The sequence below is a fragment of the Oratosquilla oratoria genome, chromosome 26 (assembly GCF_046742065.1).
Source record: "Oratosquilla oratoria isolate Oo_2021 chromosome 26, ASM4674206v1, whole genome shotgun sequence".
Lineage (NCBI taxonomy): Eukaryota > Metazoa > Arthropoda > Malacostraca > Stomatopoda > Squillidae > Oratosquilla > Oratosquilla oratoria.
Window position 1 is genome coordinate 21,130,241 of NC_134802.1, and position 131,508 is coordinate 21,261,748.

Consider the following 131,508-nt stretch of genomic DNA (forward strand, 5'->3'; position numbering starts at 1 on the left):
CATGTCTCTGCCCTGTACAGTGCTGTTGGCACAATCACTCCTTCATATAACCTCCTCTTTAGCATCCATTCCCAAATCTCTATTTCTCATTACACTTTTTAATCCACCAAGACATTTACTTGCTTCTCTCAATCTATATTCTACCTCCACCTCCATTCCTCCCTTTCCTGCCACATTCACACCCAAGTATCTAAAACGATCTACTTCCTCATCTCTCTCCCTTAATACTCACTTCCAGTTTGCTGCCACTCTCTCCCCTTGTACATTTCATCACCTTACTTTTGCCCACATTTATCTTAACTTCCTTCTTTCACACACCTTCTCAAACTCTGTCACTAACTTCCTCAATCCCTCTTCTGATCCTGCCATAAGCGTAGTGTCATCAGCAAACTGGCTTATTTCCCTCTTTTCTCCATTTTCTTTAACCATCCCCAACCCCTGATCCACCACGCTTGCATTCACCTCTTGCACCACCCCAACCATGTATGGATTGAACAGCCACGGCGACATAACCCATCCCTGATGAAGTCCCACCTTTACCTCAAACCATTTGCTCTCTCCATTTCTAATCCTAACACAAGCTCTACTATTGTAAAAACTCTTAACTGCTCTTAACAGGTTTCCTCCTATCCCATATATCTGCAATACAGTGCTCTCCTGTCTGCCCTGTCATAAGCTTTTTCCAAATCCAAAAAAATATCCTTACCTTATCCTATAGCTTTCTCACATATCTGTCTTACCACAGTCGAACCTCCAGTGGCTTAGGGATGCGGGGCCTATTTGGAGAGACGTCGTAAGGGTTCATAACAAATTTAAAGTTGGAGTTATCCTTTGATGTCAAACATTTGGCCAAATATCGTAGTCCCAGCTCCTCTCTGCGTAAGGAAAGAGGTGGTACACCTGAGTCCACATATAGGCTGTCCACAGGGGAGGTACGATAGGCACCCGTGCAGATTCTCAAACCCAAATTGTGCACATCTAATTTTTCAAGGGTGGTTCTAGCAGCAGAGCCATATATCTGGCAAGCATAATCAATTTTGCTGAGGCAGAGAGTTTTATAGAGCCTTAATAAAATAGTACAATCAGCTCCCCAATCATAATGTGAGACAACTTTCAGAATGTTGGTGGACTGTCGTACTCTAACACATAAGTCGTTAACATGGGAAACGAATGTGAGGCCCTTGTCAAAAATCACACCAAGGAACTTCACCTCACTCTCATATGGGAGGATGACTCCCTTCAAAAACAGAGTTGATATCTCTTCTTGCTTCCTACACCTTGTAAATCTGATGGCCTTGGTTTTTTGAGGCGAGAACTTGAAACCTCTCCTGTCAGCCCATTTAGTGACTGCATTTATCGTAGCTTGTATTTTTCTACCAGCTTCAAGGGCTGTTGGGGCACTACAGTAAATAGCATGGTCATCAACAAATAGGGTACCCTGAACTGTCGGTGGTATTTGGTCCATGAGGCTATTAATGGCCACTGCAAATAGCGTAACACTTAACACGCTACCCTGGGGGACCCCCTCTTCCTGCAGATATGATGAAACTACAGATCCAACTCGGACTTTTAGTCGTCGGTTTGATAAGTTCTGTACAAATGCAAACATGTGGCCTCTAATGCCCCATGATGCTAGCTGTTTCAAGATGCCACCCCGCCAGGTTGTGTCATAGGCCTTCTCTAGCTAAGGCATTTTGGATTTCTCTTGAGAGTATTAGCAAAGGGTCAAGTGTGCTGCGATTCTTCCGGAATCCAAACTGCCTGTTTGACAGTAACTCTCTGAATTCTAGATACCAGACAAGTCTGTTATTAACCATTCTCTCAGAGTTTACAAAGACAGCTAGTGAGGGCAATAGGTCTATAGCTTCCTGGAAGTTCTGGGTTTTTCCCTGGCTTATGACGGGGGATTAGTATCGACAGATCCCAGGTATCAGGTGAAGAGTGTGTGGTCCATAGACCGTTTATACTGTAAGCAGGAACAGCTGTGAACACTGGGGAAGGTTGGCAATCATCTCGTATCTAATGTCATCATCGCCAGGGGAAGTGAGGGCTGAGCTTGATAAAGCATGTTTCATATCATCGAAGGTGAAAGGTAGATTAAAGGACTCTGTATTGTTTGAAGGCGGAGGGAGAACTGTTGCCAAGTCACGGTGTATTTGAAATTAAGGAGCATAATTAGCTGCACTTGAAACACTAGCGAAGTGGGCACCCAAGATGTCAGCAACCCTCTTTGGGTCACAAACTTGTACCGTTAGATTCTAAAACAGGCAAGGCAGTTGGTACAAATTTACCTTGTAATTTACAGATTTTATTCCAAATCTGACTCGTAGGGGTAGCAATGGTTAATTCCGAAACCTATTTCTTCCAGGATTCACGCTTGACTTTAAATGTTTTCTTCTGTCTCGCACGGGCTCTAGAATAAGCAAGTCGGTTTGCCTCACAGTGACCTGAGCAATCTATGAAGGCATGTCCTGGATATTTTCCTTGCAACCTCACACTGTTTATTCCACCAAGGGACTACAGGGCACCTGGGTAGGCCAGCAGTTTTGGGGATGGTTTGTTGCGCAGAATCTATGATGGTCTGTGAAAGGTGGGCATAAGCAGCAACAGGGGATAAAAAATTGGTGTGCGATTCATTGATAGCTGATGATTTAGTGAACTCTTTCCAATCAGCCTCCTTGATCTTCCATTTTGGCAGGCAGGGTGATGGGATACTTTTAACATATTGAAGTTGTTGTTGTTGTTGTCGTTCCCTAGACTGTCTGTCCGAGCAGTCCCGTCTCCCCAAGGAATGCCATAGCCGAAACTGGGTTTTCCCACAAATCCTTTATAGAGCGTATGTTGTGTTGTTTGCGTGCATGATTGTGTATAACGCAGTCTTCCATTATGTGTTGTATGGTATGGGGTGAAGTGTTACATCCTGGGCAGCTGTTCACAATGCGGTCATCCAGCCTCTTCTGGTAGCTTAGAAGTGCTGGGTGGTGACCGCACCGCAGTCTAGCCAAGTGGACTCTGTCCTTTCGTGGGAGAGAGGATTCAGAAGGGTGGATATCAGGGGGTCTGGCATGCAGCAGTGTGTTAATGGAGCGGTGAGTGATATGATTATGAATATGTTTCCGGAGGCTGGTATTTGGTGGTTGTGGAGGAAGAGAAGAGAGTATCTGTGCGTGATAGAGGTCTTTGGGTGTTGTTTTAATGTTTCTTGGTGTGTGTGGGTGTTCTGCTATGTAGTGTAGCGGGTGTAATGTGTTTGTGGTGGCTGCGGCAAGTGTTTGTGTGCCTCTCATGTCGAGGTGGTCCTTGACTTTGAGGACTTTTGTTTCATGGTGTAAATGGTCTGTAGGTGTTGTATTTGTGCAGCCTGTAATTGTTTTTAGGGCTTTGTTTTGTATGATTTGAAGGGTGTTGTGGTGTGTCTCACTGAGATTAGGAGCCCATGCAGGACTCGCATAATTCAACACTGAGCGTATGCATTGTTTGTATATTGTTATATTAGTTTCTTTGTTTTGTCCAAATGTTGTTCCAGTGATTGACTTAAGTGCGTTAAGTCTGGGTGTGCATTTGTTTTTTATGTTTGTGATGTGTTGTTTGAAAGACATGGATGTATCATATGTTACACCAAGAATTTTCGGTGTGGTTGTGTGTGGTATTAGAGTGTTGTTGATGTAGAGATGAGGTATGTATTTGTGTTCTTTTGTCCAGTTGGTGAGAAGTGTTGCTGTAGATTTGGTTGGAGCTATTTTGAGTCTGTGATGAACCATGTGTTGAGTGTGTCAAGGTATGGCTGGATTATTTCTGCAGCTTTGTCTGTGTTACGATGTGTGCATGTGATTGTTATGTCGTCTGCGTAGGAAGAGATTTGTATTTCTGAGGTGTCTGGTGTGGGTAAGTCATGCATGTATAGATTAAATAGTGTGGGGGATAGAACTGAGCCCTGTGGTACTCCGTTCTTAATGTTCCTGATGTGCGATGATTGGCCATTATATGACACGTAAGCATTCCTACCTGCCAGATAATTGGCCAGCCATCTTTTGGTGTTATTGTGCATGTCTGTGTTATATATTTTATTTGTTAGGTTGTGGCGGGGGATAGCATCAAAAGCTTTACTAATGTCCAATGTTATAAGAAGTGTTCTTTGGTGGGGCCTATCTGAATTGATGCCATCTAAAATTCTTTGTGTGAGGTTTGTCAGAAGAGTGTTTGTGGAGTGTAGTGGCCTAAAACCGTGTTGTGAGTCAGCAAGGGGAATATGTGGTGTGACAAGTTTAAGTATTAGGCGTTCAATGACTTTAGAGGGGGTGCAGAGAAGTGTGATTGGGCGGTGCGATGTTGGGATTGTTGGGTCTTTGTTCGGTTTTGGAATGGTGATTATTTTACCATGCTTCCAGATGTCGGGTATAGTGTTGTGTGAATAGCTGTAGTTTGCAATGTTTGTGAGTGCATGTATACCTTGTGGTCCAATGTGTTTTAGGTGGATGTTGCTTATGTTATCAGGGCCACAGGCAGATGAGTGCTTGAGACTATGTATTATGAGTTTTGTCTGACTGTCTATGAAGGGTATATAGTCTGAGTCTGTGGGAAAGTCTTTCTTACGTCGAATGGTGCGTCGGTCGTCAGGGTGAGAGGTGAGATGGCTTGTCTGTGCAAAATGACGTATGAGTGCGTTTGCCTGTTGTCTGTTTGAGGGTAGATTATCTGTTGTGATTATTGCTGCGTGAGAGCGTGTAGTGTTACTGTTGGATAGTGTAATGCTGTTGAGTGTTTTGTACAATTTGCTGGTGTTTGTTTTGTGATCAAGTGTATTGATAAAGTTTTGCCAATTTTGTGTTTTTTGTTCATGTATTTTATTGGCAATCACAGTGTTTAGTGTTTGTATTTGGTCTGCTATGTTTTGAGGGATAGGTGTGGGGGTACCGTGTTTAAGTGTGTCACGTTGTCTGATGAGGCTTTGGATTTCTGGTGTGAAGTTGGGGTTGTGTGATTTTCTGTTGCCTCTAGGGATGTATCTCTTGTCTGCATTTTGTATGATTGTATTAAAAGTGTGCACAGCATTGTTTATGTTTGTGATTGGTGTACTGTTAAGTGTTTCAAAATGTTGTTCTGTCTCTTCAGTAAAAGCTTCCCAGTTAGCTCTCTTGTAATTGGTGTAAGTGTGTCTGTGGCCAACTGGGGTGCATCTTGTTTTGGTGGTGATGATGATTGGAAGGTGGTCAGAGCCAAGGGTTCCGACCACTCTCCATGATGTTGTTGGGGTTAGGCAGGGGGAGCAAAAGGTGATATCAGGAGAGGAGGGAGTGTAGAGGGCTTGGTGTGGGATATGTGTGTTGTTCATGATAGTCAATGAGTCAAACTGAGTCTGTATATCAAGCCCTCTGTCTGTGTCAGGGTTGTCGACATACCAGGCAGACGACTTGGCGTTGAAGTCTCCACCCATGATCAGGTTGGGGATTGAGGCTAGTTGGCTAAAATGAGGCTTGAAGGTGTCTGGAACTGTGGGGGATGATTGGGGGGGAATGTACATGTTAACTATTGTCAGTGTTGATTTGTTGCCTGTGCGGATTCGAATGGATTGGATTTCTGTTGTGTTATCTGTGGTAGGGAGGAGAATTTTGGTTGTGGCACTTGTGTCCACAAAACAGATGGAGTGGTGGATCAGGGTGATGAGTCCACCGCCATAGCCGTCAGTCCGGTCTTGTCTGATGGTGGTGTAATTATGAAATAATGGTGTTTTGTGTGAGTGTCTTAGTTTTGTTTCTTGTAAAATCGCAATGTGTATGTTGTGTTGTTTAAGAAAGTGTTCAAGTTCATGTTTTTTCGTGTTAATACCGTCAATGTTGTGTTGTAATATGTTGATGTTGTGTGTTTTGTATGTGTTGTATGTTGCCGTTTGGGGTTGAGGTTGGGGTGGTAGTGGGGAAGGTGTAGGATCTGGGTCAGAGGGGGGGAAAGGAGAGATCGGGGACAAAGGAAGGGGAGTACTAATCGGGGGTAAGGGCAGAGGGAAATTGGGAGTGGGTGAGGGTGCTGGTTGTGGTTGGGGAGGTGGTAGTGGGGTTACTGGAGGGCAGGTAGAACATGTCCAAGTGTTTGTGTATTGGTTTGTGTCAGCAAGTGTTGTACAAGTGAGGTGGGCCCAGTTTTTGCACATATTGCACTGAACTGAGCCCTTTGTCTGTCTGCTTGAAGTAATGGGTTTAGAGCATGTTGGGCATGTGTATTTTGTGGTGGGCCCAGGATTGCTCTCTACATCTCCAGCTAAAAGTAGAAGAAGAGGGGTGATCGCCGGAAAATCACCCCTCAGTGCAGAAAAAACGTAATATTGCATGTTGGGAAAAAGGATTGTGGTACTCCCCAAGGTAGGCGTAGCTCCTCTTGGGGATCGGTGCCACCTGCGTAGAGCCGTTTGGCCCCCAACTCTTGGGGTTGGGGGGTGGTCCCACGACGTAGACGCTGCAGCTCCAGGACCCCACATATTGAAGTAGTATTGGCCAGTGGTCACTGCCATGCAGATCTCTATCAACAGCCCAATTGTACTTCAACCGGAGGGATGCTGTGCTTATAGTTAAGTCGATGGCTGAGGTGGTGTTATGAAAATATCATATCGAGTGGGAGAGCCATCTTTCAGCAGCACTAAATCATTATTGGCATCAAGTAGCTGCTCAATGATGTAACCCCATCTATCACAGTGTACGTCACCCCATAAGGTGTGTTTGGCATTGAAGTCACCCATTAAAATAAATGGTGGAGGGAGCTGGTTCACTAAGTCTTGGTTATCTGAGACATCCAGCTGTCTATTTCGCCTAAGGCCGTCAAAAAGGTGGTCTTCAAGTTTAGGGTCTAAATAAAGGGAGCACAAAGTGATCTTTCTCTCGAGCTGAACCTGTAGAGCACAGGCTTGAAGGTCTGTATTGAGCTTGATTGTAGAAAATCTAATAGACTTGTGAATTATGAAAGTGCCACCCTGTGCCCTCTCCTCAATAATAGGGGGTGATCTTTGAAAATTATAATCGAGTCCAGGATTATAACTTGTATCTCCTAGTTTTGTTTCTTGAAGGCACAAAATCATGGTGGTGTAGTCTCTAAACAGTGTTCGGATGTGTTCAGAGCTACTGTTGAGACCTCAGCAGTTCCATTGTATGGTGGACATTTTTATTTAGGGAGATTTCCACTTCCGACTTTGAGACTTTTTCTTTGCTGCCTGATCAGTGTTTTGTCTAGAGATGGTAGGCCTGCCAGCAATTCCGGCTGGAGGCTTTCCACCTCTAGATCTCTCATCCTTTGGATTGCCCTGAGAGGAGTTAATATGGCCAGGATTGTGGCTCTCAATCTTGATCTTCTTTGATGCGTTTGGTGTCAACGTATTATTTTTTTGAGGACCAGTAGCATTCGATGAAAGCACCTTATATTTGTTTGAGGTAGGGATGCTCAGGGTAGGAGAGGGAGGGGTATGAGGATGTTCCTCCCCTTTTCTTACCACGTGTTGGGGATCTCTCCGCCGTAACACCCTTTGCTGGCCGCGCATCATCTTGCGAATGCACATTCGCTAGTGAGGGAGTGTCCTCTGAGCCCTCAATAACGGGCACAGATGATGCCTGAGTTAGCTCCTGAGAAGGATGGGTGGGGGAGCTGGGAGGTGCTACCTCAGCAACGGTCGAAGCCTGTTTCAGGCGGGTATCTGTTACCTCAGGGATTCTACTGTGTGAAGCGGTAGGCTGAGGCGCCTTAGAGACAGTAGCTCATCTCTTTGTGACCTGGGCATATGTTCTAGTTTGGCCTAGAAGCTTCTTTGCGTATCGGATACTGATATGCTCTACTTTGGATTTTTGAAGTGCTGCTTCTTCATCCTTATAGGACTGACAAGTCCTGTCACGGGCCTGGTGATCCTGGCCGTAATTCACACACTTGGGTGGTGGTGTGCATTCACCATGAATGGGGTAGGAGCATATAGCACACAGTTGCTCTCCACTGCAAGCAGTCGACATATGGCCAAATTTAAGGCATTTGAAACATTGTAATGGCTTTCGCTTAAAAGGGCGCACAGCAATCCTTTCATTTTCAATTATGATATGTGTAGGCAGGTCAGGGCTAGTAAAGGTTAGTACAATTATTTTGGTGCCCCGTAGTTTCCGGATATGGAAGACGTCATCAGGGCACATGTCATATGTGAGACCTCTACCATAGTGTGGCTTAATTTGCTTCAGCATCTCATCACTTTCAGATTTTAAGTGACTCAGCATATAAGACTGAGTTTTGGACTTTGCATGTATTAGAACTTTGTTCTTGCCAAATCTGGTGATATCACCACTACAAATTCCACCAACTTTCCTCTGCAGATATTTACAGAACTTATAGTAATTATAGTTTTCTTCCCGGGCGGTGGCCACCAACCACATTGGAGGACTCGGTAGTCTCTCCTTGCAGGAAGTATCTAAGCCGTTTTCCTTCTCAGAAGGAGCATACAAAGAAGGTACATAAACATCTAGGGCATTAGGGGCACTGGCACATAAAGCCCCAGTGACGCCTGCTCCACAAACCTTCAAATTAGGAATATCACTACTAGCTTTCAGAGGAGCATTGTGGCTAGTATATGACAGCCAGGCTTCCCAAGAATTTCCAGGTTCGGCATAACACATACGGAATTCTGTAATTTTACCATAGCAACCAAAGTACTTCGTAAGAGTCTCATAGTTACAGGACTTAGGAAGCTGGAGGATATGGACCACAGACAAGTTTTTCACATTCTTGATTTCCAAAGCTGTGGAGGGAGAACCTAACTCAGTAGTAACTTTTACCACATTCTTTTTACTAGTGGAATCATAATGCTGTTCTTCATTAGGAGTTATAGTCTCCTTTGAAGGACACAAAGATTGTTCAATGGGTTTTAGAGGAGGAGGGGCCTCCAAGACCTGGGAGGATGATTCATCCATAATTGGATGGAATCAAAGTTTTATGGTATAGCCTACTACTTAAAGAGCGCTTTCGGTAAGTTGTAGGGCCACACCATAAGCAACATGAGGTTTGAAGTGCGTGGAAAGAGATACTGCAGGTGCCTGGCGCCCCAGTCACTTAAGGAAAGTCCCTGCAGAGCCAGAAAAGGGTCCAGAAATGGCTATTTACAGGTAAAGGGCCTCGGCGTCGAGTTTTTTGGCTTTGACAACCCGTTTGTCCTCTGTAGTTTTGTCTCATATAGTATGAGGCCGGCGTAGCCACCCTTTTACCTGTACTGGAAGGGAGAATGGTATCAAGCTCAGGAGTCCTCCTTCCCATGCGCATCCACTGACCACCGAACCTTGCGAGCCCTCACCAGAGCCCCCACTAACTCGGTCAGCTACCAGCACACAGGTCAGAGAGAAACCAGGAACTTAGAACTACCTTAAGAAGGTGCAAGAGAAAGTCGAGGGTGCTTCTCAGGGAAGGCAATCTGGAGTTTTTCAGAGAACCTACCCCAAGATAATAGCCTGTTCAGAAAAGAGAAGAAAGAGTGCAGTAACTAAGAAGGGTAGGGATAAACGAGCCATCAAATGAAAGAGGGGTGGGGGTCGTTTACCAGTTACTTACACTTCAGTCTGTGAGTCTTGGTTTGATAGTTCCAGTATGGTCTGTGCAGCAAGATTGAATCTGCCAGGGAGGAAAACTCTCCCCGCTGCCATAGCCCATACCTTCATCACTATGCACAAGCCCCTCCAGGACAGCAACCTGCTCACAGGGCAGAGGGGGATATGTGTTGGGTTAAGAGCACCCTTGCCTCAATCCTGAACCAGAAAGAAGCTGGACATGCTTCCTCCATGATTTACAGAACTCTGTCGCAGAGTATAAGCCAGACGTCAAGTCAACCATCCTTGCAGGAATCCCATGTAACTACAGAAGATCACAGAGCACCCCATGATTCACCGTGTCACTCCTTGAGATCAACATAAGCTACAAGAAACTCCTATTGAGACTAGTATCAATGCTCCACAAGAATAGGAAGTACTAGGATCTAATCAGTTGTTGGCGTGCGGCATTGTGAACCCAGACTTCTCAGGCTCCTAAAGCTTTAGCAAATGTGAATGAACCTGCATCAGCAATGAATGTCCCTTACCTGGCACACTGAGCAGTTGTTGCAGTCCTACCAGTCCCTTTTCCTCTTCCAGATAGGGAAAACTAGGCCCTTTTTAGAGGTCAGAGATTTGTCTATTGGCAATCAGGAACTGCCACCCATACACCATTGATAGGAAGCTATGGCTTGTTTCTGGAACCAGGAACCAATCCATAGCTTTCTGAACCAAGGAAGTTTAGGAGAGAACTGTTGTTGTTGTTCCCTAGACTGTCTGTCTGAGAAGTCCCGTCTCCTCAAGGAATGCCACGGCCAAAACAGGGTTTTCCAACAAATCCTTTATGGAGAGTATGTTGTGTTGTTTGCGTGCGTGATTGTGATTGCAGTCTTACATGACGTGTTGAATAGTATGGGGTGAAGTGTTACATCCTGGGCATTCATCCAGTCTCTTCTGGTAGCTTAGAAGGGCTGGGTGGCACCCTCATTGCAGTCTGGCCAGGTGGACTCTGTCCTTTCATGGGAGAGAGGATTCAGAGGGATGGATATCAGGGGGTCTGGCAAGCAGGAATGTGTTGTCTTTTAGTGTGTTAATGGAGCAGTGAGTGATGTGATTATGAATATGTTTCTGGAGGCTGGTATTTGGTGGTTTTGGAGGAAGAGAGTATTTGTGTGTGATATAGATATTTGGGTGTTTTTTTTATATTTCTTGGTATGTGTGGGTGTTCTGCTATGTAGTGTAGCGGGTGTGCTGTGTTTGTGGAAGCTGCAGCAAGTGTTTGTGTGCCTCTCACATCAAGGTGATCTTTGACGTTGAGGTGGTCTGTAGGTGTTGTATTTGTGCAGCCTATAATTGTTTTTAAGACTGTTTTGTATGGTCTGAAGGGTGTCAAGGTGTCTCACTGAGATTAGGTGCCCATGCAGGACTTGCATGATTCATCACTGAGTGTATGCATTGTTTGTATATTGTAGTATTAGTTTCTTTGTTTTGTCCAAATGTTGTTCTAGTGATTGATTTAAGTGTGTTGAGTCTAGGTATGCATTTATTTTTTATGTTTGTGATGTGTTGTTTAAATGACATAGATGTATCGTATGTTACACCAAGGATTTTTGGGGTGTGTGTGGTATTAGTGTTGTTGATATTGAGATGAGGAATGTATGTGTGTTCTTTTGTCCAGTTGGTGAAAAGTGTTACTGTAGATTTGGCTGGGGCTATTTTGAGTCTGTAATAAACCATGTGTTGAGTGTATCAAGGTATGGCTGTATTATTTCTGGTGTATTATTCCTGGTGCCGCAGCATCTTCATCGTGGGATCACCCCCCCCAACCCCAACCCCAAGAGTTGGGAGCCAAACAGCAGCAAACATCCCTGACCACCAGTGCTATGCAGGTGGCACCTATCCCTAGGAGAGAACTGTTGTTGTTGTCGTTCCCTAGACTGTCTGTCCGAGCAGTCCCGTCTCCCCAAGGAAGGCCACAGCCGAAACTGGGTTTTCCCACAAATCCTTTATAGAGAACTGTTAATGTTCCTGGTTCCAGAACCATGGGGGGTAATACTTCATAGCCAGCTCTTTTGGTGCCTGTAAATGCAATGAAATCACTCAGAACAATCAATGTCTTGGGGTGGGCAGTGGTCAACTAAAGGTTCAAACTTGGCATAAAATCTCTTCAGTATTATACACCTGAACAGGAGCATATACAGCAATGAGAAGCTCAAGATGTGCTTCAGCCTCATACTCATCAACCAATAGCATGCTGTATTTGGCTAGATATGCCTACAGATACTCCTCTAAGGTGGGCCCCATCAGTTTGGCCCAAACTGAAGTAGGTGTTAACCTCTCCATACTGACTTGCTACTGCCTGGTCTTCTCACCCCTGTGAGAACCACTATAAACTTCCTGAGCTTTGCTGATAAAAAGGGTAGTCAGGCATCCTGGGAGAATGTATGCAATTTCAAACTAGGTGGAGTTGATATGGAGCCCAACTACAATGGTGAAAAGGTGTGGATCATCCACATTGATACAAATAAATGGTGACACTTGAAATATATTTTTCTTTGAGGGAAAATAATCCACATGATTTCTGATAGGTTTATGAAAGACTTCGTTACAAAAGTACACAGTCTATTTACATATTATTTACACAAGACAATTAGCCGAGCAGCTAAGTTGCAAAGCTTCTGTACCAACTTTAACACATAGAAGACTAATATAGCTTCTGTGACCACCTACCCTTCTGTCACAATACAATAAAACTGCCAGATGGTCCTAACGTAGTGGTACATGGGGCAGCTACTGCTCGTATCACGGGACTGCAGTGTTACATAATACAGGAGCCTTTAATGCTGTGACATAGTACAGCTTTAATTAATAATAATAAAAAAAGGGGGTGGGGGGTGGGGGCTTGTACCATACACCAATGTACTTTCACTGCTTGACATGCTGCATCTGGGTGTTGCAGATCCTCCTTAAATGGCTGAGTGGGTTCTGCTTCCAAGCAGGGTCGAGATGCAAAGACCAAGGACCTTGACACCATAATCAATCAATTTGTATGACTCAGGTAATGTCACATCTTCTCAAGATCTTCCTTGACACATATGTATAATCTATCAGATATCCTTGCCACTTTTCCTTCTGACAGAATGAGCCCTGTGAGTGAAACTGGAGTCTCAGATGAAAAAAATAAATAAATAAAAAATCCATTTCACATCCGACTGGAAGCTAGCTGACGATTTAGATGGATACATGCTTCTTTTTTGACCACTTAAACATACTACATACTGGCATAATCTTGGAAATGTGTTCGTAATACTTTAATACCCTTTTAACAATTCTTTACAAGCATCATCAAATGATTATTAACTTGAAATATAGCATGTCCTCACAAATGGCACCACCGTTAGCTGCAAACACAGTTCCTTTACATTTGTAAAATTTTATGGATGTAGCTGCAAAATAATTCATTATTTTATAAAATGCCTGCTTTTAAAAAGGGGGATTGGAAAAAAAAAAAAAAAAAAAATGCTACAAAAATGAAGTGTAGTGAGGGTGCCACACATCTCACATCTGACATACAGTGGATAAGAGGAGGGACGCACAATACGCAACATCACACATTCTTGCATAACAGGTGATATGATATAAGCTAAACATCAAAACTGTGAGGTACCTTTGCTCTTGCAACTATATATCTTTTATGGAAACAATCTTCCATCACACAAACTTCCTCATCTCTGTCAACACATAATAATGGTTCCTGAACTAGCATGCATCATTCCTTCCCCACATTGTCAGTCCAAACTGATGATGACTACACATACAGACAAATCCTACTACAACCACAGCATAAAATAATGCTGTTCCAATTACTAATCACAGTATGATCAGTTTACAATCATGTTGAACAAAAATGACTGGATCCTTTATAAAATGAAATAAATAAAATGTGGGTGCTTCACGTATGAATTCCCAGACCTCCCACAACACCATGAACCCAAAATAGTTCTCAGTAACTGTGCAATATTGTCCACATGGACAGAAGTGCTGGTGAATTGTCAACAACAAAGTACAAACTATTTAGCCATAAATTTCTTTTTCCCGATGAAATGAAGATTACGAAACAAGACTGACTTTCTTCATCAAATGCGCATCCATCCCTAAGAAGCTGTGCTAAATGTGATCACCACATTTCACTTCTTCCCAACAGGTTTTCATGCACAAGATGACAGCTTCCATCTCACATTTACTAAAAACATGCTGTCAAGTAATTTAATTTACATTTCATAAACCTAACCTCTCATTTTTGGTCTTCATCTTAGGTAGACAAGATTTTGTATTTACACTAAAATGTGACAAACCACATGTTGTGACATTTTAAAACCTGACCAAAATGTGCTATGACTTACAGATGTGAATTATGGGTTACGGTCTCAATGTGGGGCCACACTGTGACTGTCTGGGACATGTCTATGGCAGGGCTACTTGAGATCAGTATATGGGATGATGATTAGAGTAAAGTTGACTTGGTGAGGATTACATTTCTAAGGTTGTAAGACTTGTCCTGAATGTGGGATTATACGAGGTGATACTGTGTCAACTGACATGGGCCACTCCATCAAGAGAAAGGCCTTGTCATGCGTATACAGTGTTGTCTTGCCTAGCCTCACAATAATACTATTTTAACCCCTCAACTGGTGACTGCCTGGTCATTTACAGGAACAGTACGGTTTTCAATTACAAAATGAAGACCAAATTACGACTGGGGGTAAACATGCTTTAGAAGAGTTGGGGAAAATAATAATAATAATAACAAAATCAAATAAATAAGTAAAAAATATTGGCTATAAATGACAAATGCTGAATGGAAACAAATATATAATAAAAAAATAAATAAAATAAAATGCTGATTTTCAAGCACAAGGCAGTACCAACCATAACAGGGAATTGTTGGCAAGCCCTGACCATGTAGTATCAAGTGTCAAAGGTAAGATAAGCGGATCCCCTCCCAGCCAGTTGAATAAACTGAGAGATGCAGAGTGAACTATGGCAGTGATTGCAAAGTTATCTTGTGAGATGAGGGGGGAACTACAGACACACCTTCCCCTTGAGCAATACTTGGGTTATACCTGCGGTGAGCTGGTACATTAAGGTCTCCACATACTGGTCGTCCTTAGTTGAGAGTTCCCTTACACTGAGAAGCACCACATAGACAAACAATCTTTTCATCCTCAATGGGAAACTTGTAGTCATATGTGATTTCATCCCCACATGCAATGGGCTGCTTAGAATAAATGACGATTTTCTTTTGACCTTCCACGCTGATGATTTTTGCATAACAGTTGGGCTGTGGATGGAAAGCAAAAATCATTATAAGTCATAAAAAGCTTCTTAAATTGACCCAGTAATACCCAGTAACTAATCAATATGTATGTATACTCTATAGAGAGGATTTAAGTTTTTGTGAGCAGATGTTCTACTAGGATGATTTTGGTGCATTCTATTATTATTATTCTCAATACTTTATTTCCAGCAATTTATAAGATGTTTATATTTGTTTTCCCAATTGTTGGGAACCATTCTGTGGAGGTGTGGCCGAGTGTAGTTGTCAAGCATCATTAGTAGACTGTGATTAGTTTTCTTCTGTTCACCAAAATTTGTGCACTGATCTTGGTATATTTATTTTTTTGTTGATTTCTACTGTCATTTTGATGTGGGGGCTAAAGGGCACATATGTATCAAAAGCGAGGCCTACAATCTTTAGGTACTTTTATATACATACATATACCAAAGGTTTTTTCCCCCTTACAAGGGAAGAAGCCAAAAAACAAAGCCATAAAAACCACTCCCACCCATTCCACCCCCAACATACTCCACTCCCCTCTCCCCCTCTTCCCTCCCTCTTATCTTGGCACCTCCTGGATGATGGGTCATCCCTGCATCTTGTCCACTGCCCTGGGTCAGAGGCAGCGTCACAAGACAAAGCACATCCGCAGCCTCTCCATCCCCTCATGCAGAAAAGGAGAGAACAAGGAGAAATACCTTTGGGCTGCATCAATTTATTTCTCACATATACTCCCTCACCCCCCATCCCCACCCATTCCCTCTCATGCATCACAGCATCATCCATACACGACCGTTCTCAATTCACCCCTATCTTCTGTCCTCTCCCATCCTTCCTCAACAGACATTCCCCTCTTTCCCATTGCCCCTTTTACCACATCCATCCATCTCATCCTAGGACCACCCCTCATGTTCACTCCTTCCACACCTCTTTTACTAGTCTTTCTTCACTCATTCTTTTCATGTGTCCAAACCATCCCAATACTCTTTCATCAACCCTATCTCCCAACTCCCTTTCCACCCTCATTCTCCTCCTCACCTCATTTCTCACTCTATCCAGCCTAATAACCCCTATCATACCTCTCAGGCACCTTATCTCAAACACATTAATACATGGAACAAATCAGACAACAAAACAGTATGTGCAAACACTATACAAGATTTTAAGATAAAACTTGATGTGGAGATATACAAAGACGGGTCACCACCAGCATAGCTCCCCTCCCGTGTATTACAACTAGGTAAATACATTCAAATTCCTCCTCTCTCCCTCTCTTATGGTCCAGCACTGCCCCGTACAGTGCTGTCGGCACAATCACTCCATACAATCTCCTCTTAGCATCCACTCCCAAATGTCTATTTCTCATTACACTTTTTAATCCACCAAGACATTTACTTGCTTCTCTCAATCTACATTCTACCTCTAACTCCACTCCTCTCTTTCCTGCCACATTTGCACCCAAGTACCTAAAACTTATCCACCTACTCCAGTCTCTCTCCCTTAATACTCACTTCCAGTCTGCTGCCACTATCTCCCCTTGTACATCTTGTCAGCAAATAACAGCTTGCTTATCTTCCACTTTTCTCCATTTTCTTTAACCATCTCCAATCCCTGACCGACTACCCATGCATTTACCTCTCGTACCACCCCATCCATGCATAAATTATACAGCCTAGGTGACATAACACATCCCTGATGAAGTCCCACCTTTACCTTGAACCACTCACTCTCTCCATTTCTAATCCTAACACAAGCTCTACTACTTTCATCAAAACTCTTGACTGCTCTTAAAAGCTTTCCTCCTATTCTATATATCTGCAAGACCTCCCACAGTGCCTTCCTGTTTACCCTGTCATAAACCTTTTCCAAATCTATAAAAGCCCAAAAATATCCTTACCTTTTCCTATAGTTTTCTCACATATCTGTCTTACCACAAAAATCTGATCTACACATCCCCTACCTGTCCTAAACCCACACTGTTCCTCACCATTTACTCCCTCTGTTCCTCTCCTAATCCTCTCAATCAAGACCCTCCCATAAGCCTTCCCAATTACACTTAACAAACTGATCCCTTTGAAACTACTACTCACACTTGTCTCTTTTTCCTTCGTAAAGTGGAACTATACAGGCACTCCTCCAGTCCTACGGCAATCTACCCTCTTTTAAACAAACATTATTATAGTTTTAATTTATTATTAATATGATTTTTTTTTTTTTTTTTTTCCATCCGACCTAGATATGGATCAAAAGGTCTCCTGTCGGCATGCTCCGCCTTTGTAATCCTTTGTAATAACCTCACCAGCCTGTCCACCATCACTGTACCTCCTTTTTTCAGACATTCTGCATGACATCCATCCAACCCAGGTGCCTTACCTGCTCTCACCGTCTTTACAACTGCCTTCAATTCATCTTTCCTTACTTCTACTCCATTTTCCTCAATCATCACAGTCATTTTCTCAGCACTTCCCAATGCAACTATCTTTCTCTCCCTATCCTCCTTCACACTTTGCAACTCCCTAAAATACTCTGCCCATCTTTCTCTTACTGTCTTCTCTTCCATTATCATCTCTCATCTGCACCTTTTACTTTTTCTTCTCTACTTGATTCACCTCCTCTTCCTCTCTTAATTTCTTTCCAAAACATCTTTTTATTACTTTCAAAAATTTGTCATACTCTTACCCCATTTCACATCTGTTCTCCTCTTTGCCTCCCTTATCTTATGCTTTACTTCTCTTCTCTTTTCTTTTTACCTCTCATATGATTCCCTCATCCTATTTTGTAACCAATGTGTGAGAGCTCACTTCTTCTCTTCTACAACCTTCTTTGCTTCTTCCTCCCACCACTCACTACCCTTCCTTCTATTTCCTCCCATCCTCCTTGTTCCACACACCATCTTTGCACACCTTGTGACTTCCCCCTTGAGTCTTTTATATTGGAATAATCTGGCCAATCAATTTAACTACTGGATGTTTCAATTGGATTGGATTCATGGTTGTCTAGAGTGAGCAAAATTACTAATAATTTTAAAGGAGAAACATTCATTCTATCTATACTATATCTGTATATAAACTTATAGGCCTTTTTGGTACAGTGGTGCTCTTTAAGGATACCAAATAATACCAAATTATTTTGTGCAGCAATGATAGATGAAACTGGAATAACGAATTATCAATGATCCCATTATTTAAAGTCACCCCTTACACAAATTTGGTTGTCAATGGTTGGGGGGGAAAAAAATGCAGAGAGCACCGCTGTGTCAGAATTGCTGGATTACTACAGGAACAGAAATTAATAACAAAAGCATTAAGCTTGAGTTGTACTTACATTGCACGAATGGTTGATAAATCTAGCCAAATTTCCACACTTGGTAGCATCAATAATGGCCTCCATATCGATTCGAAACAAGTACGAAGAGCCAATGCCCATTTTTTCATAATTATTTTCTCTGAGGTCTGCAACAATGGGTCGAATCATCTGTCCAACATATTCGATCACCATCTCATCTGCTGCAATAGCTTCCATGGCAAATAAGCCCCAGTCATGAATTCTGGACTTTCCGAACCTTAGTAACTTCTTTCGGAACTGTAAAAATAAAATGTTACATAAGAGAGAATGGCCAAATCAAAGCATAAACACCACCCTAGACCCATCCAACAACCCATTCATCATTTCTTCTATCTTGGCTCCTCATGGGTGAATGGTCATCCCAACCCCTCACTACAATGCTCTGACTTACTTCACTTTTTCACAAACTTACAAATGACAATAGCTCTCCTCCATAGAAACTGCCCCACACTGATACAAGGCAAACAGTCTGCACAGGTGGATATTCCAAGACAACAAGTTTCCAATCAATACAATTCATCACCTATACCCAAGAATCACAGAACTTACCTTCAACTGATTAAACTTAAGCAGATCTGAGTCAGTCTCATTTCCAAATGCTGTAAGAAGTCTTCTTTGGAATGCTCTCACTTCTCTGCTCACAGACATCTGAGTAGGCTTGGCTTTACTTGATTCTAACACAGCTAAACTTTGTTGTTGTTCATCTGGGGTGTTGGCAATTTCTTGGTGAGATGTAAACTGTTGAGAGCAAAATGTAAGAAATTAAATGGAGATTCTCACAATTAGTCAAAGTGAAGGAAATACTGTTAACTCACAGAATGAAGTGTCTCATTAATGTTCAAATAGCACAAACAATCAATGCATTCTCTTCTGATTTAATTAACATGTGAGGGGACTGAATCCTTTTTCAATATTTTTCTATTGCAAAGTCAGAGCAAAAGGACAAGGTTTCCACGATATAAATTAAACCAAAATCCTATCAACCGGGTCATTCAGAAGACAGGGGTGAATGGAGAATGGTTATATATGGATATTGTTGTGATGCATGAGGTGGGATGGGGGTGAGGTGGTATGTGTGAGCAAAATTTGACGCAGCCCGAAGGGATTTTCTCCCCGTCTTCTCCTTTTATGCATGAGGGGACGGAGAGGGGGGGTCGCCGATTTAATGAAGCGGCCTTGCTGTGGATGTGCTGTGTCTTGCAACACTGCTTCTGATCCAGGGCAATGGACAAGGTGCAGGGATGACCCGTCATCCAGGAGGTGCTAAGATGAGAGGGAGGGTGAAGGGTTGTGGAGTGTATTCAGGGATGGAATGGGTGGGAATGATTTTATGCCTTTTCCTTTTTGGCTACCTCCCTTGTAAGGGGGAAAAAGCCTTGGTATATGTATGTATGTATGTAACTTATGAGAAGTGCTATGCTCGTGATGTCCTGTTTTTGTATCTTGCCATGTCTAATTTGTCCTTAAATTCTTGTATTGTTTTTGCACACGCACTATTGTTTTGTCAAGTGTGTTCCATACATCCACCACTCCATGGGGAAAGCTGTTCTTTTTCAGATCTCTTCTATAACTGTTCTTTTTTAGTTTCCTTTCATGTCCTCTTGTGTTCCTCTTATCTCAATTTAGTAAGTCTTCTCTGTCCAGGACTTCTATACCTTTCATAATTCTGTAGATGGTCAACAAGGCCTCTTTCTCTTCTTTGTTCCAGAGTTGGTAATTCTAATTTTGAAATCTGTCTTCATATGACAGTTTTGATAGTGCTAGGACCATCTTCGTAGTTGCTCTCTGGATTCTCTCAATTTTCCTTATATTCTTTTTAGAACTGGATGACCATAGTGTTGCTGTGTACTCCAATTTTGGCCTTATTAGTGTGACTAGTATTTTCTTTACCATTTCTTCATCCAAGCAAGTAAAAGCCGGTTTTGACAGTGCTGGACTGTCTTCATAGTTACTCTCTGGATTCTCTCAATTTTCCTTATATTCTTTATAGAACTGAGTGTTGCTGCATACTCCAATTTTGGCCTTATTAGTGTGACTAGTATTTTCTTTACCATTTCTTCGTCCAAGTAAGTAAAATCCACTTTTATTAATCTTTGCAAGTTATAGGTTTTGTCGACAATTTCGTTTATCTGTTTGTCAGGGGATAAGCCTTTGTGATGATTACTCCCAGGTCTTTTTCAGATCCCATTTTCTTAACTTTGCACCACTTTTATGTTGTCCTAATATCCTTTTTTTAGTTTTTCCAAATTCCATTATGCTACATTTCTTAGTATTGAAGTCCACTTCCCACCTCTGACTCCATTCCCAAACTCTGTTCAGATCTCTCTGCATTGAATCAGTCTGTTTCAGTACTTTAACAGCTTTGTGTCATCTGCAAAGAAGCTCATGTAACATTCCACACCCTTGTCCATGTCATTCATATAAATAGCAAACATTATTGGAGCCAATACTGATCCTTGTGGAACTCCGCTAATCAACTCTTCCCAAATAGAACTTTTCTCTGAACACTACCCTCAGTTTTCTTCCATGCAAAAACTCCTCCATCCATTTCAGTAGTTTACCTTATATTCCTCCTATGGTTTCCAGTTTTCTTAATAGTTTTTTGTGAGGGACTTTGTCAAAAGCTTTTTGTAAAAACAGATAAAATTTGTGGTACATGATCTTCCCTGTTTAAAACCAAATTGTCTTGGATTTAGTATATTGTTCTCCTCCAGATGTTTTATCCATCTACTTTTTATGACTTTTTCAGAAATTTTGGCTATCGTGCTTGTAAAAGAAACCGGTCCATAATTTGTTGGGTCTTCCCTATTTCCTCCTTTAAAAACTGGTACTATATCAACATTTTTCCATTCTGGTATTTTTCCTTCCTTGAGTGAGCAACTTATGTTATACATTTTGTCTATTAGTTTTTATTTATATTCTTTTAATATCCAGTTTGCTATTCCATCTGGGCTGTGCAATTTTCTGACATCAAGGTTCATTATTTGGTCCATTATTTTTCTGCAATACTGCTATTTCCCTCATTGGGTTACTTCTCTTACTTCATCACAAGGTTTTACATTTTCTCTAGTAAAAACTGACAAAGTGCTTATTCATTTCTGTATCCTCTATGTATTCCATATTTCCTTGGTGAAATTTCACTATTTCCCGTTTGTTTTACCACTTACATATCTATAGAATAGCTTTGGTTGATCCTTAAATTTTTCTTTTGTCTTTTTCATTGTTTCTTTTCTTCCCAGTGTATTTTTACATATTCATTCCTTTGATTGATATATATTTGCCACTTTCTATTTTATCTTTTATTTTATTTTATTTTTTTTCTCCATCTTTCCTAAGTTTCTCTCTTCTTTCGCTTTGCTGCATTTTCTGTTAAACCAGCATTTGATATCTACTTTTTCCTGTTTTTGCTTTGGGACATATTTATCCACTCCTTCTTTATAGATTTTCATCAGAATCATCCATTTCCCTTCCACTTGTGTTTCTTCATTATAGAATTTTTCCCAGTTCACTTAAAGAAAAAATTTCCTAAGTTTCTCAGTCCGTTTTACTACACATCAGTCTGCCTTTTCTGTGTTTCTCATTTCTCTCTATATTTCCTCCTTTAGTTCTATCTCAAGTAGTATATGGTCACTCTTCGCAATTGGTGTCTTGTATTAAATTTTGTCCATAATTTCAGGTTGTAATGCAAATGATAAATTTAGCCTCGATGGTTCTTTATTATTTCTAAATATAATGCTTTCTTTTACCCATTGTGTCTTTATATGTTCTATAGTCATGTTGAGTAAAACATTTCCCCATTGATCTTCACCTTTCATTGCCATCTCTTCCCGACAGATTCCTTTGCAGTTAAAATCTCCCTTAAGTACTGCTTTATTTCCATCCTTCAGCATCTTGTTTAATGAGTCTTGTATCATCTAACATTTTGGAATAATCTCTTTCCAAGACCCCATTTTTGAGGGCATATAAATCAATGCAAACTTTCTGCTTTTCATGTCACTATCTACAACTCTTATTGTGTTTATTTATTTACCTAGTTGTATTATACAGGAAGGGGAGCTATGCTCGTAGTGACCCATCTTTGTATCTGAGCATCTAGTTTGTTCTTACATTTTTGTATATATATTTACCTAGTTGTATTTTAAGGGAAGAGAGCTATGCTCATAGTGACCCACTTTTATATTTTTCAGCATCCAGTTTGATCTTAAATTCTTGTACAGTTTTTGCACTCACTGTTTCCTCATTCAGTTTGTTCCAGATATCTATCACTCTGGGTGGGAAGCTATTCTTTTTCAGATCTCTTCTGTAACTATCCTTTTTAAGTTTCTTTTCATGTCCTCTTGTTTTTCTCCTATCCCATTTTAGTGTGTGTATTTACTTAGCTGTATTTTACAGGAAGAGCTATGCTCATAGTGACCCATTTTTGTATCTTTCAGTATCCAGTTTCTTAAATTCTTGTATAGTTTTTGCACTCACTGTTTCTTCATTCAGTTTGTTCCAGGTATCTATCACTCTGTGTGGGAAGCTATTCTTTTTCAGATCTCTTCTGTAACTATCCTTTTTAAGTTTCTTTTCATGTCCTCGTTTTTCTTCTATCCCACTTTAGTAAGTCATCTCTATCAAGGACTTCAATCCCTTTCATAATTCTGTAGATGAGCAGGTCTCCTCTTTCTCTTCTTTGTCCCAGGGTTGGTAGTTCGAGTTTGTCCAATCTTTGTTTGTATGTCAATTTGGAGAGTGTTTGTGCCATCTTTGTCGTTGCTCTTTGAATTCCTTCTAATTTCTTTATGTTCTTTTTAATAATAGGTGTCCATAGTGTCACAGCGTACTCCAATTTTGGTCTTATCAATGTAACTAATATTTTATTTACCATTTCTTCATCATGTAGTCAAAAGCCACTTTCATTGATCTTAATAAATTGAAAGTTTCTCCAAATAGTTTGTTGATATGTTTGTCTGGTGCCATCATGTCATTGCTGATAGTTACTCCTAGGTCCCTTTCCAAGTTAACTTTTTTAATTTCCTTTGTACCAATTTTGTATTGTCCCGATATTCTGTTTTTCACTTTTTCCAAATTCCATTTCTTGATGTTGAAATTCACTTCACTCTTCTGACTCCATTTCCAGATTATGCCCAGGTCTTCTTGTAATGATTTGCAATCTTCCTCTGCACTTTCTCTCTTTAGTAGTTTTGCATCATCTGCAAAGAAGTTTATATAACATTCCACACCTTCATCCATGGCAAACATTGTCGGAGCCAATACAGAGCTTTGTGGGACTCCGCTTATCATTTCTTCCCAATTTGAAAAGGGTTGATGTGTTATCAAATGAAACTAAATCTAACCACTTCAGTACAAGTCAAATTCTTGTGCACTGCATTGGCTGTCATATGTACGCTGCATCACACTACTTGCATAATAAAATATAAAGGCAGTGCTGTATTACTCATTCTCTTTTACTATGAGTAATAACAAACAGAAAACATAATCAAACCAGTTCACAGAATCTGGGGGTAACTCATGTAGTACAACTACATACATATACCAAGGCTTTTTCCCCCTTACATGGGAGGTAGCCAAAAAGGAAAAGGCATAAAATCATTCCCACCCATTCCATCCCTGAATACACTCCACACCCCTCCACCCTCCCTCTTATCTTAGCACCTCCTGGATGACGGGTCATCCCTGCACCTTGTCCACTGCCCTATGTCAGAAGCAGTGTCGCAAGACACAGCACACCCACAGCAAGGCCACTTCATTAAATCGGCGACCCACCCCTCTCCATCCCCCCATACAACTACAATAAAAAAAATATAATCAAGACACCCACACCAACATCCTCAGGTATCCACTTGCGCCTCATGACGCTTATGTAGATGTCATCAAACTGAAGTGGTTAAAATGACTGGTGGTAGTTTGTGAGTGTGACCAAGTAGAAAGAATTGACTGACGAGTTAAACACCATATACGGACAGAGCCTTTATTTGTACAACGTTTCGCTTATTACAGCTTTTTCAAGTAATAAGCGAAACGTCGTCCAAATAAAGGCTTCGTCCTCAAATGGTGTTTAACTCGTCAGTCTTGTCGGCAACTGCTACTTTCATGAAAAAAGTAGAAAGAAGGTGAAGAAAGAGAATGAAGAAATATGTTGTCATTCACTGGATGGAAGTATCAACAAGAATTTCATGGATAAAATGAGAATAGATTTAAGGTGGTATCCTGTAATCTAGGGCATCAATTTTATATAAATAATACATATGATGTCTATTGGACAGGTTTTCTTTCTATAAATAGTATTACATGTATATGTTGAAAACTATATAAATATTAGGTGCAGTTGACCCTGTTTTATTGTGTCTTAAATTGGGTTTGGAAACATGAAGTAACAAAACTAGTTATGAAACTTAGTACAAAATGACAGTAAATTTCTTTCAGACAAATTATCATAAATAAATGGTACCATACTGCACTGCATGCTCTGTTTGAGTGCATGGAGAAATAAAAGGAAGTAGAGGGGTGTATGAGGCATTAGCTGTGCTGACTATTGTGTAAGGCTTAGGTGACAGGTACAAAAGATGTGTGGATGCAGTGGAAATGAAATACTTGAGGACCATGATCAATCAATATGTGCCCCAGGCCTCTCTTGCAGGTGACCCACAGCTTCCGGGTACTGGCAATGGCTACTGACAAAGCAAGGAATGGTAAGGTTTGTGGTATGTGAATGGACTGGGTTAAATACTGGGAAAACAACATGCCAACTTATGTTAAGAATGGGTGAGAAATGACATCCTTGAAGGATTCATGATTCACTGGTCCTAGGAGCAAGAGCAAGGTATACTATGGAAAGGGTAGGTGAATCAGGTGAACAAAGCCATAAAAGCATATGGTCAAGATGCTGAACATGCAAAAAATGTGTGTATGAGTGGGAGGGTTAGGGAAGTATGTTTAAAACTGTGGTGACCTGTTCTACATGAAGGATGCATTATGGATGAACAGGTACTATTGGAGTATTGCTTGGGAAGAAAGGTGCAATTTTTACTTGGTTTAAGTAAGGACCCGTCATCTAGGAGGTGCTAAGATGGGAGGGAGGGTGGAGGGGTGCGGAGTGTTTTCAGGGATGGAATGGGTGGGAATGATTTTATGCCTTTTCCTTTTTGGCTACCTCCCTAGTAAAGGGGAAAAAGCCTTGGTATATGTATGTATGTATGTAAGGAATTAAAGGGATGAGTATGATGGAAGTAAATGAGGTGAGATTGTTCTTCCATGGGGAGAGGGGAAGAAAAAAATCATATCAATTATATCTTGTACCTTTGAGTATGATAAAGTAAAAGGGGCCGAGATTGTTCTCCATTGGTAGAGAGGTGTGCGTGTGTGTGTGTGTGTGGGGGGGGGGATAGTATAATTTCACAGATTCAAACATACCTTGTGCCTTTGTTTTTGTTTGGAGTCAACCTTATAGATGCCTTCAGTGCGAGCACACCCCGTCTTGTGGAGAGGCAAGTCATCCACTTTGCGCTTCTTGCGTGGCGGCAGAGGAATGTCAGTAGGGGGATGTCCGACCCAGTGAGTGTCATTAAGCCAGTATGACTGGTTTGGATCACTCAACATTTTTTCATAACTTCTCTTTAGGAGTTCAATGTCCTCTTGGTCAATACCTGTTTAAAAAATTTAACATCAATTAACACTTACAATACTGTTCATCAATTCCTGAAGGGCCATGGCTCATGGGATCAAATGAATTTCTGTGGTCCAATACAAACATTTCTCTTTATAAATCCTTTGGTCCCCACAAGTTCAAATAAATGATTTCCAGTGATCAATAAATCAATCCATTGCCCCTGGTCTCTCTTGAACAAAACTCATGATCTCCAGTGATTATAAATCACATTCTAGGTACAGTATTGTACAACTCCAATCATCCATGGGAATTTCCACATATGAATGGGCAAATCTATATATACATACACCTATCCCTCAATTTAATTGACTCAGGGGTAAGGCTGGGGAGGGGTGGGGGGTGGGGTTCATCAGTCCAATAAATGTAATATTTCAACATATTTATTTATGTTAATAACAGACTTACCAAAGATTGTAAATATGGATTCTTGATATGTCGTGATATGGTGGATGGACTATTTTGAGTCACTGGATTTTGTTTACCTTTGTAATCTATCAAATGGGGTCCATTAAATTGATGGATTAGTGACATATACATACATACACCAAAAGGGCCCTCCCCTTTATAAGGTTGTTGGCAATTAAACTATACACCCATCCAAAATCCATTTGTTGTTCCCCTCCCTCTTAGCACTCATGTACAAAGGTATCAGTGTTCCCTGCCACACAGCTCGAGTCAAAGGCAATGCACCAAAGCAGCACATCCTGAGCAGAGACCAACAGCTGGTGCTGGTTTGCCTCTACTGCTTCAATATGGCAATCCCAATCTTATCCATTTACATACTTACATACATACATATACCAAGGGATTTTTTCCCCTTACAAGGTAAGTAGCCAAAGTCAAAAGGCATAATTCCATTTCCACCCATTTCATCCTCACCCACTCCACTCCCATTCACCACCCTTCCCTTACTTCCTCTTCTCTTGGCTCCTCCTGGATGACGGGTCATCCCTGCACCTTGCCCATTGCCCTGGGTCAGAAGCAATGTACATCCACAGCAAGGCCACTTTATTTAATCAGCGACCCCCCTCTCTGTCCCCTCATGCAGAAAAAAATGGAGAGAAATCCCTTCAGGCTGCACATAACCACTCCCAAACACCCCATCCCCCACTCACTCCCATGCATCACAGCATCATCCATACACAACCATTCTCCACTCACCCCATCTTGTCTTCTCCCTTTCTTCCTTAACAGACATCCCCCTCTTTCTCAATGCCCCTTCTACATCCATCTCATCCTTGGTCACTCCCTCATGTTCACTCCATCCTCCTCTGCCTTCCACACTTCTTTTACTAATCTTTCTTCACTTATTCTTTCCATGTATCCAAAACATCCCAATACTCAACCCTATCTCCCATTTCCTTTTCCACCCCCACTCTCCTCAACTCCTCATTTCTCACTCTATCCAACCTAGTAACCCTTACCATGCTTCTCAGACATTTCATCTCAAGCACATTTAAACTTTTCCTCTCTTTTGTTCCATGTTTCTGTCCCATACAGTGCTGTTGGCACAATTGCCATTTCATACAATTTCCTCTTAGCATCCATTCCCAAATGTCTATTTCTCATTATACTTTTTAATCCCCCAAGGCATTTACTTGCTTCTCTCAATCTACATTCTACCTCCACCTCCACTCCTCCCTTTCCCACATGTGCCTCCAAGTACCTAAAGCTATCTACTTCCTTCAGCCTCTCTCCCTTAATATTCACTTCCAATTTGCTGCCATCCTCTCCTCTCGTACATCCCATCACCTTACTTTTACCCATATTTACCTTCAACTTCCTCCTTTCACACACCTTCCCAAACCCCATCGCCAACTTCCTTAATCCTTCTTCTGATTCTGCTACAAGTGGTACAGTGTCATCAGCATACAACAGGCTTATCTCCCATTTTCTCTTTTTTTTTTTTTTTAATCATCTCCAATCCCTTGCCCATTACCCTTGCATTTACCTCCCGCACCACCCCATCCATGTACAAAAGCATTTTTTTTTTTAACCATCTCCAATCACTTGCCCATTACCCTTGCATTTACCTCCCACACCACCCCATCTATGTACACATTAAACACCCATGGTGAAATGACACATCCCTGGCAAAGTCCCACCTTTACCTCATACCACTCTCTCCATTTCTAATTCTAACACAGGTTCTACTACTCTGGTAAAAACAATTGACTGCTCTTAACAACTTTCCTATCCCATATATCTGCAATACCTCCCACAGTGCCTTCCTGGTTACCCTCTCTAAAGCCTTTTCCAAATCTATTAAGGCCTAAAAAACATCCTTACCCTTTTCTCATATATACGTCTTAGCACAAAAATCTGATCCACACAACCCTTACCTTTCCTAAATCCACAGTTCTTCACCAATTACTCCCTCTGTTCCTCTCCTAATCCTCTCAAGCAAAAATCTCCCATATGTCTTCCCAACTACACTTAACAAACTGATCCCTCTGAAACTACTACACTCACATTTGTCCCCTTTTCTCTTGTAAAGCAAAACTATACTGCCAGTCCTCCCACACTCCATCCTCATTTAGACATTCATTAAACAACCTCACCAGCCAGTCCACCATCACTGTACCTCCCTTTTTTAAACACTCCACATGAGACCCATCTAACCCAGGTGCCTTCCTACTCTCATAATTTTAATAACTACTTTTACCTCATCTTTTCTTATTTTTCCCCATTTTCCTCATTCACCAATGTCATTTTCTTAGTGCCTCCCACTCCCACCTTTCCTTCCTAATCTCCTTCGCATTCAGCAACTCCCTAAAATATTCTGCCTATCTTCCTCTTCAATTATCATCTCTCCATCTGCACCTTTTACCTTTTCTTTGCTTGATTTGCCTCCCCTTCTTCTTAATTTCCTTCCAAAACATCTTTTTATTACTTTCAAACATTTCTGTCATACTCTGTCATACTCTTCCTCCATTTTACATCTGCTCTAATTTTTGCCTCCTTTATGGGACAGAAACATGGAACATGAGAGAGGAAGAGAGGAGTTTGAATGTGTTTGAAATGAGGTGCCTGAGGAATATGATAGGGGTTACTAGGCTGGATAGATTGAGAAATGAGGAGGTAAAGAGGAGAACAGGGGTGGAAAGGGAGTTGGGAGATAGGGTTAATGAGAGTATTGGGATGGTTTGGACACATGGAAAGTATGAGTGAAGATTAGTAAAAGAGGTGTGGAAGGAGTGAACATGAGGGGGCGACCTAGGATAAGATGGATGGATGGGGTAAAAGAGGTATTGGGAAAGAGAGGAATGTCTGTTGAGGAGGGATGGGAGAGGAAAAAAGATTGGGGTGAATGGAGAATGGTTGTGTATGGATGATGCTGTGATGTATGAAAGGGAGTGGGTGGGATATAGGGGGGTGAGGGAGTATGTGTGAAAAATAATTTAATACAGCATGATGGGATTTCCCCCCCATCTCTTTTTCTGAATGGAAGGGGGGAGTGTTGCCAATTAAATGAAGTGGCCTTGTTGTGGATGTGCTGTGTCTTGCGACACTGCTTCTGACCCAGGACAGTAGGTGAGATGCAGGGATGACCCATCATCCAGGAAGAGCCAAGATAAGACAGAGGGAGGGGGGTGAATGAGAGTGGAGTATGTGGGGATGGAATGGGTGGGAGTGGATTTTATGCCTTTGTTTTTTGGCTACCTCCCTTGTAAGGGGGAAAAGCCTTTGGTATATATGTATATATATATATATATATATATATATATATATATATATATATATATATATATACAGGTAGTTCTCGTTTTGTGCGTGTTCTGTTTGTGCGAATTCGCTAAGATGCGACATTAAAAATATTATAATTAATTAAAATTGTGCGATCTGTTCGCTAAGATGCGATTTGCCCCAACCGCATTTCAAACAGTGCGCCAGATATGTAGTTCCGCTGCCTGCCGACAGGCGGCCGCTCCCGCTCCCAGTTCAATGTTTACAGCCCTCTCGTGTGTTTGCAGTCACAGCCAGTCCAGCCAGTTAACTCATTCGTCAAAATGGCCCCAAAACGTCCTTCATCTTCTCCTGGAACCAGCAGCGGCCCTCCAGCTAAGAAAATACAGCGCAAGTCACTCACTCTGGCTAAGAAAATGGAAATTTTGAGCTGGTATGACCAAGGACAAAAAACTTCGATCATATCCCATGCCTTGGGATTGGGGGAGAGCACACTGCGGCGCGTCCGAGACAATGCTGCAAAAATACGAGCAACTGTGGAAGCAGGTTCGTCTAGGACATTGCAGAGGGTAGCCTACAGCAGATCGTCGGCCATGGAGAGGATGGAAAAAATGCTGGCGAATTGGATTCAACACCAGAACAAGAACAGCATTCCTGTTAGTTTGGCCATCATTCAGGAAAAAGCTAAAAGCCTCATTAACGACATCGAAGGAAATGACGGGCCAAATACATCCTTCCAAGCAAGTTCTGGTTGGTTTGCAAAATTTAAGCTAAGACACGGGTTTCATAACATCAAAATGACCGGAGAAGCAGCATCAGCAGACACAGAATCGGCCAGGAAATTCCCAGAGATGCTTAAGAAGACCCTGGAAGAAGGACAATACTCATCCAAGCAAGTGTTCAATGTAGACGAGACCGGCCTTTACTGGAAGAAGATGCCAGCGAGGACGTACATCGCACAGGAGGAGAAGACGGCGCCTGGTTTTAAGGCGTCCAAGGACCGCCTGACGCTGCTGCTGGGGGCCAACGCTGAGGGGGACTGCAGGCTGAAGCCTGTCCTCATCTATCACTCTCAGAACCCCAGAGCCCTTAAGGTAAGATTGGTTTATTTAATATTTATTTATTTATTCTACAGTTCTTATGTTGTTATTGTTATTGATTGTGTTAAATAATAAAATATTTAATACCGTTAATTAATCAGGGTTTGTGAAGTGTACACAAGTGACATTAAAAATACTTAGGTTTGTGATGCAAGCGACTGGCTTATATGTTTTCTTTGTTAAGAAAAAGGAGTATGGCCACACCTTAATTCTCGGATAATTTGTGTGTTTCAGGGATATGACCGGGCTTTCCTGCCAGTCCATTGGTACGCCAACAAGAAGGGCTGGATGACTGGGAAAATATTCAGTGACTACTACAAGAACAAGTTGCACAGCGAGCTGAAAGCCTACTGCAACAAGGAAGGCATCCCCTTCAAGATCTTGTTGCTGGTAGACAATGCTCCCAGTCATCCAGCCAGTCTTGAAAATCTCAGCAACAACATCAAGCTGGCCTTTCTGCCTCCCAACACGACTTCTCTGCTGCAGCCCTGTGACCAGGGGCTGATTCAAACCTTCAAGTCCTACTACCTGAGGTCTACGATGGCTGCTGCAGTAAAGAAAACGAACAAGATGAACAAGACGCTGCGAGATTTCTGGAAGAATTTTACAATAAAAGATGCTGTAACCTTTATCAAGCAGTCCTGGGATGAAGTGCCAACGAAATGTCTGAATGGTGTTTGGAAAAAACTGTGTCCTCAGTTTGTTCATTCCTTCGAAGACTTCAATGTGGACGACATCGTTTCGAAGGCAAACAAGGACACAATCAGCTATGCCCAGGATTTAGGCCTTGATGAAGTGGAGGAAGAGGACATTGATCAACTGCTTCAGTCACACAGACAAGAATTGAGCAATGAAGACCTGCTGGACATCGAAGAAGAGAACAAGAGGGAAAGAGAAGAAGCAGAAGCGACGGCAGCGGCAGACAAGGCTGAGGGAGGACGGACGCTCACTGCCACTGTTATCAGTGAAGCATTAGGAAAAATAAAAGAAGGTTTTGCCATGCTGGAAGAACACGACCCCAATGTTGAACGAAGCACCACAATCACAAGAAAGTGTATGGACACACTTTTCTGCTACACTCAAATGCAGACTGAATTTCAAAAGAAAAACCGCCAGACCACCATGCTGGAGTTTTTCAATAAACCGCCTGTGCAACCAGTGACAGAAGAGGAAGAGGAAGTGGATGACCCTGAAGCTATAGGAGAGGAAGTGGAAGTGAAAGTGGATGTGCCAGAGGAGGTGGACAGCACAGACGAAGATGGCGAGTGACTGTGAGGGACTGTGAGAAGTGAGGGAGCATCGTGTTGAGTGTTAATGGGTGCTTTATTTACACTTTATTTACACATTAGTGTTACTTATAGGTTTAGAACGATACATTTTTAGAACATGTTCACTTTATTAGTCAAATAAATGTGTTTTTTGTTCAAAAAATGGAAGTTTTTTGGGCCAAAACCCGCATCCCCCCTATTATCCATTGTTTCTTATGGGGAAAATATGTTTTTTTTGTGCGATTTCAGTTTGTGCGAAGCCTGTAGGAACCCATATCTCGCACAAAACGAGAACTACCTGTATATATATATATATATGTACATTTCATACATTTTTCTCGTCCTATTATGCAACCAATCTGTGAATACTCGTTTCTTCTCTTCTACAATGTCCTTTGCTTCATCATCTCACTACTTACCACCCTTCCAATTCATTCTTGTTTTACACACCATCTTTGATATATGTACATTTCATACATTTTTCTCGTCCTATTATGCAACCAATCTGTGAATACTCGTTTCTTCTCTTCTACAATGTCCTTTGCTTCATCATCTCACTACTTACCACCCTTCCAATTCATTCTTGTTTTACACACCATCTTTGCATACCTTGTGACTCCTCTTTGAAACACCCCCATCCCTCCACTCCTAGCTCTATCCTTCACTTCCACCCATTCTTCTCTCAGCTTCTTCTTGTATTCTTCCTTTTCCTATTAATCACTCCTATCCTTTCCACACTTCTTTGTTCAACAGACATTCCTCTTGCAACCACTGTTCCTTTTACCCTCCCATCCACTTCAGTAGTTCTCCACTTCCTCCAGCCTCTCACCCATCAAACTCACCTTCAGCACACTATCATAATTTCTCATATAACTCATCATCTTACTTTTGCTCACTTTACTTTCAGTTTTTCCTCTCCTCGTCCTAATTTGTAGCCAATGTATGAAAGCCTGCTTCTTCCCTTCTACACCCTTCTTTGCTTCCTCATCCCACCATTAACTACTCTTCCTTCTATTTCCTCCTGCCCTCCTTGTTCCACATACCGTCTTTGCACATCTTATGACTCCCTCCTTGAACCAAATAATAAATAAAATACATAAATAAATGCATAGGTATAGTTAAATAATTAACAAACTGGTAAATATCAAATAATAATAAGTTGACATATAACTAATAATAAATGAGAATCAAGCAAATAATAAACAGACAAATGATAACTAAACAAATAATAAATGATAGTCATTGTGGCATCTTGCTTAGGTGCTTATCTAAATAATTCTTAACTCCTTCAATACGGGCCAAAATCTTGCGGGCAGCATTAGCTGCCAGACGTGATGTTGCGTCATAATACTCGCATTAAAAAAATAGTCACCGCTGTTTTAATTGTTTTCTCTTTCACCCATGAATTTTGATAACCATAGAAAATATGATGAAGCCAGTTTACAGAGTATGGGGGTCACGCAAGTACAACTACAATAAATATAATCAAGACGCTGACGTCGGCATCCTCGCGTACCCACTTGCTCCTCATGACGCCTACGTAGGCGTCACCGTATGGAAGTGGTTAAAGCTTCGAACTGAACTACATTGCACTGCCTCTGCAGGATGTTTATTCCATTCATTAACTACACAGTTGGCAAAGTTGTTTCTACCCACTTCCAAATTAAATCTATTTCCAGACAGTTTGAGACCATTGTTTCTTGTCTGATTCTCATTTAGTGTGAAAATTTTGTCACTTTTTATGTTGTCAATTCCCTTTAGAATCTTAAAGACCTGTATCAAGTCACCACCTGAGTCTACAATTTTTTATGGAAAACAAATTCATATGTTTTAGTCGATTTTTGTATGATTTATTTTTTATATTTGGAATCAGTTTTGTGGCATACTCTCTTTATCTCCCTTATCTTATGTTTTGCTTCTCCTCTCTTGTTCCAGAGCCTCTCAAAATCTTCATCCTAGTCTAAGAAATATCAATGTTACATACATACATATGTCAAGGGTCAAGGGCTTTTTACCTTTACAAGGAAGGTCGTCAAAGTCAAAAGGCATAATTTCACTCCCGCCCATTTCATCCTCAGCCATTCCACCCCCATTCACCACCCCTCCCTCCCTCCCTCTCATCTTGGCTCTCCTCCTGATAGACAGGTCATCTCTGCATCTCACCCATTGCCCTAGGTCATAAGCAATCCAGCAAGACACAGCACATCCATAGCAAGGCTGCTTCATTTAATCGGTGACCACCCCCCACCTCTCCATCTCCCTTATGCAGTAACCATGGAGATGGGGAGAAATCCCCTTGAGCTGTGTCAAAATAACTACCACCTATCCCCCACCCATTCCCTTCCATGTATCACAGTATCATCCATACACAACCATTCTCCATTCACCCCTATCTTCTACCTTCTCCCATCCTTCCTCAACAGACATTCCCTCCCCTTGCTCAGCACCCTTTTTACCCCATCCATCTCATCCTCTCATGTTCACTCCATCCACCTCTGCCTTCCACACTTCTTTTAACCACTTCCATATGGTGACGCCTACGTAGGCGGCATGAGGAGCAAGTGGGTACTCGATGATGCCGACGTCACCATCTTAATCATATTTATTGTAGTTGTACCTATGTAATTTCGATTCTCTCTAAACTGGCTTCATCAATTTTCTATGGTTATCAAAATACACGGGTGAAAGAGAACGAACAATTGAGCACTGACTTTATTTTTTATAATGCAATTATTATGACGCAACATCGCACGTCGGGCAGCTAATGCTGCCAGACGTGCAATGTGCCCGAGAGTGAAGAGGTTAATAATCTTTCTTCACTCATTCTTTCCATGTGTCCAAACCATACCAATGCTCATTCATCAACCTTGTCTCCCATCTCCTTTTCCAAACCCCACTCATCTCCTCACCTCCTCGTTTCTCACTCTATCCAACCTTGTAACCCCCACCATACTTCTCAGACATTTCATCTCAAACATATTTAAACTCTTCTTCTCTACCCCATACAGTGTTGTCAGCACAATCATCCCTTCATACAATCTCCTCTTAGCATCCATTCCCAAATGTCTATTTCTCATTACACTTTTTAATCCCCCAAGGTACTTGCTTGCTTTTTTCAATCTACAATCTACCTCCACCTCCACTCCTCCCTTTCCCACCACATGTGACTCCAGGTATCTAAAGCTAACCACTTCCTCCAGCCTTTCTCCCTTAACACATACATACATACATATACCAAGGCTTTTTCCCCCTTACAAGGGAGGTAGACAAAAAGAAAAAGGCATAAAAACCATTCTCACTCATTCCATCCATAAATACACTCCACTCCCCTCCACCCTCCCTCTTATCTTGGCACCTCCTGGATGACGGGTCATCCCTGCACCTTGTCCACTGCCCTGGGTCAGAGGCAGTGTCACAAAACACAGCACATCCATAGCAAGGCCGCTTCATTAAATCGGTGAACCCCCCTCTCCGTCCCCCCCACACAGAAAAGGAGAAGACGGGGAGAAATCCCTTTAGGCTGCGTCAAATTTTGCTCACCCATACTACCTCACCCCCTATCCCCCCACCCATTCCACCTCATGCATTATATCATCATCAATATACAACCATTCTCCATTCACCCGTCTTCTGTCCTCTCCCGTCCTTCCTCAACAGACATTCCCCTCTTCCCCAAAGCCCCCCTTCACCCCATTCATTCATCTTATCCTAGGACGCCCCCTCATGTTCACTCCCTCAACATCTGCCTTCCATACCTCTTTTACTAGTCTTTCTTCACTCATTCTTTCCATGTGTCCAAACCATCCTAATACTCTTTCATCAACCTTATCTCCCAACTCCCTTTCCATCCCTGTTCTCCTCCTCACCTCCTCATTTCTCACTCTATCCAGCCTAGTAACCCCCATCATACTTCTCAGACACCTCATCTCAAACACATTCAAACTCCTTCTCTCTTCCTCTCTTATGTTCCATGTTTCTGCCCCATACAGTACTGTTGACACAATCTCTCCTTCATACAGTCTCCTCTTAGCCTCCATTCCCAAATGTCTATTCCTCATTACACTTTTTAATCCACCAAGGCATTTACTCGCTTCTCTCAATCTACATTCTACCTCCACCTCCACTCCTTTCCTGCCACATTTGCATCCAAGTATCTAAAACTATCCACTTCCTCCAGTCACTCTCCCTTAATGCTCACTTCCAGTCTGCTGCCACTTTCACCCCTTGTACATCTCATCACATTACTTTTACCCACATTTATCTTCAACTTTCTTCTTTCACACACTCTCCCAAACTCTGTCACTAACTTCCTCAATCCCTCCTCTGATCCTGCTACAAGCGCAGTGTCGTCTGCAAACAACAGCTGGCTCACCTCCCACTTTTCTCCATTTTCTTTAAAAATCTCCAATTCCTGACCCACCACCCTTGCATTTACCTCTCGCACCAACCCATCCATGTATAAGCTGAACAGCCAGGGCGACATAACACATCCCTGATGAAGTCCCACTTTTACCTGAAACCACTCACTCTCTCCTTTTCTAATCCTGACACATGCTCTACTACTCTCATAAAAACTCTTGACAGCTCCTAGAAGCTTTCCTCCTATCCCATCTATCTGCAAAACCTCCCACAGTGCCTTTCTGTCTACCCTGTCATAAGCCTTTTCCAGATCCATAAAAGCCCAAAAAACATCCTTACCTTTTCCTATAGCTTTCTCACATATCTGTCTTACCACAAAAATCTGATCTACACAACCTCTACCTGTCCTAAATCCACACTGTTCCTCACCAATTACTCCCTCTGTTCCTCTCCTAATCCTCTCATAAGCCTTACCAACTACACTCAACAAGCTAATCCCTCTGAAACTAATACACTCACACTTGTCCCCTTTTCCCTTGTAAAGTGGAACTATACAGGCACTCCTCCAGTCCTCTGGCACTCTACCCTCTCTCCAGCAAACATTAAATAACCTCACCAGCCAGTCCACCATCACTGTACCTCCTTTTTTTGGACATTCTGCATGGCATCCATCCAGACCAGGTGCCTTACCTGCTCTCATCATCTTAACTGCCTTCACTTCATCCTTCCTTATTTCTCCTCCATTTTCCTCACTCATCACGGTCATTTTCTTAGCACTTCCCACTGCAACTATCTTTCCCTCCCTATCCTCTTTCACATTTAGCAACTCCCTAAAATAATCTGCCCATCTTCCCCTCACTGCCTTCTCTTCCATTATCATCTCTCCATCTGTACCTTAATACTCACTTCTAAATTCCGGTCATTCTCTCCCCTTGTACATCTCACATTCTTTTTACCCACATTTACCTAACCCATAATTATAATCTGAATTCTCCCTTAACTTTTAAGTACAGAACGTTAGCTACAAAAGTCAATGACTCCTATATACAATCAAACTTCTGTAATTTTTACTAATCCAAGCTTCACATGCATTCGCACCTGAAATGATACATAAATATGCTTATATGATTTGCACATACCTCGTATTAAAAATGAATACAAAACATTGTATTCATCTAATTGATTCCTAAGCTTAAAGGTGGTGGCAGAAGCCAAAACTGGCTTACTGCCCAATCTTCTTTTGTCAAAGGCATCTCCTTCAGCATCCTTATGCACATGTGCGATTCTGTTTTCCTTTCCAGTGGGCTTTGGAGTCTTTTTGGGGGTGGTTTTCACCCCCATTTTAGCCACTGGTGGAGTTCTTGGCCGGGTATAATCGTGATCCATTTCACCGGCTGTTTTACTTCCCTTTTCAGTGACTGTTTCTGGAAATGATAAATTAATCAAATGAATATAATAAGTAATTGTTAATTTACACAAAAATACCCATACCCACACCAACATCCACAGCAGTAGGGTCCAAATGTCAACTCCTGCTTTGTGGTGCTAGTGGCAGACAATCCACCAATTATATGTACTTGCTTGTGGTGGTTCTACAATAAGGACTGAGGAAATGCACATTTTCAAAATCTGTCAACCCCTTCACTATCCATGAGGGACCACTCAGTCTCTGAACTGGGTCATAGATATCATAAATTTCAACTGTATTTCTTACACCTTTTCATAAATGGAGTGTTAACAAACTGTGGCAGCTCCTCTTCTGGTACTTTCAGCTAAAGGCATAGAAACAGTCCAGTATCAATAAAACAAGAACAACCCAAAGTTTCTTTCCAGAGATCTATGGGAGGCCTCTATGACTATTACCAGTCTTTGTGTGTGAAGCTGCTGGTTTCCAGTTAGTGATACTCAAGGCAACAAAAACAACAAAAGAGTACAAACAGAATGCTAAATATTCCCCAATCTAATAAAGTAACAAGTGTACTATCACATCCCCAACATCTATTTCACAGTTTGATGACAAAAATTACTTGTTGTATACTCAGTATTGGTATTCAGGGTGATGAAAATCTATACATTATATGCTCAACATCAGTACATGGGGGGGGGGGTGTCTATATATTACCTAACAAACACTTAAATAACACAAAGTGTAAGCACATCTTTACCTGAAACAGCTGATGAACTCTGAGAACTTTCTTTGGGTGTCCATGGTAAACAATAACTGTGTTCCATGAGTACAGGTGACCGCTGATCATCTTCACTACAGCTACTAGAAGAGGACTTGGTACCATTGACAGCTACACCTGCCAGCTGTATAAGAGCCTCTGCAGCTGCGGTTGATTCACCACTGCCATCTTCCAAGTCACTCTTCTCGTCAGCTGTGTCAGTCTACGCAAAATATAAACAATGTACTTCCTTATATTTAACATAAATTATTCTTACTACTGAATTATGATCAAACTGAAGTTATGTTGTTTTGAGACATTAAATTGGGAATCCAACAAACTGCCAAATCCTTAAGCATTATGAGCTCTTCTCACCTACATTTTGTTATTGAAAATGAATCATGCAGTCATTCATAGCAACTAGTTGCCTGCATTCAACTATAAACCAAACTGGGATGTAATTTATCTACCATAAAGCATTCTTAATTTTTTTTTAGATCCAAACATCTGATCCATCTCAGCTGACATGCTGACAATAATGAGCCAATTGGGCTGCCAACTGGGGATTTTATTCAGGTGTGGAAAATACCTAGGTATTTGAAATGTTTCAAGGATCTCAATTATGAACAGACAAAAAAAGGGTTGAAAATTTGTGGATAAGTTTAAGGGCCAAATGTAAAGGAGTACCCATATTTCTCAAACAAGTATATGTATATACATATCTAAACCATATATATATATATATATATACACTCACACACACACTCGACCTGGGAAGAAATGATAAGTGGTCTCCCGCAAGGTTCAGTATTGACTCCAATCATGTTTGCCATATGTATAAATGACACAGATGAAGGTGTGGGATATTATACAAACTTGTTCGCAGATGATGCAAATATACTAAAGTACAGACGAAGATTGTGAATCACTACAGAAAGACTTAGATAAAGTCTGAAAATGAAATCAAGAGTGGGAAGTGAACTTTAACAAAGAATGTTGTGGGAAAGGAAGGAGTAGAAGTGGAGGTAGAATGTAGATTGAGAGATGTGAGTAAATGCCTTGGAGGATTAAAAAGTGTAATGGTATATGGTATTAAAGAAAAACACAATGTAGCTAGATACTTGAGAAAAAAAGAAGTGAAAGAAATAGCAAAATAAATTCTGAAAGAGATACAAGAGGAGGGTAAGAGATGGAAAAAGAAATACATACATATACCAAAGGCTTTTTCCCCCTTACAAGGGAGGTAGCCAAAAAACAAAGGCATAACAACCATTCCCACTCATTCTATCCCTAATAAAATCCATGGAAAAAGATTGCGAATCACTACAGAGAGACCTGAACAAGGTCTGGAAATGGAGTCAGAAATGGATAGTGAACTTCAATATTAAGAAATATAGTGTAACGGAAGTTGGAAAAAGTAAAAAAAGAATATCAGGACAATATAAAATCAGTGAAAAGGAAGTAAAGAAAGTTGATTCCAAAAAGGACCTTGGAGTAATCATCACCAAAGACACGTCTCCAGACAAACAAACAAAATAGTTAGAGAAACCTACAATCTATTAAGATCAATAAAGGTGGTGCTTAATTACTTGGATGAGATAATGGTAAAGAAAATACTAGTCACACTGATAAGACCAAGATTGAAGTATGCAACGACACTATATAGACTCCCACTTCAAAAAAGAATACAAGAAAAATAGAAAGAATCCAAAGAGTAACGACAAAGATGACCCCAACACTTTCAAAATTGACATATGAGCAAAGCCTGTCTAAACTGGAACTAACAACCCTGGAACAAAGAAGAGAAAGAGGAAATCTATTGGCCATTTACAGAATCATGAAAGGCATGGAAGTCCTTGACAAAGAAGACTTATTAAAATGGGACAGAAGAAAAACAAGGGGATGTGAAAAGAAACTAAAAAAGGACAGTTATAGAAGACATACATACATATACCAAAGCCTTTTCCCCCTTACAAGGGAGGTAGCCAAAAAACAAAGGCATAGAAACCACTCCCACCCATTCCATCCCCAACATACTCCACTCCCCTCTACCCTCTTCTCTTGGCACCTTCTGGATGATGGGTCATCCCTGCATCTTGTCCACTGGCCTGGGTCAGAAGCAGTGTTGCAAGACACAGCACATCCATAGCAAGGCCACTTCATTAAATCGGTGACCCCCCCCCGTCCCCTCATGCAGAAAAGGAGAAAACGAGGAGAAATCCCTTTGGGCTGTGTCAATTTATTTCTTATACATACTCTTATACATACTCCCCACCCACTCCCCCTCATGCATCACAGCATCATCCATACACAACCATTCTCCATTCACCCCTATCTTCTGTCCTCTCCCGTCCTTCCTCAACAGACATTCCCCTCTCTCCCAATGCCCCTTTTACTCCATCCATCCACCTCATCCTAGGTCAGCCCCTCATGTTCACTCCTTCCACACCTCTTTTACTAGTCTTTCTTCACTCATTCTTTCCATGTGTCCAATCCATCCCAATACTCTTTCATCCACTCTATCTCCCAACTCCCTTTCCACCCATGTTCTCCTCCTCACCTCATTTCTCACTCTATCCAGTCTAGTAACCCCAGTTATAGAAGATTGAAGAGAAGAGAAAAAAAAAAAAAAAAAAAATCCACACAGTGTGATGGATGTCTGGAACAAATTGGATGAAACAATAGTGTGTGCAAACACCATACAAGAATTTAAGAACAAACTAGATGTTGCAAGATACAAAGACATGTCACCACGAGCATAGCTCCCCTTCCTGTATAATACATGAATCCAGAGAGCAGCCACAAAAATGGCCCTATCACTTTCAAACCTGTTATATGAGGAGAGACTGGCTAAATTAAAGAGAAAGAGGTGACCTGCTGACCATATACAGAATCATGAAAGGCATAGACGTCCTTGATAGAGAGGACTTATTAAATTGGGATAAGATAAATACAAGGGTACATGATAAGAAACTCAAAAAGGATAGCTATAGAAGAGACCTGGAGGGAGGGGGGGGGAGGAGGAGGAGGAGGAGGAGGAGGAGGAGAAGAATCCACTCAGAGTGGTGGATATCTGGAACAAAATGGATAAAACAATAGTGTATGCATAAACTATACACAAATTTAAGAGCACACTAGACACTGCAATACAAAAAGACGGGACACCACAAGCATAGCTCCCCTTCCTAAAGATACTAGGTAAATATACACACGTACATAAATACATACATACATATATATATATATATATATATATATATATATATATATATATACACACACACACACATATCTATTGAAGTTTATAGCAGTAGTAGTATTGTTCAATTTGTATGAAGTACTCTTGATATTTCTTATATGAGAGTGGAGGTTGGAGGTCAGGGTATTGATACAATCTCCAAGGTACATTTTGCATAACTTTTGATGTCTTTTGGCCCAATCAGAGGTCATCTTCAGGAGTTACAATATACACAATAATACAAGAAACAGGAATGACATATGAAATGTGACAGGTTGTACCTGCAAAGAAACCCTGGGAGAGGATGTCAACATAGCTGCCCACAGAGTGCCAATGAATTGCCCGTAGGTTGCTGGTAAGGTTTCCTCATTGATGGGAGTGAAACTTTAGGTTGTAGCTGTATATTGATGGTTGGTTTATCTAGATGAATAGAAATTCATTCTGCCATCCTTAATCTCTTTCTGTCTTGTTGTCAATATAGAATCAATCTTTGTGTTTCTAGTTGTGGTCTGGTGAGGGAATGTCCATACAGGTTACTGGAATGATGGAGTATGGCCCCGTCCTGCAAATGCTGCGTCATCCTTTTTGACAAGGTGAGCATTTGAAAATGTATACCATGAATTGAGGTGACTGCAGTCACCAAAGTTGCAAGAAAGTTGGTATATAAGATTCACTTCTTATAAAGCCCTTGTCTGTAGGAGGCAGCTATTTTTCATGATGAGGCTTGATGTTCTTTTTGTTTTATAGAAAATTATGAGCTTCAGAATGGTGTTGGGGTCTGTAGGGGTCACATGGTTGCTGATTATCTTTTTTATAGCCTTTTTGTCTTCTTTGTATGTGTAGGACATAAGTTCTTGTAGTAGAGGGAAATGTTAAGGGGGGTTTACACGGTCTAACGGTTCATCAAACGCGGTTCAACAGACACATGTTTAACCCCTTCCATACGGTGCCGCATACGTAGGCAGCATGAAGAGCAAGTGGATACGTGAGGCTGCCATATCGGCATCTTGATTATATTTATTGTAGTTGCCCCTGCGTAATGACATACTCTCTAAACTGTCTTCATTACATTTTCTATGGTTATCAAAATTCACAGGTGAAAGAGAGAACGATCGATATAAGCGGTGACTATATTTTATGATGCGAGTATTATTATGACACATCATACGTCTGGCAGCTAATGCTGCCCGCGAGATTTTGGCCCGTACTGAAGAGGTTAAAGTGATGTGTGAACAGGGTATTTGGTTGTCGAACACGTTGTTCGACAACCAAATACCCCGTTCACACATCACTTTAAACACGTGTCTGTCAAACTGCATTCGACGAACAATTAGACTGAGTAAACCCCTTCTTAGAGTGTGATTCTGTTGGTGAGGGGGCTTGTGTCATGAAACTGTCTAAATGCCATTTTATTGTCTCATCAACTGTTTTGGGTAACTGTTATTGGCAAGTTGTAAGACTGTAAATTCAGCATTAGTGGGAGTCCAAGTTGAAGAATGTCTAAGGGCTCTCTTAATAAAAGAATTTACCACACTCCTGTGGTATTTCTCTGGGCAATCACTAGAACCAATGAAACAAAAACCCAGGTTTGTAGCCTTTACATAGACTTCAGTGGAGAATGAGTGAGGGCCACAGAGAACTAAAACATTCAAAAACAGGAGTCTATAGTTAGCTTGAAGTTCATGGGTGAAATCAAGGGAAGAATTATTTTAAAGGCACTCACAATTTGTAAAATGCAATTTTCATTGTCGGCGCTGATGAAAATATCATCTATGTACCTCATATACACAGATGGTAGAAGTTTGGGATTGCCGGTATGCAGAAATATTCTCCTTTCTATAGTGCCCATATAAAAATTAGTGAGACATACTGGGAGACACAACAAAATTCAAGCATATCATGAAAAACCAGCAAGCAGCCTCAAGACCTGTCTTAACTGTATAATAAGATGCAACAACAGTACTGCTGGTTCTCCTAAGCTCTCTCTCGTTGATAGTGATTACAAACTTGGTAATGCCTATGGAACATCAAGACCCATAAACATTCCCCTCTTTACCCTATTATCAGCCAAATATCACCTTTCAATTATAAACTTGCAAAACGCCTGGACGAACTCATCACCCCTTACATCCCTGTCACTTATAGTCTAAAGTCTTCAGAGGAGTTCCTCGGCATCTTAAGATCTACACTACCTTCCGGCATCATTGGCTCCATGGACGTGATCAGTTTCTTGACCCATGTCTCTGTCGATGAGACTATTGACATGATTGTAGTAGGATCTACCACAATAGAGAAGCAGAAGAGGCCCCCTTAGCAATACCTGAAGATGCGTTACAGTATCTTCATGTGTGTACCAAGGAAGCCCCATTTTATGGCCTTGATGGCAACATGTCCAAATAGTTGGTGTTGCCAAGGGGTCCCCCTTGGGTGTCCTCTTTGCTAATTTTTTATATGGGCAATATATAAAGAAGCTTGCTGGCTGAGTGGGTTAGGGCGTTGTTACTTGTGGCGAAGGTCGAAGGGATGGCGGTTCGAATCCTGCCACGGGTGAAGTTGAATCAAGGGCATGGTTCATTAACCCTTATTGCCCGGAGCACATATGTAAACAAAGCATTTGCTATGCGTTCATAAAAACAATGGATACAATGGCCCATACACTCACATTTTAATTTTATTTACAAATGTACTTGTTATTAAACATAATATGGATGATTATACATCAAAATAAAGCTTAGAGTCTGTATTTTCTTTTGATGAAAAGGAAACTAAGAAAAATTAATATGGATAATGAAAAAAAAATATTAGAATCAGAAAGTTGAAAGACAATTTCATCTTCACCACTAAAACACGCAGACGCCATGACTTTTGCAATGAGGCCGTCTTATATTTGCCTATTTCAAAGGTATTACGCACTGTATAACAATATCTATTATAAGTATTGTTCCTCAGATACTTATCTATTTTTCTATAACAATTTTTTTTCTGATTACGGCACTAATCACAAGAAAAAAAATGGGCAAAATATGTAAACGTTTCCGACGCACTTTGATCAGGAAAGCGAATGTGCCGCTACTGCTGATGAGATTCAATTTATAAGCCACCCTGTGATTGGTTGGCTGGACCACCTCGTGGAAATGATAGGCCAATGGTTGGTCTAGATACATCAAGTCTCGGCTCAGTGTAAACAAAGACGAATATCTTTAAGAACCGCGAAATTTAAACGGAGCCGAAATATCGTCATTAGGACTCTGTCGAACAAACCGATATCTCGGCTCTGTGTCCGATATGGGTTAAATTCCACGCTACAAAGTCCTCTGTAAGGGGCACTGTCCTAGCCCTCCAATGGGAGGAGTTTGTGACGTTAAACCATATCACATCACTATAGAAAAGAGAATATTTCTGCATAATCCCAAACTTCTACCATCTGTGTACACGAGGCACATAGATGATGTCTTCATCAGCGTCGAAAATTAAAATAATATTTTACAAATTGTAAGCACCTTTAAACATAATTCTTCTCTTGACTTCACCCATGAACTAAGCTAACTATAAACTCCCCCTTTTGGACGTTTTAGTTCACTGTGGCCCTCGCTCTTTCTCCACTAAGTCTATGTAAAGGCTACAAATCTGGGTTTCTCTCTCAGTAGTTCTAGTGAGTGCCCAGAGAAATACTGCTGGAGTGTGGTAAATTCTTTTATTAAGAGAGCCCTTAGACATTCTTCAACTTGGACTCCCACTAATGCTGAATTTAGTCTCAGAACTTGCCAATAATGGTTACCCTAAACAATTAGTTGATGAGACAATAAAACGGTATTTAGAAAGTTTCATGACACAAGCCCCTTCACCAACAGAATTACCCTCTACAATTTCCCTCTACTACAAGAACTTCATGTCCTACGCATACAAAGAAGACAAAAAGGCTATAAAAAGATAATTAGCAACTATGTAACCCCTACAGACACCAACGCCATTCTGAAGCTCATAATTTTCTATAAAACAAAAAGACCATCAAGCTTCATCATGAAAAATAGCTGCCTCCTACAGACAAAGGCTTTATAAGAGGTGAATCTTATATACCAACTTTCTTGCAACTTTGGTGACTGCAGTTGCCTCAATTCACAGTATATATCTTCAAATGCTACCACCTTGTCAAAAAGGATGATGCAGCATTTGCAGGACAGGGCCATACTCCATCATTCCAGTAACCTGCATGGACATTCCCTAACCAGACCACAACTAGAAATGCAAAGATCGATTCTGTATTGACAACAAGACAGAAAGAGATTAAGGATGGCAGAATCAATTTCTATTCATCTAGATAAACCAGCCATCAATATACAGCTACAACCTAAAGTTTCAATCCCATCAATGAGGAAACCTTACCAACAACCTAATGGCAACTAGTTGGTGCTCTGTGGGTAGCTATGTTGACATCCTTTCCCAGGGTTTCTTTGACAGTACAAAATAGGCTCCATATGTCATTCCTGTTTCTTGTATTATTGTGTATATTGTAACTCCTGATGATGACCTCTGATTGGGTTGAAAGACATCTGGAGTATGGCAATGTGTACCTTGGAGATTGTATCAATACCCTGACCTCCAAACTCCACTCTCTCATAAGAAATTCAAGAGAATTTCATACAAATTGAACAATGCTACTACTGCTGTAGAATTCAACAAAGCCTGTATTCAAAATGGCCTCCTTCCAAAATATATATATATACAAACACACATACAATACATAAATATTTACATATACATATATACTATTTACATATATATATATATACATATGTTTATATACATGCATGTGTGTGTGTATAATATATATATATATATATATATATATATATATATATACACACACACACACACTCTTTAAAATGAAAAGGACTACTTTAAGAAAATCAAAATGCATTACTGAAACACTACCATGACATAAGCCAAAAATTAAAGCTCTGAATAAAATCCCTTTAAAAATGATTACTAAACTCCAAACTACAGGTCAAGTCATCATGAAATCAAGCACTCAAATGTAAAATGCCTCTAAATATTACCAGCTTAGGTGTCTTTTAATGTGTAGAAAAAATTATACTTGGAAAACAATTCTTATGCTCTACAAGCCTTTACTTTCTTTAATAATAAAAAAAAAGCAGCAGCAGCAGCTACCAAGTACTTTTTTTTTTCCCTCGTTTAAACAAATTCCAAGTTAAAAAAATAAGGAGGAGCAAACCAGAGGTCTTGGGTGCATTCAACCTTGCTGATGTCATCACATACCTCCGAACCAGGTTGTGAGGGTTCATCAGGTTTCTGACTTGGCCTGACTTGTTTGGTAACAGTCTCTGATACCTTATCAACCTTGGCTTTGCCAGGTTTCTTAGGTGTAGGTTTCGCCCTGGGTTTCTTGGGGGCTTTCGATGTTGGAGATTTTGTGGTCTTCTTCGGCGTTATTAACGGAGTAGTTGCAGAGACCTGCAGCAAGACAAACATATGATGAAACTGTAATTGTAAAGCATATTCTCAAGCAGTGGGTATGGGACTGGAATACCCATTCATCCTTGAGAAACTAAGATGGGAGGAACAACAGATGGATTTTTGAATGGGTGTAGGAAGGTCCTAAGATGGCTGTATACTTTGACTTGGCTATCCTCCTTATAAAGGGGAAAGGGTCTTTTGGTGTGTGTGTGTATGTATGTACATACATATACCAAAGGCTTCTTTCCCCCTTACACAGGAGGTAGCCAAAAGAAAAAGGCATAGAAACCACTCCCACCCATTCCATCCCCTACATGCTTAACTCCCCTCCACCCTCTTCCCTCCCTCTTACCTTGGCACCTCCTGGATGACAGGTCATCCCTGCATCTTGTCCACTGCCCTGGGTCAGAAACAGTGTCGCAAGACACAGCACATCCACAGCAAAGCCGCATCATTAATTCGGCGACCCCCCTCTCCGTCCCCTCATGCACAAAATGAGAAGACGAGGAGAAATCCCATATATACATATACCAATGGTTTTTTCCTCCTTATACGGGAGGTAGCCAAAGTCAAAGGCATACACTCCCATCCATTTCATCCCCACATACTTCACTCCCATTTATCACCCCCTCCCTCCCTCTTTTCTTGGCTCCTCCTGGATGACATGTCATCCCTACATCTTGCCTCCTGCCCTGGGTCAGAAAAAATGCAGCAAGACACAGCACATCCACAGTAAGGCCATTTCATTAAAATGGCACACACCCCCATCCCTTCATGCAGAAAAAGACAAGATGGGGAGAAATCTCTTTGGACTGTGGGGGGGATATCCCCCACTCACTCCCTTTAATTGTATCACAGCATCATCCATACACGACCATTCTCCACTCACCTCTATCTTCTGCTTTCTCCCTTCCTTCCTCAACAGACAATCCCCTCTTCCCCAATGTCCTTTTTACCCAATCCATCCATCTCATCCTTCATCAACCCCTCATGTTCACTCCCTCCACCTCTGCCTTCAACACACAACATACACTCTATAAAGGATTTGTGGGAAAACCCAGTTTAGGCTGTGGCATTCCTTGGAGAGACGGGACTGCTCGGACAGACAGTCTAGGGAACGACAACGACAACAACAACAACAACAACAACACCTCTTTTAATAATCTTTCTTCACTCATTCTTTCCATGTGTCCAAACCATCCCAATACTCTTTCCACCCCTGGTCTCCTCATTTCTCACTATCCAGTGTATTGACCCCTACCATACTTCTCAGGCATTTCATCTCTAACACACTTAAACTCTTCCTCTCTATGTTCCACGTTTCTGCCCCATACAGTGCTGTCAGCACAATCACTCCTTCTTACACTCTCCTCTTAGCATCCATTCCCAAATGTCTATTTCTCATTACATTTCTTAATCCCCCCAAGGCATTTAGTCACTTCTTTCAATGTACATTGCCACATTCACACCCAAGTATCTAAAGCTATCCACTTCCTCCAGTCTCTCTCTCTTGATACTTCCAATTTGCTGCCATCCTTTCCCCTTGTACATCTCACCACCTTACACTTATCCATATTTATCTTCAACTTCCTTTTTTTGCACACTTTCCCAAACTCCGTCGCTAACTTCCTTAATCCTTTCACTAATCCTGCTATAAGCAGTGTCATCAGCAAACAACTGACTTATCTCCCATTTTTCTCCATTTTCTTTAACTATCTCCAATACCCAGCTCATTAATCTTGCGTTTACTTCTTGCACCACCCCATCCCTGTATATATTGAACAGCCAAGGCAACATAACACATCCCTAGTAAAGTCCTACCTTTACCTCAGTCGACTCACTCTCTTCATTTCTAATTCTAACACAGGCTCTACTACTCTGGTAAAAACTCTTGACTGCTCTTAACAGCTTTCCTCCTATCCCATAATACCTCCCACAGTGCTTTCCTGTCTATCCTGTCGTAAGCCTTTTCCAAATCCATAAAGGCCCCAAAATAAATCCTTACCTTTTCCTAAAGCTTTCTCACATATCTGCCTTACCACAAAAATTTAATCCACACAATCCCTACCTGTCCTGAACCCACACTGTTCTTCTTGTAATCATCTCAATCATAACCCTTCCATAAGCCTTCCCAACTACAATTAACAAACTGATCCCGCTGAAACTACTACACTCACACTTGTCCCCTTTTCCTTTGTAAAGCAGAATTATATAGGCACTCCTCCAGTCCTCCGGCACTCTACCCTCTTTTAGACAAACATTAAACAACCTCACCAGCCAGTCCACCATCACTGTACCTTCCTTTTTTTGACACTTCACAAAAAACCCATCTAACCTGCTCTCATCATTATAACTGCTTTCACCTCACCTTTTCTTATTTCTCCACCATTTTCCTCATTCATTACTATCATTTTCTTAGCCTTTCCCACTGCAACCATCTTTCCCTCCTTATCCTTCTTCACATTTAAAAACTCCATAAAATACTCTGCCCATCTTCCTCTTACTGCTGTCTCTTCCATTATCATCTCTCCATCTGCACCTTTTACCTTTTCTTCTCTATTTGATTCGCTTCCCATTTCTCTCTTAATTTCCTTCCAAAACATCTTATCAATTTCAAAATTTTCTGTTATACTCTCACCCTATTTCATACCGGCTCTCCTTTTTGCCTCCTTTATATGCTTTACTTCTGTTTTCACCTCTCATATGATTCTCTCATCCTATTTTGCAACCAATGTGTGAATGCTTGTTCCTCCTCTTGTACAACCTTCTTTGCTTCATCCCACCACTCACTACCCTTTCTTCTATTTCCTCTCATCTTCCTTATTCTACACACCATCTTTGCACACCTCGTGACTCCCTCCTTGAAATATCCCTATTCCTCCTCCACTATTTGTACTCTATCCTTCACTCCCTCCCACTCTTCTCTCAGCTTCTTCTTGTACTCCTTCTCCTTTTCTTTCTCATTTATGGAGTTTACTCTAAGCATCCCAATGAAATAGTGTTGGGATGATTTGGACACATAGAAAGAATGAGTGAAGAAAGATTAGTAAGAGAGGTGTGGAAACCAGAGGTGGAAGGAGTGAACATGAGGGGGCAACCTAGGATGAGATGGGTGGATGGAGTAAATGGGGTATTGGGAAAGAGGGGAATGTCTGTTGAGGAAGGACAGGAGAGGACAGAAGATAGGGGTGAAGGGAGAATGGTTGTATATAGATGATGCTGTGATGCATGAGGGAGAGTGGGTGGGGGATGGGGGAGTGAGGGAGTATGCATTTACCTAGTTGTATTTTGCGGGGGGAGAGCTATGCTCGTAGTGACCCGCTGTTGTATCTTCCTGCATCCAGTTTTTTCTTAAAGTCATGTATAGTTTTAGCACTCACTGTTTCTTCTTTCAGCTTGTTCCAGATATCTATCATTCTGTGTGGAAAGCTATTCTTTTTCAGATCTCTTCTGTAACTGTCTTTTCTAAGTTCCTTCTCGTGCCCTCTTGTATTTCTTCGGTCCCATTTTAGTAGGTCATCCCTATCAAGAATTTCCATCCCTTTCATAATTCTGTAGATAGTTACCAAATCACCTTTTTCTCTTCTCTAGGGTTGGTAAATTTAATTTGTCCAATCTTTGTTCATATGTCAAATTGCAAAAGTGCTGGTGCCATCTTTGTTGTTGCTCTGAATTCTGTCTAGCCCCCCCCCCTTTTTTTTTTCTTTTTTTTTTTTTGAAAAATAAATTGACCCAGACCCAAAGGAATTTCTCCCCATCTTCTTTTCTGCATGAGGGGACTGAGACAGGGGGTTGCTGATTTAATAATGCAGCCTTGCTGTGGATGTGCTGTGTCTTGCAACACTGCTTCTGACCTAAGGCAGTAGGCAAGATGCAGGGATGACCTCATCCAGGAGGTGCCTAGATAAGAGAGAGGGAAAGGGATGGATGAGAGTGGAGTTTGTTGGGGATGGAATGGCTGGGAGTGGCTTTGTTTTTTGGCTGCCTCCCTTGTAGGGGAGAGAGCCTTTGGTATATATATGTAAACTCTAAGCACCTCACTACCTTCTGTCCTTTTCCTTTTTCTCCATCTGTCCTCCACTCTCAACTCACCTTCCACCAGGAAATTATCCGATATTCCCCCACTTTCTAAGAATATATACATCCAAAACTCTTCCCACACTTCAGGTTACCGCTATATAGTCCATTAAAACCCTATCACCCTTCCATCCACCACCCTCTCCCATGTGTACTTATGCTTGACTTTCTTCCTAAACACTGTGTTTGGTATCGTCAACTTTCTAGACTATCTCCACCATCAACTCTCCATTACAATTTTTTCCTGGCACTCTACACTTCCCTATCACTCCATCTATTGGTTCATCTCCTACACTCGCACTGAGATCTCCCAATACCACTACATTGACATTTCTCCCTAAACCCTCTATGCACTCATTTAAACTATCCAAAAAGCCTCCCTTTCTTCTACACTCTTCTCATTACATGCTACACACTTCTCACCAAATGTTTAGTAAGTACAATTAAATCATGAGAGGCTCTCTACTTTTATGTTTGAAATGTAAAGTTTACAATCAATGCATTCTGCCACCAATAATCTATGGGTGTGAGACTTGGAAACTAATGAAGGTGATGGAGACAAAGCTGAGGAATGCAAAGAGGAGAATAGAGAGATCAATGGTGGGAATAACACTAAGATACCAAAAGAGAACAAGTTGGGTGAGAGAGCAGACTGGAGTGAAAAATATTGTGGTAAATGGTAAAAGGGAGGAAGTGGAATTGGGCAGGTAATCTTTTCATGGGAGAGAGGATTCAGAGGGATGGATATCAGGGGGTCTGGCATGCAGCAATGTGTTGTCTTTTAGTGTGTTAATGGAGCAGTGAGTGATGTAATTATGAATATATTTCCGGAGGCCGGTATTTGGTGGTTTTAGAGGAGAAGAAAGTATTTGTGTGTGACATAGGTATTTGGGTGTTTTTTTTATGTTTCTTGGTGTGTGTGGGTGTTCTGCTATGTAGTGTAGCAGGTGTGCTGTGTTTGTGGAGGCTGCAGCAAGTGTTTGTGTGCCTCTCATGTCAAGGTGATCTTTGACTTTGAGGACTTTTGTTTCATAGTGTAGATGGTCTGTAGGTGTAGTATATATGCAGCCTGTATTTGTTTTTTAGCCTTTGTTTTGTATGGTCTGAAGGGTGTTGAGGTGTGTCTCACTGAGATTAGGTGCCCATGCTGGACTCACATAATTCATCACTGAGTGTATGCATTGTTTGTATATTGTAGTATTAGTTTGTTTTGTACAAATGTTGTTCCAGTGATTGATTTAAGTATGTTGAGTCTAGGTGTGCATTTATTTTTTGTTTGTGATGTGTTGTTTGAATGACATGGATGTATTGAATGTTACACCAAGACTTTTCGGTGTGTGTGTGGTATAAGAGTGTTGTTGATATAGAGATGAGGTATGTATTTGCATTCTTTTGTCCAGTTGGTGAGAAGTGTTGCTATAGATTTGGTTGGGGCTATTTTGAGTCTGTTCGTAATGAACCATGTGTTGAGTGTATCAAGGTATGGCTGTATTATTTCTGCAGATTTGTGTTACAATGTGTACATGTGATTGTTATGTTGTTTACATAGGAAGAGATTTGTATTTCTGAGGTGTCTGGTGTGGGTATATCATACATGTATAGATTTAACCACTTTCATACGGTGACGCCTATGTAGGCGTCATGAGGAGCAAGTGGGTACACGATGATGCCGACATCGGCGTCTTGATTATATTTATTGTAGTCATACCTGTGTGACCCTCATTCTCTCTAAACTGGCTTCATCATATTTTCTATGGTTATCAATATTCACGGGTGAAAGAGAATGAGCGATTGAGCAGTGACTTTATTTTTTATAATGTGATTATTAAGATGCAACATCGCATGTCTGGCAGCTAATGCTGTCAGACGTGCGAGTGATGTGCCCCGGAGTGAAGAGGTTAACCCCTTCCATACGGTGCCGCACACGTAGGCGTCATGAGGAGCAAGTGGATTCGCAATGCTGCCATATCGGCGTCTTGATTATATTTATTGTAGTCGCCCCTGTGTTTTTACATTCTCCCAAATGCGCCCTGAATCCCATTCTCTGTGGTTTTCAAAATTCGCGGGTGAAAGAGAGAACGATCAATATAAGCGGTTACTATATTTTATGATGCGAGTATTATTACGACACGTCATACGGCTGGCATTGGCTGCTGCCCGCGAGATTTAAGTCCCGTACTGAAGTGGTTAAGAGTGTGGGGGATAGATCAGAGCTCTGTGGTACTCCATTCTTGATGTTTCTGGTGTGCGATAATTGGCCATTATATGACACATATGCATTCCTGCCTGCCAGATAACTGGCCAGCCATCTTTTAGTGTTTTTGTATATGTGTTATATATTTTGGTTTTTAGATTGTGGCGGGGGATAGCGTCAAAAGCTTTACTAATGTCTAATAGCAGGTAAGTTAGTATGTATAATTGATGAGCAATGGAGCAAGTGTGTTACTGAATGGATGCCACAAGACAGGAAACATGGAAGAGGGAGACCAAACAGAAGGTGGAGAGATAAGATAGAGAAGTTTGCAAGAGTGACATGGCAGAGGTTGTCACAGTTGTGTGAATCATGGAATGCTATGAAAGAGGCCTTTGTTCAGCAGTGGACTCAGGATGGCTGATTGATTGATATTGACATATATGTATATGTCCAAGGATGTTTAAAGAGACTAAAAAAGAAAAATATAAGTAAGAGAATGATGTATAATGATGACCAAACACCAAAATTCTGTACACGCATTCTATTACACACCTTTGTTTTGGTGGGTGTAGTACCAGCATCCATCCAAAGATCATTACTGTCAACAGAATCATTTGGTAGAGGTGTTGGCGGTCGATTCCTCTCTGGAGTTTTCATAACAGTATCTATAACATCTTTTAAGAATTTCTCAAATTCTTCCTCCAAACTTCTGTAATCCTATTTAAAAGAATAAAATAGCATTAATACATACATACATACATTAAAAATTCACAAGTACATGTAAAAAGAAATATGTACATATATAAAAAAGGCCTTTCCCCTTAAAAAAGAGGGGGAGGCAGCAAGTTCAAGATTACACTCTCTCTACACTCCCATCCCCTTGTATAAAGGAACTTCACATGTATTCCTCCAGTCCACTGGTACACTTCCTTTCCTTAGGCATATGATAGTATATCTCAATAGCTGTTTTAATAAAACTACTCCCCCTTATCTCACCAGCCTTTCCATAATCATTATTATTCTCTTTGTTGACACTCCACACAACAACCACCTAACCTAAATTCCTTACCAGCTTTCATCTCTTTCAATATGTTGTACCCCCTTTTTTACTAAACCCTATGATTCTCCTTTCCCATCAGTAATTTTCCTGGCATCTCCCACCACCACAATAAATATTCCCTATTCTCTTCTACCATTCAAAATTCCCCAAGATGCTTTAGCCTTTTGCTTTCATCCACACTACATCTATGTACATTCAATGACCCAATTACTATGATTATGGTTGGAGTCCTCTACCCAAACCCTATTATGCCAAGATTTTGTATAAGAATAAAGAATGGTGACCCATAATCTCCTCCCTCCCTTCCATTTAGTTACCTTCTATGACATATAAAGGGAACACAGTGGCAGCATTCTTCTCCACCCCATAACAGAGGGAGAAAGGAGAGAGTAATAACTGCTGCCTAAACTTTCAATGGCTGAAAACTCACTACCCCATAGTGGAAGTTATACAATTCATAACTTACCACATTATCCTCATTCTCTTCTTCATGTGCTGACAAATCAGATGATTCCTCATCAGAAGATTCTGATTCAGATTCTGATTCTTCTTCTTTGAAAGGTTCATCAACTTCTGATTTATCAGAGCTCCCACCTGAAATAAATAATAGGCATTCAGTACACCTGGAGTGCTCAACCACACTCTAGACTACATAATTCTGTGTTATGAACACTGGAAATACAATGTTGTTGTTAATTTTAACCCACACTGACAACAGACTATGACAATACAAAACAAAGCCCTAAAAACAATTACAGGCTGCACAAATACAACACCAACAGACCATTTACACCATGAAACAAAAGTCCTCAAAGTCAAGGACCACCTTGACATGAGAGGCACACAAACACTTGCTGCAGCCACCACAAACACATCACACCCGCTACACTACATAGCAGAACACCCACACACACCAAGAAACATTAAAACAACACCCAAAGACCTTTATTACGCACAGATACTCTCTTCTCTTCCTCCACAACCACCAAATACCAGCCTCCGGAAACATATTCATAATCATATCACTCACCGCTCCATTAACACACTGAAAGACAACACACTGCTGCATGCCAGACCCCCTGATATCCACCCTTCTGAATCCTCTCTCCCACGAAAGGACAGAGTCCACTTGGCCAGACTGCGGTGCAGCCACCACCCAGCACTTCTAAGCTACCAGAAGAGGCTGGATGACCGCATTGTGAACAGCTGCCCAGGATGTAACACTTCACCCCATACCATACAACACATAATGGAAGACTGCATTATACACAATCATGCACACAAACAACACAACATACACTCTATAAAGGATTTGTGGGAAAACCCAGTTTCGGCTGTAGCATTCCTTGGGGAGACGGGACTGCTCGGACAGACAGTCTAGGGAACGACAACAACAACAACAACAGACTATGACACTGGAGTTTTGGATGAAACCAATCATCACCCCAGACTCCAGCCTCAGGTCCTCCACCCTAGTTATGTTGTAGCCATGTCCATCTGCTGCAACACCTGAAGTCTGTAAACATACACTTGATTGTGCAAGTGGCAGCCTGGCAATGAGGCCATGTGTCATAACCCATGTTTCCTAGCTTGTGTTGGACAGGCAGCATCGACATCAAAATAAAAAGTGCAGGTGTAGAAGAAACCATTACTTGACCTGGTAACCTAGTTTTACAGGAGTTTATTCACAACAGTCTGACACTAAAACCCCCACTGCTTCAGTTGCTTCAATTATCACAAGTTTCAATCCTAATTAAATTATATCTCATCATTTTTACTAATATTACCAAATAAATTGGGAATGACCTGTGTGGGTTTAGGAAACCAAAAGGCAAATGAAGTGAACTAGGAGAAAAGGGTGAGATGGAGGTGGTAAAAGAGGCATTCAATGTAGGTTATATCTGTTGATTAGGGAGGGGGGTTACACAGTGGATGGGGGTGGGTGGTGGATGGGGGTGGCTGAGTGAAGGTATAGCACCGTCCAGGGGAAGCATTCTTTTTGTCTACTCCATGGGTTTCTCAACTGGGTGATGGGGTAACACTTTATACTGAAGCAGTGGGAGGGTAAACTAGCTCTGGCTGTTGGGTCCTGCTGCTGTTGGGTCCTGTACCTATAGCATTGTCTCACCCTAGCTGTATGTGGTGTGGGATAGCAATGATTGGGTTTTTGAATGGATGTGGGGTGGGTGCAAGGTTGCTGCATGCTTTGACTTGGTCACTCTTCTCATATGGAAGAAAGGGCCTTTCAATATATATATATATATATATATATATATATATATATATATACACATATATATATATATATATACTTTAATATATATACATATATATAATTTTTATATATATATATATATACATATATAGTTTTTATATTTCTATATATATATATATATATATACATACATACATATATATACATACATACATATACCAGGGCTTTTTCCCCCTTACAAGGGAGGTAGCCAAAAAGGGGAAGGCATAAAATCATTTCCACCCATTCCATCCCTGAATACACTCCACACCCCTCCACCCTCCCTCTTATCTGTGCACCTCCTGGATGACGGGTCATCCCTGCACCTTGTCCACTGCCCTGGGTCAGAAGCAGTGTCGCAAGACACAGCACATCCACAGTAAGGCCGCTTCATTAAATTGGCAACCCCCCCTCTCCGTCCCCCCATTGCATAAAAGGAGAGGACAGGGAGAAATCCCTTCGGGCTGCGTCAAATTTTGCTCACACACACTACCCCCCCCCCCCCGCCCAAGCACTGTGACAAAATATAAGAGCACATACCCGATTCATCAGAAGACCACTTAGATAGACCTTTCCCTACTGGTGATACAGGTTTTTCTCTAGCTGGCATCAACTCCTCAGGACCTGAATCAGAATCTGATGATTCATCTGATGACTGTTTCCTCTTCCGGTCCTGCTGAGTAGCCTCCTCCTCTGACATCCTACTGTCATCATCCGGCTGTGGGGGCGATGGTGGTCTAATCTTCCGCTGAACATGAAAATAAGTGTAAAACATTTACTTTAAAGAATAGCTTCCCACACAGAGTGGTGGATACCTGGAATAAATTAGATATGGCAAACACTACTCAAGAATTTAAGAACAAACTTGATGCTGAAAGATAAAAAAGACGGGTCACTACAAGCATAGCTCCCTTCCTGTATATTACAACTAGGTAAATATATATACCAAAGGCTTTTTCCTCCTAACAAGGGAGGTAGCCAAAAAACAAAGGCATAAAATCCACTCCCACCCATTCCATCCCCACATACTCCACCTCCACTTCTATTCACCTCCCTCCCTCTTATCTTGGCTCCTCTTAGATGAGAGGACATCCCTGCATTTCGCCCACTACCCTTGGTCAGAAGTAGTGTTGCAAGACATAGCACATCCACAGCAAGGCAGCTTCATTTAATAAGTGACCCCCCTTCTCCGTCCCCTCATACAGAAAAAGGGAAGACAGGGAGAAATCCCTTTGGGCTGCATCAAATTACTTTTTCACACATATTCCCTCACCCCCCATCCCCCACCCAATCCCTTTCATGCATCACAGTATCATCCATACACAACCATTCCCCACTCACCCCTATCTTTTGTCTTCTCCCATCCTTCCTCAACAGACATTCCCCTCTTTCCCAATGCCCCTTTTACCCCATCCATCCATCTCATCTTAGTTTGCTCCCTCATGTTCACTCCTTCTACCTCTGCCTTCCACACTTCTTTTACTAATCCTTCTTCACTCATTCTTTCCACATGTCCAAACCATCCCAATACTCTTTCATCAACCCTATCTCCCAAACTCCCTTTCCACCCACATTCTCCTCCTCACCTCATTTCTCACTCTATCCAGCCTAGTAACCCCTATCATACTTCTCAGGCACCGCATCTCAATCACATTCAAACTCCTCCTCCCTCCCTCTCTTATGTTCAATGTTTCTGCCCCATACAATGCTGTCAGCACAATCACTCCTTCATATAATCTCCTTTTAGCAGCCATTCCCAAATGTCTATTTCTCATTACCCTTTTTAATCCCCCAAGGCATTCACTTGCTTCTATCAACTTACATTCTACCTCCACCTCCATTCCTCCCTTTCCTGCCACATTTGCACCCAAGTACATACATACATACATATACCAAGGCTTTTTCCCCCTTCCAAGGGAGGTAGCCAAAAAGGGAAAGGCATAAAAACACTCCCACCCATTTCATCCCTAAATACACTCCACACCCCTCCCACCCTTCCTCTCATCTGAGCACCTCCTGGATGACGGGTCATCCCTGCACCCTGCCCACCGCCCTGGGTCAGAAGCAGTGTCGCAGGACACAGCACTTCCACAGCAAGGCCGCTTCATTTAATATGCACCCAAGTATCTAAAACTATCCACTTCCTCCAGTCTCCCTTAGTACTCACTTCCAGTCTGCTGCCACTTTCTCCCCTTGTACATCTCATCACATTACTTTTACCCACATTTATTTTCAATTTTCTCCTTTCGCACACCTTCCCACACTGTCACTAACTTCCTCAATGTCTCCTCTGATCCTGTCACAAGCGTAGTGCCATCAACAAACAACAACTGGCTTATCTCCCATTTTTCTCCACTTTCTTTAACCATCTTTAATCCCTGACCCATTACCCTTGCATTTACCTCTTGCACCACCTCATCCATGTATAGATTGAACAGCCAAAGCAGCATAACACATCCCTGGCAGAGTCCCACCTTTACCTTAAACCACTCACTCTCTCCATTTCTGATTCTAACACAAGCTCTATTACTCTCATAAAAACTTTTGACTGCTCTTCAGCTTTCCTCCTATCACATATCTGCAATACCTCCCACACTGCCTTCCTGTCTCCTCTGTCATAAGCCTTTTCCAAATCCATGAAGGACCAAAAAAATCTTTACCTTTTACTAAAGCTTTCTCACATATCTGTCTTACCACAAAAATCTGATCCATGCTGTCCTAAACCCACACTGTTCCTCACCAATTTCTCCCTCTGTTATTATCCTAATCCTCTCAATCAAAACCCTCCCATAAGCCTTCCTAACTACACTTAACAAACTGATCCCTCTGAAACTGCTGCATTCACACTTGTCCTCCCTTTCCCTTGTAAAGTGGAACTATACAGGCACTCCTTCAGTCCTCTGGCACTGTACCCTCTTTTAAACATTAAATAATCTCGCCAGCCAGTCCACCATCATTATATCTTCTTTTTTTAGACATTCTGAATGACACCCATCCAACCCAGGTGCCTTACCTGCTCTCATCTTCTTAACTACTCAGCTAGAATGAGAAACGAAGAGGTGAGGAGGAGAATGGGGGTGAAAAGGGAGTTGGGGGATAGGGTTAATGAAAGACTATTGGGATGGGTTGGACACATGGGAAGAATGAGTGAAGAAAGATTAGTAAAAGAGGTGTGGAAGGCAGAGGTAGGAGTGAACATGAGGGGGTGATCAAGGATGAGATGGATGGATAGGGTAAAAGGGGCATTGGATGGATGGGAGAAGACAGAAGATAGGGGTGAATGGAGAATGGTTATGTATGGATGATGCTGTGATGCATGAAAGAGAGTGGGTGGAGGAGGGGAGGGGGTGAGGGAGTATGTGTTAAAAATAAATTGACACAGCCTGAAGGGATTTCTCCCCATCATCTCCATTTCTGCATGAGGGGATGGAGATGGAGGTCACCAATTTAATGAAGCAGCCTTTCTGTGGATGTGCTGTGTCTTGTGACACTGCTTGTGACCCAGGGCAGTGGGCGAGATGCAGGAGATATAATGATGGAGCCAAGATAAGAGGGAGGAAGGGGGGTGAATGGGAGTGGGGTATGTGGGGATGGAATGGGTGGAAGTGGATTTTATGCCTTTGTTTTTTGGCTACCTCCCTTGTAAGGGACATCCTTTCTTATTTCTCCTCCATTTTCCTCACTCATCACTGTCATTTTCTTAGCACTTCCCACTGCAACTACCTTTCCCTCCCTATCCTCCTTCACATTTAGCAACTCCCTAAAATACTCTAGCCCTCTTCCTCTTATTGCCATCTCTTCCATTATCATCTCTCCATCTGCACCTTTTACCTTTTCTTCTCTACTTGATTCGCCTCCTCTTCCTCTCTTAATTTCTTTCCAAAACCTCTTTTTATTACTTTCAAAATTTTCTGTCATACTTTTACTTTCACATCTACTCTCCTCTTTACCTCCTTTATCTTATGCTTTACTTCTCTTTTCTTTGTACTCCTCATATGATTCTCTCGTCCTATTTTGTAACCAATCTGTGAAACTCGTTTCTTTTGTACAACCTCCTTTGCTTCCTCATCCCACCACTCACTACCCTTCCTTCTATTTTCTCCTGTCTTCTTTGTGTGCAAAGATGGTGTGTGGAACAAGGAGGATGGGAGGAAATAGAAGTTAGGGTAGTGAGTGGTGGGATGATGAAGCAAAGAAGGTTGTAGGAGAGATGAAACAAGCAATCACAGATTGGTTACAAAATAGGATGAGAGAATCAAACGAGAGGTACAAAGTAAAGTAAAGCATAAGATAAAGAAGGAAAAAGGAGAGCAGATGTGAAATGGGGTAAGAGTATGACAGAAAAAATTGAAAGTAATAAAAAGATGTTTTGGAAGGAAATTAAGAGACAAAGGGGAGGCAAATCAAGTAGAGATGAAGGTAAAAGGTGCACCCATGGAGAGATGATAATGGAAGAGACAGCAATAAGAGGAAGATGGGCAGAGTCTTTTAGGAAGTTGCTAAATGTGAAGGAGGAAAGGGAGTGAAAGATAGTTGCAGTGGGAAGTGCTAAGAAAATAGCAGTAATGAATGAGGAAAATGGAGGAGAAATAAGAAAAGATGATGCGTAAGCAGTTATCAAAATGATGAGAGCAGGTAAGGCACCTAGGTCAGATGGGTGTCATGCAAAGTCTAAAAAAGGGAGGTACAGTGATGGTGGACTGGCTGGTGAGGTTGTTTGTGTTTGTCTAAAAGAGGGTAGACTGCTGAAGGACTGGAGGAGTGCATGTATAGTTCCAATTTACAAGGGAAATGGGGACAAGTGTGACAGTGGTAGTTTCAGTGGGACCATTTTCTTGAGTGTATTTGGGAAAGCGTATAGGAGGGTTTTGATTGAGAGGATTAGGAGAGAAACAGAAGGAGTAATTGGTGAGGAACAGTGTGGGGTTACAATAGGTAGGGGTTGTGTGGATCAGATTTTTGTGGTAGGACAAATATGTGAGATTTATGAAAAGATAAGGACATTTTTTTGGGCCTTCATGGATTTTGAAAAGGTTTATGACATGGTAGACAGGATGGCACTATGGGAGGTATTGCAGATATATTGGATAAGAGGAAAGCTGTTAAGAGCAGTCAAGAGTTTTTATGAGAGTAGTAGCCTGTGTTAGAATTAGAAATGGAGAGAGTGAGTAGTTTGAGGTAAAGATGGGACTTTGCCAGGAATGTGTTTGTCACCTGGGCTGTTCAATTTTATACATGGATGGGGTGGTGTGAGAGGTAAGTGCAAGGGCAATGGGTCAGGGATTGGAGATGGTTAAAGAAAATGGATAAAAGTGGTAGATAAGCCAGTTGTTGTTTGCTGACAACACTATGCTTGTAGTAGGATCAGTGGAGGGGCATTGGGAAAGATGGGAATGTCTGTTGAAGAAGGGTGAAGACAGAAGATATAGGTGAGTGGAGAATGGTTGTGTATGGATGATACTGTGATGCATGGAAGGGAGTGGGTGGGGGATGGGGTGAAGGGTGAGGGAGTATGTGTGAATGATATTTTGACACAGCCCAAAGGGATTTCTCTCAGTCATCTCTTTGTGCGTGAGGGGATGGAGGGGGTAGGGGGTCACTGATTAAATGAAGCAGCGTTGCTGTGGATGTACTATGTCTTGCTACATTGCTTCTGACCCAGGGCAGTGGGCAAGATGCAGGGATGACCTTTCATCCTGGAGCCAAGAAAAGTGGGAGGGAGGGATGGTGAATGGGAGTGGAGTATGTGGGGATGAAATGGGTGGGAGTGTATTCATACCTTTGAATTTGGCTACCTCCCTTGTAAGGGGAAAAAGCCATTGGTATGTGTATGTATGTACAAAAACATTCTTGGGTTCTGTCATTAGCCCCTTCCAACTTGGTGGCATACTTTATATATCCTTTTCTGGCTACTGATAGATGCTTTTATTCAGCTGAGAAACAGACTGAACAGTTTGTGGTTTCAACAACTGAGACCCCAATATGGCTTAAGTCTGTCCCCTAGACAAAGTAATATGACATTAGCCATGATAGAATCTAAAAGTATGTCATTCAGTCAAGTGTCAATTGATGCAGATGACAAATATAATATTTTTTTTTTCTAATGATATGACATGTAATTATTCATGTCATCATATCTCATGAAATACAGTTAAATAATCATGCAAAACATTATTCAACATGACAACTTACAATTCTCCTGAAGGACGGCATCTTCGGCATTGCAGCACGGAATCCCAGGCCCATTGAGCCAAGACCCATGGAATCAATGCCCAAACCTTCACGTGATTCAAATAATGTCGATAATGAACTAATTCCCTCTGGCCTCGATATGGTGGGGGCAGGCACCTTCTCTCTATTTGTTTCACTAACAGCTTGCGACTAAAATTAGAAGAAATAACATTAGTATCCGTATTTCACAATATATATGTACATGTATGAGTATGTATGCAAATAAATACAAACTAAAGGCCCATTTCCTCCTAAAAGAGGGGTAGCCATGTGACTCAGTTGTTGCTTTCTTGTAACTATATGCTGAAAATGAAGGTAAACAAAAAAAAAAGAACAATAAATAAACAAATGATAGTAATTTACCTTACCATTCCCAATACTAGAAAACTTATTGTTAACTCAGCAATTACAATGGATAAACCTTGCCCACTTTAGTTGCCAATACCCATAAATTGAGACAACTAACACATGGGAGGGAAAAATCTTTACTCATTCATTCTGATCACATCCCTTTTTTTTCTCTCCACCCTCCTTAAACCAAGTGAGAATTACTATCTATTTACAGTACATACCTTAGGCCTCTTCCCCCTTATAAGGGAGGTGGAAGCCAAGGCATGCACCAATGTTGAAACTGACACAAATAACTAAATCATAGTATATATCAAGTGTCTCCATTATTCAGCAAACATAATTCTGTTTTTCCTTCATGGGTATACCTGTCATATCTGTTTCCAATATCATGTGAGTGTCCACAGCTAATAATTTCAATTTCTGCATTTGTTACAATTTAGCAAAACATTTAAAAGTACCTGAATAAACAAAAATCATGTACTATCTTAAGTGATATACCTCATCTATTATTAAAAATTCAGCTCATTAGGTTTCTATTACTTAGGATACACAAAAGGCCCTTTCACCTTTATAAACAGAGGTGACATTCAAAACACACAATTATGCCATACATGTAACCCAAAATACTTAAAACCCTCTAATTTGGGAAGCCTCTCACTCTTCACACTCACAATCAACCTACTAAAATCATCTGTCAATATTTCTTCTACATCTCATTGCTTTTGCTTTCATTCTTTTTCAACTTTCTTCTCACACATACTCTTCCAAACTCAAGTCACTAATTGCTTCAGTTTCTCCTCAGAATTGGGCACAACTGCAGTAAAAACTGGTTCACTTTCACATGAACATGACAATCATCAATCACGATTTCTTCTGCATCTCATTATTTCTGCCATAATTCTTTAAATTTTCTCACACATACCCTTCCAAATTCAAGTCACCAATTGCTTCAGTCTTTCCTCAGAACTGGCCACAACTGTAGAAATTGATTCACTTTTACAAGATATCTACATAATGAAGGTGCTTTTCAAGCTTTCATTTCTTTCGATGCTACTTGTATCTCCTCTTCTGTATCAACTTCATCATTCTCCTTGTATCTCTCACCATCAAAATCAAAGTCTCCCTGTCCTCCTCTGCATTCAACTTCAAAAATACCTCATCTCCCACTCACAGCCATGTCCACTTCCTCCCATTACCCTCTCCTCTTTACCAAACTCTTCTCTACACACTCATTCCACTTTCTCCCAAAACATCCATCCTTAATCTCCTTTACATTCAACAACTCACTAATACTTCCTAATACTCAACCCATCCTCCCCTTACCACCTTCACCTCTATTAACATGTCCATCTTCACCTTTTACCTTTTTCTTTCTACATGATTCAATCCCCTCTCATTCTCTTCACTTCCTTCCAAAATATATTTTTATTCTTTTGAAAAATTTCTGTCATACACATACATCATTTTACATCTGCTCTCTTCTTTGTCTCCCTTACCTTACATTTTGTTTCTTGTCTTTTTTTCTTGTACCTCTCATATGCTTCTGAAGTCCAACCTTGGAACCAGTCCACATACTGCTTCTTTCCTACTCCTGCCTTCACATAATCATCCCACCATTCACAACTCTTCCTTCTCATCTATTTCTGGTTGGCCATAAATACATCCTTGACTTTCATTTATATTGATGTTTCTATCATCCCACACCTGCTTGCAAACAATAGGGCTCACTCAACACCAGCAATTTTATACCTTCCACCTACATACATATATTCACATACCAAAAGAACTTTTCCCCCCTGGAAATGGAGGTGGCCCAGCCAAAGCATATACCCATCCTTCCATGCACAACCATAAAGTATCCTTAGGAAGTGTAAGCTTTCTAGTATAAACTTTCTTTTTCAGATTGCCAAAGGTAAAAACACTTGTTTATATACATAAAACTATTATAGAAATAAAAGAATTATCATACAAAAAAATGCATTATATTGTTCTATACACTGCAAAGAGAAGTTCAAAATAATAGCAAGCACTGTTAATTTTCTTTTGTAAGCAGTGAGCTTAGGCTTACTAGGTACAATTTTCAGAAGATTATTCAGTTGACTACAAAAAGAAATCAAATCGGGGAAAAAAAAGATGAGTGAAAAAAAAAGTAAGAATGTGCTGAAAGTACAGTACTGCAATGTCTTTCAAGCAAAAGAAGCACAATTAAAGTTAAAAAAGTAACCACTACATTACCAACTTAAGAGGTCCAACAAAGAAATGCAAAAGAAACTGAAAATTTCATACAGGTGTTGACATGACAAACAGAATGAGGATACTGTTTGTTTATTTTTCCTTTTTCTTTTCCAACCTACAGTCCATTACTCTAGCCACTATGATATTATCCTCTCATCCACTCAAAGAATAAAGGAACAGACAAGAAGAACATTCCTTCAAGCCGCATTTCCTCATGCACTTTAAGCCATTCTCCATTCACTGCTATCTTTTGTACTCATGCCCCCCTTCATTTTATACTTCCACCTAATTCTTGGTCTGCCACTCAAATTCCCTCCATCTACTCTTTTTAACTAGTTTTTCTTCACTCATTCCATATACCCAAACCATCTCAGCATTCTTTGATCAATCCTATCTGCCAACTCCCTTTTAATCTATACATGTACAATATAACCATACCCGACACCTCAGAAATACAAATCTCTTCCTACGCAGACAACATAACAATTACATGCACACACCATAATGCAGACAAAGCTGCAAAAATACTACAACCATACCTTAACACCTGGTTCACTACAAATACACTTGCCCCAATCAAATCTACAGCAACACTTCTCACCAACTGGGCAACAGAACATAAATACATATGCCTATAATCAACAACTCTCCTACTACACACACACACACCCAAGATTCTTGATGTAACATCCAATACATCTATGTCATTCTAACACCACAAATCAAAGACTAAATGCACACCTAGACTTAATGCATTGAAATCAATTACAGATACATTATTTGGACAAAACAAAGAAACTAACACTACAATACAAAATGCATATGCTCAATGATGAATTATGCAAGCCCAATATGGGCCCCTAATCTCATTGAGACATATTTCAACACCCTTCAGACCATAAAGCCCTAAAGCCCTACCACAAAGCCTTAAAGACTACAGACTGCACAAATACAACACCTACAGACCCTACACTATGAAACAAATGTCCTCAAAGTGAAGGATCACCTGACATGTGAGGCACACAAACACTTGCCATGGCCTCCACAACCACAGCACATCTACTACACTACATACCAGAACACCCATACATGCCAAGAAACATCAAAACAACACCCAAATACCTATACCACACACAAATACTCTCTTCTCTTCCTCCATTATCATATCATTCACTACTCCATCAACAAACTGAAAGACAACACATTGCTGCATGCCAGACCCCTTGATATCCATCCCTCTGAATCTTCTCTCCCCTGAGAGGACAGTGTCCATCTGGCCAGACTGTGATGTAGACACCATGCAGCCCTTCTAAGCTACCAGAAGAGGCTGGATGACCACATTGCAAATAACTGTCCAGGATGCAACCCTTCGCCCAATACTATACAACACATTATGGAAGACTGCATTGTATACAATCACATAAACCAGCAACACAATATACACTCTATAAATGATTTGTGGGAAAACCCAGTTTCAGCTATGGCATTCCTTAGGGAGACAGGACTACTTGGCCAGTCTAGGGAATGACAACTATGATAATAACAACTCCCTTTTCATCCCCACTCCCTCTTTCACTCCACACTTCTCACTCTATTTTCTAACCACCCATACTTCTTTAACACTTCATCTCAAATACAATTAGGCTCCTCTTTTCTGCTTCCCTCAAATTTGCTTGTTCCTACCTATATACTAAGAGCTTTTTCCCTTTATAAGGGTGGTAGCCAAATCAAAGGCACATACCTACTCCCAACCATTCCACTTCCACCCACCACCCTTTCATCTTAGTTCCTCATGGATGACAGGGTCATCCCTGTACCCTGTCCACTACCCTAGGTCAGAAGCAATGTACCAAGACACAGTACATCCACAGCAAGGCCGCTTCACTTAATTGATGACCCCTCTCCTCTCCGTCCCCTCATGCAGAAAAAGAGAAGACAGGGAGAAATCCCTTTGGGCAGCATCAAAACATCATTAGCATATAACCCCCCCCCCCCTCCCCATCTTCTGCCCCTCCCTTCTTTACATAACTGTATCATTTATACACGGTCACTCTCCACTCATCTCTATCTCCTGCCTTCTCCCTTCCTTGCTCAATAGACATTCCACTCTTGCTCAATGCCCCCTTCACCCCATCCATCTCAACCTCAGTCATTCCCTCAAAATCACTCCCCCCACCTCTGCCTTCCACACCTCTTTTACTCTTTCATCACTCATTTTTTCCGTGTCCAAACCTTCCCAATAACCTTTCATCAGCCCTATCTGCCATCTCTTTTTTCACTCCCACTCTCCTCCACACCTGCTTATTTCTCACTCTATCCAACCTAGTAACCCCTACCATACTTCTCAGACATTTCATCTCAAACACATTTAAACTTTTCCTTTCTACCTTTCTTAAATTTCAAGTCTCTGCCCCATACAATGTTGTCAGCACAATGACACCTTCATATAATCTCTTTGCATCCATTCTCAGTTGCCTATTTCTCATGACACTTTTTAATTCTCCAAGACATTTCCTTGCTTCTCTCAATCTATAATTCACCTCCACCTCCACTCCTCCCTTTCCTGCCACATGCAACCCCAAGTACCTAAAGCTATCCACTTCTTCACCCTCTCTCTTTTTAAGACTTAATTCCAACTCAATGCTATCCTCTCCCCTTGCACATCTCATACCTTGCTTTTACCTACATTTACCTTCATCTTTCTCCTATTGTATACCTTCCCAAACTCCATCACTAACTCCTTTCATCCTTCCTTTGACCCTGCCACAACAAAGTGTTGTCAGCAAACAGCAACTGGCTTACCTCCCACTTTTCTACATTTTATTTAACCATCTCCAGTCCCCTTCCCATTACCCTTACATTTACCTCTCACACCACCCCATCCATCTGTTCCAGAAAATAAATACATACACCAATAGGCTTTTTACCCCCATCAGAGGGTTACTGAGTCAAAACATACACCCACCCCACAGAAAGACAACCAAAAAAATACATATAATAAAACCATAGACATATACCACCCCTCCTTTTTCCAACAATGAAAATATACAAAGAAATTCAAACTACACAAGGTACAAAGATATCAGACATCTAAAACACTGAGGCCCAGGAGCAATTAAGGTTTTTACAGATACATTCAACCTCTCCTGGAAGCAAAATATAGAATTCAATCAATCTTCATTCGAGCACATACAATAGCCATCTTACAAGCACACAAGCCACCACAAAACCCTGTATCCTACTGACCAATCTCCCTACTATTTACTACACCTAAACCTATGGGAAAACCAACCTCATAAAGTTAAATTAGGTTAGGTTCAAAATACAATTGCCTAATATGAATTCAAGAAGAGCAGATCTACATACAGAAACCAAAACCTTCCCCAATGAGCAGCACACAAAAAAGATTGGCACACAGTTCTATGCAAGAGCCTTCAACCTCATCCCTTCATCCTATCACAAAACAAACACAACCGAATCCAACACCAACATCACACTACTCAAAACCTCTACAAAAACTTACCATCTGTATTTAGCAACATGTCTATGCAAAAACACATCTGCACTCAGTTCACAAAAATGGTACTACAAAACCACCTACTGAACTAAATACTCCACCAACTACCTCAGACATAAGCCCTACATAGAAATCCCACACATGACTAGCACAGATTGCACTAGCACAACTGCATTAAGGCTACCAACCAGCTTTAAAACAATTCCAATACAGAATAGGTCTAGCTACAGAACCAATTGCCCCTGACAAAATTATCACAAAGACACTAAACACCTCATCCTACACTGCCCTACTCTAGCCTTACCAAGATAAAAACACAACATTTCTTCTTTGAGTGACTTGTGGGCCAATCTGACAGCTGTTGGCAGTTACTTGGGAGCCATGGGTCTTCTGTAAGCAAGACCTGGGGCAACAGATTAATTAACAACATACTTTCCTACAATGCCATCCACCGTTTCATCTCCTACTCTAACAATTAGATCCTCAAACATAACTATATTCACATTCCTCACAAAATTCCACACTCATTTAAATGTATCTCAAAGTTCTTCTCTTTCATTTTTCTCATTAACCGAGCCATACACCCTTACAAATATCTATCCCTCCCAACCTATTCTCATTTGTTCCTATATCATCTTTGATGACACTTCTTTCTATCCAACCAAAGGCAGATCTCACCATTTTCCAATGGAGCAACTCCTTCTCTTCACTCTCAACACCCTACCTACCACACTCCTAAATTCAAAACTTACTTTTCCTTTTCAGTTTAGTTTCACTCAATTCTAACACCGTATTCATGGAAGTAGGGATATGAAATTTCTAATTTAGATTACTCATACAGATCAGACCAAAGATGTTTGAAAGCTACAGTTTTATCAAAGAAGAGATAAGAATTCTGTGCAAAGATGGAAGAACTATGCTTTTGAGATGGTAGAAGGCTACATTTTTTCTATCCCAATCAGCAATATCTGAAAGGTCAGAAGTTAGGTATTCAGAAGCTAACCTGTGCAGCTCCGGATGATCCTGCTGAGTGGGGCATCTGACGAATGATGTGTAGAGTGAGGTCATCAGCATATGAGTAGATAGGACAAAAAAAGTGAAATTAAGGTAGGTCTTACATAAATAAAAGGAAGAGAGTTGATGACAAATAGAATCCTGTGGAACACCAAGATAAATGGTTATGGAATGAATGGAGATTCCCAACAATAGTAGTTTGAGACCTGTAACAATGGATATTTGAGTGGACACGACAGAAAGTAGGTAAGACACCACTAAAGGGACTTCCGGAATGAACATTTGTAACACACTCTCTTTCATCAAGTCATTGCAATGTACACTTGGAGATATTTATGATAATTACTACAGCATTACATTCAGCAAGCACAAAGTTTTGTAAATGAAATTTTGGTTACCAACATACAAGTTGGTAAAGAATATAATGTAAGATACATATGACAATTTCTACAACTACTTCTACCAAAAATGTTTTGTTGCATTGACTCTGACCTGAGTAGTGGGTGGGACTGGGATGACCCTTCATCCATGAGGAGTTAAGATGGGAGGAACAACAGAGTGGTTGGACAGGTGTGGAATAGCTGTAGGATGGTTGTATGCTGACTTGCCCAATCCCTTTATATGGGTGAAAGGGCCTTTTGGTATATACATGTATGTATGTGCATCTGCTATATTTTTGAAGTACAATAACTTTTTCAAGACAACTTGAATACTGCTAGCATTCTCCATAAGAAGAGTAGAAGAATAGTTAAAATGTTTGACATAGCTTTGCCTCAAAGGAATGGGAACAATGAATGAGAAGAACATTTATATCTACTGATGACAAATAACAACAGCAGTTATTCCCTCAGGTTTCAATGACTAGATATCCACAGCACCACAGCAACTGGCAATGGTCTTTAGGCCCTTCCACACATCTCACTGGGACAAAATGTCAGACAAATGCCTGCACAGTATTGATATGGGCCTGTGTTTCCATGTTACCAATTAGCAGGAAGAGAAAGGGAACAGTTCCCAGTTATCAGCTCTTCTTGTGGGAAAAGGTGGATAGAGATGTTCAAAGTTCATAGACAGGTGTTCAAAATATACCTCAATACTGAAAGACAAGCACCTGTCATGCATTCTGTAAGCAGTGTGATTGGGGACAGGGACCCTTCATCCATGAGGTAGATATGAATATGTGTATGAAGAGTGTGTGTTGTTTTGACCTGGCCACTCCCACTTATAAGGAGAACAAGTCTTTGGTGGATATTCTGTATATATGAAAGAGTCCCTTACATAGTAGCAGTATTCATACCACAGGAAATCCAAGAAATACTGCTATAAACTCTTCTAGTTGGTATCAAAATAATACATAAGAGAACCCACATACTGTATAGGACCATTATCACTAGCTGTTGTCTCAAGTTTTACTGAAAAGAAACTCGCAGCCTCACAGTGGCTGGCAACAATCTACAGGCCTTCCCATCTGTCTGGGAAAATACTGGATTGAGGCATGTGATGTATTAACTTGGGACAGTTTTTAAGTAACTACCTCACAGTAGTAGATGGGCAGCATTCACTGGTTGTCAGCTTTCTTTATGAGAAAAGGTGGAGGAAATACAGATGAAGTTGATAAGAGATCCTGGGTCCAGTCTAAAGACAAGTGTCAACCCCTGAACCTCCAGAGAGAGATGAGGGTGCTGACAAGCTTTGAAGACAATCCGAGAAATCACTCAACAAACAAGAACCACACTAGTGCAACTACATTCAGGCCACAACCCAATACTAAAACAGTGATGAAGCAAACAACTGGCCAGCCCACAGAAGCTAATTGCCCCAGATGCAATCACTACACAGACACTAAACACCCTAAACTTCACCACCCTGCTCTCACCCTATCCAGTATACAAGGAAAATCAAATCTGGAAATAAACATTAAAATCCATAAAGCCCATAAAATATGGTGGAAATAAACTCAAAAAAAGACTCAAATCTCAGTACATAAAACATATCATGGTTACACACAGAGGAAATGGTGAGTTCACTCCATAGAATGTTGCAGAAATTAATAGGGAGAATGGTTCATGGATACAGATTTACAAGATCACAGTTGATGCTATTTCTGGTCCTCTTCTGAAAAGGACTCAAGAAGAAGGATACTATTCATCCATTAAATCATAGTGCAAGGCCCTTTAATTTTTTTCTTTTTTCTTTTTCAAACCTTTGATATATATGAAATTTAACCAGTGTGGCAGGAGACAAAAAAAAAAAAAAAAAAAAATCCTTCACTCATCAGGTGTTATGCTTGGAAGTACAACAAATGAGATTTGGATGGGTGTAGGATAGGTGTATGAATTGACTCAGCCACCCCTCATTAAAAGGGGGGAAAAAGTCTTCAGGTATATGAATGTATATGTAGTTTAATTGAAATGGGCTGCATTGCCGAGTTCAAATCATCTTCTCTGAATGAAACAAAAAATTATAAACAACTTCAGGCAGTGACTAGATCAATGACAGCACACCAAGTTCCACTTCTTCTTACTTCATTTTATACCCCTGCAATTGATCTCTTTCTTTCCTTCAAAATGAAATCCAAATCCACTTAGGCTTTCTCTCAATTAATGCATTACAAAAGATTTATACATGTACACCATTAAAGTCTATATCCAGTAAACATGTTTACCATGGGTTGTGCTTCCACATTACAACCAACATTCACTTGTCATACTTGATCAATTTCATCCCCACACCCATCCAAAACCCATTTGTTACCCTTCCAGTCTTCACACCTCCTGGATGAAGGGGCATCCCTGTCCCCTACCACACTGCACAGGTCACAGGCAATGCAGCAAGATACTGCACTTCTACAGCAGGGCCTGACAGCTGAAGCTGGTTTGTCCACAATTGTTCATTATATAGTAACCCCCTCCTTATCCATTTTAATTTCTGGGGCACACTAGAACATCTTTCAACCTTCATCATTTCCTCACCAACAACAACTCTTCACTCACTATTTTTTGCACCATCTTTTCTTTAATCAACAGACATTCATTTTTCATCAAATGCCCCTTTTAATTCATCCATCCACCTCAATCTTAGTCTTAGTCTCAATCTCATTCCATCTACCTCTGCTTTTCACAATCAATTTGTTTCATTTTTCCTCATTTATTTTTTCTATATGCCCAGTCTCCACATTCTTTGATCTTTCCCCCCAGACCCTGCCTACATTCACATTTCTCATTTTATCCATCCTTGTAACACCTTCCATACATCTCCATTTCATATGAAGCCCATTTCAGCTCTGCCTTTCAGCTTTCTTCAAATTCCAAGTCTCTCATCCTTACAGTACCATACGCACTATCATTCCCTCATAAACATTCTCTTTCATCTCCAGATAAAAAATCTTTATAACCTCATAACACTTTTTACCCCCTCCTCCCCCATTTATTTCTATTTATATACCAAAGATTTTTTCCCCTTTATAATAGATGTAGCCAAGTCAAAAGGCATGTACCCACTCCCACCCATTCCAACCTCTCATCTTAACTCCTCACAGATGAAGCATTATCCCTGTCTCCTGCCCACTGCCCTGGGTCAGAAACAATGCAGCATGCAGAAAATCGAGAAGGCAGGGAGAAATCCCTTCCGGCTACATCAAAATATCATTCACACATAGCCACTCCCTACTCTCCAAAACACCCCATCACCCACCCCCTCCCATCCCATCCTTGCATCATTATATCGTCTACACACAGTTATTCTTCACTCATCCCTCTTTCATGCCTTCTCCCTTCCTTCCTCAACAGACATTCCTCTTGTGTTCAAAGCCCCTTTCACCCCACCCATCCATCTCATCCTTGGTTGTCCCCTCAAGTTCACTCCATCCACCTCTGCCTTCCACACACCTTTCACTAATCTTTCTACACTCATTTTTTCTATGTCCAAACCATCCCAACACACTTTCATCTGCTCCATCTGCCATCTCCCCTTCCACCCTGCTCTCATCATCTCCCAGTTTCTCACTCTATCCAATCTTGTAAACCCTACCATACTTCTCAGACATTTCATCTTAAACTAATTTAAACTTCTCTGCCAATCTTAAATTCCAAGTCTCTGTGCCATACAGCACAATCACTTTCATATAATCTCTTTACATCCATTCCCAGATGCCTATTTCTCATGATACTTTTTAATCATCTAAAGAATATACTTGCTTTTCTCAATCTACAATCTACCTCCACCTTCACTCCTCCCTTTCCTGCTACATGTGACCCCAAATACCTAAAACTATCCACTTTCTCTTGCCTCTCTCTTTTAAGACTTATTTGCATCTCTCTGCCATCCCCCTCCTCTTGTACATCTCATCACCTTACTTTTATTCACATTTACCTTCAACTTTCTCCTACTGCATACCTCCCGAAACTCCATCACTAACTGCCTTAAGCAGTGTCATCATCAAACAACAACTGGCTCACTGAGGCAAAATAATTCCATCTGAAAACCTACACTCAAAAATCAAAATTCTCATCACTAAGCAGCATACAGGAATACTTAGCACACTTTATTTCTTTGACCCCTTAACCCCATTCACCTGTCAGATATGCATATCCCACAGAATGCAACATGAAAATAACACCAGCAGTATTCTATTCAAACATCTCCAACAGCCTACCACCATTAGTACCCCAATACATCAACCAATCAATCCACTGTCCTGGTTTTCTTTTGCAAGAAACTTGTGGCTTCCAGGAAACCAACCAGTCATCAATTCAGCCTAGAAGTCACTGTGAAGAGATTTTGTGCAGCTGTCTGAAGTGGGTGAGTGCAGAAGAGTGTAATATAATGTGCATTGTCTTCTGTGTGGTGATTACATCTAGGACATTTACAGTCTGTTGCCAGCCCAACTTTGTATTGGTACTGCTTGATTCAGTGTTTAACTGAATGTTAGGTTTTTAATTCTGGGTGCTATAAGACTATTCCATTTGTTTCCATGGTAACCCCTCAATGGCAAGGGGATTAAACTACTTAAACACACCTTATAAACATATCTGTCCTCACAAAGCTAACTCTCCAGTAACTTTTTTCCTTTAACCAAACTTACTTTTTTCCTTTAACCAAACTTCATAAGTGAATCTCCTAAATCAACACTTCAGTGACACATACTTTATTTACACATATTTCATAATCACACTTCCCCACCTTATCCACATGTAGCAGTCAAGACTTTAGGTTTTAACACAACTGTTCTTTAAACCTTACCTTGAATTTCCTTTCCTGCTCATCCCACCAAGCTTCAAACGTTTTGAAAGCAGTGGATTCGATCATTCTCTTGTTAAAATCTTTTTTAAGAATTTTCTTCAATTCTTCTATCACTGTATCAAGCACAGCACTGGAAGAGAAAGTGATACTGATAAAACAACCCACTCTCCCTTATTTTCTCATTAATCTCCATCTGGCAAGGAGCAACCCCGACCAAAAGAAATTATCTGGTGAGTGAAATAGGTCATTAACATGCCACTGGCTAGCAGTAGTCAAATCCAAACAAAGCTTACAAAGTCTGAAAGAGTAGATACAAATGTATATACATATACATCCCAAAAGGCCTTTCACCTTTTAAAAAGGAATACCCGAGTCAAAACATTCACCAACCCTATACTTATTCCACACTAATCCAAAACCTATTCACCATCCCTCCCATCTTGGCATTTTGTGAATAGTAATCCATCCCCCAACCTCTTAGAATGTCTCAAAAATACATAAATGAATTAATAAGATTTCTACCAATTCATATTGAAAAGGAAGTGATATTTGGAGAGATTATTGTGTTAACAAGTGGTGACCCTAGAGGTTAGCTTACACCAGCAGTTTTTAACCTTTTTTGGCTGCGACCCAAAATCCTGTCCACATCAACCATGGCGACATCTACCTTCATAAACACTTTTAAATTACAAAATACTTGTGCTTTTCATCTTTTGCTTAACCTTAAATCATAATGACTTAGGAATTCACCACACTTTCCAGTGTACACTTATGGTTGACTCTCTTCTTAAAAACTGTTTGCTATCTTCAACTCCCTTTCTAGACACTCAAAAAATTTCTACTACATCTATTGACTCATCCCCTACTCTAGCATTGAGATACCACACTACTACTTTGAAATTTCCCAAAAATGTAATTTTCGCAGGAAAATTAATTTTTCCCTGATACAAACCTGAGGTACTCCTTACCCAAGGATACGCGGCGCGTTTCTACCGCTAACACTGTGTGTGCTTGAAAACACCTCACTCCGAGGGTCTGGGCAACCATTATCCTCAGTAAGGGGCCCTCCTGGGGCAAGGGGGCCCCCCCTCCCCCCACAAGGGTAGGAGGGTAGAAGCTCCATTGTCTGAGCCAGGTATGAAATTAGTCACGAGGGTTGACAGGCCAGGGAGAAGGAACTACTAGCGGGGTGGATGAGGAGGGCCATTAGAGGTAAGGAGTACCTCAGGTTTGTATCAGGGAAAAATTAATTTTCCTGCGAAAATTACATTTGTTCCGAAGAATACAAACTCTTCGGTACTCCTTACCCAAGGAGACTTGGACTTAGGGGGGAAGGAAGTATTTGTCTAGCCTGGGAAACCCTCGTAAGGAGAAAATGTAGAGTGCTAAGATCTACGTTGACCAGACCCTTATACATTCCCCGAAACTGTGAAGGGCACCTGGATCTGTTCCCAGAGTGGAGACAGACAGGGCATACTCACTTTGTACCCCTTGTAGGGCTCGAACTGATTCCCTTGGAATGCTTGAGAGCCCTCGGTGAGGTAAGGGAATGTAGGAGTATGAGAAGGACTTGAGATAGGTATCCCCGTGGTTGCCGATCCAGAACTTGGATGAGGCTTCAGGGTTGGCTGTGTGCCATTGGTACGGGGTATGTTATTTCAGGACTTCTTGGGCGGCCACTATGGGGCCTAGAGAGAAGGTCCCTAAGGATTCCCACATGACATCTTTGAGATAAAAGGAAGTGAACGTAGTCTGGGACTTCCATATACCTGCTTGAAGGACCTGGTTGACTGACCGATTCTTTCGGAAGACTAGGGAGGGCCCTATTGCCCTGAGGTCATGAGCTTTTGCTCCAGGGTAATCCGTGGGGCTCGAGGCGTAGGCCCTACGGATGACTTCCTTGATCCAGTAAGAAATGGAAGTCTTAGTGACGGGCTTGGGTGTACCCCTGGTAGAGACGAACAGTCTTGGCAAGTCTGGTCTAAGATGCTTCGTCCTCTTGAGGTAGGTCCGGATAGCACGTACCGGGCATAGGACCATTTCTGCATGTTCGCCCCCTACAAAGTCGTCCAAGGAAGGAATACTAAAGGACCAGAATCTAGGGTCGGGTTTGGCCGGATCCTGGTTTTTGGCAACGAATTGGGGCAGAAAAGTGAAGGAGACCTCTTGCCATCCTTTCGAGTGGGCGACTCGATAAGAGATGGCATGCAACTCCCCGACCCTCTTGGAAGACGCCAGGGCCAAGAGAAAAACTGTCTTCAAGGTGAGGTCCTTGAAATTAGCATCTCAGAGGGGTTCGTAAGGGGGGCCCCGCAGAGCGTTGAGGACTAATGCCACATCCCATGGAGGAGAAGTGATCTCCCTGGGGGGGCATGATTTTCTGAAATGTCTGAAGAGCATGGAAATTTCTGGAGACAGGGCTAGATCCATGCCCTTCAGAGAAAACACCTGATTAAGAGCTGCCCTATAGCCCTGCACTGCCGAGAGGGAGATCTTCTTGGACTTCTGGAGGAAGTGGAAGAAGGAGGCAATCAGAGGAATGGTGGCTTGCTCTGGGGCTATTGCTCGGGAGTGGCACCATTCTGCAAAAGCATTCCACTTCCCTTGATAAAGGGCAGCTGAGGAAGAGCGAATAGGGGAGGACATGTCTTCTGCCACTTCTTTGGGGAAACCCTTCTCTAGGAGGATCCGGACCATAGTCTGAACGCATGAAGCGCCAGGGCTGACGGGTTCTTGTGCCAGGCCCCGTTGACTGGTTGATGTAGAAGGTCGGGTCTTCCCTGAAGGGCCAGGGGCTCCTCCACTGCTAGCTCGAGGGCGTCTGGAAACCATGGGGCTTCCGGCCACCAGGGAGCGATCAAAGTCATCCGAAGGTTGGATGCGGTTCGTACTCTCTGGAGCACCTTCTGGAGCAAGGGAAACGGTGGGAAAGCGTAGGTGTCGAGGTTGTCCCAGCTTTGCAGAAGAGCATCCTCTCCCGCTGCCAGCGGATCCGGGAGAGGGCTGAAATACACCGGGAGCTGGTGGTTCCATCTGGTGGCGAAAAGGTCCACCAGAGGGGAGCCCCATTTGTTGATGAGGAAGGTCGCCACTTCCGGATGGAGGGACCACTCCGTGCTGATTACCTGACTCCTTCTGCTGAGGTGGTCCGCCCAGACATTCTTCTTCCCTGGGATGTAGCGAGCTCTGAGTGCCACTTGGAGGTTCTCGGCTAATAGGAGGATCTCCATAGTGAGATGGCAGAGGTCCTGGGAGACTGTGCCCCCCTGCTTGTTCAGGTAGGCTACTACCGAGGAATTGTCCGACATGATGCCCACAACTTTCCCCGAGATTTGACCCGAGAAGTGACGGAGAGCCAGCAGTACCGCTTTCAATTCTAGCCAGTTGATATGGGCTGTCCGCTCGACCGTGGACCAGGAACCGCTGACGTGATCGTCGTTGAGGTGGGCCCCCCAGCCCTCCTTGGAGGCATCGGAGAAGAGGAGGACTTCGGGGGGAGATGGGCCGAGGGGCATCCCCACGAGCAGGTTGCACGGGTCCTTCCACCAGAGAAGAGAATGCTTGACCTCTCCGGTAAGGGTGATGTGTTGACGGGTGTTTCCCCTTAGCGGGGACCACTGGGACTTGAGGAGCCACTGTAGGGGTCGCATTCTCAGTCTGCTCCTGGGTATTAACCTCTCGACGGAGGCCATGTGGCCCAGGAGGACTTGGCACTGTTTGGCTGTGAGGAACCTGGTCGATAGTGCCTGCACGACGAGAGAAGAGAGATTCTGGATTCGCTTCTCTACTGGGAATGCCTGCATGAGGGAAGAGTCCAGAACCATACCCAGGTACGTGACTCTCTGTCTTGGAATGAAATCTGACTTCGTCTGGTTGACCATGGAGCCCAATTTGCGGATGAAAGCTAGGACCGTCCCCAGGTGGTCGCGGCATAGCTGGGCGGAGTGTGCCAGGATCAGCCAATCGTCCAGGTAACGGAGTAGGCGAATCCCTCTGGAGTGGGACCACGCTGAGACGAGTTTGAACACTCTGGTGAAGACTTGGGGTGCTGTGGAGAGGCCGAAGCATAGGCAGGTGAATTGAAAGGTGGTGCCCTTGTGGACGAAGCGGAGGAATTTTCGGGATGAGGGATGCACAGGTATTTGGAAATAGGCGTCCTGGAGGTCCAGGGACACCATGAAGTCCCCTTCGCTGATAGACGCCCTCACGGCCTCTGGGGTGTCCATCCGGAACTTCGTCAGGGAAAGGAACTTGTTGAGAGGAGACAGATCGATGACAGGTCTCCACCCCCCTGTAGCCTTTGGTACTAGGAATAGCCTCGAGTAGAACCCCGGGTCCAGAGTTGAGACTTCCTCGAGTGCTCCTTTCTGGAGCAGAGTGGAGATTTCCTCCACTAGGGCCCGCCCGCGATCTGAGTCCGGATGGTAGTTGCTGACTTGGATGGGATAGGGGGAGAGGCTGGGGATGGTGTGAAAAGGAAGACGATAGCCTGCCTTGATAACCTGGATGGTCCAGTCCTCCGCCCCGGCAGCCTCCCATTCTCTCCAGTAGAGAGAGAGGCAACCTCCTATCCTGTGCGGGAGGGCAGGCGAGTTCCTAGAATTTCCTGCGTTGGGGTCCAGAGCCTCAATGATGTTTGCGCCCCTGTTCTCTATTGGGGAAGGGGCGGGGCTTTCCTGTCTGGGCTTTGGACTTCGAATGGGGAGGGGGCCCGTCTTCCCGCTTAGGGAGACGAAAAGGCTGCCTCTGCGTCTGAAAGGACCGAGGGGTCGATGGGGGGGTGGTCCTTGGCCTCGAGCTAGAGACGGCTGTTCTCTCGATGGCTCTGTTGTGTAGCAACTGGTTGGTGCTAGTGATTGCCGAGTCCACCACATCCGGGGGAATCAGCGTGTGGGTGAGCAGGGGGGCCCTCCTCAAAGGAGCATAAATCTCCCTGAGGAGGGGGTCACTGGGGTCCCCGAGGATGGTGTCTCTCCTGCGGGACTCGAAGTTGGCCCAGGACGTTGAGAGACAGGAAGCCTGATGCTTCAGGGCTCTGCTCGCGCTTGCCAAAAAAGCCTGGAGGTCGCATTCTTCCTGGGGTTGTAGTTCGGGTAAGAACTCCCTCGACGAGGCAAGGAGGCGTTCTAGCCAGGAGTTCACCGCCAGGGACAGAGCCAGTGAATGAATGTGGTCGCTGACTTCCCTGCCGGAGAGGAGGACGTTTCGTCTGCGCAGCGACTCGGCGTCCGCCTTAACCAGCTCTGGTAACCTCGCCGGGATCGAGGCTGCTCTGAGGGTTGACCCCGATGGGGTGTAGAAGCGCTTCTGGTGTTCCAATGGGACCGGAAGCCAACGCGCCTTCTCGGTCGTCCTTGTTGCGAGAGCGTCGGAGGCCTGGGCCATGGCTCTCGCCGTCTGCGTACTCCATGGAAGGTGGAGGGGAGTAGGCTGGGCTTTCTGAGAGTTGGCCGTCATGAAGATGTCAGACTCGAATGTGGGTTCCTCTTCTTTCGGGGGGCCCAGTCGATTCGCCCTCCGAACCCTCGCGAGGACGTCCGAGAAGGAAGGTGGGACCACCATCGAGGATTCCGACTGGGAAACGGGAGGGGAAAGGGAGCGTGGCCCCCCCCCCTACGGCGCTGTGGACATCGTCGTCGGAGTAGGAGGGGTCGGCACGGGCAGAGAGGAACCGCACGCTACCATCCTCGTCACTGATGGGTTCAGGGGGGGGCTGAGCAAGTGGAAGCTGGTCGAGGGGGGCCCTTGGGGGCGGAGACTCCTCATGAGCTTCCGTGCGGTGCACGAACCGCGCTTGAGAAGCGCGGAAAAATTCCCGTTGGGCCTCCATCTGTTCCTTCAACATAGTGACGAGTGAACAGAGAGTGGGGAGGAGGTCCGGGGAATGTCCTCTTGGAGAGTCCCGCCTGGGTGCGGATGGTCCGGGAGACGCCAAGGGGAGACTGCCTCCTCTGGATGAAGCTGAGTCACCTACGACGAACGCGCGTGTGGGTACACCTCGGGCTTCCTGCCCACCGGGCATAGAGAGGGTTCCGGTGATGACCCGGCTCGTCTGACGATAGGTGGAAGGACTGGGGGTCACCCGAGAAGGAGAAGAGGCTGACGCGCTCCGAATCTCCGAACTCGGTTCCTTTGTCCGTGGGGGGGTGGAGCTGCCGGGTAGCATCTCGGGGCCGGTGGACGCATCCGGGAAAAAGCTGGTACCCGGGGGGTAGTTCGCGGGGGCCAGAGACCTGTCGAAGCTAACCACCCTGTGGGCAGGAACAGGAGACAATTTAGCCTGAGACTGACTCGGGGCGGCTATTGTACAACCTTTCCGTTTACTACGCTTAGGAGGGGGGAGACAACTGCCTGCGTCCTCCGCCGACATAGCATGCCTTCTCTTTGTGTCGGGTGAGGGGGGAAGCCATCTTCCTTGCCCGCGTACTTTGACCCGTGGCTGCACCTTCCGGTGAGCATGAAAATACGCGGACCACTGCTTATCACCCCATTGAGCGCACGTAGTACACGGGGATGAAGGGGAACATTCCAGATTCCGACAATGGATACACCAAGAGTGTGGGTCCACAGTTGTCGGTGGGAGAATAGCCCGGCAGTGAAATTCACCGCGGGCGAAGGCACACATGCTATCGCGAACAACAACACTAGGACCAGATTCCATACTTACAGAGAAGCGGAGAATACCCGGTGGAGATTAAAGAGAGGGATAAAGGGAGGGAACAGGGGTCTCAAGCGCTTCCAAGCAGGGGGAAGGCGGCGATGCAGGACGTTCCACACAAAGGACGCCGTTGGAAGGGTGTAGAAGGCCGATGCAGAGTGTGTGCCTTTCGTTCGAGACAATCGAACGATGTCGGGTTTGGCGCAGGAAATTAATTTTTCCTGATACAAGCACGGGAGCGGGGAATACGGTCCCCGAACTGAACTTCAGTGTTAGCCGGACTGTGAGAGATGTTGACTCAATCGCTACCGCTTAGACAATGGAGCTTCTACCCTCCTACCCTTGTGGGGGGAGGGGGGGCCCCCTTGCCCCAAGAGGGCCCCTTACTGAGGATAATGGTTGCCCAAACCCTCGGAGTGAGGTGTTTTCGGTATTAGCGGTAGAAACGCGCCGCGTATCCTTGGGTAAGGAGTACCGAAGAGTTTGTATTCTTCGGAACAAATCTAAGCACTCTTTTAAATCTATCCAATAACCTTCCCTTTCCTCTTCACTCTTCTCCTTACCAAGTTCACATGCACTTATGAAAACCCAATCTCCCATCCCAGTTCCACTTTCACCCACATTAACCCTGAAGATCTTCCCTCCACTCCACCACACTCCTACTCCTCACCAGTAGAGCTACTCCCTCGTCCCCTCCTCATTCCCGACACTCCCCCATCACACTCCCAAAGTCAAAATCAACCCTCCATTTCAACTCGATTTCGCTTTATGCTAACCCACCCATCTTCCTTCTTAAACATACTGACTGCCTATCTCTTCTGTTTTACTCTCACCTGTACCATAACCACATTTTAAGATCCATATTTTAGGGTTCTTGTTGTAGTTTTCCCATGCCCTCTTATGCCTTGACTTCTTGTAAGATAAACATACAGAAAGCAGGATCCCTAGTCCTATCACCACATCACACTTTGTTGCCTTTTATGGCTCACAAGGGAACTGCAGTGGCATATTTCTTTTTTCCCCATACCCCAGAGGATACAAATATGTACAGTCATAATGTAAAAAAAAAAATAATAATAATAAAAAATAAAATAATCAAAATAAATAAATAAATAAAAATAAATAAATAAAATAAATAAATATATATATAAATAAATTCATAGAAGTACCACAATGGTAGTACAAAAGTAGCATCATTCCTCTACAAGTAGGGATTTTACTCCTACATAGACAAATGATGTGCAAGTCTAGTCTGTAAAGGCACCTTAAAATAGTTCCTAGATTACAGGCTGCCTGCTGCCATGTAATCACTACTGCATGACAAATAAACATCTTCATCATAAAATAAGATTCAATACAACAAATATAAGCATACACTTAAGGCTATCTTTATCATGAAAGATGATGATTTAGAACTACAAAAATACAATATCTTACACTTTAAGCTGTAAAATATAAAGATTCAATGTTACAATATGAAATACAATCACATACATTTAAATCTATCTTCACCATAATTTGTCATGACTCACAAACTAAGGTGATTATGCAGACATCCTTACACCTTTCACTCCCACCAAACACATCTCATTCAATTGAACCTTCCTGCTTAGACCGTGTGAAAACTGCACCCCATTTCTTCCCCAGCAATACTACCAGTTCACCCATATTATACATCTTTTACAGAATAGGTCATCAACTTCATCTATACACTCTTCTCCAGCTCATCTATACACTCTTCTCCATACCCATTTTCACTTGTTCATCATCATGACCATAAGCTCTTATGAATTCATGCTTGCACTCTTTCCCTAGTCTACCCCTCGTTTTTGCTCAACACATCTGATTTATGAATCCTCCAAGGATTTCTCTCATCCATTTTCATTACGCAACATAAAAGAATTCAAAACTACAAAAGCTAATTTTAATACGTACTTAAGAGTTGGGTCATGATACTGTCCGCTCTTGTGAGTTTGATCCTGAGCCTGTGCTGGAGGAGGAAAGCTCGGACTGTAGTATGGAAAGGGAGGCTGTCCAGGTGTCACCGCTGCCCCAGGCATTGGAGGAGGTGCCATCATACTGGCATATGCTGGCGTTGTCCCAGGAGGATATGTTGAATATGCTGGATTGTATCCAGGATAACCCGGTAGCAAGTTACTGGGATAGCCTGGAGGAGGTTGCCAGTGATAGTTGGTTTCTTGAGTGTGAGGATAGGTTGGGGGCAGGTACGGTGGTGGGTAGCTTGGTTGAGTGGCATATCCCGGATACCCAGGTGGAGGCGCAGTGAAAGTTGTGCTTCCTAAGGGCAAATTTGGAGGAATAGGAACATCCTGGTGCAGGATGGGGTCTTCCGTAGAGCTTAAGCTTGAGAGACTCATACGATCGTCATCTGCACCATTCACAAGTTCCTCATTTTCTTGCTTAATAATTGGTTTGGTTTCATCTTTTTCTACTTTTTCAATTTTTTCATTCACAGCCTCCTTCTTCTTCTCTTTTTTCTTAACTTTTTTCTTTTTCAATTTCTTTAACTTTTCTCTAGTTTCTTCTTTCTCTTTCTTTATTGCTTCTTTTTTCAAGGCAATGCTCCTCTCATGCCAGTAAAGGTACTGTGCATGAGAAATGAAAGGACTAGGAGGAGAAGATAAAGGTTCTAATAACGTACCTAGGACATCAGACTTTCGTTCATCTGATTCCCTAGAATTACGTGTGCCATCCCCAAGAGAACTAGAACCTGAACTAGAATCAGAATCCATACTGGAATCTGAGGAATCACTAGAACTGGAAGAGGAAGAAGATGCCACAGCCTTAAAACTAGTCTTTTTCATATCTTTGTCATCACTGTCTTCCTTTTTATCATCATCGTCATCACTTCCGGCACCAAAGTTGAGAAACGGGGGAGCAATGCCACAGTCTTTGTTCTGCAACAGCATTGCAATTCTGGTGTCCAGATCTAATGTCGATTTCTCGTCCTCATTATCAGATTCTGGCTTAGGTTTCACCTTAGCCTCCCTGCCGTCACTAATCTCAGGCACTCTACCTGACCACGTCTCCACACCAGGCTCATGAACTGGACTCTTCATGTGAGAGTTCTTCGCAAGATCTGGTCGAAGTTTGGATGATTCCCAAGAGGGTTGAGAATCAGATGAGTGCTCTTGTACAACTGGGTTAGTGTGACTGCTACTCGCAGTCCATTGTTGGCCACTTGGTGGTTGGTTGGTGTGACTACTGCCACCACTCCACTGGTGACTTCCAGTGGTAGTATTGGAATACCTGCAAATAAAAGTCTTGTGAGCAAAAATGTAAGTTTCAACACATCATCATTATAATAATGATGAATAGTCGTAACATATATAGGTAATGTAAAGCCATTTACAAAACTAATATATACTTTTTTACTACAACATTCATATTTCATAGTCTGTTGTCACTGATAGTTTCTCCACAGGAGCAAGGGCTATTACAAAGGTATTCTCAACAAATATGAAAACACCTGATTGATTGTTTCTAGTACTTTTCATTTCATGCATTAATAGTGCCTCCTCACCAAAGATTTTTTTTAAAGGAGAATTTAATGTATCATACCCTTATTACAAACTCACTCTGCCATGCAGCTTCAAACCATCTCCACTCCTGACATCAAGCTTCAAGTTGTGATGCTCTAGGTCAATTGGCTAGCAACATCCCTTGTTTCTAGTAATATCCACAATATCTTTTCTTGAACTTGAAGGGATGACCAAGGATGAGATGGATGGATGGGGTGAAAAGGGCGTTGAGCAAGAGGGGAATGTCTGTTGAGCAAGGAAGGGAGAAGGCAGGAGATAGGGGTGAGTGGAGAATGGCTGTGTATAGATGATACTATGATGCAAGGAAGGGAGGTGGTAGGGAGTGGTTATATGTGAATGATATTTTGATACAGCCCAATGGGATTTCTCCCCAGTTTCTCTTTTTTAGCATGAGGGGTCAGAGGGGGGGGTCACTGATTAGATGAAGTGGCCTTGCTGTGGATATGTTGTGTCTTGTTGCACTGCTTCTGATCCAGGGCAGTGGGCAGGATACAGGGATGACCCATCATCCTTGAGGAGCTCAGATGAGAGGACAGAAAGGGTGATGGATTGGAGTGGAATGGATGAGAGTGAAGTGGGTGGGAGAGGGTGCTTGCCTTCAGACTTGGTTACCTCCCTGGTAAGGGGGAAAAAGCCCTTGCTATATAGATAGATAGATCTTTTTTGTGACAACTAAGCAGAAGTCAAACAACAAAACCAGTCACCTACCCTGGTCTATAATCCTGATATCGCGTATAGCTTTGGTAATGGTGATAACTCTGATCATAACTTTGAAAATTAGCATGGTATCCATACTGCCTGTCATTGTAATACGTTCCACTTGGAGCAGAGTTGACAGCCGGTGCTTGTGGTGCTGCTTGATATAAAGAGCTACTTTTCCGCTCAGTTTCGTACCTGTTTTGAGAAAAAGTTTCACTGAGAAAAGGTATGATTCAAAAGTTCTATCAAGAGTGTCACAATAATCTTAATTACTTCTTAATTCCCACCTATTTCTCTCAAAATCATTTTTCTCTGTTGTATGTCTTTCATGGTGATGGGTTTCTTCACTGTTCGTAGGGGGTGGTGGTGGTGGTGGAGGCTTAGTTGGAGGAGGAGGAGGACGCTTCCGGGCTTCCTTAGCTTCCTCTTCCCTCTTGGCTTCTTCCTCCAGTTGTTTACGAATCTCCTCCACTTTAGACTTGCATTCCTCACCTTCAAAAGAATTGGTTATACATAAGATAACTGTAGATTGGAAATGACCTTCCCTGTTTATAGGGAAGAGGAAAGGTCTCAACCTATGGCTGAAGCCCTGAGGAACCCAGCTATGGCTAGCAGGTTGACCCATGGGTCACTATGTGAAGAAATTTCAGTGTTGTATGAGATGGGTTTGTGTAGGGCAGTGTAAGCTGTGTTCTCTGTCTTCTGTGTGTTTCCAGATCAATTCTGGTGTCTGTACTGTTCTAGAGCTAGGTCCTAACCTGAGCATAAGCAGGGTAGCATTATTCTGGGAGTCATGGAAGTGTATCCTCTTCGTAGTTATGTCTGAGAACATCTTATTAGTAATGTGTTGGTCTTGATAATAGTGTAATGTGATCTATGTGTATGACTTCCCATAAGAAAGTGTTATAGGGTGCTTGAGGGTAGGTTGCAGAAAATATGTATGGAGTGTATTGTGGGTGCTGATTTCAATATGTATAAATATGTTGTGGGTGCAGATTTCTTGCTGTATCCTGTGGGCTTCCAAATCCTTCCATTGGGAAAGAATCTTAAAATCCTAAACCTCACTTATGGATAAAAGGGGGCACTGGATGTAATACAAATGTCTGTCAAGGAAGGAGGGGAAAAGGCAAAAGTTAAGTGTGAATGGAGACTGGTTGTAAACAGACAGGGTAATGACAGCCCACAGGGATTAATTTTCATCTACTCTGTATATTTCTTTTGAATGGAGGGGGGGGGGATGAGGTGTCACCAAGTTCTGAAGTACCAGAGATATACCAGTTTTAGCTGTCACACCCTGATGTAGAGGTGTCCCACCTAGCTGCATTGCCTCCTACCTGAGCAAGTGTAGTAGGGTATAGGAATGACCCCTAAGCCACAAGGAGCTAAGATGGAAAGCACAACAAACAGATTTTCTAGTTAGATGTGGAATAGGTGTAAGGATGGTGTATGCTTTTGATTTAGCCATCCCTCCTAAAAAGGAAGGTGAGAGGTCCTTTAAGTATGTACGTGCATTACCATCTCCCTGGTGAGGTGGCTAGGCACAGATATCTATCACAGCTTGGGACTTAAGAGCATATGCCCTTATTGCTGTTATGTATAAGTTAAAGTGTTGTGTTTCTTTGACAACCAGAACTTCTATCTTTGACTAGATCTAGCACCACTCAAACCATCATCCATTTCTTTCTATACACCAGCTTGCACCCACTATAATGGATGGGGAGAATCTGACATCAATAATCATCTCTACATATAGATCATCTTCAGCTTTCTCTACAAATCATAAATACTAACAAGATCCTATAAAATAAGGACAAACTATTTACCTGTCTACAAAAACCAATGTACATAGATATACCAATGGCTTTTTCCCCCTTACAAGGGAAATAGCCAAAAACAAAGACATAAAAACCACTCCATCCCCACATACTCCACTCCCACTCACCCCCCTCCCTCCTATCCCAGCTCCTCCTGGATGATGGATCATCCCTGCATCTCACCCATTGCCCCGGGTCAGAAACAATGCAGCAAGACACAGCACATCCACAACAACACCACTTCATTTAATCGGCGACCACCCCTCTCTGTCCCCTCATGCAGAAAAAAGAGAAGGGGAGAAATCCTTTCAGACTGCATCAAAGTATCATTCGCACATACTCCCTCACCTCCTATCCCCCACCCACTCCCATGCATCACAACATCATCTGCACACAACCACTACCCACTCACCCCCACACTCTGTCTTCTCCCTTCCTTCCCCTCTTTCCCAATGCCCCCTTACCTCATCCATCCATCTCATCCTTGGTCACCCCCTCATGTTCACTCCCCCACCTCTGCCTTCCACACCTCTTTTATTTAACTTTGTTCACTCATACTTTCCATGTGTTCAAACCATCCCAATACTCTTTCATCTACCCTATCTCCCAATTCCCTTTCCACCCCTGCTCTTCTCACTCCATCCAGCCCAGCAACCCCCACCACACTTAGGCACTTCATCTCAAACACATTCAAACTCCTCCTTCTCTCCTCTCTCATGTTCCATACTTCTGCCCCATACAGTGCCATCAGTACAACCATTCCCTCATACAATCTCCTCTTAGCATCCATTCCCAAATGCCTATTTCTCATTACACTTTTTAATCCCCCAAGGCATTTACTTGCTTCTCTCAATCTACATTTTACCTCCACCTCCACTCCTCCCTTTCCCGCCACATTCACACTCATCTACAGCTATCCACTTCCTCCAGTCTCTCTCCCTTAATACTCACTTCCAATTTGCTGCCATATTCTCCTCTTGTACATCTCATTGGTTACAAAAGAGGACAGGGGAGTCATATGAGAGGTACAAAGAAAAGAAAAGAGAAGTAAAGCAAAAGGTAAAGGAGGCAAAGAGGAGAGCAGATGTGAAATGGGGTAGGAGTATGACAGAAAATTTTGAAAGTAATAAAAAGATGTTTTGGAAAGAAATTAAGAGAGGAAGAGGAGGCGAATCAAGTAGGGAAGAAAAGGTAAAAGGTACAGATGGAGAGTTGATAATGGAAGAGATGGCAGTGAGGGGAAGATGGGCAGAATATTTTAGGGAGTTGCTAAATGTGAAGGAGGATAGGGAAGGAAAGATAGCTGCAGTGGGAAATACGAAGAAAATGAGAGTGATGAGTGAGGAGAACGGAGGAGAAATAAGGAAGGATGAGGTGAAGGCAGTTGTAAAGATGATGAAAGCAGGTAAGGCACCTGGTCTGGATGGATGTCATGCAGAATGTCTGAAAAAGGGAGGTTCAGTGATGGTGGACTGGTTGGTGAGATTATTTAATGTTTGCTGGAGAGAGGGTAAAGTACCGGAGGACTGGAGTAGTGCCTGTATAGTTCCTCTTTACAAGGGAAAAGGGGACAAGTGTGAATGTAGTAATTTCAGAGGGATTAGCCTGTTGAGTGTAGTAGGGAAGGCTTATGGGAGAATCTTAATTGAGAGGATTAGGAGAGGAACAGAAGGAGTAATTGGTGAGGAACAGTGTGGATTTAGGACGGGTAGAGGTTGTGTAGATCAGATCTTTGTGGTAAGACAGATATGTGAGAAAGCTATAGGAAAGGGGAAAGATGTTTTTTGGGCTTTTATGGATCTGGAAAAGGCTTATGATAGGGTAGACAGAAAGGCACTGTGGGAGGTTATGCAGATTTATGGGATAGGAGGAAAGCTTTTGGGAGCTGTCAAGAGTTTTTATGTGAGTAGTAGAGCATGTGTTAGGATTGGAAATGGAGAGAGTGAGTGGTTTGAAGTAAAGGTGGGACTTCGTCAAGGATGCGTTATGTCGCCCTGGCTGTTCAACTTATACATGGATGGGGTGGTGCGAGAGGTGAATGCTAGGGTAGTGAGTCAGGGATTGTGGAGTGAAGGTGGAGGTAGAATGTAGATTGAGAGAAGCGAGTAAATGCCAGAATGGTTGTATAACATCTCATCACCTTACTTTTACAATGTAACACTAAGTTAATTAATGTAATGTAACAATTAAAAACCTTACTTTTACACTGTAACAGTTAATAAAAAACCTCAGTGATTAAATTGTAAATAGCATAATTTTGCATACCAAATGGGTCCAGAAAAACATGGAGAACTTTGCCCATAAGGGTTGCGTTGTTCAACTTCTCCACACATCTCCGAGAAGATTCAGGTTCCTCAAAAACCAGTCGTGCTATCCCAAGGTGTTTCCGGGATAATGAGTGAGTAAAGATGTGCAATGACTCCAACATTCCACATTGGTGCTTGTTAACCTGTATGAAAAATTAAATAATTTCATATCCAAAAACACTTTCTAAATACAAATCATGCATGCATTAACCTTTCACAACATCAGGTTCCTTAATGCTGAATAAAACCCTTTCATACAGGCCAGAATCAATCTTTAGCTGTGCTAAAATTGGTACTACATGACATAATGGGTTAATCAAGATGGTTGGTTAACCCCTCATGGCATAGCAGTCCTCTATACATAAAATAGTTTGACAATAACCACAACAACATCCTTAACTCCTTCCATATTGAGTGACAATTCTGTCATTCTGGCTGATGCCAGTCAAATTTATTCATCTCCCAGGCACCCCCTAAGTAAGAGTTACAGTTTATTTCAATAGGTGTATGCTCTGACTTAGCAACTATAAGGTGATGAGATCTATTTCTTCACTGAGTGACTTATGGGCCTGTCCAGTAGCTATAGCCAGTTACCTGAGAGCCATGAGTCTCCTGGAGGACATACCTAGAACAACAGATTGATCAATCAATCCATTGCCCTTGGTTTCTCTTCCAGAAGACATGCGACCTTCAGGAAACTGGCAACACCCTCAGGGCAGGACCATAATTCACTTACAGAAAATATATTGTATTATTGTCCAGGGATAGTCAGTATAGGGTATTGTAGTACCAGGTGTTCTGTGTTTTCTGTGAGGTGGTTGCACCTGGGTCAGTTTGTAGCTGTGGTTAAGCCTACTCTGTGGTGGTACTGTCTCAATGACAGATGGTGACCTGAGCACAGGTGTGCTACTATGGTTCTTGTCTGGTGTGTGTGGGTTTTCTCTGTGGATTGTTTGAGTCTTGAGTTGGGTGGCCTTCTTGAAGGGTTTGGATGGCAGATTGTGGTCAATGTTTGAGTAATATGGTACTGGTGTATTTTTTTTTTGCATTCTGTTGGTGGTGCTTGTGAGACTTAGTATGAGTGGGTAGGTGTTGTTAAAGGTTCTAGAGTAGAATTGTGTTCCTGTCATTTTCATGTAATGTTCTTTTGGGAAGATTTTTGTTTCTATGTATAGGTGTTCTATAGTGGTGGTTTTGGTGCCTCCCATAATTACTTAAGAGTAGAACTGTGTTCCTCTCATTTTCATGTAATGTTCTTTTGGGAAGATTTTTGTTTCTATGTATAGGTGTTCTATATAGTGGTGGTGGCCAAAAAGAAAAAGGCATAGAAATCACTCCCACCCATTTCATTTCCCATATATTCCACTCCCCTCCACCCTCCTATCTTGGCACCTTACAAAAACAAAACTGAAAGTATACTCACAATTTCATTATGAAGAAAAGTCTGATCAATGTTATCATTGATGTTAAATATTGTAACCTCAAGGGGTGGTGGGTCTCCCACATAATTGGAATCAATCTGAAAAAATAAAAAATAAAATTAATAAATGCATATCATAACAAAATGGCCCTGTTCCTCCACTTCCTCCAGCCTGTTGCCTTCATCATTTATCCCCAACTCATTGCCACCCTCTCCCCTTGCATATCTCATCATCCTACTTTTGCACAACATTTAGTTTCAGCTATTTCTTTTCACAAATTTCCCAAACTCTGCCACTAAATGGTTCAGTTTCTCCTGACTCAGCTACAAACAATGTCATGGGCAAACACCTGCCTCACCTCACACTTCCACTCTCACTTACCAGCTCCAAACACCTGTCCTCACCCTCAAATTAACTTCCCACACTCTATTCCCCTTTACGACCCATACCTCCATACAGTGGTAATGGTAATGATAGGCTTTGAAGAAAAGCAGCAGGGAGATTATTCTTTCTTATATACATCTTGCAGGACCACCTCCTGCAGGCTCCCATTGTGGGTCCCTCAGTACAACAAAGAATGAGAAAATTAAATTTCATTTTACCTTAAATCTAGGTACGGTGAGGTCTAGTGTTTCAGGTCTTATCCAAAGCTTATGTTTCCTTGGATCCCGAAGCACAACTGGAGGATAAGTAGGGTCACCCTCTACCACCCCCTCAAACCTGCCAAATGGAAAAAAGATGAATTACATATAGTTCACTATGTAAAACATCATGGAATCATCACATAATTCTTGTTCACTTCATATGCAGATCTGATCATTACACATCTGAAGTGTTTACTGCGGAAGCCACTGAGATTGCTGTTAGGCATTATCCATTTCAATAATAGTAATTATTCCCTGAAATTTATCAAAATGGAAACCAAGCGTCCCACTGTAGCTATCAATATACCATAGCTCTCTAGGAAAAAATACTGAACTACTGTCTGAAGGGAGTTGAAGATAAATGTGGGTAAAAGTAAGGTGATGAGATGTATAAGGAGTGAAGGTGGCAGCAGACTGGAAGTGAATATTAAGGGAAAAAGACTGGAGGAAGTCGATAGTTTTAGATACTTGGGTGCAAATGTGGCAGGAAAGGGAGGAATGGAGGTGGAGGTAGAGTGTAGATTGAGAGAAGTGAGTAAATGCCTTGGTGGATTAAAAAATGTAGTGAGAAATAGACATTTGGGAATGGATGCTAAGAGGAGACAATATGAAGGAGTGATTGTACCAACAGCACTGTATGGGGCAGAAACATGGAATATAAGAGAGGAAGAGAGAAGAAGTTTGAATGTGATTGAGATGAGGTGTCTGAGAAGGGGTTACTAGGCTGGATAGTGAGAAATGAGGAGGTGAGGAGGAGAACATGGGTGGAAAGGGAGTTGGGAGATAGGGTGGATGAAAGAGTATTGGGATGGTTTGGACACATGGAAAGAATGAGTGAAGAAAGACTAGTAAAAGAGGTGTGGAAGGAGTGAACATGAGGGGTGACCTAGGATGAGATGGATGGATGGGGTAAAAGGGGCTTTGGGGAAGAGGGGAATGTCTGTTGAGGAAGGAATGGAGAGGACAGAAGACAGGGGTGAATGGAGAATGGTTGTATATGGATGATGCTGTGAAGCATGAGGTGGAATGGGTGGGGAATGGGGGGTGAGGAAAAATTTGATGCAGCCCGAAGGGATTTCTCCCAGTCGTCTCCTTTTCTGCATGAGGGGATGGAGAGGGAGGTTGCCAATTTAATGAAGCGGCCTTGCTGTGGATGTGCTGTGTCTTGTGACACTGCTTCTGACCCAGGGCAGTGGACAAGATGCAGGGATGACCCATCATCCAGGAGATGCCAAGATAAGAGGGGGGGAACAGAGTGGAGGGGAGTGGAATGCATTAGGGATGGAATGGGTGGGAGTGGTTTTTATGCCTTTGTTTTTTGGTTACCTCCCTTATAAAGGGGAAAAAAGCCTTTGGTAAATGTATGTACTGTCTGAATTGTATTTATATACATATACCAAGGGCTTCTCCCCCCTTACAAGGGAAGTAGCCAAAGTCAAAGAAATACATCCACTCCCACCCATTCCATCTCCACACATTCCACTCCCATTCACTATCCCTCCCTCCCTCCCTCTTTCTATGGCTCCTCCTGGATGATGGGTCATTCCTGCATCTCACCCACTGCCCTGGGTCAAAAGCATTGTAGCAAGACACAGCACATCCATAGCAACGCCACTTCATTTAATGGGCAACACCCACCCACGACCCTTAACGCAAAAATATAATAATAATAATAAAAAGAGAGAGAGAGAAGACAGGGAGAAATTCCTTCAGGCTACTCCAAAATATCATTCACACATACTCCCTCACCCCATCTCCCACCCACTCCCTTCCATACATCACAGCATCATCCATACACAACCATTCTCCACTCACTCCTATCTTCTGTCTTCTCCCTTCCTTCCTTAACTGACATTCCCCTCTTTCCTAATGCCCCTTTTACCCCATCCATCCATCTCATCCTTGGTCACCCTTCATGTTCACTACCTCCACCTCTGCCTTCCACACCTCTTTTACTAATCTTTCTTAACTCATTATTTCCATGTGTCCAAACCATCCCAATACTCTTTCATCAACCCTATCTCCCAACTCCCTTTTCACCCCTGCTCTCCTTCTCACCTTGTTTCTCACTCTATCCAGCCTAATAACCCCTAACATAATTCCCATATATTTCATGTCAAACACATTTAAACCCCTCCTCTCTTATGTTCCATGTTTCTGCCCCATACAGTGCTGTCAGAACAATCACCCCTTCATACAATCTCCTCTTAGCATCCATTCCCAAATGTCTATTTCTCATTACACTTTTTAATCCCCCAAGGCATTTACTTGCTTCTCTCAATCTACATTCTACCTCCACCTCCACTCCTCCCTTTCCCACCACATTCACCCCCAAGTATCTAAAGCTATCCACTTCCTCCAGTCTCTCTCCCTTAATACTCACTTCCAATTTGCTGCCATCCTCTCCCCTTGTATATCTCATCACCTTACTTTTACCATATTCATCTTCAACTTCCTTCTTTCACACACTTTCCCAAACTCCCTCACTAATTTCCTTAATCCCTCCTCTGATCCTGCTACAAGTGCAGTGTTGTAAGCAAACAACAACTGGAGTTGTATCTATGTCAATCTATTTCTATGTCAGTGACAAGGAACAGGAGAGCAGTTCCTAGCTGACAACTTTCCTTAAGTGAATAAATGGGAAGAAAATAGATGAAGTGGACAGAGAGAAATCTTGGACCCTGTCAGGTGGAGGCAAGGGTATTGATATGTTCTGATGGTGGAAGGTATGGAGATATTTCTAACTTCCTTCTCTCAGGACCACCACAAGTACTTATTTTTTGTTCCAATTTCTATCCACAGAGTATGCAACCAGACCCAAATGGTTAGTTCAGATGGATTCAATCCATTTCATTGGGGGCTATCCCTCTTCAAAATATAATTGTCTACTTTCAACTACATTGAAATAATTCTGTATGGTTTGCTGTCTAGATTAATCTTATGACACTTGGGAAGATTTAGTTCAACGTAATATCAAGCGTATTCAGTTTTGAAGAATCTCTAAATCATACATATGACAGCTGGGTTGCACAAGCACTTGAACTTCAGACTTTGAGTGTATTACACAAAACATAAAAAATATTCTAAAACCTAACCGGTATAATTTATTGTTGGTGCCCTTCACAAGAACAGGATCAATCAGTAGTTTGTAGTTCCTCTTCTGCTGGTATGGTGGAGGGCCACCATGGGGTGCAGGAGGGGGAAGATTCCCCCGATGTGGAGGGTGATGGCTCAGTGCACTCTGATCCATCCTGAAAATGCAAAATGACAAATTAATTTGGAATCAAACTTGAGAAAAATATCATACTCACTACATCCCTATACCAAAGCCATCTCCCCCCCCACCCATTTCATTCTCATCTGTCACCCATTTGTTTCCCTTTCATCATAGCTTAGATAGTATTACGACTTTCTGAAGAAAATCATACACCCATCTACATTTTTATGTATCTGACACCCATAGATAGGAGTGAGTATGCCTTTCTGGAGAGAATCACTCACACCCATCAACATTCCTATGTATTGAAACCTTAACAAAGTATTTGAAATATAAAATTAGTGCTATTAATAATATTACATTCTAAAAGAATAAAGTATCAAAGAACAGCATAACTAATGCTTTAAAACCATGCACTAAGTTATGAAGTCTCTTTGGATGATCTCCTATGGGGTATCAACTACCAAGCTCTATCCAATCAAGATTTTAGGGACTACTAAAATATTGATTGGATAGAACTTGGCAGTTCATACTCCTGATGAGGAGATGGATGGATGGGGTGAAAAGTGGTGTTGAGCAAGAGGGGGATGTCTGTTGAGCAGGGAAGGGAGAAGGCGGGATATAAGGGTGAGTGGAGAATGGCTGTGTATAGACTATAGATGATACTGTGATGCAAGGAAGGGATGGGGTGCGGTATGGGGGCTAGGGAGTGGGTATGTGTGCATGATATGTTGATGCAACCCAAAGGGATTTCTCCCTGTCAGCTATTTATCTGCATGAGGGGGCAGAGGGGTTGCTGATTAAGTGAAGCGGCCTTGTTGTGGATGTGCTGTATCTTGTTGCATTGCTTCTGACCCAGGGCAGTGGGCAGGATACAGGGATGACCTGTCATCCATGAGGAGCTAAGATAAGAGGAAAGGGTGATGGATGGGAGTGGAATGGGTAGGGGTGAAATGGGTGGAGGTGGGTATATGCTTTTTGAATATGGCTACCTCCCTGGTAAGGAGGAAAAAATCCTTGGTATACAGATATATTATAGATTTTAGGGACATTAGTGACCAGCCTACTGACCAAAATTATGCAGTACTCTTTTATGACTGGAGAAGAATCTCAATTTCAACAAATATGCTACCAACTTCTGCTACTCCTCCTTTCTACTACCTTCCTTAAATATCTTTTTCTAGTACCTCTATGACTCCATGATATTGTCCCCAAGAATATTATGTTAGCTTTTGCTGATGAAATACTAAATTCTCTCTGGATGATCAGGTGGACCTACTACAGAGACTTGAGAACACTCATAAAAATGTGGAAATGCTGCATCTTGCTGCAATGCATCTAATCTTAGTAGTGTGCCAAGAGACAGGGATGACCCTTTACTCATGATGGATGGGCATTATGGGTGTAGGGCGTGTATGCTTTGACTAGACCACCCCCTCCCTTATATGGGTAAAAGCCTTTTGTCATAAGTATGTAAATATGTTTGAGTCATTGCTTTATATAATAAAGAAAATTGTGTACCACACTTTCTACTAATAACTTTTATATTATTTCCATGCTATAAGAAAAAAAAAAAAAAACTTAACAGATGACAACTTGAGGCAATAATTTTCACCTAATTATTACTTAAAATGAATATATCCTAACTTATATATTTTTTATATATACTATAAAAAAAATCCTTAATGGATGACAACTTGAGGCAATAATTTTCACCTAATTGTTAACTAATATGAAAATTTTTTCAATTATGATGTTTTAATAATTTCCAATTGAAGAGTAATTAATTTTTTTTTCCCTTCAAAAATTCTGGGATGCCAAACACAGGTCCGTGATGTTTTGTTGATTGTGCATTTTTCTATACATCTTTAAACTTTTTTTTTGTCATGTTAATATAAGTGTGTGAATTTCTTCTCAACACCACATGCAACTCCACTTTCTCTTCCCATGCATACTCTTAAGCTTCACCACTACCTGCTTCAATTTAACCTTAAATACAGCTACACATGCAGTGGCATCTGTAAACATTTTCCTCAATGAGGAACTTGTGACCATCACATTATTCTAAATAAACCATATGAAAAAAAGTTTGTTTTTTTACTGCATTATTCTATACATCCATATATACATACACATAACAAAGGGTCCTCTCCCCCTCATAGGAGGACTGGGACAAAAAGTGTGTAATCTAAATGTGTGTAATTCAAGAAGTATCTACATATGTAACATATTTTGTGTCTTGTTATCTTTCATCTTTAACAGTTAATCTTCAATTAACTGGTACTTCAACTGACCCCTTTGTGTCAGTTAGTACAGCTTTTACTGTTGATGTAGAAGCAAAAACTTCTGGAATGAATTAAGGAGACAATCAGATTGAATATATATATATATATATATATATATATATATATATATATATATATATATATATATATATATATATATATATAATATATATATATATATATATATATATACTTTTTTTTTTATCCCACAGTCAGAGAAAAGAAGACACTGTTGTCGAACGTTCTGTATATTTCGATCACTAACTGTGACCCTCTTCAGCAGAATGAATACATAGTGGAAGGCATATGCTTATATACAAAAATGTGAGGCGAGGAAAGGAACAAGCTCAGGTTACATGACCGATGCTCCGCAGGTCGCGTGGGGTTTTGTGACCTTGGAGTACATGAGGTAGTGCGTGGCTGACTGCTGAGGTAGTGATGCAGTCAGGTGACCACTAGCCATTTGATATATTAAAATTAGGTAAAATTTTTATTAGGGGAGACTCAATTATTTTCCTTTTAAAGCTACATGTTGATCTATAGATTATTTCAGCATCTTCCCAATTCATGCGGTGATTTTTATTGGCAATGTGCTGAAATACCACGGAATTCAATTGACCATATCTAACAGAATTTTTATGTTCTTTAATTCTGGTTGCCAAATCTCTTCCAGTTTGTCCCCAATAAACAGAATCACAATCTAAGCATGGCAACTTATATACACCTGGGTTAATGTCACTTGATGGTCTACGATGTACATTAACTATTTTCCTAAACAGTGTATTGGAATAATTGAAGATGACATTGATGTTTTCTTTAGGTAATGATTGGGACATTTCATTTATGGAGTCATTATAGGGTAATTAATACATTTATTATCCCATTTGTGTTTGTTAGTAGAGTGGGGAGTAGATTTGTGGAAACTTATTTTAGCCTTGCTAAGGGCTTTTTGCAAAAACCAATCCGGGTATCCTAATCTTGTAAGTTGTTTTCTTATGGTTGATATTTCTGTATCTAAAAATTGTGAGCTGCAAATTCTTAGTGCTCGTAAAAATAGGCCCGAAGCATCACTTTGTTTTGTTTTGTCCGAATGGTGGCTGAAAAAGTGCAAGTAACTCCCAGTGTGGGTAGGTTTTCTATAAACTGTAAATGAAAAGCAATTCTGATTTCTTATTATTAAAATGTCTAAAAAAGGCAATTTATTATCTACTTCCCATTCTACTTTAAATTTTATATTGTTGGCCAAATTATTAAGTTTGTCAAAGAATTCTTTAAAAGAACCCCATTCATCGTTCCATAACGTGAAAACATCATCAACGTATCTATACCAAAACATATCTGGTGGTTTGATGTTAGGTAATAAAACTAATTCAAAATATTCCATATACAGATTTGCTAATACTGGAGAAAGATTTGATCCCATCGAACAACCATATTTTTGTTTATAGAAATGATCTTTGAAAGAGAAAACATTAGTTCTGATACATAGCTCTGTTAATACCACTATTAACAGAGCTATGTATCAGAACTAATGTTTTCTCTTTCAAAGATCATTTCTATAAACAAAAATATGGTTGTTCGATGGGATCAAATCTTTCTCCAGTATTAGCAAATCTGTATATGGAATATTTTGAATTAGTTTTATTACCTAACATCAAACCACCAGATATGTTTTGGTATAGATACGTTGATGATGTTTTCACGTTATGGAACGATGAATGGGGTTCTTTTAAAGAATTCTTTGACAAACTTAATAATTTGGCCAACAATATAAAATTTAAAGTAGAATGGGAAGTAGATAATAAATTGCCTTTTTTAGACATTTTAATAATAAGAAATCAGAATTGCTTTTCATTTACTCCCACACTGGGAGTTACTTGCACTTTTTCAGCCACCATTCGGACAAAACAAAACAAAGTGTTGCTTCGGGCCTATTTTTACGAGCACTAAGAATTTGCAGCTCACAATTTTTAGATACAGAAATATCAACCATAAGAAAACAACTTACAAGATTAGGATACCCGGATTGGTTTTTGCAAAAAGCCCTTAGCAAGGCTAAAATAAGTTTCCACAAATCTACTCCCCACTCTACTAACAAACACAAATGGGATAATAAATGTATTAAATTACCCTATAATGACTCCATAAATGAAATGTCCCAATCATTACCTAAAGAAAACATCAATGTCATCTTCAATTATTCCAATACACTGTTTAGGAAAATAGTTAATGTACATCGTAGACCATCAAGTGACATTAACCCAGGTGTATAAAAGTTGCCATGCTTAGATTGTGATTCTGTTTATTGGGGACAAACTGGAAGAGATTTGGCAACCAGAATTAAAGAACATAAAAATTCTGTTAGATATGGTCAATTGAATTCCGCGGTATTTCAGCACATTGCCAATAAAAATCACCGCATGAATTGGGAAGATGCTGAAATAATCTATAGATCAACATGTAGCTTTAAAAGGAAAATAATTGAGTCTCCCCTAATAAAAATTTTACCTAATTTTAATATATCAAATGGCCAGTGGTCACCTGACTGCATCACTACCTCAGCAGTCAGCCACGCGCTACCTCATGTACTCCAAGGTCACAAAACCCCACGCGACCTGCGGAGCATCGGTCATGTAACCTGAGCTTGTTCCTTTCCTCACCTCACATTTTTGTATATAAGCATATGCCTTCCACTATGTATTCATTCTGCTGAAGAGGGTCACAGTTAGTGATCGAAATATACAGAACGTTCGACAATAGTGTCTTCTTTTCTCCGACTGTGGGATAAAAAAAAAAGTTTATTTTATCAATGTGCTACGACATTACTTTATAGTGAATATATATATATATATATATATACACACACACACACAAACAAATAAAATACAAAATAAAGAAAAATCTAAAACCCTGAAGACAAATGGCAAAGAGGGCATAATAAGTGTACTTCTATTCCTATAAATTAGAATACAATTTAGCCACCCTCCTCATATAAAGGAGGAAGCTCTTTGGTATATAGGTATATATACAATTAATAAATGCAATTAATCAAGTATATGAATATTACAAGGTGAACACAAAAATTCTATCTCCTAGGTCACCACATCTTGCCTGAATTTTTTGCACAACAATTGAATATTTTTTGCAAAAGTGAAATGTAGGATTTTATTCCAATCAACATACAATTTGCAATTACATTTTGGTGTAACTAATTTCTTAAAGATGAGTGTGATGTACCACTCAATCAATCTGTGGGCCCAGGTTGCTCCCACAGATGATTTGCAAATCATAGTTAGGCTCCAGTTTAGCCCACAAGTCATTCAAGGATATGTTGTACTGCTATTTGAATTGGGTGAGAGCAGGGTAGTGTAGAATGAAGTGTTCAGTATTTTCAATGTGGTGATTACATCTAGGGCAATTTGGATCTGTGACCAGGCTCATTCTGTGTTGATATAGTATTTCTTTAGTGCTGATTGGTGTCCTGAATGCAGTTATGCCATGATTTTTGCCTGTAGGTGGAGTGATTTCTTGGTAAGGTTGCCTATGAGAGTGAAATGTAGTAATGAGTAGGTGTGGGGATTTATCTTGCAGCACTTGATTTTTCATCTGAGTGTGTACAAGATTTTTACATATATTTGTAAATGCTGTTGTACCAAGCTGGTCATGCAGGAAACTGTGGGTTGCACTGTACCCAGCAATAGCCCCATGACTGTCCCCAAAAATATCTTGGAGAAAAAATACTACAAAGGTGTGTGGTGCATATACACTGGAAAGTAAAGGATATATTCCTTGTATTCAATGCAATTACTGCATCTGCGGCATGTGTTATCTGGAGCCAGGGCAATTCATGTTGACCTGAGGTGACCCCATCATAAAATTTATTAAACGAAAATTCTCTCTAGTTTTTCTTCTAGTAACAAGCAAAAACACCTATTAAAAACCAATATATTTACTTTCAAGGATGCATCTTATCTTGTATTCTAGACTTTAGCCTTTTATATTTAATTCTGCTTTTGGCATTGCAAATCCATTCAGTGACAAAAGCAAGTAATGAAAATACAATTTATGCACACACCTGAATGAAAGTTTACATCCATACAAAAGCTGAAGCGAGTCCCCAGGGTGCAGGTTTCATGATGCACATGTGTGAACATCACGCAGTCTTCCATACTGCTTTAATCCTCCATTTGGTAGACTTTCTAGATAAACAATAAAAGAAAAGGAGTCCATGTAAACTAGTTATCACAAGCCTGTGTTCTGAAATCTATTCATCTAAATCTTTGCCTTATTTTGTTTATGACTCGAAAACAATCTCCATACTAAATTTACAGAATTCATATCTGAAGTAATTTTCTTATCTATAATTTCCTTTCCAAATTTATCTAATTCTTTGTCATATATCTTTTCAAATTTGCAGGTCTCCATATCTTAACAATGAAATGTCATTGAATTCAAGAAAAGTTCTCCACATTATAAAAATTCAAGTTTGCTTCAAGTCTTTATTGTGTATCCCAAGTATTTAAGTTATATACACACTTCATTATTAATAATGTATTACATGCAAACTAAAAAAAATATATATTTATATGCTACCAATGTTTGATTTCTTCAATGAAAGCATACTAAAGCCAAAATCTATAACAAATGAGACAAAGAAAAATAACTGATAAAAATGTGAATGAAAACAGAGTAACATAAACATTAAGGCAAAGAGTATGGTATAGAATTAATTAGTTTAACAACATAGGATAACATACAGTATATATGCTGAGAGAAAAAATAGATAAAGAAAGACAAGTAACAAAAATAATAAAAAACAATTTAGTTATGAAATACTTCTCAATCCTTTCAACACATTGACACATTTTATCTGTTGTCTGCTTCATTCAGCAGAGACCAGACTGAAGAAAATTTCAAAGAAATCCACTTCAATTGCCCATCTAATCATGGAATGAAAATCTAGTCTTTTTGACAACAAAATATATTAATGTCAGTGTTAAAGAGATCAATGATACAAAAGGAAATCCTTATTTCTAAGGATTAAGATTTGTTAGGATTAGGGTTTGAAAACAAACCAAATTGCTGAATTCATATTTCACCCTTTACAGGGTCACAAAGTCATTTGGAGTGGGAAGGGTGGCTGCATGAGAGCTTGCTCAGAGAGACTGTGGGGACTAGTGCTGGCGAGTGAGTGAAGCAACACTCTCCCTGGCATACTCCCAATAGATGATGTTGAAAGTTATTTCCTAAACAAGTTCTTGTGTTATGTTTTTCCTGCAAGAGAGACAGTGGAGCTACCAATTTTCAAAATCTGTCAACCCCTTCACTTCCATCAAACAGTGCATCCCTATAGGGCACTTGGTTTTTTGACTGAGCCCAATATCTCTTTCCATCAACTTCAATTGTATTTCTTACTCTCTTTCACACATTAATTTGACAAACAATGATTGCTCCCCTTCTACTTTCAGCTGATGTCACAGAAACAGTCCAATACCAGTACATAGACTGAAGTCCAAAGTTTCTTTCTAGAGAGGTCTGTGGGAATACTCAAGGGCTATTGCCAGCTACTGTGGGGGCTGCAGGTGTTCCACTTAATGAAATTTGAGCCAACAATTGATCATTATTATCATTACATTGTTATGGACTGTCATTTACCAGTGCTTCTATCCTTGTGGACAATATTGCACCATTTTTGTTTTATATAATGAATGCTGAACACCCAACCTATGATATTCAAAGGCTACCTCTTGCTACCAGCTTGTAACTGTTAACCTAACAAACTGACACTAGGTATGGATCCTTTCAGTCCTCAGATACTCCTGTTCTCTCATAACATAAATTACACATCTTAACTAACCACTCACTGCCTCACCTGATCTTAATTGTAAAATGTAACCGATGTCAAATGACAATAAATGAAAAGATTGTAACAGATACAAACTGATGACACCTCTCTAATTATCCAATCTGATTTATGATTCAATTTTTTTAATTACCCACATGTGTCATCTGGTTGATCTACACCTAACTACTCCATTTTCCCCAATCTACTATTCTTTGTGTCTTTCAGACCTTCAAAATTCATTACTACAGCAAGCATGTTAGTTTGCTACAATCCATATATATATATATATATATATATATATATATATATATATATATATATATATATATATATATATATATATATATATATATATATATATTTCCTCTTTACAAGGGAAAGGGGCCCAAGTGTGAGTGTAGTAGTTTCAGAGGGATCAGCTTGTTGAGTGTAGCTGGGAAGGCTTATGAGAGGGTCTTGATTGAGAGAATTAGGAGGAACAGATGGAGTAATTGGTGAGGAACATTGTGGTTTTAGGACAGGTAGGGGTTGTGTGGATCAGATTTTTGTGGTAAGACAGATATGTGAGAAAGCTATAGGAAAACGTAAGGATGTTTTTTGAGCTTCTATAGATTTTGAAAAGGCTTATGACAGTGTAGACAGGAAGGCACTGTGGGAGGTATTGCAGATATATGGGATAGGAGGAAAGCTGTTAAGAACAGTCAAGAGTTTTTACGAGAATAGTAGAGCTTGTATTAGGATTAGAAATGGATAGAGTGAATGGTTTGAGGTAAAAGTGGGACTTCGTCAGGGATGTGTTATGTTGCCCTGGCTGTTCAATCTATACATGGATGGGGTGGTGCGAGAGGTGAATGCAAGGGTGGTGGGTCAGGGGATGATGGTGAAAGAAAATGGAGAAAAGTGGGAAATAAGCCAGTTGTTGTTTGCTGATGACATTGCGCTTGTAGCAGGATCAGAGGAGGGATTGAGGAAGTTAGTGACAGAGTTTGAGAAGGTGTGTGAAAGAAGGAAGCTGAAGATAAATGTGGGTAAAAGTAAGGTGATGAGATGTACAAGGGTAGAGAGTGACAGTAGGCTGTAAGTGAGCATTTAGCGAGAGAGACTGGAGGAAGTGGATAGTTTTAGATACTTGGGTGCAAATGTGGCAGGAAAGAGAGGAGTGGGGGTGGAGGTAGAATGCAGATTGAGAGAAGCAAGTAAATGCCTTGGTGGATTAAAAAGTGTAATGAGAAATAGACATCTGGGAATGGATGCTAAGAGGAGGTTATATGAAGGAGTGATTGGGCCGACAGTACTATACGGGGCAGAAATGTAGAACATAAGTGAGGAAAAGAGTAGTTTGATTGTGTTTGAGATGAAATGTCTGAGAAGTATGATGTGGGTTACTAAGCTACATAGAGTGAGAAATGAGGAGGTGAGGAGGAGAACGGGGTGGAAAGGGAGTTGGGAGATACGGTTGATGAAAGAGTATTGGGATGGTTTGGACACATGGAAAGAATGAGTGAAGAAAGATAAATAAAAGGGGTGTGGAAGGCAGAGGTGGAAGGAGTGAATACGAGGGGGTGTCCTAGGATGAGATGGATGGATGAGGTAAAAGGGGCATTATGAAAGAGAGGAATGTCTGTTGAGGAAGGACGGGAGAGGACAGATGATAGGGGTGAATGGTGAATGATTGTGTATGGATGATGCTGTGATGCATTAGGGGGAGTGGGTGGGGAATGGGGGGTGAGGAAGTATGTATGAGAAATAAATTGACCCAGCCCGAAGGAATTTCTCCCCATCTTCTCCCTTTTTGCATGAGGGGATGGAGAGGGGGGTCGCCAAATAAATGAAGTGGCCTTGCTGTGGATGTACTGTGTCTTGCGACACTGCTTCTGACCCAGGGCAGTGGACAGGATGCAAGGATGACCCATCATCCAGGAGGTGCCAATATGAGAGGGAGGGAGGAAGGTGGAAGGGAGTGGAGTATGTAAGGAATGGAATGGGTTGGGGTGGTTTCTATGCTTTTTTTCTTTTTTGGCTACCCCCTGTGTAAGGGGACAAAAAGCCTTTGGTGTGTGTGTATGTGTGTATATATATATATATATATATATATATATATATATATATATATATATATATATATATATATATATATATATATATATATATATATATTTATTCTTGACCATCCATTTAACAGACCCTGATGCAATGGATCCTTGATTTAGCAGACGAAAATATCCTGTCCATTATAGAGCCGGAAGATGGCCCAATAGTCCGCTCCTGTGTACAGTTGTCCAATCCAAATCATTCATCCAGTGATACATCAACTCATATCAACAGGGACGGACTGGGATGTTAAAGCAGTCCGGGCATTTTTCACTCAGAGCAGCCCCATGAGAGGGGGTGAGTGGTGAGCGAATATAGTTAATATATTTTAGGGGTATTTTAAGGCCTATGTTGGGAGGGAGATAACTGTCTATTTTAGATAATATCTATAATAATTAAACTGTTGAAAAATAGATATATAATTTTTTCCGAAGTACAGCTGGCCCTTGCACCAGCCCACTTGGGCACAAAAGAACCGGCCCACCGGGCATTGCCCAAATGCCCTAATGGCCAGTCCGCCCCTGCGTATCAGCACCATGCTGTCAAAGAAAGAACTTTATTTCTGCTCATTTATTTTATATTTACCTGTTGTGCACATTAAAACTAATCAATAATACAATATTACCATTTCATTTTCAGGCAAAGTAAAAGAAACCAATAAATACCATACCAAACTGCCAATAATGGTCATTTGTCCATTATCTATTGGTTCGGTCCATTCTGTTTACATTTGGCAGGAACGGACCAGTCCTTGCATGCATTTCCCTGTTAAATGGAGGGTTGAGTGTGAATGTGTATTTACCTAGTTGTATTTCACGGGAAGGGGAGCTTTGTTGGTGTCTCTATATCTCGTTTTATCTAGACTGTTTTTAAATCTGTGTATCGTTTTTGCACACACCACATTCTCATCTAACCTGTTCCAAACATCTATTATCCTGTGGGGAAAGCTGTTCTTTTTCAGGTCTCTTCTATAATTGTCTTTATTGATTTTCTTTCAATGTCTTGTACCTCTACCATCCCATTTTATTAGATCCTCTCTATCAATAATTTCCATGCCTTTCATGATTCTATAGTTATCATGTCTCCTCTCTCTCTTTGCTCCAATGTCTGTAGCTCAAGTTTTGCCACCCTCTCCTCATATGATAGTTCTGAGAGCATTGGTGCGCCAATTTCCTAATTGCTATTTGTATTCTTTCAAGTTTTGTTATACATTTTTTTTGTACTTGATGAACACGTCGTCGCTACATACTCCAATTTTGGTCTTATCAAAGTGACTAGCATTTTCTTCACCATTTCTTCATCCAGGTATATAAATGCCACTTTCATTGATCTTATTATAAGTTTCTTCAAAAATTTTGTTTATATGTTTCTCAGGACATATTATTCATAATATTGACTCCTAGGTCCCTCTCTTTTTCCACTTTTTTAATTTCTTCCTCTCCCAATGTATATGATCCTACTATTCTTTTTTTGCTTCTTCCGAATTCCATTATACTACACTTCTTAATATTGAATTCTACCTCCCACTTCCTACTCCATTCTCATACTTTATTGAGATCAGTCTGTAGCAACTCACAATCTTCTTCGGTGTTCACTTTTTTCAACATTTTTGCATTGTCTGCGAAGAAGCTTATATAACTTTCAATTCCTTCATATCATTAATATATATAGCAAACATTATTGGGACCAAAATTGTTCCTTGTGGAACTCCACTAATCACCCCATCCTAATTGGAATGTTTGTCTCTTATCACCACTCTCATTTTCCTTTCATGCAAGAAGTCTTCCAACCACTTAAGCAGTTTGCCCTGTATTCCTCCTGCAGTTTCTAATTTCTTTAGCAATTTTCTTATGTGGTACCTTATCAAAAGCTTTTTTCAGGTCTAGAAAGGCACAATCAGCCCATCCATCTCTTTCCTGTATTATATCTACTAGTTTTGAATAGAAACACATCAAGTTTGTGACACATGATCTTTTATCCCTTTTATCTTTTAACTTGCTACATCTTTAGTTGTACCAACATTTTACTTATCCTTTTTCTTGTTTTTGTCTTGGAACATACTTTTCCACTCCTTTATAAATTTTTGTCAAAATTTTCCATTTCTCTTCTACTTTGTTTCATCTTTATATATCCTTTCCCAGTCTGCTTTTTGAAAAAAGTTCTCATTTCATAAAAAAAAATAAAAAAATCCATGCATCATTCTTCCCTTTCTACATTGTTTTTTCCCATGTATTTTTCATTTAGTTCCAGTTCAACTAATATGTGGTTACTTTTACTTAGTGGTGTCTTATATTCAATCTTGTCCACTATTTCAGGTTCTAATTTGATTATTAGGTCTAGTCTCAATGGCTCTTCCTCATTTCTATACCTAGTGTTCTCTTGTATCCATTGTGTCATTGTATGTTCTATAATCATATCAAGTAGTACATTTTCCCATAAGTCATCTCCACCCTTCACTGTCATCTCTTCCCAGATTTCTTTACAATTAAAGTCACCCATTATAGCTATTCTTCCTCCATCTTCCATTATCTTATTTAGGGTTATCCTTGTATCTTCTGACATAGGCTTGTGTTCTCTCTCTTCCCACGAAGCCATTTTAGGAGGCACATAATTTACCACAAACTTCCTGCTCTTCTTGTCCCTCTCCTCTATTTCCATCATAATCATTTCCAATATATTCTTTCCATATGTAACATTCCTCACATTTATATTCTTCTTAATCAGGAACATAACTCCACCCCCTTGTTTTACTTCTCTGTTTCCAATCCAATAATTATATACACCATGTCCTACACTGCTGGGTGGTAATGGACCTTTCAATTTTGTCACCACAATTCCCATTATGTCCGGTTCTTTTTCCTTCAGTTAATCATTCAGTTCATTCAAGCCTGTTATTAAGCCATCTATATTTGTGAAAGACACTTTTAATTTTCTGTTACCTCCATCCTGTTTTCTGTTTCCCTTCCATTTTTCTCTCCTATGAACCATCTCCTCACTTTCATATCAACTACTCTCCAATAGAATTTCTCTTTGTCTCTGTTCTGTTCTCGTTTTTTTCCTTAGCTTCAATTCTTTTTGTTTTCTCTTCCTCTTTATTCATCTCTCTTTTTATCCATACCTGTTTGTACTGATCATTTTCTGCTAGTTTTCCTGTTTTTGATTAGGAATTCTCTGCTGTCGTTTGTGACCTTAATTGGTCTGGTTTTGTCTATACTGTATTTCCCTAGTCTATGTATTTCATTTTCTTTCCCTATTTCCTGTTCACCTTGAAATATCTTTAATACCTTATTCACTCTCTCATCTCTTACTCTTGTAGTCTTATTTGGAGTATACTTTTCTTCCATTCCTAATATAATTATACATTTCTTTTTATCTGCTAAGTCTCTTACTATATTCTCCTTCTCTCTCATCATTTTAATAACTGTGTCCTTAGTGTGTTCCTTCATTTGTTGTTTCACTATATCTCTAAATTCAATTTTGCTATCCTCCTGAACCTTTTCCAACCACTTATCTCTTTTGTTATGGACTCTTTATTCTCTTTATTATTCCTCATTCTCATCCTTTCCTTTTAACTGTCTTTTTAGTTCTTCTATTTCTATATTTAGATTTTGGTTCTCCTTCTTTAGTTCTTCCAATTTATCAACTCTTTGTATAATTAGTGCAAGTTGGCTAAACCTACCCTCCCATGATTCATTCATTTTTGTTAGTTTTTCCTCAAGACTTGCTAATTGGGGGAGGTTGTCATCTCCTCCCTCATTAAATCCATAGAAATAATTACCTCCACTTTCTATTGTGCTGCTCTTATCTCTATTTCTAATTTTAATGCCTTTACTGATTTGTTCAACTTCAGCTGTGTCATCTGCACATTCATGTTTACATTCCTTCTAACGTCCGGGGCCCGTTCGTACCCTTCCTCATTTTCTTTAATTTTCCTCAATAATCCCTCCCCTTCTCCTTTTTCTTCACCTACCCACTACACCACAAGCTTTCCCCTTCCCTACTAATACAACACAGGCACTCCATCATTGTAATCCACGAAAATTGCGTTTTTTTCCGGAGTTCCAATCTTCACTGTCAATCCAACATGTGTATTTACCTAGTTGTATTTTACGGCAAGGGAAGCTATGCTCTTGGTGGCCCATCTTCATATCTCATTTTATCTAGACCGTTTTTAAATTCGTGTATTGTTTTTGCACACACCACATTTTCATCTAACTTGTTCCAAATGTCTATTATCCTGTGGGGAAAGCTGTTCTTTTTCAGGTCTCTTCTATAATTGTCTTTTTTTATTTTCTTTCCATGTCCTCTTGTATCTCTACTATCCCATTTTATTAAATTCTATCAATAATTTCTATGCCTTCCATGATTCTATAGTTATCAAGTCTCCTCTCTCTCTTCTTTGCTTCAATATTTGTAGCTCAAATTTTGCCAGTCTCTCCTCATATGATAGTTCTGAGTGTTGGTGACAATTTCGTAATTGCTCTTTGTATTCTTCCAAGTTTTAATATACATTTTTTTGTACTTGGTGACCACGTTGTCCCTGCATACTCCAATCTTGGTCTTATCAAAGTGATTAGTATTTTCTTCACCATTTCTTCATCCAGGTATGTAAATGCAAATTTGGTTGTTCTTATTAAATTATGTTTCTCCAAAAATTTTGTTTATATGTTTCTCAGTGAACATATTATTCATAAAAATGACTCCTAGGTCCTTCTCATTTTCCACTTTTTTAATTTCTTCCTCTCCCAGTTTACAAGATCCCACTTTTCTTTTTTTGCTTCTTCCAAATTCTATTATACTACACTTCTTAACCCCTTCCATACGGTGCCACACACGTAGGCGTCATGAGGAGCAAGTGGATTCGCGACGCTGCCATATCGGCGTCTTGATTATATTTATTGTAGTCGCCCCTGTGTTTTTACATTCTCTCCAATCTGCTCTTAATCCCATTCTCTGTGGTTTTCAAAATTCACGGGTGAAAGAGAGAACGATCGATATAAGCCGTGACTATATTTTATGATGCGAGTATTATTACGACACGTCGTATGGCTGGCATTGGCTGCCCACGAGATTTAAGTCCCGTAGTGAAGTGGTTAATATTGAATTCCATCTCTCACTTCCTACTCCATTCCCATACTTTATTGAGGTCACTCTGCTGCAACTCACAATCTTCTAGTGTTCACTTTTTTCAACAGTTTTGCATCATCCACAAAAAGCTCATACAACTTTTAATTCCTTTATCCATATAATTAATATATAGCAAATATTATTGGGGCCAAAACTGTTCCTTGTGGAACTCCGCTAATCACTTCACCCCAATTAGAATGTTTGTCTCTTATCACCACTCTCATTTTTCTTTCATGCAAGAATTCTTCCATCCACTTCAGCAGTTTGCCCTGTATTCCTCCTGTCATTTCTAATTTCTTTAGCAATTTTTTTTGTGTGGCACCTTATCAAAAGCTTTTTTCAGGACTAGAAATGCACAATCAGTCTATCTCCTTGTATCACATTTATTAGTCTTGAATAGAAACACATCAAGTTTGTGACACATGATCTTCCTTGTCGATCCAAATTGCCTTGGATTTAGTACACTGTTTCTTTCCAAATGCCTTACGCATCTAATTTTTATAATTCTTTCACAAATTTTAGCTACCGTACTTGTAAGAGAGACCAATCTATAGTTAGTAGGGTCTTCCTTGTTTCTCCCTTTATATATTGGTACTATATTTATTCTTTTCCAATCTTCTGGAACTTTTCCTTCTTTCAATGAACTGCTTATTAGACAATGTATTTTGTCTGTTAGTTCGTTCCTGCATTCTCTCAAAATCCAATTTGCCATTTCATCTGGCCATTTTCTAACATCGAGATTACTCAAGTGACTCATTATTTCTTTCCTTGTTACTTCTATCTCTTTCATAGGGGGGTCTTTCTCCTCCCACTTGACATCTCTAAGTTCTATGTTCTCCCTTGTAAACACTGATTTAAAATGCTTGTTCATAATTTCTGCCATTTCTATTTCCTCTGTGTATTAAACTCCTCCTTGTCGCAGTTTCACTAATTCTTGTTTGTTTTTCAGTTTGTTGTTTACAAATCTTTAAAATAGTTTTGGTTGATCTTTACATTTTTCTATGACATCCTTTTCGTATTTTCTCTTTTCTTCTCTGCACACTTGTACATATTGATTTCTATAACTAGTATATATTTTCCATTTTTCAGGTCTTTTGTCTTTCTTTTATTTTATCCAAGCTTTATCCCTTTTGTCTTTTAACTCTACATCTTTTGTTGTACCAACATTTTACATATCCTTTATCTTATTTTAGTCTTGGAACATACTTTTCCACTCCTTCCTTATAAATCTTTGTCAATTTTTTCCATTCCTCTTCTAGTGTTGTTTCCTCCTTGTGTATCCTATCCCAGTCTTTTTGAAAAAATTATCTTATTTTATCAAATTTGTTTTTTCATACACCAATCTTCTCTTTCTATATTGTTCGTTTTTTCCCATGTATTTTTCCTCATTTAGTTACAGTTCAACTAATATGTGGTCACTTTTACTAAGTGGTGTCTTACATTCAATCTTGTCCACTATTTCAGGTTCTGATGTGATTATTAGGTCCAGTCTCGATGGTTCTCCCTCATTTCTATTTTTGTTAGTTTCTCCTCTAGACTTACTAGTTGGGGAAGGTTGTCATCTCCTCCCTCAAAGAATATGGACACAATGCATCAACAATATCCACGATCATTAAGCAGAAAGCTGTAATAAAGAAGGTGCAGCCTTCCAAAGGCATCACCATTATTTTGAAGCTTAGAACTGACTTACATAATGAGATGGAGCACCTACTTTTAATATGGATTAAGGAGAAGGAGTTGGCTGGTGACTCTGTTATGGAAACAATAATCTCAGAAAAGGCTATTACTATCTTCCAAGGCCTTAAACATGATGCAGCTCCATTCGCCACTATCACCTGTCTCCATGGTATATATATGATATTTATCATTGTTATTTTACCACTCTGCATGTTATTACTCATGTATTTATCTATAAATTGTGCTTGTTTTGTGTAATTTTAGTTTGTTTTGGGTAATTTCATATCGCTGGAACAGATTAATTAAACTTTCATTAATCTAAATGGGAATATTTTTTTTTGAGATACGTTTTCTTTTACATACGACATCGGTCACAGAATGAATTAATTTCGTATCTCAAGGTATCACTCTGTATATATATATATATATATATATATATATATATATATATGTATATATTATATATGTATATACACACCCAAATTTACTGCATGACTGACTGCAACACCAGTTTCATTTATTTATAGGAATTATCAATATGCAAAAGTGTTTAAAGGTAAGTATCCCTATCAGATGTAGATTTCCTATACAATCACACAATATATATATATATATATATATATATATATATATATATATATATATATATATACACACACATACACACATATATACAACTACAGATGATGAAGAAAATATCTTGGATAATATTAATTTTGGCAAAAACTGTATGACTCAGTGACCATAGCCACACAAATCAATGCCACAGTTTAGAGGTTAGGACTTTTGCTGCTTAGAGACTTATTTATATATATATACCTTTGTTTTCCTCTTTTTTCCACCACTCTGGCCATGAGTTGGATAGACCACCCTATAAAAAGAGAGAAAAAAGTGGTCAGTCCTTATATGATCCACTTCTAGTTCTATTGCCCTTGTTCAACAAGAGCCTTCAAAGTTCACTTTTCTCAAGAATTGTTGAAGTTCACTTTTTCATAGTTTGTTTCTTTACATTAACTCAGCATTGAGACTTCTCCCTTGGAGCTCATGATTAAACGATTCTCATATTTCATTAAACATACATTTCTTCAGCACTCATCAAAACTGTTTAATATGTCATATTACAGGTTCACCATTTGTCCACAATTCCTAACAATACTGTTTTCTTATAATGTAGATTTGTATGATTCTACTGATTTGCATTTTTCCTGTTACAAATAAGCTATTTATGAGTTACAAACCCATCCCCACTTTCCTGGGTAATGAAGCCATTGTTTCAAATGCCATACACTATCAAAACACTATAAATTAGAGGAAGAAGAAAAAAAAATATATATTTTAGTTGTGCACACCTATGCAATATAGCATTAGAAAATTAAATATTAATTTTGTAAATTATAATACATGAATGTAGTATGCTATTTTTTTGGCACATACAAATAACAATAAACCTAGCTACAAGCAAATCTACTAATGCACAAAACCACCATGCTGTCGTCTGTGCAGTCCAATCACTGTCAATTAGAAGATGGCTTTCACGCTGTGGACCGGGTGTTCTCCAACTCTAATTCAATAAGTGCTGTTACAAAGACAATAGGGCTTCCTTGGACTTTATGAGAGAACACAGGGTTCTGCTGTCATCTGTTAACTGCCCATGGTACAATAATAACCAGGCCATAAGCATCCACAACAACAACGATCCGGAGGCACACAAACACTTGCTGCAGCCACCACAAACACATCACACCCACTACACTACATAGCAGAACACCCACACACACCAAGAAACATTAAAACAACACCCAAAGACCTGTATCACACACAGATACTCTCTTCTCTTCCTCCACAACCACCAAATACCAGCCTCCAGAAACATATTCATAATCATATCACTCACCGCTCCATTAACGCACTGAAAGACAACACACTGCTGCATGTCAGACCCCCTGATATCCACCCTTCTGAATCATCTCTCCCACGAAAGGACAGAGTCCACCTGGCCAGACTGCAGTGCAGCCACCACCCAGCACTTCTAAGCTACCAGAAGAGGCTGGATGACCACATTGTGAACAGCTGCCCAGGATGTAACACTTCACCCCATACCATACAACACATAATGGAAGACTGCATTATACACAATCATCCACGCAAACAACACTTACTTACTTAAGCATATTACGCAGACCAGTCGAGGAGACGACTCTTTACTGCGCTCACAGGGTAAACTTAAACTATAGCTTGTGGCTCTGGCGGAGTGGCCGACGGGTCAAATCTAAGTTTGAAGTCTCTCCAGTGGCAGTCAAACATACACTCTATAAAGGATTTGTGGGAAAACCCAGTTTCGGCTGTGGCATTCCTTGGGGAGATGGGACTGCTCGGACAGACAGTCTAGGGAACAACAACAACAACAACAATGATCCAGATGATCTTTAGAATTTGAGGTACCCAATTACTATACATGGGTTTATGTAGGTTAGGTTGGGTAAGGTTAGAATACACAAATTTAGCATCCTTTCATTTCATCGACCTCGGCACATATCAAAACAAACATGGCATATCATTCAACCACCATGACTTTTTTGTTATTGATTTCCACCAAGAAAATTGCATATTACGTTGATGTATTATAATTTACAAAATTAATAATTAATTTTCTATAGCTATATCACGTAGGTGTGAACAACTAAATATTTACACACAAAAAATTCTAAACACATTTTCCTGATCTCCTAACAAACACGATCTTGTCCTTATCAAATGGTTTGCATTTTGCTATAAAAAGTGGAGTGCATTTATTTTATTATAATTTTTACTGTAAAAAAAAATATATATAAAAAAATCCCTTATCAGCAAAACTGATGAGGAAATGCACAAAGTAAAATATATAACCAGCGAACACCAACAAAATATGACTTCTTTCTCCAGCATTAAGGACCCACAACTATAACAGCAACTCTATATCCGTTATTTTGTCCCATGAAGTTAAGTTGCACCCAAAACATAGCATATAATCCTGGTCAAAAGCTATAATACTCGTAATACTCAAAACAGTAAGTAATGGGTACAGTAGGATTCATTTGATTTGCTAATGCCCCTACTTTAATGTATAATACACTACATTATTTCCTGATTAGATAAAATTATGTTTTAGTGAGCTAACACTTCCTCCAGTGACATTTGGCAAGAAGCCTAAGTTGAATCAAGTACTCATTTGGTATTATTATGATCTTTCTAAGTGGGTCATGCTTGCATCACTTCTAGATTATACCCACAATTCTACAAATTATATTTTCTTTAGTTATAAAGAAGTTTGTTAATTGTAACATTGCCATAGTTGTCTGCACAAGTGCAAGCCAAAATGTAAACAAAGTAGTCAAGAGGTAGCCAGAACGGAAGAAACAGATTGAAAAACACAATTTCCTAGAGGGTTTTTGGTCACCAAATAAAAGTATTTACATATCTATTTTCAAGTACTAATTAACAGTTATTTTAAGTTTAAATACTAAAAATATTGCAGTCATAATCTACTTTATCATTAGAAAAACAAATTTTTGGCAGGCAGGAGATGCTACCATCAACCAAATGAATATTACTTGAAAACCTTTTAACATGCTTACCTGATAACCTTTTAACATCCATGGAATTGACTAAAACATGGGTAGAAAGTATTTCTTAACCAGTTGGCTCTCTTACATTAAGCAAGTGAGGATGAATATGCACTTTGTTTACATTCTGTCAAGAACATCTGACTCCCAGCACTCATCTCTAAAACTGCATTCCCCCAACATATAAGGTGCTAAAATCTAGCTTACATTATCTGATTAATGTGAATAAAAATTCTGAACACTAAGTCATGCATTCTAATACAATTTATTCTCCGCAACTATATAAGCTACAGTACCATTTCCTAGATCTTGTCAAACCATGTCACATATAAAATTTATCCCATTCTCAATCAAACTCCTTTATTGATCTTTGCTGTCAAAGTAAAATCAACAATAAACTCCTCTAAACCCACTCCACTCAATGTACAGCAAAGATATGGGTATATGCTAAGTCTACTTATTACTAATAACTCTCAAGGGTTAAGCACTATCCTGGATATTTTTCCATGCTTACAAAGGATGAGAGCCTACAGACTTACAACTTTCAAATGATCAATATACAAAGTAGATCTTATGCAACATCTTCCTGCAAATGCAGAGAAACGGCATCCTAATTGCAGCACTACAGCATTCACAACACCATACTATTATTGCTACCCAAACTCTTCATTCTAAGAAGGGGAAAAAAAAAGTATGCCAGAGCACGACATAGTGAAAGTTGCATAATATGACAATTTTGTAAGGATAATCAACTGGTTTTCTTCCTATAAAATATACTATAATCCTGATGCACCCATTACAAACTCATTGCTGATAAATTACCCATAACCTGTACATTTTGCTAACTTACTACTCACCCCTCTCTATGATGGAAAAGACAAATAAAAAATAAAAACCAATAATAATAACAATAAATTCCCCAATCTGGTAATAGCAGCTACATTATCCTAATATACATTATTAATGCACTTTTTACTAGGAACCTTTTTACCACTTTGATATCTAATCTCAAAATACCTGAGATCTTGACATACTGGTATATGTTTTTTCAAATAAAAGAAATTACTAATAAACTTTTTACTGGAAAAAATTTCACTTTTCAACATTCTCTCAAAATATCTATAATTTCAACATAAACAGTTTCCTGTGCCATGTTGCCAATGATGCTGTTTCAAATTCTGTCATTCTTTTCACACTTCTAGACATTGTAATTCACATTCATTGGATAAAATACAAACGAATCTAAAAATCAAATACATCTGTCTTTCATGTACTGCTACTTCCATGTCTTATTGTGGCCACTCATGTTCCTGATGACATCATTGATATTAAATGGAGGCAAGCTATCAATTAAAATAACTTTGTACACTCTGCTCCACATAAAAAAAGAGGTATACAGAAGAGCTGGGGTATATAAATACTTCAAGTATAAGAACCAACTTGTAGTGAAGCATCACTGACAATTTTTATACTTTAAACACTAGCTGTGTGATAGTGGCAGCGAGAATAAAACCTATGCAATGGACATTATTTGTCCTACTCTGGCTAATGCATGTCAATTTTGTTGAGATATGTGATATCACGATGGACAGCTTTTTCATAAGTTATTTTTTTAGAGCAGACACCTTTGCAAGGAGTAAATTACTGTACTTCCAGTCATTAATGACGACCAATATTCCAATGTTTCAGTGGTAGGTCATCATCGCAAATATCCAATTTTTCTGATTTTATATAAACCATGATATTGGAAACTACAGCCTTATGACTCTTTCCTAGTCTTTAAACCTATCTATTTATGGGTAATCCATATAAAATTAAACCTAATATAACACTAATACTTCAGGTAATAATGGAGTCACTATGTAAACAATATGCATTTGACTGGTAATACCAGTATTCTGTATATCTCAGCCAATTTTTGGCAATACCTATCCTATCCTAATATTTTATATAACCATACCTAACCTCCATCCGAATGAAGGTGCAACCCTGATGGGGCGAGTCAATTTCTAGACTAGAATCTGCTGAAAAAAGGCAACTATTCCCATCCTCCTACTACTATGCATCAATGACAGGATGCCCATTTGTCCATTGTTTCTCCCTGCAAGATATTTCCTCAACTGGGGTATTGATAGTGTAAGTTTTATATAATCAATATCTTAGGAATTTTGGTGACATCCCTACTGACAAGTCATGCTGCGTTCTTTTATGATTAATGATTAATTACTCAAAAGAAGAATAAGGATCAATTTTAACTTTTAATATTCATCTATTTAGCTATCTTCTAAATCTTTCTAACTCTTCTTTGGTGTACTATTTTACACAGGACATAAGTACTAGTTATTTTCTACAAAATATTTTCCAAGAGTAAGCTACAGAAGAGCCCAAGAATAGTTGCGACTCACTTTGAAAATATGTTTCCAGATGGTGAAACTCAATCTAACCAAGTGTCTAAAGAAGAAAATGAAGAAAAATAAATCATGAAATGATGACAATATTAGCAACAATATAATCTTAATTTAACCAACTTCTATTATATGAACTGTACTCCTTGCCACCTGGATATAATGTACATATACTAATAACTAGCTGTCAGTTGTTTACAAATCCAATCAGATACTAAAAATAATTATCTTAAATATTTTTTTTATTTTACATTTCAAAATTTCTCATGTTTTAACCTCCCATTCACAATAATCTAACTTGATCAAATGTATAATAATATAATTTGATGACGGCAACCATATTATCAATACTGACTTATTTCAACATATCTATTATCATCATGCAAGCAAGAAGAAATTTTAAGCCTTGAGACTTCTCATGTAATACTGACCATATTATTAAGTTATTTCATATACTTGCTAAAAAGTATTTATATGCCATAACCATAGCCTATCCATCTTAAAATACATACCATAACAATGTATGTATTATTTGTAAACAACACCCTCTACTACTAGTATTTCATGTGTAAACAAACAAGTAGTATCAGAATATCGATATGTCGAGTCCTACTAGAAATCTAAATATTACCCTTTATCATGTCAGCATACTACACATTACTTCCAAACCAAAATAACAGGAACCAAACCATAACTAACTAATGTCAACTTCAATGAAAGCAAGTGGGATCTGCTTACACGGAAACAACTGCAAGTTTAATAACATTTTTGCCTACAGGCGCTTTAACAAAGGCCCACTGGATGTTCATGCAATGCATTTTCCGCCACAATAAATCGGTTGTTCATAACATGTTTCATAAATAAAAGAAATACTAAACCCATGCAAGACATCGAACTCTCGTTGGCGGCAAGGACGGACTTAACTCCAACCTGTGTCTAAGCAGATAAACAAAATTTTCTAAAAGCTCAGGACTTATTTGCTTCCACCATTTATCAAGCATTCTGAGCACATCTTTCTGCAACCAAAAGTCTTTACATTACCTTTTTAATTACTTGAAGTCCGTCGAAATCTCATCTTAGTTACTACGAATCATTGTACACCCAAACACAACCGAAGCTTGATAGAACCATGTTCATCTTATAAAAAACAAACATATATCAAGGTTTACGCATCAAATTTTGTATTCCTTTTAAATAAATAAATATAAAATCGGCATTTCTTGTGCTATTTTTTGTTTATTTCCACAAAATATATATTAACAAGGAAGCTTCCAATAGATTTACTCAGTGTTGCCATCGCTAAAATGTTTATTTTGTGCAGCGTCTGACGGCCTACCAAGTCGCCTGTATTATAGCATTTTTATTATGAGTTCCACAATTACATCGTATATCGCTATCCAAAATAGCATTATTTTATCTTCTTAATTTTATATATTGTAGCCGATTTATAATTTAAGGGTGTAGAGCTAAACAGAATCGTATCTAAAGATTTCTGAAAAGTAAAATCGTGAATGCCTACGTACAACAGCTGTTGGAGATAGTAATTGTACAATTTATTTGTATTTTACCCGTCAATTACATTGCATCAGCCGTTGCATTGAAACAGTAGCTTAACATCGAAATTTTCTTTGTCAAGACAAACTGGCTACAGTCCTCAAAGAAAAAGTAAATGATTAAGGCTATGTACCGATTACAAAGGTGACCAGGGAAGACATTCTTGGCAAACACGCATACGCATCCCACGGCTTCATGGATATTCATTTAATTCCGTTTGTTGGTTCATTGTAAGCATTATTTTCAAAACTGGCCATTAAGAGTAAGCGAGGTGGTGCACAGTACTACTGCGAGTATGGATTTTGTATTCACGACCATGTATTTTCTTTTTAACGGGATAAATTCTGTTCACTTTTATAATTGAGTTGCCACAATGGCTATGCATCGAACGCAGGGTTTGGCGTCGGTCCATACTAGGATGGAAGATAGGGTAGAGAACCTACAGTGTATAGTAATACTGCTAGAGCTTGATGGTGTTTGTTGTTCGTGATCCATGTCAACAAAATTTTAATAACAGAGCATGACAAGATTATAAGATATTTCATGGTCTGGCGTATTATTTATTATAGTGTATTCGATGGCAAATGGTAGGTTTATTGAAGTAATTACAATTTTTACCTTTATAAACGTGAAAAATTATGCATTCCATCACAATGCATAATTGCATATCTTGTGCACATACAACGTAGCTCAACTGCGTATGTCTATTGATGATCACGTTTGTCGATAAAGCCACCATTTCTTTCATTCCTCTTGCTCGGACTGCAGTTTCGTGGATGCTGAAAAAGATACGGGTGAAAGCAGAGTAGATATAATATCACTGCACTGTATTCGGGCTTTGGAAAAAAGTTTGTATATACACCAGAAAATGGTGAAAAATTAGTGATTGGCAAAGGATTAAATAAGCTGATAAATGAATACAGATAAATATCTACTGTTAATCATCAATATTGGCAAAAATATTTAATCTATGTTAGTTGTAGGAGACTATCAATAACTTATCTTAATTGTGGGTTGAAAATGTGCCAGTAAAGTAACGAAGTTTTACAAAGGTCTAATGTGGAGACGGTGGTCTCGTTCAGAGGGCGTTTCAAATGCATACTCATTGTTGGAAATATCACGTACTAGTTGGCGACTTGGCTTGGGATTTAAAAAAAAAAGGAAATCAGCAAAATAATTACGAGGGGAAGGTAACAGCCAGAAGAAGTGATAATTGAGGTGGAGATAGGTTATGATATTTATAATCAACAAACAAAGTCGTTGTTTTGCAATAAATGTATATATCAATCCCGCGGATGGCTCGGGGTTGGGATTACACAATCGCCATATTTCGCAAAACTTATTTGGAAAACGAAAATGTTAGGGTGAATTCTGAATCATTTATGAACAGTACAAAAAAGTAACGTATGCGATTTAAGTAGGAAAACAATCTCGGGTGAAATTGCACGTAATATCGCGTAGGGGTGGTTCAAGATATGTATTTTTCCTTTTCAGGAATTCTTTGTACATAAGAAGTTTATTTTTTACCGATTTACCAACTCATCAAGTAGGATTTAGATAATTATCACATTTACACGAACTTAAGTTTATATCTGATTAATTAAAACTTCAGTTATTTCGTGTAGTATAACCTTATCATATGTCAGTTATCGAAAACTGACATACGGACGTTTACTATCATATGTCTACCATCTCGCTTCCTCAGAGATTTCAAGCGACTCGTACAAGGGATACCAGGAATTCGAAAACACACGTAGTTTCTGTAGCACAAGCAGTTTTACAGGCCTAGAATTGGGAATTCCCATTATTGGCTTTCAAGAAAGATTTCTGGAGGGTTCGCAATTATGATTTTTTCAGTGTTAGATTTTAATAATAATAGTAATTATTATTATTATATGTTACTCTTGGCAAGCCTGTTTTCATAATCGTTGTATGTCAACAAAACTGAAACCAGCACATGTGATTCACCATGGTCTTGGATCACGTGTTGGACTCGTGATCGACAGTTATTAACCACCCGGATAAGAGTTCAGAGTTCGTATGACCGATTTGTGGGTAATACCGTGACCTTGCAGCCTCCCCCAACTCCCCGCCCACGATATGTATATATGTATGTATATATATATATATATATCTATATATATATATATATATATATATAGATATATATATATATATATATATATATATATATATATTATATATATATATATATATATATATATATATATAAATAAACATCCAGGTATGAAGTAAAATAAAAGGCAAATATAAATACATAAATACAAAGGTTGAGAAGAACACACGTACACATCGGCACAACGTCGGCAGTACCCATGGATCGTATCATTATGAACTCTGATTCGGGAGGGAAATAGTTGTCGATCACTAGTCTAATACGTGTTTGAAGGCCGTGGTGAATAACACACACACACAAACACACACACACACTATATATATATATATATATATATATATATATATATATATATATAATATATATATGTATATTATATATAAATATATGTATCATATATATGTCTAAAAATATATATAAAAATAAATTTATATATATTATGTATATATATATGTATATATATGTATATATATATATATATATTCTTCAGTAGTACATAGCATGTGTGCATGATTATATATATATATATATATCTATATATATATAATATATATATGTGTATATATATATATATATATATATATATATACACATATATTATTATTATACACACATGCTTTGTATTACTGAAGAGGACTGCACTTTGCAGTCGAAATATATAGAATTCCTGTGTCCAAGTTTTTTCTCTGCTCAGACTGTGGTGTTGTAATTATTGTCACTCAAAATACAGTGACTGGAACCCCACAACCCCACAGCATTTGTCAACATGGTCTCTGGGAGCCTCCCATGAACCTCTTAATGAAGAAATTTTAGTCCGATATCTGCACTGCTTTAGTCTGTGACTCCCTATTCCCCAGGCATGGCATGTGGTAGGGACATGGGATCAGTCGCCGGTTGCATGTTCTCTTTGGGTGAAAAAAAGGAAGAAATGCAAAATTGATGGGGGAGAGATCCAGGGCACAGTCCGAAGACCGGCTGTCAGTCTCCCGGGGATGTTAGGCTACCTTAGCTTCAAATGGAAGTGAGGAAGTTGACGGGTTTTGTAGTCGGTCGACCACCTCTCGCAGGTACCCGCCCGTCGTTGGTCCGTGTGTGTGTATTCACGCACACACACACACACACACTCGGTGGCGAGGTTGGTAGAGTCCTCGACTGTCACTACGGCGGTCCGGGTTCGAATCCTGCCCAGGGCTGAAATAATTTCAGTATCGCTGCGCTTCGAGTCGTTACTCCCACTCTCGTGGGCGGGGAGTTGGGGGTGTGTGTGCGTGTAAGTTCATAGCATTACCCATAGAACGGTCATACGAGCTCTGAGCTCTCTTCCGGAAGGGAAATAGCTGTCAGTCACGAGTCCAACACTTGATCTAAAGACCAAGGTGAATACACACGCACACACACACACAGACACGCAAACAAAGATTATCCAAATTGGAACTACCAACACTGGAGCAGAGAAGGGAAAGAGGTGATCTACTGACTACAGAATCATGAAAGGAATGGAAATCCTTGATAGGAAAGATTTACTAAAATGACAATGGAAAAACAAGAGGTCATGAAAAGAAACTCAAAAAGGATAACTATAGAAGAGATATTAAAAAATAGTTTCCAACACAGTGCTGGATATCTGGAATAACTTAGATAAAGAAACAGTGTGTGCAAATACCATTCAAGATTTTAAGAAAAAAAAACGATGCTGAAAGATACAAAGACGGATCCCCGCGAGCATAGCTCCCTTCCCGTATAATACAACTAGGTAAATACACACACACACACACACATATATATATATATATGTGTGTGTGTGTGTGTATCCGTACTGGAGTATTGACTACATTTATATGTAATCAACATTTTAGGAGTTTAGGGGCTAGTGATGATACGGACCAGTCACGCACTGTTATGTAATGTTTGGAGTCGTAAAAACTGACCATATAAAGTGTCGTCAAAAGCGATTTAATGGATGTGTTACCAATGGGTGAAACAAAGTTGAAAGGAAAATGGGAGATCAGGTTTAGTAGTGTGGTTGGTAGTGCCTCTTGGGTGGAGAGTGTGCTTAAAAGTGAGAGTGGTTGTTGGTGAGTGGTGAGATGTGTCAATGTGTTGTTGATTGGAAGGAAGTGTCACCAAGGATTATGTGGGTAAATGTGAGGTGTGTTTATCTGCGAATGTGTATGGCCGTGGTAGTGAGAGATGGGAGGAAAGGGGAGAGTTTTGGGACTGTTATAATGAGTCTATGGAGAGGTTTAGAATGAATATTAACGTAGCTGTAATGAATTATTTCAGTTCTAGAGTACAGGATGAGTCAGTTGATGACGTAATTAGGATGTATGATCTGCCTAGGCGGAATAAAATTGGAGAGGAAACGCTGGAAATGTGCATTGAAAGAGAATTGATGACTACTAATAACGTAGTTGACGAGACGCCAGTTGGGAGAGCATTGATGGATTATGAAGTGATGTTCGTTGGGCTGTCTGGGAGAAATGGTACAATGATTTGGGAGAATGTTAAAAAAAAAAAGCAGATGTGAGTCTGGTAGAGAGAATAATTTGAGCAGATGAGCAGTTGTTAGTGAACGGGAAAGCTGTAATAATGGATTTGAGAGATGTAGGAGAACGAATGATGGTTAAGGAAATAATAGGATAGTTACGAGAGAGCAGGTACAAGTAACATCGAAAGAAATGAAAGTGGGCAAGGCACCGGGGCTCGATGAGTGTCATGTGGAATGTCTGAGAAAGGGTGAAATAGTAACATTGGAGTGAGTATGGGGTCGTTCAGAGTGTGTCTCAGGGAAAGGAACTGAAAGGCCTGTGTCGCTTCACTAAGCAAGATTAGTAGGGATGTGGTGGTTTTAACGGGATTTGTTGAGTGTGGTTGATAAGGTTTATGGACGAGTATTGAGAAGCTTAGGAGAGGAATAGAGGATGTGACGGGGAGAAATAATATGGGTTCAGGTGAGGGAAAGACAGCGTGGATCAAGTAGAGTATAAGACAGGTATTGAGAATTAGCGAAAAGTAATGATGAATTATAGGCGTTCATGGGTTTGGAGAAAACATATGACAGGTTTGATAGAGGAGCGTGTTGAGAATGTATAGAACAGGGGAAAGTCTTTTAAAACAGTCAAATTTTTGTCATTGGTAGTAGGGCAAGTGCGAAGGCCGGAAGTAGTAAAAACAAATTATTCGAGGTAACACTAGGGTTGTGTAATGCAGTGGTGGGCAGCGATAATGTAAAGCGATAAATTAGTCCTATAACGATAAAGCGATAAATTTCCCAGATACCTTAAAGCGATAAGCGATAAATCCAAAAATACTCTATTTTTGCTACTTATCCATTTAAAAACCTCTTTTTTTACACTTAAAACACCATATCTGTTTGCCGCGTAACAATGAGCCTGTAACCTCCCGCCGTAACGGTTTTTCGTCTTCTACTTTATCGCTGGATTTATCGCGGGAAACTTGAAAGCGATAAATATAAGCGATAAATTTTTCAGGTTAAAGCGATATCATCGCTTTACTTATCGCAACGCCCACGACTGGTGTAATGTCGCTATGGTTGTTTAAGGTGTATATGAATGGAGTGTCAAGGGAAGTAAATGCAAAAAGTGCTGGACAGAGGTTCGGAATTAGTGGATGAGATTAAGGGGATATGGGATGCGAGTAATATATTATTTGCCTATTGTACTGCACTTGCTGTTGATCTTAAAGAAAGACTGAAGCAATTGGAGACTGACTCGGAGGGGTGTGCTAGATATGAAAATTAAATCGAAGGAGCTATAAGACTGCATAAGGAATGTTGATAGCAGCAGATTGAATACGTGTGAATGGTTAAATGATTGAGGTAGTGGAGAGTGAAGTATTTGGGGTTACATGTAGCGCTAGGCCTGAGGGTGGGGTAAAGGTGAAAAGAGTGGAATGAAAAGTGTAATGAGTTGCAGGTATTTGGGAATGAGTGCAAACTGCAAGATTATTAGTTTATGTGTGTGTGTGTGTGTGTGTTGTATAGTTCCACTTTACAAGGGAATAGGGGACAAGTGTGAGTGTAGTAGTTTCAGAGGGATTAACTTGTTAAGTGTAGTAGGGAAGGCTTATGGGAGGATCTTGATTGAGAGGATTAGGAGAGGAACAGAGGGAGTGATTGGCGAGGAGCAGTGTGGATTTAGGACAGGTAGAGGTTGCGTAGATCAGGTTTTTGTGGTAAGACAGATATGTGAGAAAGCTATAGGAAAAGGTAAGGATGTTTTTTGGGCTTTTATGGATCTGGAAAAGGCTTATGACAGGGTAGACAGGAAGGCACTGTGGGAGGTATTGCATATATACGTGATAGGAGGAAAGCTTCTAGGAGCTGTCAAGAGCTTTTACGAGAGTAGTAGAGCATGTATCAGGATTAGAAATGGAAAGAGTGAGTGGTTCGAGGTAAAGGTGGGACTTCATCAGGGATGTGTTATGTCGCCCTGGCTGTTCAATCTATACATGGATGGGGTGGTGCGAGAGGTAAATACAAGGGTGGTGGGTCAGGGACTGGAGATGGTTAAAGAAAATGGAGAAAAGTGGGAGGTGAGCCAGTTGTTGTTTGCGGACGACGCTGCGCTTATAGCAGGATCAGAGGAGGGATAGAGGAAGTTGGTGACAGAGTATGGGAGAGTGTGTGATAGAAGAAAGCTAAAGATACATGTGGGTAAAAGTAAGGTGATGAGATGTACAAGGGGTGAAAGTGGCAGCAGACTGGAAGTGAGCCTTAAGGGAGAGAGACTGGAGGAAGTGGATAGTTTTAGATACTTGGGTGCGAATGTGGCAGGAAAAGGTGGAGTGGTGGTGGAGATAGAATGTAGATTGAGAGAAGCGAGTAAATGCCTTGGTGGATTAAAGGGTGTAATGAGGAATAGACATTTGGAAATGGATGCTAAGAGGAGATTGTATGAAGGAGTGATTGTGCCAGCAGCACTATATGGGACATAAACATGGAACATAAGAGAGGAAGAGAGAAGGAGTTTGAATGTGTTTAAGATGAGATGTCTGAGAAGTATGATAGGGGTTACTAGGCTGGACAGAGTGAGAAAAGAGAAAATGAGGAGGAGAACAGGGGTGGAAAGGGAGTTGGGAGATAGGGTGGATGAAAGAGTATTGGGATGGTTTGGACACATGGAAAAATGAGCGAAGAAAGACTAGTAAAAGTGGTATGGGAGGCAGATGTGGAGGAAGTGAACATGAGGGGGCGACCGAGGATGAGATGGATGGATGGGGTGAAAGGGGCTTTGGGGAAAAGTGGTATGTCTGTTGAGGAAGGATGAGAGAGGACAGAAGACAGGGGTGAATGGAGAATGGTTGTATATGGATGCTGTTGTGATGCATGAGGTGGAATGGGTGGGGGAATGGGGGATGAGGTAGTGTGTGTGAGAAAAAATTGACGCAGCCCGAAGGGATTTCTCCCCCTCTTCTCCTTTTCTGCATGAGGGGACGGAGAGGGGGGGGGGGTCGCCGATTTAATGAAGCGGCCTTGCTGTGGATGTGCTGTGTCTTGCGACACTGCCTCTGACCCAGGGCAGTGGGCAAGATGCAGGGATGACCCGTCATCCAGGAGGTGCCAAGATAAGAGGGAGGGTGGAGGGGAGTGGAGTGTATTAAGGATGGAATGGGTGGGAATGGTTTTTATGCCTTTTTCTTTTTGGCTATCTCTTGTAAGGGGGAAAAAGCCTTTGTTGCATGTATGTATGTATATATATATATATATATATATGTGTGTGTATTGAGTACTGACCGTTATATTTTTGTGTATGAAAACGCGCGGCGTCTCAGACGAGTGAGTTCATGGGGTTGATGCATTGTTACTTTGCGAGGCGGATTGGAGACGACAAGTAGCTAGGTGTGAGAGCGTAAGCCTTACTAGTGTTGGCATGAATAGCAAGTGATATCGAGTAGTGACTGAACAAGTGATAAAGTGAAAGTTGTTACACGAAAGAATGGTAGAAATGTTGATGGTGTTCTGGCAGATCGGCGTAAGTTGTCCCGAAATGCTATTGCCGACATAGGTGGTTTTGAAATTGAAATGTTGATGGCAGATCCCGTTAAGAGTTAAAGATCCCGAAGGATGTAAGAGACATTTGCGGTCACGAGATGTCAATTAACGTAATAATAAGAATAAAATGGATACGTGTGTATGGAAAGTAATTTTATAGGAGAAAAAGAAATAGACAAACTCATGCTAGATTAGTGGTTGGATAGTACAAATGCAAGTGAGATGGCATAATTGAAGAATGCAAAGATGCTGTTAACGAGAGAAAGGGAACAACGAGAGAAAAAAAATAAGAGAATGGAAAAGAAATAGCGAGAATGGGAAGAATGGAAAGAGGAAATACAACAGCACAAGGATCAGATGAAATTCCTAGCTAAATTGCAATCTGTACATAGTTTAGAATTAGTATATGTGCAAGTGATTGACCGTGGTCTCGGTACACATGCTGGAATCGTAATCGACAATTATTACACCTCTGAATGAGAGGTCAGAGGTCTTATGTTGCCCGATGTATTGATAATACTGTAACCTTACACATGCACATACACCAACCCAAAGGAGTGGATGCGACTTGCTTTGCTGTGGTGATTCCCAGTCCTGGATGGGAACCAAACTCAGGACCTCTTACTTGCGTGCGCGCGCGCGCGCGCGCGCGCGTGTGTGTGTGTGTGTGTGCGTGTTCAACCACGTCACAAGTTGTGCTGTGGTGCTCTACGGGAGAAGGGCCATGTGGTACGTGCGTGTGTGTGTATTCACCTTGGTCTTTGGATCACGTGTTGGACTCGTGATCGACAGCTATTTCCCTCCCGGAAGAGAGCTCAGACCTCGTATGACCGATCTATGGGTAATGCTATGACCTTTCACACACACACACACACACACAACTCCCCGCCCAAGAGAGTCAGAGTAACGACCCGAGGCGTGTGTGTGTGTGTGTGTGTGTGTGTGTTCAACAATGTCACAAGTTGATCTGTGGTGCTCTACGGGAGAAGGGCCATGTGGTGGTCTCCCTTATCGGGAACCAGACGAGGAAGCCAGAAGACCACCTTGAGACTCCATTCCTCTGTGGTCTCACAAAGAGGAATATTTTCGTCGGCAATAACCAGCGCTTCTATCCTTGGAGACAGTATCGCGCCGAAGAGAATGTAAATGATAATGATAATAATAATAATAATAATAATAATAATAATAATAATAATAATAATAATAATAATAATAATAATAATAATAATAATAATAATAATAATAATAATAATAATAATAATAATAATAATAATAATAATGATAACAATGACAATAATAATAATAATAATAATAATAATAATAATAATAATAATAATAATAATAATAATAATAATAATAATAATAATAATAATAATAATAATAATCGTAAGTAAATAAATAAATAAGGACAGTGGCAGACCTGGGGAATAATGTCTTATGAGTGCAAAGAGGTCTTAATTTTTCGCAACGTTTATTTGATTTATTTCAAGCATATGACTGGGCACCAAGAAATACCGCGTGTCTAGACCAGTGTTTCTCAACCTTTTTACCCTTGCGTAACCTTTAAAATAAATTGCATGTCTCAAGGAACCCCCGCGCGCAAAAAAAAACATACAAAAAATCATACCATATCTTTCTCATTTTATTTTCATCGTAATAATAGGTTAGATAGGATGTCTATATTACATAATTACAATAACCAAGAACATGTTGTGCGTGTTTAATTATATTACGTATATGAAATTATATATTAAAATAAAAAATGCATTAGCATATCTCACTTGTTCTCGCGGAGCCCATAGGGACTTGTGCGGAACCTTATATTAGGGTTCCGGGGAACCCTGGTTGAGAAACGTTGCTCTAGACAATGGGTGGTGAGCACCGCCCTAACGATTAATTAATTATCGATTACCATTGACGCGTGAAAGCTACCTCCTCACCCGACTCCCCATTTTTTATTCTTATACATACATATATATATATATATATATATATATATATATATATATATATTTCACACATTTGATTGGCATGATTGGACCCTTGTGATCGAAATGTTTCTCTGAGACTGATAAAAATCGCCTGACGCGTTAGGTAGAACAAATACCTTAACTCGCCACTTGACTGGAGGGAGTTGGATTAATTATGATTGAAGGCGTTTTAGCGTAAGAGATGGACTTAGGCAAGATTATGTTTCCTGTCTAGGAAAAAACCCAAAGAATTTCCCCCAATGTCACCGTCAGATCGTTTATCAGATTAGGCTGAGTCAGAACAACCTCGCTTACTGGACATATGCATATATATATATATATATATATATATATATATATATATATATTTTTATATATTTTTATATATTTTTATATATATATATATATATATATATATATATATATATATATATACATATATATATGAGAAAATTTGGAATCTGGGATCCATATTGGAAAGCTGTAAGCACCAGATTCAATTGAAGGGTTTATTTGCCCGATGTTTCGATTCTCGTCCAGGAATCGTCTTCAGGGAGTATAACGGTTACAAGATGTGAACTCCTTATGAGCCTTTCCCAGGTTTACCATTTCAGCGATTCATAAGGAGTTCACATTCTTGTAACCGTTATACCCCCTGAAGACGATTCCTGGACGGGAATCGAAACGTCGGGCAAATAAACCCTTCAATTGAATCTGGTGTTTACTGTTTTCCAATATATATATATATATATATATATATATATATATATGTATATATATATATATACATATATATATATATATCACAACAAAGTTATGTCGTAGCACATTTGTAAAATAATACTAATGACCCACTTTCGGAGAAGAATAAGCGAAAGTATAACGATCTGTATATTTGTTACCAAAATAAAAAGTTAATTTTATCTTCACTTATCCCAACAACTTGTTCAGTAAAGTTGTCAATATACATCATAGATCCAAGAGTAATGCAACTCCTGGAGTTTATAAGTTACCTTGTTTAGATTGCAAGGATGTATATTGGGGACAAAAGGGTAGAGACCTCACCACCAGGGTCAAAGAACACAAAAACTCTGTAAAATATGGGCAGGAAAATTCCGCCGTATTT

At 40.5% G+C, this 131,508-nt stretch overlaps 1 protein-coding gene across 9 annotated transcripts; it reads right to left on the reverse strand.

Moving 5' to 3' along the window:
- Positions 1-12,138: 12,138 nt before the first annotated feature.
- LOC143039407 (histone-lysine N-methyltransferase SETD1-like) lies at positions 12,139-121,369 on the reverse strand. Of its 9 annotated transcripts, none has more exons than XM_076209395.1 (23): positions 120,881-121,367; positions 113,521-113,572; positions 102,037-102,160; positions 95,555-95,710; positions 92,418-92,535; positions 91,818-91,913; positions 90,354-90,537; positions 86,562-86,766; positions 86,284-86,490; positions 83,948-85,282; positions 75,355-75,484; positions 70,103-70,138; positions 62,958-63,146; positions 57,306-57,513; positions 54,978-55,105; positions 54,004-54,168; positions 47,055-47,177; positions 38,468-38,690; positions 37,442-37,726; positions 25,633-25,865; positions 18,766-18,954; positions 18,196-18,453; positions 12,139-14,874 (listed from the first exon to the last, which is right to left on the reverse strand). In XM_076209395.1, the coding sequence occupies exons 4-23, from the start codon at positions 95,707-95,709 to the stop codon at positions 14,701-14,703; spliced, it is 4,641 nt and encodes a 1,546-aa protein (XP_076065510.1). In that variant the 5' UTR covers position 95,710; positions 102,037-102,160; positions 113,521-113,572; positions 120,881-121,367; the 3' UTR covers positions 12,139-14,700. The 9 variants fall into 9 exon arrangements, 8 of the variants coding, with proteins under 8 accessions (XP_076065510.1, XP_076065502.1, XP_076065504.1 ...); XM_076209387.1 differs by having other exon boundaries at positions 46,983-47,177; XM_076209389.1 differs by lacking the exon at positions 120,881-121,367 and adding an exon at positions 119,750-119,848 and having other exon boundaries at positions 46,983-47,177.
- Between the last annotated feature and the right edge of the window lie 10,139 nt (positions 121,370-131,508).

Coding starts and splice junctions, on each gene's coding strand:
- LOC143039407 (XM_076209392.1), bottom strand. CDS start 95,709: ATGGATCAGAGTGCACTGAGCCATCACCCTCCACATCGGGGGAATCTT. Junction 47,178..54,003: donor CTACACCCACCAAAACAAAG/GTGTGTAATAGA, acceptor GTCTTGCTGCAG/GTCTCTGCAACTACTCCGTT. Junction 14,875..18,195: donor TTATCAACCATTCGTGCAAT/GTAAGTACAACT, acceptor TTCCATCCACAG/CCCAACTGTTATGCAAAAAT.